The sequence below is a fragment of the Rhipicephalus microplus genome, chromosome 10 (genome assembly GCF_043290135.1).
Source record: "Rhipicephalus microplus isolate Deutch F79 chromosome 10, USDA_Rmic, whole genome shotgun sequence".
In the NCBI taxonomy this organism is placed as follows: Eukaryota; Metazoa; Arthropoda; class Arachnida; order Ixodida; family Ixodidae; genus Rhipicephalus; species Rhipicephalus microplus.
This window is the reverse complement of record NC_134709.1, coordinates 64,092,605-64,236,783: the sequence shown is the minus strand read 5'-3', so window position 1 is coordinate 64,236,783 and position 144,179 is coordinate 64,092,605. Positions and strand designations below refer to the sequence as shown.

General features: G+C 45.9%; 2 protein-coding genes across 3 annotated transcripts; both read left to right on the top strand.

The window, feature by feature from the left end:
- The first annotated feature begins 13,508 nt into the window (after positions 1–13,508).
- On the top strand, positions 13,509–44,224 carry LOC142774278 (uncharacterized). The gene is made up of 12 exons (XM_075874672.1): positions 13,509–13,761; positions 16,960–17,276; positions 20,044–20,174; positions 21,816–21,954; positions 23,748–24,087; positions 25,187–25,312; positions 28,018–28,296; positions 29,828–30,042; positions 32,388–32,639; positions 37,670–37,857; positions 41,833–42,049; positions 43,901–44,224. Exons 1-12 carry the CDS (start codon positions 13,509–13,511, stop codon positions 44,222–44,224), a joined length of 2,781 nt encoding a protein of 926 aa, XP_075730787.1.
- A 6,959-nt stretch (positions 44,225–51,183) lies between these two features.
- LOC119181635 (putative ferric-chelate reductase 1 homolog) lies at positions 51,184–138,631 on the top strand. 2 transcript variants are annotated; one of them, XM_075875764.1, is made up of 16 exons: positions 51,184–51,957; positions 103,049–103,258; positions 105,724–105,857; positions 111,082–111,173; positions 115,670–115,766; positions 121,520–121,735; positions 122,605–122,703; positions 123,468–123,633; positions 125,793–125,900; positions 126,668–126,783; positions 127,578–127,664; positions 129,017–129,073; positions 129,792–129,891; positions 131,137–131,283; positions 135,540–135,640; positions 137,588–138,631. In XM_075875764.1, the coding sequence occupies exons 2-16, from the start codon at positions 103,072–103,074 to the stop codon at positions 137,687–137,689; spliced, it is 1,809 nt and encodes a 602-aa protein (XP_075731879.1). In that variant the 5' UTR covers positions 51,184–51,957; positions 103,049–103,071; the 3' UTR covers positions 137,690–138,631. The 2 variants fall into 2 exon arrangements, with proteins under 2 accessions (XP_075731879.1, XP_075731880.1); XM_075875765.1 differs by lacking the exon at positions 51,184–51,957 and adding an exon at positions 89,347–89,364.
- The last annotated feature ends 5,548 nt before the right edge of the window (positions 138,632–144,179 follow it).

The following is a 144,179-nucleotide window of genomic DNA, read 5'->3' as shown; positions in this document are numbered from 1 at the left end:
ACGCATCAATCACATCGAGTCCAGACATCAACAACAAGCAGCTTATTCCAGCATACGGGACACAGAGCATCCAGACTACACAAGAACAGGAAAGGCGGCCCCACTCCAGGGGGAGGTCGCGTTCCAGAAGAGGTTCTAGACCCAAGGCCCACTCCCAATCACGGGGGCGCTCGAGTTCTCAAGGTCACCATCAGGGTCGGGAGCAGCCTGGGCGCCACCCAAATGGCCAGCTGCCTGGCGTTCAGTTCGAGATCACGGCTTCCGACCCGGGGAGGACGCCTGCAGTTACATCGAAAAGCAGCTGGGCTGATCGAGTGTGCAACGGCGTGGCAGAGGTGATGACAAGTAAGCTGCGAGAGCATGATAGAATTGCACAGCTAGAGCAAGAAAACGCGAGACTTACAAAATCGAATGAGAGGCTATCAGCTGAGTTAAATGAAATAAAAATTCTTCTCACTAAGCTATCAAGCGCGCAGTCTTCACAGCGAATGCCTCATCCAGTTGATGTCCCTGGGGCTGAAAACGTGTGAGACTCAAGAACCACAAAAAAAGGGGGGCAGTCATGGCAGAACACGTGGAAGCCAACCAAACGACCATGTCAGATATGAAAGAGCATTTTGACACGCTCAGCAAAGTAGTAGCCAATCTTAGCGAGGAGATGGGTAGGCTACAATCAAGCGTGGCGGCACTGGAAGAGCATATGTCTTTGCGCATTACAAAGGTCGAAGCATATCTGCACAATACAGCAAGGCCTCCTCATGCACCAAACTCACCCCTTCGGCCACCAATACTTGTGGTACCAAACCTGTCGACAGGTGCAGCATCAGGCTCTGGCCGCCCATGTAATAACCATGATGGCAGCGCTACGTGAAGCATTTCGTATCTGGCAATGCAACTGTAGAGGTTACCTTAAAAAGAAGGCAGTCCTACAGCAGTATATCAGGAGCTGCCAAGAAAAGCCTCTCATTATATTATTACAACAGACCCTTTCACCGCAAGCAACGTTGCCTGGATTCCGGCATGTAATAGGGGATACTGAAGGGAGGGGAGTCTGCACCTTCGTATACAACAAACAAACGCACGTAACCCATGACCTTAAGATAGAAGCAGACCGGTTGGAACACGTCATGGTATAGATCGTGCCAGGTACCAGATCGTCAGAGCATTTTCATTCTTAATATATACAGCAGTCCAAAGAAACAAAAGCAAGGGTGTTCAAGACGGTTCTAAAGAAACCTGTTAATATCGCTGGAGAATGTCCACTTGTCATAGCAGGCGATTTCAACACCCCTCATCATACATGGGGTTACAAGTACAACACTGGGAAAGGAAATTGACTTTGGCAAAGTGCCACACAATTTTATCTCACCCTAATCACAGACCCCAGCCTACCAACAAGGCTTGGTACATCTTGCTGCAGGGATTCCACCCCGGACCTTACATTTGTAAGGAACATCAAGAAGGCCCAGTGGATGAACCTTGCTGTAGACCTCGGGAGTGACCACTGCATTCTCGCCACTACCTTCTCCGTGGAGCGTAAAAAGCAGAAAGAATTTCACTTCACAGGCTGAGATAAGTTCAGGAAGATAAGGATGGAAAGGGAACAAGATGGCCACAGACAAGGCTTGGAGCAGTGGGTCCAACAGATTAAAGATGACATCAAATCTGTCTCCTCCACCATTACCACAGATTTTTGGGTTGAAAGAATGGATAGCCAGCTCGCTCATCTTCTTGAGGCAAAGCAATCACTACTGAACCGTTGGAAGGGTCAGCGCCTGAATCGAAGACTGAGGAAGAAGATAGCTGAGGTAAACAGATCAGTCGAGGAACATTGTCGCGCACTATTCAGGCAGCAAAGGGACGAAATCTGCAACTCCGTCGATGGTCAGATGCGCAATGGCAAGACATGGAATATTTTAAAGCATCTCCTCAATGAAAACACCACCAAAACAAATCAAAAGCATGTTATCGCTCGAATTTTGCATAATGAGATAGGGCACACTACAGAACAGCAAGTTGTGCAGCGGCTCGTGCATAAGTACCTCGCAATGAAAAGAGTATTGGCACCACCAAGTAGACAGTACCAGGGCAGGCCCAATCCAGGTCTTGAGGGTGACTTTAAAATCGAGGAGATCAGAAGAGCCTTGCATGATCTGAATGGCAGGTCGGCCCCTGGCCCGGACAGTATATCAAACAAGGCCCTTCGTAACCTTGATGACGATTCAATTGAAACCCTGAAGGATATGATCAATGCAGCATGGAAAGAAGGCAGGGTGCCAGAGCTGTGGAAGCTGGCCAGGACGATCCTTATTCCTAAGCCAGGAAAGCCCCCTAACTTGGACAACATGAGGCCAATATCCTTAACATCATGTATCGGCAAGGTTGCAGAACATGCCATACTGCACAAGATAAACAAGTACTTGGAAGATAACGACATATATATACACAATATGGTTGGATTCAGGGCAGGGCTATCCACACAAGATGCATTGAAACTTATCAAACACCAGGTCATCAACAACAAAACCAGAGACGTGAGAGCCATTCTGTGCCTAGATCTAGAAAAAGCGTTTGACAACATCCACCGCTCATTCATACTCGAAGCAATTCCCAAGCTTGGTCTGGGGAAAGCCTTCTATGACTACGTATGGTCCTTTCTTACAGATCGGAAAGCCGTGATGACGATTGCAGATATCGAGACCACAGCAATCGAACTAGAAGCAAGGGGCACGCCACAAGGGGCAGTGATTTCACCAATGCTCTTCAACATTGCCATGATTGGACTGTCAAAGAAATTATCGAGCATTGAAGGATTGAAGCACAGAATCTACGCAGATGACATTACCATCTGATGCACAGGTGGAAGCGAGGGGCAGATTGAGAGCGCCCTGCAAGAGGCGATTGACACCGTAGAAGAGTACCTTCGTCCTTCTGGGCTCAAGTGCTCCTCGAGTAAGTCAGAACATTAACTGTATCGAACCGCGCGCCGGGGACCGCAGCCTAGGGGATGGAAGCCGTTGAACCAGATAGACATCCACCTCCGTACAAATCAAGGGGATGCCATCCAGAGGGTCGACTCCATCACAGTGTTGGGCATGCTGATAGAGTCTACCGACGCCAACAGCAAATCTATAGCCTAGTTAACTGGTAAACAAACAGTGCTGTGCACCTCATACGCAGAGTGGCCAACAAAAGAAATGGGATCAAGGAAGACAACCTCATAAGGTTGATGCATGCGTTTGTTCTAAGCCACTCCACGTACGAGGCAGCAATGCACAACTGGTCAAGAGCAGAGTCCGAGACACTGAATGTGCTCCTCAGGAAAGTTATCAAGGTCCTGGGCCTACCCATACATACCAGCACCGAGCGTCTACTTGAGCTTGGCATTCACAACACGCTCGAAGAAATAGCAGAAGCCCAAGAGAGAGCACAGTTTGCAAGGTTATCTACAACAAGGTCGGGGAGAATGATCCTGCAGGAGCTGGGCCAACACTTAATGGCAATCAGACACAATTACAATGATATCCCCGAAAACATCAGGGAGAATGTCATGGTGTCTTCTATACCAAGAAACATACATCCAGAACACAACGTCGGAAGAAGGGTAGCGAGGGCCAGGACTATACTTCGTCAAGTCTCAAACGAGGAACGAGGGGTCGTATTTGTTGACGCGGCTTCCTATGCCATTGGGAAAGCGTTTGTGGCAGCGGTGGTCGATGGGGCTGGCCATGTCAACACAGCGACGGTCACGACGAAAGACCCAATCATTGCGGAACAGGTGGCCATCGCCTTAGCACTCAAGATGGATAACATTGAAGTCGTCTACAGTGATTCCATGTGTGATAGTTAAGGACGTTCGTCACTATGTTTGCTTATAGCGGACGAGAAAGAATTAACATGAACATTTATTTGATGGCACGGGTGGAGCGGCTGACGGCGCACGGATACGCTACCGTGTGCAGTGCCGTTTAGTCGGACGTCGCGGCCAACCCAGCAGTCAGGGTCGCAACTCCGGAGGTCCAGGACCTGGCCACGGCTCACGAGGACCACACCCGGTAGGCCTCGCCCACGAACCTGCTCCCGGCCACTGCACCCAGGCAGGAGCCGTTCGGCAGGTCTCGGCCTTGGACCTTGAACAGACACACCGGAGCTCGACCTGGCCGACACGTACGGGTCTCACGTCCGGCTCAGGAACGCTGCCAGGAACTCGTCCTCTCGAGCGGCGCACCGCTTCCTCTGCCTTCGTGGCCTCAACCCTCGAGCTCTCTTTTCCGCACGCTCCTTCTTCTTGGCCAGGGCACCGCCAGGTACCCTCGGGTGCACACTGCAGCTCATGAGCTCGCGGCCCACGTCCGAGTCTGGCGCGTCGCTCGGTACAGCTCGGCACCGCTCGGCGATCCTCGATTCAGCCAGAACTCCCCTGGCGCCTGGATCCTCGGCCACCCTGAACCTCGCCCGGCTCCGTGCTCCTCTGTGCGCACTCCCGTGTCTCGCCCGGCAGAACATCTCGCTCGTCCCTTGCCGAAGTGCGACGCTCTGGTGACACCGGCGCTTGATGGCATGGGTGCGGCCACGGAGCAGTCAACCCGCATCGGAGACGCGATGCTCCATGCGGGGCATGGCCAGCCCGTCCAGCGAAGAGCGTGCGCCGAGACGCGATGCTCGACGCAACCGTGACCATTAGCCAGGCCACGTTCATCGCCTTGTCGAACGGCCGACCGTGGAGACGCCTCGCCGGGATCCGCGATGCCCTCGGCAAGGAAGAGAACAGCCAGGCCGCGCCCCGAGATGCAGTACTCGTGCCGGCAACGCCGCCCCAGCTGGTAGTTGGACGGCAGTAGCGTGGACGGCCGCGTTCCCTGGCCGGAACCTGGATCGCCTGCGTCCGACGCTTCGGCCCGCTGTCTCCCGTCTACCGCTGCTCCGGCTCGTCCCCAGCCACAAATCCCACTGCCACGTGATGGTCGCCCGTGGCCCAATCGTGGCACGCCACCTCTATGGGCCACCACAGGTCATCAGCTGATTCGCTGACACTCACGCGCACATTACACGCGCCTTGCCCCGCACTTCTGTCGTTGTCGTTTTCTTCACTCATCACACCATGGCAGCACTATGGGCGTTCACCAAGGGGACGGTCTCTGAACAAACGCTGAGAATACTGCAAGGCAAGAACATAACGCATCATCTTCTGAGTTGGTTCCCAGCTCACCTTGGGCAAATCAACGATTCCCCTCAGAATCTCAATGAAGCAGCGCATGAGGCGGCGCGAGAACTCTCCAACCGCACCTCCCCGGGGATGCGTTTTACCGGTGAAGGGGATAACCGGGAAATTCTTACAACATATAACGAGCTCACTAAACATTTCTACCTGTCTAGAAGGATTTTCCCTCCACCTCACAAAAATCCAACCCGGCCCCAAGCATTTACATTAGGGCTTTTGCAAATGCCGATGTACCCTACTTTGAAAATGTTACACATCATGTACCCTTACCTATACTCAAGTAATCTTTGTCCACATTGTGAGGAAATAGCTTCATTAGAACACATGCTCTGGCAGTGCACCAAACTCGCTCACACATCGAACATCACCTCTGCCAGATGGGAGGCGGCAATCCGCAGCTCGTCCTTGGCAGATCAGCTCTGGGCTGTGCACTAAGCCCGCGAGTTGGCTGAGGAGCTTGGCATCTCAGTCCCCACGTGGGAGCTGCCCGCAACACAGTGATCTGTGTTTTGGAGGACCAAATAAAAGTTTATCCGATCCAATCCAATAGGTGAAGACGGTTGTTCGTTGCCTAGTCGTTGCGTGCGTGCAATCGGGACGGCTCACTGCTCTCCCATAGATGAGTACGAAGTACTCGAAATCGTTGAACACGTTTTACAAACACAGTTTCATAAACACAGCCATTGGTCATGTGTCCTCGATGTATGTAGTTTTGGGCATCCACCTCTCGTTTAGTTCTTGGAATGTCCGCTACATGGCGGTACTTGTATATGATGAATCCGTGAAGAAAATATGCGAGATGGCGATACTTGGAGTGTTCACTGGATGGACGAACGGACGAACAGATGGACTAAGGAACGGACACGGCCAGCGGACGGACAATTCACGCTTACCAATAAATAAAACCTTCCGAAACTTTGCCCCACTCATCACATTCACTTTGTGGATATGCCGTGATTTTTTTAAGGAAGCATACATTGATAAAGGCAAGCTTCCGTGCGATGCAGTGACATGAGTAAAAGTGTGCAATGCACGTGCGGGGCGCTGGAATGGGGCCATGGGCGCGAGACACCCTGGTGGTATGTGTACACGACACGTTCACGTACGAGATTGGACAAGAATGCTCGTGGCACGCGACCCCAGCCGTAATGAAAAATCTCGGAAAATGACCTGTCACTGTACGTTGGGGCTTCAAAGTGCGAAGATTGGGAAGGCCAGTGTTGCTACGGCGACGGAAGCAGTAGAGCCGCCTAGGTATGACTTGTCTGGGGCTATCGGTGAAGATGCTCGGGGAGAGGCCGTTCATCTCGGAAGACTCGAGTGAAGCTGCCCAGACTTGCCGCAACCTGTCATAGTGGTTCCTGGGGAAACTACTGTTCTTCCGCTTCGAGCTAGAACGGATGTGATCCGCATAACACTGACGAGTCAGGCGGAGCCTAACTGAGCAGAGAAGACGACGAAGACCAGAACCAATCGGCACTGAGGTCGAGCGTCTCGTTATGCGAAACAGAACGACAACTGTAGCAACTAAAGAAAGGCGTTCAGGACACCATCGACGAAGCCTCGACAAGGCAAGGGCACCGAGTCGACATGGCTAACGTGGCAACCCGACAAGCTGTGACCATTTCGATACCAAGACGCCATCTTGGATAGATGTTGGCTAGCTCTAACACATATTGTTAGTTCTAACTTTAGTCTGTAGCAGACTGGTGTGTACATCATCATCATCATCCTCAGCAGCAGCAGCAGCAGCAGCAGCAGCAGCAGCAGCAGCAGCAGCAGCAGCAGCAGCAGCAGCAGAAATGGCTCCTCCGATGTCCCACCAGTCAACTCAATCCTGTGCTTGCTGCTGCCATTTTATAGCCGCAAAATTCTTAGTATCATGTGCCCATCTAACTTTGTCTCCCGCTAACCCACTTGCCTTCTCTGGAAACCCAGTTAGTTACCCTTAATGACCAGCGCCAGCGGTTATCCTGTCTACGCGCTACATGCCCGACCTATGTTCATTTTCTCTTCTCAATTTCAACTATGATATCCTTAACCCCGGTTTGTTCCCTGATCCACCCTGCTTTATTCTTGTCTATTAAGGTAACACCTACCATTTTCCTTTCCATTGCTCGCTGCGTCGTCCTCAATTTAAGTAGAACCCTCTTTGTAAGTCTCCAGGTCTCTGCTCCGTAGCTAAGCATCAGCAAGATGCAGCTGTTGAACAGCTTTTTCTTGAGGGATAGTGGCAATCTACCTGTCAATATTTGAGAGTGCTTCCCAAATGTGCCCCCCCCCCCATTCTTCTAGTTACTTCAACCTCGTAGTTCGGCTCCGCGGTTATTACCTGTCCTAAGTAGACATAGTCTTTTAAAACTTGTATTGCACTATTCCCTATCTCGAAACGCTGTTCTCTTCCGAGGTTGTTGTAGATTACATTCGTTTTCTGCAGAATAATTTTAGGACCTACCTTTCTGCTCTCCATGTGTAACTCCGTAATCATAAGTTCGTTCTCTGAGTTACTTAGCAATGCAATGTCATCAGCGAAGCGCAGATTAATAAAGTACTCTCCCTTAACACTTATCCCTAACATTTCCTATTCTAGGCCTCTCAAAACCACCTGTAAGCACGAGGTAAAAAGCATTGGGGTGATTGTATTCCCTTGCCTTACACCCTTCTTGATAGGAATTTAGTTGCTTTCTCTATGAAGCAATAACTGGTAGCAGTTGATCTCCTGTAGATTTCTTCCAGAATGTTCATATATGCTTCGTCAACGCCCTGATTCCGCAGTGCCTGCATGACTGCTGGTATTTCTACTGAGTCAAACGCCTTCTCGTAATCTATGAAGGCTATATATAGTTGTTAACTGTATTCTGAGCATTTATCTATTACCTGATTGATCGCATGAATGTGGGCGATTGTTGTGTAGCCTGCTACAAATCCAGCTTTTCCTTATGTTGATTTATTTCTAATGTTGCCTTAATTGTATTATGAATTCTAATGTATTCTAATGTATTCTTATGTTGCCTTAATTGTGTATGAGGAGGCCAGGTTCCCCTCAAGCTGCTCAATATAGCTTTTTTGCCTGGTCATCCTCGCAACTTGTTGTTGTGAATAAACAATTCAATTAAAAAAACAATAAAAAATTCTGTTAGCAGTTAACTTTGCAAATAGCATGTATACGACGGAGAGCAAGTGGGTCGGTTTGTAATTATTCAAGTTCTTGTCATCTCATTTCTTATGTATTACGATGACGTTAACATTCTTCCAAGATTTTGGTACTCTTCCCATCAGGAGACACCTTGTAAACAGGGTGGCTAGTTTTCTAACACAATCTGTCCTCCATATTTCAGCAGATCTTATGTTACTTGACCCTCACCAGCAGCTTTGCCTCTTTGCATGCTCTCCAAGGCTTTTCTGACTTCTCTATCATTACTGGTGGGATGCCATCAGGGTTACTGCTAGTTCCTATAGTAAGGTCGTGGTTTTTTTGGCTACTATACATATCTCTGTAAAACTCCTCCAATATCTCAACTATCCTATCCGATTGGTAGCTATTGTCACGAGGTGAGAGTAGACAGAAAGTAGAAATATATTTACAGATTGTACACAGAATACACAGTGTCCTTGAACCAAGATGGTGGAGTGGCAATCACAACACGAGCTTTTGTTCAATCGTCACCTTCGTCACCATTATGGTGCATTTGTTGATGTTAATGATGACTTGTATCAAATAGCCGCCGCCAGTGAAAGCGCCTTCTCGGCGCTTAAGAAAGCGCGTGATCCCGGGCAGAGAAGTGCGGCTTAAGGTGGAAGACGCGTACAATATCAGTGGTTGGCAGAGACGATGAGGATGGAGTGTCCAAGGGGGCGATCTCATAGGTGACCTCGGTCAGTTGGCGCAAGACTTTGTGAGGCCCATTCTAGCGAGCGAGGAACTTCGAGGATAGGCCAACGTGACGGGAGGGAGTCCAGAGCAACACCAACGATCGAGGGGGTAAGAGACAGCTCTATGACGGCTGTCGTAGTGATTTTTTTTTGAGATAGCTGCTGCGAGGCAGAAAGTCAATTCCGGGCAATCTGACAGGACGCTCGAGCCCAAGTAATTGCATCGCAGGCGTACTCGATAGGAGTGTTAGTATGCGACGGCAGAGGGGTGTCAAAAGGCAAAGTGGGGTGACGGCCGTTCAAGAGATAGAAAGGAGAAAAGCCAGCGGTGTTGTGTCGTGACGAGTTGTAGGCAAACGTCACGTAAGGCAAAGTGGCATCCCAATCACGATGATCTTCGGAGACATACATGGATAGCATTGTCGTTAATGTGCGGTTAAGGCGCTCAGTGAGTCCATTTGCTTACGGGTGGTAGGCAGTGGTTAGTTTATGTCGTGTGGAACACGAGCGAAGAATGTCGTCCACGACTATGGAGAGAAATGAACGACCACGGTCAGGCAGCAGTTGACGCGGTGCTCCATGGTGAAGAATAACGTCATGAAGGAGAAAGTGAAGCACAGCTTGTTGGTAGCGCTCGCGTGATGGCAAAGCGTGTCGCGTAGTCTGTTGCCACCACTACCCACTTATTCCTACTGAGAGACGTTGGAAATGGTCCAATGAGATCGAGGCCGACGTGATAGAACGGGTCTCTTGGTATGTCGATAGGCTGAAATGGGCCAGGTGGTGCCAATGATGGATGCTTGCGGCGCTGGCGAGACTCACAAGATGCAACGTATCGGCGCACAGAGCGGTAAAGGCCGGGCCAGAAGAATCGACGCCGTACGCGGTGATACGTGCGGGCTGCTGCGAGATGTCCAGCAGTTGGGCTATCATGAAGTTGTTCGAGCACAGTGGAATGAAGCGTTGCAGGAACTACCAGAAGAAGTTCTGGGCCTTCGGTGCTTGTGTTGCGCCGATATAGAATTCCGTCATGAAGGTTGAACAGTGGAAAGGAAGGATGCGAGGTGTCAGAAGCTAGACGGCGCATGATAGACCGCAAATTGGCATCAATGAGTTGCTCCCTACGTATGTCCGTGAAATCAGAAATGGCGAAGACACATGCATTAGAATTGTGCGCTGACGGGTCAGAGGGATCGACGGGATGGCGAGATAGACAGTCGGCATCCCGGTGCATTCGGGCAGACTTGTAGGTCACGTCAAAGCTATATTCCTGTAGCTTTAAAGCCCATTGACCGAGGCGTCCAGAAGGATCTTTGAGGGAGGACAACCAGCACAGGGCGTGGTGATCCATGATGACTTAAAAGTGGCGGCCGAACAAGTATGGTCAGAATTTTGCAACTGCCCATACAAGAGCGAAGCACTCGCGCACATTGATGGAAAACTTGCACTCGGATGGGGAGAGGAGGCGACTTGCGTAGGCGATTACACGATTTTCAACCTGTTGCTGCTGGGCGAGAACAGCGCCAACACCGTGTCTGCTGGCGTCGGTGCGAACTTCAGTGGGCACTGAAGGATCGAAATGACCTAAGATGGGCGGGGGAGTGAGCAACGCAGTAAGTCGGCGAAACAAATTGGCTTGCTGGGGACCCCAAAAAAACGGCGTGTCCTTCTTCAGCAGCTGTGTCAAAAGGTGGGTAATGTCGGCAAAGTTGTTGAAAAAACGCCGGAAATAGGAACAGAGGCCGACAAAGCTCCGCACATCTTTCGTAGAACGTGGTGTGGGGAAACCTTTGACGACGCGAATTTTGTGGGGATCGGGTCGCACGCCTTTAGCACTGTTAAGATTGCTTAGCACAGTGATTTTTGGCGGCTGAAATGGCATTTGGAGGAGTTGAGCTGTAGGCCTGCCCTTCCGAAAACTTCCAAAATAGCTGACAGACGGCTAAGGTGACTTTAGAGTGACGGCGAGAACACCTTGACGTCATCGAGATAACAGAGGCACGTTGACCATTTGTAACCCCGTAGCAGGGAGTCCATCAATCTCTCAAATGTAGCGGTAGCATTGCATAAGCCAAAAGGCATTACCTTAAACTGGGAAAGTCTATCCGGTGTAACAAATGTAGTCATTTCATGGTCTAATTCGTTGACGGAAATCTGCCAGTATCCTGAACGCAGGTCGATAGAGGAGAACTAGGCGGACCCGTGCAGGCAGTCAAGGGCAATTCAATCCATGGCATTGGGTAGACGTCCTTGCGCGTGACCTTGTTTAAGTGACTGTTGTCGACGCAGAAGCGCCAGCTGCCATCCTTCTTTTTTACTAGAACGACTGGTGAGGCCCATGGACTGCAAGATGGTTCAATGACGTCTTTTGTGAGCATTTTATCAACTTCACGTTGGATGACTTGTCGCTCTGCGTGTGACACGCGATAAGGACGTCGTCGGATTTTACTGGCGTCTCCAGTGTAGATCATGTGATTAACAACTGACGTCTGACCTAAAGGGCTGTCATCAAAGTCGAAGATGTCCATGAAGGATGCCCAGATATGCTGAAGATTGGCTGCCTGTGCTGGAACGAGGTCTGGCGCGATCATCTTGTCAAAGTCGGCATCAGTGGAGCTCTGTGAAGAGGATGCAGTAGCGGTCAAAGGAGCGTCTGCAATGAATGCAGAAACAGAATGTTCACAGATGAAAGAAACATTGCCCTGAGTCATGCAATCTGGAACAGCTTCAGCGCACCATCTGGATTTCAGTATCGGTAGCGACGCCACATTATTCGTAATCGTCAACAGAGTATCGGGAAAAGCAACATTTCTGTCTAATCATCATCATCATCATCATCATCAGCCTTAATACGTCCACTGCAGGACAAAGGCCTCTCCCATGTTCCGCCAGTTAACCCGGTCCTGTGCTTGCAGCTGCCAATATATACCCGCAAACTTCTTAATCTCATCTGCCCACCTAACCTTCTGTCTCCCCCTAACCCACTTGCCTTCTCTGGGAATCCAGTTAGTTATCCTTAATGACCAGCGGTTATCCTGTCTACGCGCTACATGCTCGGCCCGTGTCCATTTCTTCTTGTTGATTTCAGCTATGATATCCTTAACCACCGTTTGTTCCCTAATCCACTCTGCTCTCTTCTTGGCTCTTAAGGTTATACCTACCAGTTTTTTCCATTGCTCGCTGCGTCGTCCTCAATTTATGCTGAACCCTCTTTGTAAGTCTTCAGGTTTCTCCTCCGTAGCTAAGTACCGGCAAGACAGCTGTTATATACCTTCCTCTTGAGGGATAGTGGCAATCTACCTGTCATAATTTGAGAGTGCTTGCCAAATGTGCTCCACCCCATTCTTATTCTTCTAGTTACTTCAATCTCGTGGTTCTGCTCCGCGGTTATTACCTGCCCTAGATAGACATAGTCGTTTACAACTTGAATTGCACTATTACGTATCTCTAAGCGCTGCTTTTTACCGAGGTTGTTGTACATTACTTTCGTTTTCTGCAGATTAACTTTAAGATCCACCTTTCCGTTTTTCTTGTCTAACTCCGTAATCATGAGTTGCAATTCGTCCCCTGAGTTCCTCAGCAATGCAATGTCATCGGTGAAGCGCAGGTTACTAAGGTACTCTCCATTAATTCTTATTCCTAACTGTTCCCATTCTAGACTTCTGAAAACCTCCTGTAAGCACGCGGTAATTAGCATTGGGGAAATTGTGTCCCCCTGCCTTACACCCTTCTTGATTGGTATTCTGTTGCTTTCTTTATGAAGCACTATGGTAGCAGTTGATCCCCTGTAGATTTCTTCCAGGACGTTTTTATATACTTCATCGACGCCCTGATTCCGCAGTGTCTACATGACGACTGATATTTCTACTGAATCAAATGCATTCTGGTAATCTATGAAGGCTATGTGTAGTGGTTGGTAAAGTGGTTCTGCCTGATAACACGTCCGAAATCGGTGCCAGCACATAATCGCCGTCGTGTACCGGAGGAAAAGGTCTCATGGTTACATAGGTAACGGCTTGGGGGGCTAGGCGAACGTACTCGACAGAACACAAACGTCGTTAAAGTGTAGTTGGAGTGTCAGTCATAGCAATTAGGTAGGTCAAGCTGAAGCAAGCCTATTTCACAGTCAATTACGGCAGAGTGCGCGGCAAGAAAGTCCATGCTCAGGATGAGTTCATGAGAGCACTTCTCGATTACAGCAAAAAGCACAGTTGTGGAGCGGTCAACAACACTAACGCGTGCGGAGCACATCCCAAGCACGGGTAAAGTTCCACCGTCGGCGACTTGGATGAGCGGGACTGTGGGCGGTGTTAATACAATTTCAAGGCGGCGGCGAAGCTCCGAGTTTGTCACTGAAATGTGGGACCCTGTGTCTACAAGTGCAACAACAAGTGCACCGTCTACTTTAACGTCTATGAGGTTGCGTCGTGTCGGCATAGTCAGAGGATTTGGCTGGCGAATCGTCGATGCAGCATCACCTCTGGGAGCTGTATTGTCTAGTTTTCCCGAGCCAGAAGTGCAGTCGACGAAGGAGGATGGCGAAATTGGGGCGAGCGCGACGATGGGCGACGAGACAGCGCTGAGCGGGACTGGTGGCCGGGAGGGGATGGTGACCGACAACGCACCGTCGACGAACCGTCACCACCGGCTGGCCGAGGCGACTCGTGGCGAGTTGCGAAGGGGCCATCATCTGCCTCTGCGCGACTGTTGTAGCCATAGGAAGGCTGACGCCAATACCACCTGCTACTGCAATAGCGGGCCACGTGACGAACACGATGACAGTTTAAGCAAATGAGCCGGTCATCAGCAGTCCTCCACTCAGCGGGATTGCGAGAGCACGTGGAGCCTCTGGCCTTGGGCGTAGGAAACTGGAGGACGACGGTCAGTCGGTCTAGAGGGGGCGGCGGTGCACACAAATTCCAGGCCAACGTTCGAAAGCCCTTGGCGAACAATGGCGTGCACTAAAGGCACCATTTGAGAGCTGGACTCACAGGCACCTCCACCCCGCACCTCCAGGCACTGCGCACCTCCACCAAAATGCCACGGAGTGAGAGTAGGCAGAGGGTAGAGATATATGTACAGATTGTACACGGAGTACACAGTGTCCTTGAACCAAGATGGCGGAGTGGCATCCACAATACGAGTTTTTGTTCAATGGTCATCTTCGTCGCTTGTATAGTGCATTCGTTGGTGTTAATGATGGCTTGTATCACTATTTGGGCTTCCATGTACCGTAGTGCTTTCATTTGATTTTTGCCTATCCTAAGTTTCCTCTTCACTGCTTTGACGCTTCCTCGCTTTCTCAGAGCGTGTTCAATTCTCTCCATAGTATACCTTCTTACATCGGATACCTTACGCTTAATTATCAACTTGTAAAGCTTTGCCAACTCTATTTTGTCTGTTGTACTTGAGTTTTTCAAGATTTGACGCTTCTTAATGATGTTCTTCGTTTTAGGGGACAGTTTGCTAGTGTCCTGTCTAACTAACGTACCTCCAACTTCAATTGCACACTCCGTAATGATACTCGTCAGATTATCATTATTGCTTCAACGCTAAAGCTGGTTTCCTCGATAAGAGCCGAGTACTCGTTCTGAAGCGAGACTCTGAATTTCTGTACTTTCCCTCTCAGTGCTAGATCATTTATTGGCTTCTTGCGTATCAATTTCTTCTTTTTTTAAGTTCAGGTGAATTCTATGGTCTATGCATCGTACCTTGCCAAGCACTTGGCAAGGTGTGTACGTACGTATTAGCTTATTTTAACTGCTTTAACATGAATTTAGCGTATTTGCTTCATCCGTACTTTGTATAAAGTGTTTTTGTTTTGCCACGCCTGTCTCCAGTCTTTCTCAATTCAATCTGTTGCAAGCGCTCTCGAGATAACACGTGACATGCAGGCCATGTGCATAATGTTGAATAACTTGTATCTGCGGACGGAAGCATGTTGAGTCTGGTGACAGGTCGGCGTGTGTCCCAAACGTTCACCGAAGCACTGATGACCGTGAACTTAAGAGTCAGCAAGCCTTTTTATTTATTTAAATTATTTTATTTCTTAGCTTTTTTTTTTCGTGAAGCGCTCTCGCAACAGGTGCCTCATTGACGCGTCCTGCTACTGCAGAGCAGGCGTAAATGGGTCATTCCAAGTGAAACGACCCAGCCCCAAATTCGACCTCCAGTGATTCTGCTAAAGAAATTTAGCTGGAACGTATCTATATAAGTGTGATGTTACCAAAGCTTTTTTGTTAAAAGAAAAGTGTGATCATGCAACCACCGTTAAAAAGTGTAGGCGAAAAGAAAAAGTTAGGCGGGAATAAATTATGCGTATGCAACCTTAAAACTGGGTATGGCGACACATTTGGTTTAAAGCGTAGTGTTGTCATTTTTATTTCACGTGACGTCACAACTAAAACCATATATTACTTCTGCGGCCTAAATTGCCTTGGCAAAGAAGCAAGAAAGCGCGCGAAATCAGTCATTTTTCGTAAAAGCTGCGGCAACGTTCGTTCAAGCATTTTTTTTTGCTTTTTCATTAGAGGTACTAATCGCAAAATAACTTATTGTAAACGCCTATAAACAACATTTATTAAGAAAAATCTTTACGAAATTGACAAATTGTGATTTTTGGAGAGATTTATTCGTAAGTTATGCCTTAAGGCCGGTGTGCTAAAAATACATGAGACAATTCATTATGTGATCGCTTGCTTTTCTTTCTTTTGATGTGGAAACTTTTATTCCTGTAAATTTTATTTAAAGCAAAAGAATAGCTTTTGATGTGCACGGTCAATGTTAGGGGTTAGAAGCCTTAGATGCATTAAACGTGAATTTTGACCATCAGCGTCATGTGGTGTCGGGCGCTAGTGATGCGTTAACGAATCACCACATGATGACGTCATTCGGCGTCAAAAATCGCCGAAGGTCGTGACGTCCAGGCCGTTAGCTGCCCACTTCCGCAACTTCATTCTAGCCTTAGCGAAGATTTCTGTGGCACGATCATAAAGCTGACACGCGTCCGATGCGAAAACTGGTGCGACCATATCATCTACATGAAAGCGGCTCGCCAACTTTTCGTCTGTCTGGTAGCAGTTTCCGAATACGCACCTGAACTCATACTGCATTGTCTCAGTAAGAAAGGACTTGCCACAGGGCCAAAGGCTCGTGAGTCATGCGTTACTCGCGAACGCGATTCATGTCATGTGCTCCCGTCGGCGTTCGTTCAAACTAATAGAACCGCAGGGCGCCATTTCACGTGGTTTCATTCCTTTCTGCAAGAACGCTTTCTGAGCGACAGCGACAATTCTGACCTGGTGCTGGCGAAAGCGCAACACCTGCAAGATGTCGTTGCTGATGTTCGGCCCTTGTTCATGCGGTCATGCAAGGAAGTCACTCCCGTGGCATGGGACTACGCATCGAAGACAACTCAGAGTTTTGTTGCGGTGCACGATTCTGCAATTGCTTCTCGGTGTGGCATATGCATTTTCTAGTGGTCGCATCCTCGATGACGTCTTGAGATTTTACAATTTTTAATGACTTTATTATGACGTCACGGTCATGTTGCGTGTTACGACGTCACGTGATGACGCCATCACACGGAACCGTAGCTTGGTCAAATAAAATTTGATCACGGAGGCAATGAAAAAAACCACATCTGGCATAGGCCTGTAATTTTTGAGGCAATGGAAAACCACGTTATGTGCCGGAAGCTTTTGTTGGGTGGCGGGGCAAGATTAATAGACTGAGAAGAAAAAAAGGATGCCATTCGTCTTCAGGTCGTGTTAACTGAATACATAAAAGAGCCTGTAATTTTCTTTTTTTTTGCTTTTTGAAATGCTACTTGACTCATCCACCAGTCTTGTTCTCTTGGCTCGCAGCCGCCAACCTGTCTACCCTGGTGAGCACTCGCGGCTGGAATCCGGGCATGTGGCGGCGCGTGTCGACGCTGATGCTGGAACGCTTGCTGTTCCTGCGGACGCGGTGTCGGCATCAACTGCTGGCCACCCTGATGCCCCTGGTGGTGCTGGTGAGTGCCTTCCACTGGATGGCTGCTGGCAAGACGGAAAGCCAGAATGCCACCACTCTGAACATCCGTGTGCCAGTCTCCCTGCGAGAAGTCTACCCCGAGGCTCGCGTTTTCCTCGACGACGACGAAGAGGCCGAGAAAGGGATCAGCCCGTATTTTATGCATCTGGTGAGGGCGCGGGTAGAGCCATTAGCCTAAAAGCGTAACTCGGGTCGGCTGCGTAATGACCTGTACATTTCGTATGACTACATGATAGCTGATACTGGCCTAATACTGACCAGTTGTTTCAGTACCACTTCACAAGTATTGGCGTTACCAGTAACACCTTACTCTTTTCAGTAGCTTAGTGACGTACTCGTTAACAATGCGGAACTGTAACGGGTAACGTACCTACATTACCTTTTTCCTTGGTGTCACGAGGTCTCACTTGTTCCTTCTTATTCCAATTCTTCCGGGAGTTTCACGCGAAACTCATTCGTCCCGCTACTTTCTCAGAATTCCCACAGTATTGCACTGTCAGTGTGCCGAACTGCTGACAGCCCTTAAGGAGTTAAAAGTAACATCCACTGTGCCCGTCAGTGCACTTCAACTAATGAGGCAAGAATAACAGCCTTTATACTGTTGAAAAGGTCTGCCGGGAGACGCGTCGCTCGGAAGGATGCCGGCAGTCAACACAAACTCGTGACGTTGATTGCGGTTGGTCATTTACAGAGAAACCAAAGGTTTGTTTCACGTGTGAGCCGTGTCTTGCTTTTCCAAATTGATTTTAAATGTGTTCTAAGCTATATTACCGTTTAGATTTCATAGATAATGCATGTGCGTTCACACAAATCTATCTCACATATCTTCTCGCCTTGAAAATTTGGTGTCAGTTCTCTTTTTAAGTGGAGATCGGTAACATTTTAAGGCGAAGGGCCGAGTTGTATTAAGCCGATACGGTAGAGGCCGCAAGGTGCACTATGATGGGGTGAAGGGGGTGGTTAAGCAGAAAAAAATTCGCCAGTCTTTCAATGATGAAGCAAAAACTGGAATAAAAAAAATTATTTTCAACATGCATGTCACAAGGTCACAATTTATAAACATAAAACAACAGGTATCACAACAAAAGAACAACAAGAAAACTCTCTCAGTGCAAATTTTGGTTGGGAACATTCTTAGACAACTCGCAAATATGCGCTCCAAGGTTGATCGCTCACAAGCAGAAAGACCTGGAGGTGGTCATCGTTTAGAAAGGCGGGTAGCTATGGCCCTGCACCAGGGGCAACATAATACTGCGTCGCATGCCGCAGGGGGTCGAGTTCTGACTAAGCGTACCAAATTTGTCAGTTTCCATAACTTCCCTATGAAATGAAGGGATTTTACACCATTTCTCGCCTATAACGCGTGTTAGAAATGCAGGAAATTCGTAATTAGGTACACGAGTGCAAGTCATACACAAATTTCGGTGGGCGAGGCGCTCCACAGCAACCCCTCGCTGCATTGCAAGGAGGGTGGTGTTGATAGTGGTCCACGTGAATAACAGTTCTGAGGATACAGGGTGGCAGCGATGGCGTAGGCGTGCGCTCGTGTTCACACGGCGCGGGCCATTTTCACCCCCAAATTGTCTAAGGAAACGCCAAGTCTGCCCCTTACCTTCACTCAATCGAGACTGTCCATGTAGCGATTTTGCAGAATAATTAGAAAAACACTGCCGATAGATAGCCAAGGCTTCCGAGAACACGCAAGCCGAACAATATAGTGCAGCTTGGGGCCTGAGATTACATTTAGGTCTTTAAAATCAGCTAAAACTAGTTGCCTTATCTCTGGACAAATGTCACTCTCGGGTATCAGCATCGTGAGCTGGATAGTTTCCGTGGCCGCTGTGGGATGCCACCACGTGCCATCTCGCACACTCGCGTTCACAGTGAAAGTCAGGCGCACGTTCGAAGAAAAAAAAAGTGCCTATTTTTGTGACACGCACTTACACTCTCCCTTCCCCCTCAAGCAAGCTCGTTAGTACGAAAGGAAAGAGAAAAAGCGCTTGAAGCGTGTGACCAATCATGAAACTCCACTCGTGCTCAATGGACTCTAAACATTTTTGCGGCAGTTGATTCGTGAGGCAATAAAAGCTTTTAATTCAACCAGACTACTTTGTTGTGCTGGGTTATGACCATGTAGTTCTCTGACAATCGTTACCATGCATCTACTGTAGTATTCCAAGTACAATTGATTTCCCCATTTACTAACGGACAGCTGGGTGCTAAAAAAGGCCGGCCATTTTGAGCACGTTGTTCCTTAGCATTGATTTATGCACTCCGAACCTTTATTTTGTTCTCGACCATTTGAAGTATGCAAAAGGTAGATCGCACACGCATTTTAAAGGACAAATAACCGTGCGCATGCTTTAGGACAATGATATCTCAGACCAAGTTGAAATGAACGTTCTGCAATGTCCCAACAGTGTAGGCGCTTATATAAGAAAGGGACGAATGCCAAAAAGTTTATTTTCGCAGGTAAAGGGGCGGATAATACTTGGCTGTAGGCATAGGTTGGCAAACTCACTCGTGAGTTGACTCGCTCGGACTCGCTCAGTCTCGGATCAAGCCGTGAGTCTGAGTTTGAGTGAGTCCAAATGAGTAGTATTTTGACGAGTTTGAGTCTGACTGAGTTCGGTTGAAGAAGAAGTTTGTTAGTGTGAGTCCGGCTCAGGCAAAATGTTGGTGACTCTGAGTCCGGGTGCGCTCTACAGTTTTTGCCGTGCTATGGGTGTATGGGACAAGATTTCCGTGGGCCGTAGTTTCCGTGGGACCGCAGATGTTGGTGCGACCTATGCGAATGAAAGTATGCTTAAAATATGTTTTTGTTGTTCAGAACCGTTTGCGAAGACAGCTTCAGCAGTGCTCGTTGCACCAACGTGGAACTCCTTCTTAATCGTCCGATTGTTTTTTTTGCGCAGCTGGAGGAGGACAGAGCAGTGGTGACGCGCTACAACGACACAGCGGAGGAAGTGCTGCTCGCGGAGGCCGAAAAAGACTACGTGTCCTACACTACAAGCATTGTGCTCGGTGCAGTGTTCCGCAACAGGGAGTGAGTCACGCACAATAACGTTTCACCCATGCGCAGAAATCGTTATTCTTATCAAAGGTTTCATACCTACGTGTAATGAGGAGGCGTAGCCGTAATTATTGTGTACGGGTATGTGCCACAGAAATCGGGTGAATATCCATGCTCACCGGTGGTCCACTAAACATGAAGGCAGCTGTTAGGCCAACGAATGGCCTTGAAGCGACGACGGCGAGCCGAATTCCCGAGTACGTGTAATAGGAGAATACTAGGCAACGGGAGAGGTGACGGTGGCTGCAAGAACAGCCTGATGCGATAGGAGGCCAATGAGCAAACAATGACGGGCGCGCAAATTTAATAGACGTGCGAGCTCTTTGTTTTCAGCGCACAGTTCCTGCAGTTTTGACATCCCTGTCGGGTCTCTGGCTGTCTGTCGCTTAACTCGAACCTCTCTGCGATTGGAATCAACGTAGAAACAACCTGACACCACCTACCCAAAGCCTGACAACTACCTCAAAAATAAACAACCTACCTGGATCACCTAGCAGAGGCCTAGAAACAAGCGAGAAGTGTAACAGAGCTGCAAATCGGGCTGAAAATGTTTCTTTCGATACGGCCCGCACAATGAAGCTATAGAAGCAACCACATAGGTATTCTGAATCGTCCGATTTTTCTGTTTCAAGCCCTACCAGCGCAAGCTTCGCCAGTTTTCCAAAGCTTGCAGCGCACTGTGTTTTTACTAGCGTTTGAGTCGACAAAAATAAAATTCAGGACCTTTACTACCGCGCTCGTAACATTCAATTTGAGAAGGTGTATACAGAATTAGAGGTATAGCCATTGTTTAACGATGACACACTGCATATGCATGTTATACATGGGCTACTGAAAAATGTCTGTTTTCTGTACCATGCACCCATATACGTTTAATTGATATTGTAGCATTGAGGTTTTTAGGGGGCTGCTGAAGCATCATTCGGTATGGCGGATAGTAAGGATACAGTGCCTATAAGGCCTACAACCTCTTTCAATATCATGCGATTCCAGTGTTGTGCATTCTACAAGTACAAAGAATGTCCAAGGCTGTCGTTTCCCTGATTCTTTGCCAATCCGTGGTTCAGAGGCCTTGTATTCAGTTCACGTCAGATAATGCATCAGTTAATAAATCATTCATTCAGTCAAATTTCATGTATCTTAGAAATGTTGACGATGTTTAGGGCTCTGTGTTTACTGGGTGGGCCCTTAAGGACGCTAACATTGGCAAGATGTGACATTCAATGGATAAATATTCGCATAAAATTCTTAATATAGCTTAAGAAAGTGAGGATGTTTCAAAATATCTGCAGGGATCACATCAAATATTTAACATATCATGCGAAGTGTTACAGTAAGACTGACATCAAACGCTTCGTACAACTTGTGGTAGAAGTGTAATCGGCGAAAACACAGCCGACACATACGAAGCAGCCCAAGTTTAGTGTTAGTTTAATACAGTGCAAAGAACTTCATCATAAGAAAGGACCTCTAACTGTAAAAGAAACTGAAAAGCAGCAAACCTGAATTTTCAAAAAGTATTGCATAGAATAAAAAAGTACTGTAATTACACACACAAAAAAAACATAACCTGAGGATGCCGCATTGAGCCTGCCGTCTCTTACTGCCGTACAGGTTGGAGGCCTGGTACAATCCGTACGCCATCATGAGCAAGATTATAGCGTACGGCCTCGTGAGCAGTGCCTTGCTCGCATACACGGAGAAAAGCTACTGGGCTCGCATTGAGACGACGCTGGAGGTGCACTTGCCAGAGGTAGGGGTACTGTTCCTAATTCGGCTGCAGTCGTTGGTCAAGTGTTTCACGGCACTCTAACGAAGAACTTCGCATTTGACTGCTGGAAACCGAGGGCCCCAAACCCATTCAGCCGGATCTCTTAAACGGCACATCGTTCCAGCTTGAAGTCGCTTGCTCTCTCTCCTCTGATACATCGCCGGTATTTTTTAATATGTAAAGGTCAGCAGATTGATTTCCGAAAGTTGATAAATATATGTGGGGTTTAAGGCCCTGAAACCAAGATATGATTGTGAGAGACGCCGTGATAAAGGGCTCCGGAAAATTTGACCATCTGGTGTTCATTAAGTGTACTGATATCGCATAGTACACTGGCCTCTACCACTTCGCCTTCATCGAAGTGCGACCGCCGCGACCAGTATCGAACCTGCGACTTTCGTGTCGGCAGCCGAGCACCCTAACTTACTCACTGCACCACTGCGGTGGGCAATTTTGAAGAGATTGAAAGTGTGGCAGTGGTTGGTAGAGTGTTAGGTGGGTGGATGAGATTACCTAAGGGCTTTGCTGGGAGAACGTGTTTTCGGGATAGCCAAGCACCGCGGTTTGATTGAAGGTATGTGGGATAGCTTTTGCCCTGCGCTTGAGGGCGGCGGGGTGTCAGGCTACTGATTATGTTGCTGCTGTTGATGATTACAATAAAGCAACGTAATATAGATTTATTTCAATCGAGAACAGTATGAAAGGGAACACCAAGCTGGTGCTTACAATTAGCTACAATTAATGCTCGGTAATTTCATTTATTTCTCATGTGATATGAGCACTTGCTCGTGGCCAGGACAAAAAAAGGTGGTAAACTTGCTGACGATGTCTTGATCGCGCTGGGCGTAAAACAAGCAGTGCTTACTTGCCTATACATAATCACAATTTTAATGAAACCTCCAAAGTAATAGTTAGCTAGATCACAAAATTATTCTGCGTTATATGATCTTCTCATAAATAGTAATAGGCACTGTTATTTAATATAACAGCCACGTTTTGATGCGTCTAGATACATTAGCAAAATAAAAATCATTACGTTGCGCATATATATGTACTTACATGAATGCATAAACATATCGGCCCACATAAATGAGGAAAACCTCCACGGTGCAGACATTCTGAATTGAAAAATATCGAAAATTAGCAACACAAAAGGAAATGTGTGAACGCATTGGAACGATGGTAATCTAGAGCACTCAGCTAGGCCTGTTTAGGACGAAGCTTTCAAGGTCTGATTCTCGAATTTCCGCAGTCATATTTTTTACTTAAGGAGAACTACTGCGTTTCATAGAGTAACAGGAAGGCCACATAAGCTACGAGGAATGTCAAGTTGAGAGCTGATCCGCAGTCACTGTAGCATTCAACAGTGCCAAGAAAGTGTGCCGGAAGAGCTACTTAGAGGTAGTGCATCAGCCTAGCATGCAAGAGGTCCCTGGCTCGAATGCCGATGCCGGACAACTCCCAACTGGATATATTATAAAAAATTCTAATGATGGAATCGCAAAAAAGGGCCTGGGGTGCGGTCTCACTAGTGACAAGAGCCGGTAATACACTAACTCATAAGAGCAGGATTGACCACCCTGGTGCAGTCTACTTGGCCATTATACCTCCCACGTGTCACGTATACTGACTTCGCAAGAGATACATTCCCGCTATACGAATAAGTGTTATGAAACACTTTTGCTCTTGTCTGTCGCATTTAGCCGCCATGGACTTTAGAAGGTAAACTTAGTGTTTCCGCTGGCATTGTTCACGATGGTACATTTCGCGTCCAGGTCGTTAAGCCCGAGCACAGCCATCGGCAGAAGGGTGATCCGGGTTCAGAATACTTCGAGGACGACCCCATGGGCCACGTGGACTTGCTGGTGCACAAGATGGCGGCCATCTGGGCTGTTATGGCCCCACTAGCGTCGGTGCTCATCGTGTCCTCGTTCGTGACTTTCTTCAGCGCCGAGCACTGCAGCCAGTTTATGCAGCTGCTGTTGATGACGGGCGTTCCTGGGTGGCTGCATTGCTTGTGCCATCTCCTCTTCGACTGTGCTCTCTTCGTCTGGATCATCTTGCCAACCTCTGTGGCATTCGCTTTGTACTACGACGTGCATACGATCGCTTACAGTGAGCATTTCACGATCTTCGTGTAATTACATCGTGTAATTACGTGTTACCATTAGGTGAATCAATGTTGAACAGACCAGCCAGTTCCAGGCCGTTGAAAATGCCAAGCCAGTGTGCCTGATTAAGTGGCAAGCACACGCGGAGTAGGGAATCCGTCGCTACATTTCAAGTACGCACGCTTATTTTTGCCCTGAGATGAACTATCCAAGTACAGAATCGTTTTTGTTGAGATATAATAATTTCTACTTCTCTGCTTGTGTGAATTTTCGTCAGTGGTGTAATTCCGAATGAGTAACATTCCTCATTAGTAAAAAGTTCACAAAAAAAAACGTCTATGTCGATTGGTCACACTCGACGAAAGTGACTAGTCTTGCCTTCGCCGTGGGTGGCACTTTCGCTGTGATGACGATAACCTTGAGAGATATGGCAATGAACTATTTTCTAAGGTACAAAAAGTGCAAACTTAAGCTCGTTAGCGTCTGCTAATCTGGCCAACCAACGTCCGCATGTCGTCAGGCGTCGCATATAGGGGTGACGCCACCATGCCAATCTCTGATGGGGATAGCAGCAATCAATATATTTTTCTATGTCGATAATGCATCGTGCATCGAGTGATTCGACTTGAATTCGATTTATGGTAGCATTCAGCTCGAATTTCCTGTTTTGCATATGAATTATAATGAAATTATTTATGTGAGCTTTTCTCTTTTGTTTGGTATGAGAAATTGATGTGGGGTGGGGGCTCGAGTCGAAGTTTCCCCAAGCAGACTACTCTTTTTTTCAATGCTGCAACAAATTTCGCAAGCACTTGTGTGTAAATGCCTCGCAACCTCCTCCCCAATCAAAACAAAGGAGCAAGAGAGGGCAACAGCAAAAAGCGGAGGGGGAGAATGAGCGAGGACAGTGAGAGGCCACCATGGTGAATTCGGTGAGTCAGAAGGAAGAAGGTATTCTTTGAAAAAGAAAAAAAACGAGGAAAAAATGTTGTTCTCATTGCATATTATGATGGGAAAACTTTTCTATACTTCTTAAAAGTTTATTTGTTGTGTCATCGATGCATAATGCGTGAAAGGAATATAATAAACTTTTTTTTTCGCAGAGGCCCTGTTTGTGGTGTTTGCCATGTCCGGCATCCTGTTCATCCTGTCGGCATACGTCATCGCTTACTCCTGCAAAACAGCCTTCAGAGCCTACGTCGTAGCGTTCGTCATATTCGGCCTGTTCGGTGAGCTCTCCCCCTGAATCTGCGTACGTTTCACATGATTTGATAAGTCAGCAAGACGTGTATTGAGAAGACAAGAGCCAATGACTCACGAAAAGGTGCCAGCATAGAGTTTCCTATAGATACACTTCTGCTTCTTGCTTTAACCAGCAAGGGAATAATGGGTAGTACACGAATTTGTATTATCATCGTTCTTTCGGCTCCGTCTGGCCTCGCGTGGCTTCAAACGGCTTTGACGACAATCGGCGAATTTTCAGCAGTTGTACTACACTACCCTAAACTTTGAGTTTCCCCACTTCAAAAAGAGTCACGGAGTTCATGACGATCCGTTCTTTTGTCGAGACAAAACTAAAACACAGAAAAAAACCACAAGTGCGCTCGAAGCGAGCAAGCGCTAAAACAAACCAAATTTGGGCACTATGGTGCTATGCACCATTCCCATCGTAGCTGAATGATCGCAGCGTAAGAGTCCCCTATAGTTTATTTCAGAAAACTTTGTGACAGACTGGGTTCGAGTTGTGGGGCACCAAAAAGGTGTGAAGATGCAATTAACATTAGAACTTTGCGGCATAATTGGACCACCGCTATGGCTTGGGACCAGTTAATTGGTAAAAATATAGTGGTTGTAATAAATCTGCCCCGTAACAATGTCGTACAGCCTTTCGCCAAGCAGTGGGAATGTGTTACAAGCTGCCACTCTAGCGTCGCCAGCGCGAAGTCGGCGACGGGAATGACAGCAGGTTAGTTCGTTCCGTACACAAGCAGAGACAGTGAAGAGATCAGAGACGTGAGAAAACAAAACAAACTTTACTCTAGTGATATTGCAGCACACGGGATCTGGAACAACACTTCAATACAACTAACAAAGTACATCAACACTTGATACAACAAAAAAATACATATAAAGAAACAATAAATCAGCTTACAAGAGAGAACTATTACAAACTACACAAACTAACAACAATAGAACTATGGAGGAGAAAGTTCGAAGATATAAAAAGGTGAAGGCATACGTGTGATGACCGGCAGCGTTGCGTCCCCGACGATCGGATGCGAGAAGTCGAAGAGAGTTCTGGCACGACTGCGATGTCGGCGGTGTTGCAACGCTGGTGGCTCCGGGAGGCTAGTGCTTGCAGGTGACTTCCGGCAGGTTAAGCTAACTCGAGGCGAAGTCCCGATGTCTACGTTGCAGACGTTAATATCGCGTCACAACTAGACGAACGACTAGGTTTAGGTGGCCAGCCGATACAGAGCCACACTAAAAACTTCTAGAAGAGATACTTGTTGATCTATTTCTACACCATGTTGGTCAGCGACTAGTCTGCCTAGCAGGGCAAAACACGAGGGGGATTTACCCTCGTGTCTCCTCGCTCTCTTCCTTGGGGAAAAGAGACCTCTACATGGGTCCAATCATGCGTGTTTAATTGATGGAAACTCCGCCCCAAAATATATTGACCCCACCCCTTTTTAATTGGGAGATGCCCTCAACTAGCGAGAGTGACAACCTGTTGGGATGTTGTCATACGGCTTGGCCACCTGAGGTTTTCCCACGGTTTCCCCCGTGGGAAACGGTCAGACTGTTTGGCTCTTAGCCGGTGCGTCCCGTAGTCTAATCCTTGTTCGGGGTACATCGCGACCTTCCACGAACTTTCAGACGCCGCTGCAGTTACAAAAGGATCAAACGTCAGCGGCGACGTTCTAAGAAGAGTACCCCATTCTGCACTTCTCGGCTCCCTTCATGCGCCCGCCGTTCCCGCGGTCTGTGGGGGAGTATGGCGCCCGTTAATTGCCGTGACGCGGGTCGACGAAAATGGCCGTCCGTGACATTGTGGTATGGCTGATGATGATGATAGTGACGACTCGGCATGACTTGGCAAATGTTCCGTGGGAACACTTCAGTATTTAGCTCCGTTATTTGCCCGCATTGCTGGAGCAGTGATTATGGTTCTCGGCTGCTCACTCGAAGGTCGTGGGTTCGATTCCGGCCACGGAAGTCACATTTCGAGCGGAATGAAGAGCCACTGGCCTGTGTACTGTGTGACGTCAGTGCACCAGAACACCAGATGGTCGAAATTTGCGGGGCCCTACAATACGCATCTCTCATATTCATGTCGTGTTTTAGGGACGCAAAACACCAGATATCATCTCAACAGGGAAGCTGTTATCAGCCTAGGTTTTTAAATCCGGGATTCGTGGTAACGCAGATGGGCGCCAAAAACGGGGCAAACCTCAAAGAAAAACAGCAGTTTCAACTACTTACCATCGGTCCACCGAGAATCAAGGACAAGCTAGCCCTACGAACGGGTACGCGCCATGGAAGTCCATGCGGCGCACGAGAAAGCTATCACCATCATAGATGTGCATGTATCGCACAAGCTGGGTAAAAGCCATTGCGCACAACTTTCAGTAATCAAAGGCGGCTACACAGTAAGCTCAACAAATAGGGTGTGCATTACCATAGTCGCATCACTGTCACGTGGTTATACAAGCTTGTGGCTATCCTACCACCTCGAAGCTTCACAAGGAGTCTGTAATAAAGAGCAGCGATACCGTATACCTGAAAGACTTGAAATACATAGAAACGCGATGACCTGATGAAGGGAAGGCCACCAGCTATACTGTTTTATTACTCTCCTCGAGGCGGAGCGAGTTAAATCTTTACTCCCCAGTATTCACGAAAAGATTATAACGGCGTTTATCCCGGGCAGGCGCTCTGACGTTCTTCGCGACCGTACGACTGGCCACGGCCGGGCACGACGCCGGTTTCCTGTGCAGCGCTTTGCCGCCCTGCGCCGTGCCCATGTCGTTGATAAAGGTGGTCGCCCTGGACTGGTCTCGTCGCGCCTGCAGGCAGCTCGCCCTGGAGCGGCTCGACGACACCTCAGCACTGATCGCGTTCTGCCGCACGGTTGCCGACTACAAGGCCACCTACCACGAGGAAATGTTCGCCGGTCTTCTCAGGACGCAAGTGGACATGTGCTGCGAAAGTGCGTATACGCTTCTGCTGTCCTTATCACTTAAAGCATCGCAAGCGACAGGGCAAGAAGTGGACACCACGAACGCTTCGCAGTGTCCGTAAAACTTTTCGAAACGTTTTTAGTCCAGACTTCTTGTCCTGTCTTTAACACGCTGCTTTAAATAATATAGAACAATACCACCTAGACTAGCTGTCGACCCTACTGTCCTGTTTCTTATTGATCAATGCCTCATCCACCCAGAAAGTTTACCGCTGGCGGGAACACAAGTGATATAAAGATTGTCACTACGCGCTGGTGTCACCACATTACATCATGGCGCCACCAAAACTTCTGACATACTTCTGATGTCACGTTATGATGCCACACGATGAAATCTCATCACATCGTTCCTTGGTGAAAGGTGGCCTTATCCCGGAGGCAATACGCAACCAGGTGAGGTGCAAACAGATTGAAATGCCTACGAGCTCAAAGGCAATGGAAAAGACGTTAAGTGCAGGAAGATTTTAGAGGGGGGGGGGGGGAGATAGGCAGGATGAATTTATTGACTGAGAAAAAATAGCAGAAGTCTACTTTCACCTTCGTGTCGTGTAAGGCTGGCCATTGGGATTTTTCGCAATCGGAAGTATACTTACATTCGAAGAGCATTAGAATCACCATTGTTGTTGCCATCATGTTCGTATAATGTGCCCACCAATTGGATTACCCGGCACGTCGTATGTTCTACGTGCTAGGCCTACCGCCTTTCGCAGCCCTCGAATAGATATAAAAAGTGCCGGCATACCCTGCGTGTGCTGTGCTATCACAGCTTGCTTTTGGGTTGAAGTTATAAATAGAAGGACGGTCGCTTCACTTCCTGCAGTGGTCCTATTCCCTTCCGCCAGCTTTTTTTTTTTTCTGAATGCATCGGAGGCGCGTTACAATAAGAGGCAGGGCGATGAATTTACTTGCCTTTTTGCTCATTGCAAAGTCATACCAGTGTTGTGACAGAGTGCATTATTTGTCATGGAGTGACTCCTTATCGTATACAAGTCAGTATGAGGCATACAGGTGCAGAGGCCTGTGTACTAGTGCGATGGCAGTACGCGTTAAAGAGCGCTAGATGGTCAAAATTTCTGGAGCCATGCTATATGGGGGCACACCGACGCTACTTTTGTGCCATGTGAAACATCCTCAAAATGACATGATGGCGAGACTATATTTCTACTTCACTTGGTTATCAGCTTAAGTGCTCAACCTACCTTCCTTCACTCGAAGCTTTCTGCTCTTAACGTGGTTTTCCACTGCTTCCGTGATTAGCCCATGTTTGATAAGGCGATGGTGTCACGCGATGACGTTACCATGGGACGGCACGTTGCGTAGCGTCATAGACGTCAGGATGTCATACCATTAGGCGATCTGCGACGTCACGATGGTGTCATATGGCGATTTCATCCCGATATGATTACTTTTTTGCCTCATTCATATTCACGCCGACGCAAGTGATCTGTTTTTGTTCGTTATGAGGCGAACGCTTCGCTAGGATCATAACTTCTGCTCGCAGTGCTGGACACGGATCTCAGAGACCACGTCGACTGGAGCCCGCTTAATCCGTCAAAGGTGGGCGTCGGCTTAGAGGTGTACTACTTGTTTACGGAGGCCGTCATTTTATTCGTGTATCTGAGCTGCCGCAACTCTGGCCGGTTTTTTCGCCCGGATTCTGTGGGCGACCCGTCACGGGGCTCGACAGACGCAGAGGCCAACAACGAACGGCGCACGGTGAGCGGTGTTTCTTTAATATATAGCACAATAGCTCTCGTTCACCAGGTGCCGGCAACTATTATGACGATTAGTGAGGAGTCGAAAGTTGAAAAGGAAAGCAGCCATAGGCCATCGGTGTCTCTACTTCACGTCAATTAGAGACGGAACTGGCTGAGCCCGTGTCCGGCGTTCCGATGTATATAAGCAACTGCGTTGCTGCAATAACAGGCTACCATTTGTAGCGCATCTTTCTGGCCCGCAAGTCGCGGGTTCGAATCCCAGCTGCGGTGGCTGCATTTCCGATGGAGGCGGAAATGTTGTAGGCCCGTGTGCTCAGATTTGGGTGCAGGTTAAAGAACCCCGGATGGTCGAAATTTCCGAAGCCCTCCACTACGGCGTCTCTGGTGGTTTTGGGACGTTGAACCCCACATACCTACCTAGTAGCGCTTCTTTGCAGTGCTGGCCCTAGGTCGACAAAACTTCAGGAGCTCACTCGAACTCAGATTCACCAGAGTTTTTCCGAGCCGGACTCACTCGAAAATTTTCCTCCCCCGAACTCACTCGGACTCAAACTCGGCAAAACATTGCTCACCCGGACTCACTCAGGCTACGACTCACGGCTCGGTCTGAGTCCGAGTATGTTGACTGATGAGTCTGTTAGCCTATAGAATTGGCGTTTTACACAATGATGCCGATGCTTTTAACACCAATATCACACAAAGTAAGCGCTTTTTTGGCGCCTTTTGATATAGTACCTTCGAATGCGAGTTGGGAGTGCTTGCAAGCCAGCAAGGTCACTTTATTGAAAAAAAAGACAACACAAAACTGATTTGTCGATGAGGTCCTTGGATAAGCTTGAGGGGGAAGGTGGGGCTGTCGCGAGGTTTCTATTTATCTGTCACGATACTCACAGCACTTTTTGGCATTACGGGGGGGGGGAGGGGGGGGCAATACTGTGGCAATACTAAGTTTGCCAATAAAAGCAGGTAATTTTTCTATTTAAAACCCACAGCGCTATAAGGCATTACAGTGGGAGGAATACAACATGATTTCAAGACAAAACACAAGCTCAATTTGCGGCACGAACAGTACAGCCTATCCAGATAGTATGAAGTACACTGAATACACAACGTAACGGAGAGTGACAAAAATGTACGAAAAATGCCAGCGGGTAACATACAGTAAGACGAAAACAAAGACAATATGTATTTCGCACAACAAAACACCCGTCATCAACTGAACAATTCACTTGACTCTAACAAAGGAAAAAATGAATCACTACCAACAGCGACAACGATCGCTGAAAGTAATCGATTCCACTGGAAAACAAGTAGCCAAATACACACAAAAATCAAAACAGCAAAACACATTTAGTATTAAAAACACAGAAGCAAATAGCCCAAAGGCAATCACGAGGACCATTTACGACAGAGATTTTGCAAAGAGGAAGCAAATTAATCGGGGGAGAAAACACTGGCAATGAGTGTTAAGAGGCCGTTGGTTGCACTGTAGTGAATTGTTCTGGGAAAAATAAAATTAGTTCATCCTATATCTTATCTCCCTGATCTTGTAGGCATCATAAAACGTGAGTAAGACGTAATCAGGATTGTGCAAGTAGTAATCCTGGTTAATACCAGTGACATTATAAAATATAGCATGAAAAATGTGAACCTTCAATATTCCCTACGCTGCTGAAGTGACTACCATCCAAGACTTTCCTTTGCACCTGACATGCTAAAGTGACGGGTGTAATTGGCATAAACAAATTTCGCAGCTGAATCTTAGAATCTCTTAACGCTTTGAATGCCCCCTGCTGGCAAACATCCCAAACGCAACAAGAGTATTGAAGTATTTGCCTAACATATTGGTTTTACACAATAGCTATTTTGCTGCAAGAGTTAAATTTCTTGCATTTCTCCTATGAAAAACCAGAACACTTCAACCTTGCAAGTTGAAGTCGTAAAAGAAACATGGGATGGAGAATGCTATTTGCGGGCAGCGGGCCTCACTCGAAAGGCCGGCGGGCCGCTTGTTTGATGCCCCTTCTGTATAGTTGCTAATATTTCTATCCCGTTTGTCCTTAAATTCAACTTTGCCTCTCGCCCCGCCGCGGTGGTCTATTGGCTGAGGTACTCGGCTGCTGACCCGCAGGTCGCGGGATAATTCCCGGCTGAGGCGGCTGCATTTCCGATGGAGGCGGAGATGTTGTAGGCCCGTGTGCTCAGATTTGGGTGCACGTTAAAGAACGCCATGTGGTCGAAATTTCCGGAGCCCTCCACTATGGCGTCTCTCATAATCATATGGTCATTTTGGGACGTTAAACCCCACAAAGAATCAAATCAACTTTGCCTCTGATGCTGCAGGTTCACCGCGCATGCGCCGAGCACACCGTGGGTGACTACGCGTTAGTCGCCGAAGAGGTGCACAAGTGGTACGGCGAAGACTACGCCGTGTGCGGCTTCAACCTGGCGCTTGCCCGTGACGAGTGCTTCGGCCTGCTGGGCGTCTACGGCTGCGGGAAGAGCAGCGTGGCCCAGATGCTGGCCGCCTACACCGTCATGAGCATCGGCGAGGCCTACATGGGCGCCAAGAAGCTGTCCGATTCACCGCGACAAGTGAGTTCGCGCCCTCGTCTGATCGTGTCGAAGCGGTCAGTCGAGACGAATCAAGGCCCAGTCGTCCGGAGGAAACCTCGCCGCGCCGTGCCATAGCAACCGCCAGAGCGGCGTAAGCCGCTAACGCGAATGCGTACAGCACAACACAGGATAGCGTGTGCCATAGCTGCCTCTCCGTCAAGTGGCGCAATCTGTAAAATATAAAAGACAATGAACCTACGGGTAATCCATGTCTTCGAAATTCCGGGAGCGCCCGTCAGCCCCCGCTAAGTCTACAGCACCGATTAATGGTGTATGGCGTTTGAAAACGGCGCTAAATCGACGCAATTTGTGTGTTTAGAGAAAGAGGTTACAGCTTTAGAGTACTATAGATACTCCACTATGGGAGAGCACAAAACCGTCCCTGAAAGCTCATTGAAAGTCTTGATTGCTGTCAAAGTTTGACATGAATTTGAAGAAGATTAAAACTTAGTTTGGAGCTTACCTCAGCCACATGACATATTCGAGGTGTACGGCAAGCATTTTACGTGGTGCGGCCATGTTTTTCGGACCCACGCATGCGCAGATCATTATCGGTACTCCAGTAAACACGTATAAGCGCAAAGCATTTTACGTATAGTAGTAGGCCGGATAAACTGAAAAGCACTAGGTCCAATATTGTGCGGAAGATTTCACCGCCACACAGTTGTGGGATATGTGGTATGCACACCGTAGAATTGTCGGAGTATGGAAACGTTTATCGTTTTCGAAGGACGCCATCTTCGTGGCTGGGAACTGAACCCATTCGATGGGACTCAGCAGCATATTCTTGAAGCCATCGCACCGATATGGCTGGACTCGCAGCTCATCAGACGAAAAACCTGTACTATAGCCAATCTGCGATGCTGTATGGATGGTTGGCATAGCAACGTTGTAGTATACAATGTTTGCGAATGAGACAAGGCAATTTAGGGCTAATTGACATACATACTTTCGTTTTCAATCTGTTCAGTGCGGGTCGTCGTATTGGTGTATTTATGACTTGAACGCGTAGATCAGACCCACCTGTATCTTTAGAGACGAAATTCGTCGCAATATGACGTGGTTATAGAGTAACGGCGCGCACCAGTCGTCATAATAAAAATAATTGATGTTGCATTTGAATTCATGACTGCTTTACTTGGAGTAAATAGGTCGACAAACTCTCTCATGAATCGATTCACTCAGAATCAAATCGAGCTGGTAGTTTTAGCCTAAGCAAGGCACGGTGAGTAATAATTTTGTGTGTCTGAGCTGAGTGAGTCTGGTTGTGAAAAATCATAGTGTGAGTAGGTGTGGCTCCGGTTAAGGCAGAATTCCGGATTCCAAGTGAGCCCTCTGGTCGAAATATTTTTTACCACGAGCTTGAATTTTTTGTTGCTGACCTATTATCTTATGTAATGTATTTCAGTATTCATCATCATCATCATCATCATCATCAGCCTGACTACGTCCACTGCAGGGTAAAGGCCTCTCCCATGTTCCGCCAGTTAACCCGGTCCTGTGCCCTCTGCTGCCAATTTATACCCGCAAACTTCCTAATATCGTCTGCCCACCTAACGTTCTGTCTCCCCCTAACCCGCTTCCCTTCTCTGGGAATCCAGTTAGTTACCCTTAATGACCAGCGGTTATCCTGTCTACGCGCTACATGCCCAGCCCATGTCCATTTCCTCTTCTTTATTTCAACTATGATATCCTTAACCCCCGTTTGTCCCCTAATCCACTCTGCTCTCTTCTTGTCTCTTAAGGTTACACCTACCATTTTTCTTTCCATTGCTCGCTGCGTCGTCCTCAATTTAAGCTGAACCCTCTTTGTAAGTCTCCAGGTTTCTGCTACGTAGCTAAGTACCAGCAAGATACAGCTGTTATATACCTTCCTCTTGAGGGATAGTGGCAATCTACCTGTCATAATTTGAGAGTGCTTGCCGAATGTACTCCACCCCATTCTTATTCTTCTAGTTGCTTCAATCTCGTGGTTAGGCTCTGCGGTTATTACCTGCCCTAAGTAGGCATAGTCTTTTACAACTTCAAGTGCACTATTACCTATCTCGAAGCGCTGCTCCTTTCCGAGGTTGTTGTACATTACTTTCGTTTTCTGCAGATTAATTTTAAGACCCACCTTTCTGCTCTCCTTGTCTAACTCCGTAATCATGAGTTGCAATTCGTCCCCTGAGTTACTCACCAATGCAATGTCATTGGCGAAGTGCAGGTTACTAAGGTATTCTCCATTAACTCTTATCCCTAACTGTTCCCATGCTAGGCTTCTGAAAACCTCCTGTAAGCACGCGGTAAATAGCATTGGGGAGATTGTGTCCCCCTGCCTTACACCCTTCTTGATTGGTATTCTGTTGCTTTCTTTATGAAGCACTATGGTAGCAGTTGATCCCCTGTAGATTTCTTCCAGAATGTTTATATATACCTCATCTACGCCCTGATTCCGCAGTGTCTGCATGACGGCTGATATTTCTACTGAATCGAACGCCTTCTCGTAATCTATGAAGGCTATGTATAGTGGTTGGTTATACTCTGAGCATTTCTCTATTACCTGATTGATAGTATAAAGGTGGTCAATTGTTGAGTAGCTAGCCTGTTCGAAATCCCGCTTGTTCCTTTGGTTGATTGAATTCTAATGTTTTCTTTACTCTGTTAGCAATTACCTTTTTAAATAGCTTGTATACTACAGAGAGCAAGCTGATCGACCTGTAATTCTTCAAGTCCTTGTCATCTCCTTTCTTATGTATTAAGATGATATTAGCGTTCTTCCAAGACTCTCGTACCCTTCCCGTCAGGAGACACCTCGTAAACAGGGTGGCTAGTTTTTCTAACACAATCTGTCCTCCATCTTTCAGCAGATCTGATGTTACCTGATCCTCACCAGCAGCTTTGCCTCTTTGCATGCTCTCCAAAGCTTTTCTGACTTCTTCTATCGTTACTGGTGGGGTGTCATCTGGGTTACTGATAGTTCTTATAGTATTAATGTCGTGGTTGTCTCGGCTACTGTACAGATCTCTGTAAAACTCCTCCGCTATTTTAACTATCCTATCCATATTGGTAGTTATTTTGCCTCTTTTGTCCCTTAGTGCATACATCCGACTTTTGCCTATCCCAAGTTTCCTCTTCACTGCTTTGACGCCTCCTCCGTTTTTCAGAGCGTGTTCAATTCTGTCCATGTTATACCTTCTTACATCGCATACTTTACGCCTAATAATCAACTTCGAAAGTTCTGCCAGTTCTATTTTGTCTGTTGTACTTGACACTTTCATGCTTTGACGCTTCTTAATTAGGTTCTTCGTTTCCTGGGAAAGTTTGCCAGTGTCCTGTCTAACTACCCTGCCTCCAACTTCCACTGCACACTCCGTAATATACTCGTTAGATTATCATTCATTGTATCTACGCTAAGGTTGGTTTCCTCACTAAGAGCCGAGTACATGCTCTGCAGCGACACTCTGAATTCCTGTACTTTCCCTCTCAGTGATAGCTCATTGATTGGCTTCTTGCGTATCAGTTTCTGTCGTTCCTTCTTCGAGTCTAGGCGAATTCGAGACCGTACCATTCTATGGTCACTGCATCGTACCTTGCCAACCACTTCCACATCCTGCACGATTCGTGGGTGTGCAGTCATTATAAAGTCTGTTTCGTTCTTATTGTCGCCATTAGGGCTCCTCCATGTCCACTTGCGGTCTATGAAGACGTGGAATCGGCAATTAGTAAGGTAAAAACACATTATACTATAGTGATTGGCGGCTTTAATGCAAAGGTAGGGAAGAACAGGCTGGAGACCAGGCAGTAGGAGATTACGGCATCGGCACTAGAAACGCCAGAGAAGAGCTACTAGTAGAATTCGCAGAACGCAATAATTTGCGGATTTTGAATACTTTCTACCGAAAACGAGAAAACCGCAAGTGGATTTCAGTATTACTCACATCCTAATGTCGGCCCACAGATATATTCGCGACTTCTCGCGTGTACTAACAGAGAGAAAAGCAATTTCTTACCTTGCGCAGGGGTGTGGAAATAATGGTAAAAAAAAGATAGAGAGAGAAATAAAGCAAAAGACGATAAAAATATACCTGCATACACGCGGGGCGTTCTGAACAAAGCCGTTTGGAGAGGTAGTTTGAACGCAGGAAGCTCAAGGGCGCCTTGACAGCTTTCTGTTGTGGCGTGAAGTTCTCTATGTGGCACAAGAATATTTTGTTCAAACGCGTCTGGTCGTCCAGTCAATCTAGTGAATTGCGGGGCGACTGTCTCTGCGAGAAGTACTGCGGGCATTTGCAAAGAACATGCCAATTGGTTTCGTCGCTGCCGCAATGGACACAGGCTGTGATGTCGGCCATGCAGGAACGCGTGTGCATTAGTAAATGTGACACCCAACCGCGATCGGCACAGCAGGGTAGCGTTACCTTGCCAAGCACCTGAAAGAATTGAATACGGAGGGTTGGGTCCATGCTCATAATCGTGCGTTCCTAAAAAATGGTTCGTTTCATTTCGACAGGAGCGTTCGCGAGCAAGCATGCGGATCTTCCGTGCAGCATCAGTTCTGGAGAGCGGAATCGACCTTTGATTGTTTTCAGTATGGGCGGACTGGGCAGCTGTATCAGCCCTCTCATTGCCAATAATTGAATTGGAAGCCGTTGAAAGGCCACGTACTGCAATGTGCTACCGTTGATACATAAGGTAAATGGTTATATTTTAGAGGCGTGAGTTGCCGGGATAGACGAAGAGGGATGCACTTTGAGCTACCCCTGTGTACTCTGTCTAGAATATTATTGATAATGGTATTTTACTTGAGCCATAATGACTTTCTGCTCCCCGCACCACTCCTCCTGGATAAGAGGCACGAGCTGCTGGACGAGTATACATAGGTAGCTTATCTTAACGGTGGTGCGCAAAAACAAATGAAGCACAAAAGGAATAAAAATTTATAAAGAGCACCATCATGCACCCCCCCCCCCCCCCACTGAGCATACGCATATGGCAGCAGGCGCCGTGTCTCTGGCGTTCTCTTCCAGTGGCAGTCTCAGGTCGGCTTCTGCCCCGAGGAAGACTCCCTCCTGGACGCCCTGAGTGGCGCCGAGACGCTCGAGCTGTTCGCCCGGCTACGCGGCGTACGGAGCGACAAGATCGAGAGCCTCGTGGAATGCGTCGTCGGCGTCGTCGACCTGAACGAGTCCGCCAGGCAAGCGTGCGGCACTTACAGGTGCGCCGCTCGGTGTATAACCCTGCTGCGGCACTCGCAGTAGTTCATATTCTTTGTTAGTTTGCTCTTCTCTCTAACCCGCGTTTGGAGTGAGCCACTACAGCTTAAGACTAAAAAAGGTATTATTATTATTATTATTATTATTATTATTATTATTATTATTATTATTATTATTATTATTATTATTATTATTATTATTATTATTATTATTATTATTATTATTATTATTATTATTATTATTATTATTATTATTATTATTATTATTATTATTATTATTGGCCCCAGTTACATGTTGGCACAGCCACCATAGGGGTACGCAGGGGTGTCACTTTTGTGAAAACTAACAGGGGCAGGTTATCTATCTATCTATCTATCTATCTATCTATCTATCTATCTATCTATCTATCTATCTATCTATCTATCTATCTATCTATCTATCTATCTAATGACTTTCTATGTGTTTGTTCAATATCGTCAGAATCTCTGAACAAGCGAAGAAATATTGGGTGAAGTCGACTGCAAGCATTTTAGGCAGTATGAACCAGCAGGGGTCTCCTGATATACAAATCGAAAGAAATGTTAAACGATATTTATCGGAAGAAATTTTATGCAGTTGAATCTCATTGCAGTTGAATCTCACATTCTGCATCATACTTTCTTTTTGAATGCCCGGCCAACGTTCCTTGGAAGTAATGCACAATCCTGCGTCTATTACGATCATAAGTTTGCCCAAAGTTGGGCAATGCGACGTGGATCTTGACCAATATATCTATGAATCCTACGCTTAATTTTTTTTTTCGGTACACTCGATCATGTAGCGCCCCAAAGACTCACGATACGTGTGCACGTCGCAGAGCCGCTGAGGCCGCAGCAGCGTCGGCTTTGGTGCGGAAAATACCACTGCCAACTGCAATCTACGGACTCGAACACTTCGACGCACGTCGTAGCTTCGCCGCTAATACCTGAATGAGTGATCTGAGGCTTCTTTTTTTTCTCCTGAAATATAATATGTGAGATCTTACCACCCATAACTATGAAATCTTCATGAGGGTGCCATTGTGGAGGGTTCCAGCAATTCCCTCTGCGAGGTGCTTTTTCAACGTGCGTCTAAATCTAAGCACGCAGGTTGCTAGAGTTTTCCTTTCCCGGAAATGTGGCTGCTGATGCCGCCATTCCACCAAGAGACCTTCGAGTCAGCAGTTTACACCCTCATAACCATGAAGGGTTTCAAAAAATTTAGTCTTAGACGTCCCAAAGAAAAATGTGCAGCGCAAATTTACTGCTGATTTTGCTCGATATGAGCGAGTTCATGACGAAGTATGGATGTTTTCCTTTTTTCAACCAATTTGTTTAATCGAATTTCTGCATAAGACGTTTTATTTTCCGGCTCCAATGAAAGGCGTATTACCGTGATTCAACAGTATATCGTTTAATAATGCATGCTTGAAGCTACAGGAAAACATTGTACATACACACATGCCGCTCTTTCAATTCAAAACGCGTAAACGCAGCAAACTCACATCATCATTTCAGAACAGATAAGCTCTTGTGAGCTGGACAACCATTGTTGTTGTTAGAGTATAACGTCCCAAAACCACCATTTCATTCATTATGAGAGACTATGTAGTGGAGAGCTCCGAAAATTTCAACCACCTGAGGTTCTTTGACGGGCACCTAAATCTAAGCACATGGACCTCAAACATTCTCGCCTCCATCGGACATGTGGGCGGCGCAGACGGGATTCGATCCCATGACCTGAGGGTAAGCAACTGAGTGCCCTAGCCACTAGACCACCGTGGTGTCTTAGCTGGATTACCATATTTCTGAAATAAAACTTCAAATCTTGCGCTAAATCTACCACTACCTATTAATTTGCTGTTATTATAGCCCTTGTGTAGCTCTTGTAGCCCTTGAGGATCCCGTGCTAAATCCTAAAATAATGTCTTTGCTCTCAAGTTTTCGGTTTTACATTTTGTTTTCAACGCAACTACATTCCCGGGAAACCAGAAGAAGTGCGTAGCGGGAAGCCCAGTTATGGCCTTGGCAATCACGCGTTTCCTGCACTTGCCAACGCTATGAAGAGCGCGCCACCGCCTCGGCAAGCGCCCGATTGTCAGGATGGTGGCGCCCCTCACCAGCGGCGCGGGTGTAAGCCGCATGTTTCAAAAGCGTTCTTCGCGACTGCAGGTGCATTATTTCGGTTAATTCTGAGTCATTGCTGCAGCTCATATTATTTCGGACCTTGATTGTTTATTTTATACTGGTTTTGGGCATTGTTAGCCTCAATTTAGGCCTGCATTGACCACGGTGGGGCTATGCGACATCAAACAGTGTACACGCACTCAATAGCAATACTTCGTAAGAATCTCAACGAGTCGCCCATCTCTCGCTTGCCTGTTTTCAGTGCGGACGCCAGACGGAAACTCTCCATCGGCTTAGCCATCATCGGAGCTCCTCGGGTGGTGATTCTCGATGACGCCACCAGGGGTATTGACACCACCGGGCGCCAGATGATTTACGAAGCACTGCGAGATTTGGCCCGTGTTTCTGCGTCAGCGATTATTCTCACCTCACGCAGGTGTGGAAACACTGCAGTGTGTTTTAATCTTGCTGAAGAAACAGCAACCGTGGGCAATGTTGAGCAAAAGGGCGTCGTAGCGCGCACTATCTCACGTGAGATTGGTCAACAGCTTATACCATTCTACCAGTTGGATGCTCATAGATTGATTGATATACGGGGTTTAACGTCCCCAAACCGCCTTGTGATTATGGAAGACGCCGTTGTAGAGGGCTTCGGAAACTTCGACCACGTGGGTTTCGTTAACGTGCACCCAAATCTTAGCACACGTGTCTACGACATTTCCGCCTCAATCGAAAATGCAGCCGCCGCAGCCGGGATTCGATCCCGCAACCTGCGGGTCGGCAGCCGAGTAGCTTAGCCACTATAGACCACCCCGGCGGGTACGAGCTGTTCTCTCACCGATTAGTTTGTGTGGGGTCGACAGACCGCATGCAATTCACTTTGCTTCGCCAGAGCTGCTGTATTCATTTATGCTAGCGTTTGTATAGCGTAACGTCAGGTGAGATCCCCTGAGTTATTATTTGATAGTTTTATTTCGAATAGTAATCCAATTTGTTGAATTGCGTGCATTGCATCACTCTAGCGCCAGAACTATGATATCTGTTGATAATGTTCTCTCGTATTTACTCACAAGACACTGTCGTTTCTCGGTGGGGACGAATATGGAAGGCGTACTTGACAATTGCCCGCTTGTAGCACGAAACCTCAAGAAAATACAGATCTCTCGGAAAGGAAAAGCCTCTTCGTTGAAGAAATTTCGTCGTATAGTTCGGTTATCAAACCCGAGAACGACGTTTTCGTAGGGTGGTCGCTCTTCCAACTAAAGGCAATATCGCTCAGCGCCACTACATCACACTGTTCAGGATCACTGTTGCGTGGAATGTAAATGGCGCCAATACTCTAGCCAAATATTGCCAAAATAGCTATGTCATTTAATAGTGTCGCTAAATTTGTAGCCAAATAGTACATCAATGTTAATATAAACAAACTCTTCTACTATGGGTGAATAAATGAAATCATTTTGAAAAAGTGAGACAGGTAATTTCAATGCAGCCAGTAAATACCCATGGCCCCAATTGGTAATTTTTGCCACCGAAATGTCAAAAAGTAGCCAGTTTTACACAAAGTAGACACCAACGGCAACCCTGGCACTGCCAACGAAGCTAACCAGTATGCTAGCAACTGCCAGTGTGAGGGCGGATAAGGCAACAATTCGCCCTCGTATACTTAAAGTGAGGTCACATGGTACAAACATTCAATTTTATTACCCTTGCCATAATCCATCGCTATCTCGCGGTATTTTGTAGAAACCATTTGCAGTACAATGCAGCGAATACTTCGATCTTGTAGTAGCTTTCCCTAAAACAGTGGATGTGGTTGGGACCACGGTGCAGTACGGAAGAGTGCGACATGGCCTGTACCCGTGTGGGCTTGATGGCCGGCGGCGAGATCAAGGCCCTGGGCAGCATGATGGCGCTCAGGGAGTCCTTCTCCGCGGGTTTTGTGGTCACCTTCTCGCTCGCCGAGAAGTTCACTCCGTACATGATCGAGAAGTCGGACAAGGCGATCACTCGGCTCTTTCCCGCAGCAAGGCGAGTCGACTGCCGAGAGGTGAGAGAACGGAGTGATTGCCCGTGTTCGCTCGGTTTCGTTAGGAGGGTGTCTAAGACTGCAGTTTGATGTTTTCTTCTTTATTCACCTATTTAACTCTTCTATATGCCTTACAGGCCCACCTAAGGGCATTGAGTAAGGGGTGGAGGTGACGTCCGTAAATACTAGACAAATATTCAAAGAAAAACCGAAGAAAAAAAGAAAACAATATCAACAGCAAGGGGCAACAATGTTATGTAATGATAAAACTCAACAGAATGAAGTTATCCCGCAAAGTTTTACGATTAGACATAAATACAATTTTTTACTATAGCTGAATCATTAGTTTACTACGTTTGAAAAAAAAAGTATTGCACATGCGCAAGCGCTACGCTGCTGTACACTTCTCGTGAAGCTTGAAATGAAACGGAGAAAAGAAATTATTGCGGTTTACTCTGTTTTATACGGAGTAATGCCGGCGCGTAAAGCATTAATGACGAGCTCTGTTTACTCCGTTAAAAATGGTTCTGCTCAAGTTTTAGTGTAAGCTATGTGTATTTAGCCCCGTTTACTCAACTGCAGAATGAGTACTTTCACGTGGGAGGTTCATTCAGGCATGCAAGACTCTGAAGCTTGAGTTGAAAGGGAACGTGTCTGCCCATGTTTACTCCGTTTCGCGAGATGTAATGGTTTCGTGGGAGCGTAAAGTTTGCATTCCAAGACTAGTCTACCTCTGTTTACTCCGTTTTAAGAAGTGCTGCCCAAATTGGAGAGTGAGCTATGCATATCGGTGTTTTCTCGATTACAAAAGAATATTAATGTCGGAGCATCTGTTGGGTAGGCATAGACCTTGAGGTGAGAGGGAGTGTAGTGATTACATATGTTTACTCTTTTTTTTCCATAAGAAGCGCTGCTCACTTGTGAGCTTCAGGTATACATGACTGCACTAGCGCTCGTTCATGAAGTAGCCTGTTTTATGAGGGGAGCGTCCCCAATGCGAGCACGTCCCTTGAAGCTTGAGGTAAAAGAGAGTGGAGTGATTACCTGTGTTTACTCCGTTTCATCGGGAGTACTTCAGATATTCAAACATAAAACATACATGACCCCTACAAGCTTATCCACCGGTTTATTACACTTAGGCTAGCACCGCAGCAATATTTCATTGCGTTGTTCAGTGTAACGCCATCATCTGCAAGCATTATATGTATGTTGTATTTAAAAAACACATAAGAAGATGAAGCCGCATTGTCTTCCCGCAATTCGACGATGGTGATTTTGCGGCTAAAGATGAACTTAATTAGCAACCCCTTCGAAACATAGATACCATCAGTAGTCAGTCACCCAGCATGTTCATTACGTATGATCATGTCGGAGCAGTGAATTACCTTGACTATCTGTCGTTATTATTCTTTAATAATTTTCTTTGTTTTTATATAAAGCTAACGCCTGTACGTCTCTAGTGCCTCCTGAAACTAAAGTTACTGGAAAAGGTGAAATATGCGGTAGCTCTGCTTCGAAAGGAATGGCATTGCCATCTATGGCCGCTGACACAAAACGCACGTTGTTCACTTCCTCTTTGAAATGCATTCGAAATTCTCTTAATAATTGGCGAAAGGGAATGTGTTTTGCAACGCCCTCTTCACCTTAGTCGTACACGAGAAGGGTCAAGTTTAGTCCGTAGCACGGTGTAAGATAGAAAAAAAGTGTTGGTATCTTACACCGTGACCCAGACAATGATGTAAGAATGTATCTTACACCGTGGTCTGGAGTCATCCACTACTCCGAGCCTCATAGTGTCATCCTGTCCTCTGCACGTAAACTTCTCTGAATTACGTATACATTATACGTTAAGGGGCCTGCGGGATTCCACAGGGCACCTTCGTCTACCACGTGGCCAGCACTCTTCCCTGGAGCGAGGTGTTTTCTCGGCTAAACGCGATGAGCCAGTGCATCTCGTTCGAGTCCGTGCTGGTGGCCCAGAGCTCGCTGGACGAGGTTCTGCTCGGCATGGGGCGCGCCGAGATGGCCGAGGACGCGACGGTGGGCCGGCGCGCCGTCTACGAGATGTTCAGCCCTCACTACGGGGGCGATCCCTGGGGACGAGAGCGGCAACTAAAGCACGAGCGCCGACAGAAAGTGCGGGAACGCCGCAAGAAGGACGCCGACGAAAACAGCACTGACAAAGCAGCGCCGTAGACTGTCGCGCTTTATCTTCTCTGTGCGTCGCGTTTTTTTTTTGTTTTTGTTTGGTATTATATCTACTTAAATATCCTTAAATATCAATTTTTTCTAATGTGAGAGAGTGTTGAATTTTTTTAGTAGATAGGTAAATAAGCTCAACCACACATCAAAGAATCATGTGAGGGGATATGTGGGCGGAAAAGTCGAAGCAGTATGATGATGACCTCCCGAGCCGCTGTAGATGACCGGACACTTCTCTGCTTCAACGTCGGCCCCTTACCTATATTCCAAAACAATAAAGATACCACTGCATTAATTAAGTTAATGATCACAAAGCAGCAAGATGTATATATGTAACGCTCGCACGTTTCTACCTGCGTCATGGGTGACACCAGGATTCCTCTAATGATAGGAGGAAGAGTTAGCCACCACGAGTGTGTTTCTTCAGGTGGTCGGGATACTCGAAACATATGGTCTGTGTTCTGCATACATTACCTTTCAGTGGGGGCTATAGGGAAAGTGGACGGCAGCGTCTCCTGGCTGGGGTACCTGCTCCTCCCCTTTTTCCGCTTGCCGCGCTCGATCCGACCCTGACTTCTAGGAGGTTTTAACCTAACAATAAATACAAGCTCCTCTCACGGGCATCACTGTACCGTCAAGAAACACTTTACGTAGATGGTCTTATCAAACGACATCTGCTCATGTCGAGACATCAAGCATTTTCGGCCTGATTCAAATTGTTGATGACCCCATAGGGACGTTTACTGAACTTAAACAATACCTCTAAAGCCCTAATGAAGCTATTCTGCACTAATGCAGGTCTTTGAGGATGTGTTAAGTGTGTGTTTAGAATAAATTTTGAATGATTTAGAGCACTATAAACACTCTGCGATAGGAGAGTCATAAGCTGTCCCGATACGATAGTTACTGAACACTGTACATGGCCATTCAAAAAGTGAGCCCCGTAACTGTCTGCATCGGGGTGCGACACCTCAACAGTAGCTCACAAGGCATGGGGGTGAGGAGGGATTAAGAGGATAGGATTAAAGGTACATATACAGAGAAAGATTCGCTAGGACAGCGAGTGAAGACATATGAGGAATAGGAGATATGGAAAATGTGGAAACACGGTCACGGTCACAGGAGTCCGAGGACGGGGCACCACGTGCGAGAGCTCTTGTCGGCGTCAGGAGATGGCGTATAGGGCAAGTCCAGTAGGTCAGAGCTACGCTGTCGTCGGAAATCGGCGTCAGGAGATGGCGTAGGGCCAGCCCAGTCGGCCAGAGCTACGCTTACATCGGAGATCGCGAGGGCACAACCGGTCGGCGCGGAATCCAGCGAGCGAGTCTGCAACAGTTGCTACATGGGACGACGACGGTCATTCGCCAGTATCCAGAGAACAGTGAAACATGACAATGCAAAATAACAAGCAATTTCGATAAAAGATTACACTGCCATGTTGGAAACAACTGATCGGAGATAAGCTGACGACCAAAAAAACAGAAATAATTGAAAAAGGGCGTAAGCAAATACAAAGCTTACCGGCGCAGCTTTGATGGACGCATTTCTGTAAGTGCTCCAGTACCGAAGTTTTTCTGCGTACAATGGCATAACCATAATCTGCTGGTGTTTTTTGATTTCTGCACTACACAAGGGACGGCTTTTTGCTCTCCCATAGTAGAGTACTTTGTGCTCTAAATCGCTACCCACTTTTTCTCAACACACGAGACGGCTTCCTGATCTCCCATAGCTGAGTACATCGTACTCTAAATCGTTAACAACTCTTTCTAAACACACCATCACACGCTATTTGACGTAATACGGCATTCACGAGCTTTTAGCGGGACGGCTATAGTTGAGTACGAAGTACTCGAAATCGTTAAACTTTTGTTTTTCTAAACACATGCAAAAGGGACGGCTTCATGCTCTCCCATAGAAGAGTACCGAGTACTCAAGATTGTTAGCAACTTTCCCTAAACACACGCGTCATGCCCAGCGTAGTATGATGAAATGGTGCTGGGTCAACGGTGATCATGGAGTCCAGGCAGGCTACAGTGCTCTCAGTAGTGCAACATCGTACCCTGAATTTTTGTCGAAGTGGCCTCACGAAATGTCAAGCTCAAGGGACGGCCTAATGCTCTCCCATGGTAGAGTACTAAGTACTTTAAATTTTCAACCCCTCCTCATAGTGCCCCTCGCTTGATAAAGCAATCGTGTGCCGTGTCCAACACCGTTTTGAGCTAATACGTTTGCACAGAGGCATCCCAATCCGCAGTTAACGAAACCGCGGTTTCGTGTAACCGCGGTTAGCATATGTTACACATAAGCGAAACCGCTGAGGAAGGCAACCGACCTCGCGGCAACGTCTGCTTGGCAGTTAACCGAGAAAATAGCGGCGTCCATGGATAATGCGTGCGTGCCGGTGAGTTGTACGCAAGGTGGCGTCAGCTGCCTTTTAACCGAGAATTGTTTTGCGCTGTATAGCATCGGTGAAACGTGGTTGGTGCTAACCGTGGTTTAACACGGTTAGCCTGGCTGGTGGCAACCTCGGTTAACCCGTCTGTGTAACAAGGGCACAAGAAAACCTTGGCAAAGTTGTCTATTCAGGTACGCGTACGCACAAAAGACGCAGAACCGAGGGGAGCGAAAAAATTCCGCCATATCCACGAAGTGAATGATGATGAGTGGGCGAAGCTCCGGAGGTAAACCTGGTAAACCATAAATCCTCTGTACATTTTGCCCACTCGATTTTATTACATTGCTCCCCCTAGCGTACGTCGCCGCACTAAATCGAACGATTGCCTTCAACCAATGACACACGCCATATGTGACATCATTCCTATTTTATAAGATCTCGCGTCTTTTATCAACTACAAGTACCGCTTTCTAGTTTATAACATCTTGCATCTTTTCATCATCAGCTACAAGTACCACCATCTAGTAAACACTACAAGAACTAAACGAGAGGTGGCTACATACAGGAGACGGCACCGCCATCTAGTGAACACTGCAAGAACTAAACTAGAGGTGGCTGCATACAGGGGACGGTACCGCCATCTAGTGAACACTGCAAGAACTAAACTGGAGGTGGCTACATACAGGCACAGGGGACGCACAGCCCACGCCCTAAGGAGCTTCGCCCCTAAAAACCACTCGGCACCTTAAAGAGGTTCCTAACTCTTTTCACGACATCATTATTTCACATGTTTTTCTAGCTGGTTGCGTTCACTGAAGTCTTAAGAGATAAGTGCGGCAAGAACAGCAGTGATAGGTGCCCTCAGTGCAGAGTTAGTCAGTGAAGAGATATAAAATTACAACGAAATAGATGCTTACTCTCAACTCAATTTTAGCGGGCTCTTCTGACCTCGTTCCCCGCGTGTTGCTATGCGCGCGCGCCTTCACGTGGCGTGGTCAAAGTGCGTATATAGATGCTACCTGGTGGGATCGCTCACTAGCGTGCACACTTATCTCAGGATTCGGGCACTTTGCACCCTTGTGCTTCCACCGCAAGTTTGGTTCAAAGATACAGCGGTTAAAAAAGCGCAAAGGTTGCTTTGCTCACTGCCGCTTCCGCGTTTACGAAAGGAGAGCGCTGCTCATACACAAAGAAGTTCGAATTGTGACAGTTATTCGCACTGGTCTTGTGCATACTTGGGCGTTCGTTTCGTGCGTCTCTCTCCTTCTGTTTGAGCCGGGTGTTTTAAGGGTCAAGCTGTGAAAGTTGGTTGTCTGCGCACGCCCAGTGTATGCTCATTTCATGTGTTCTCTGCTTGAAAGCGTGCGGCAAGTTTAGAGCTGCTTGCCCTTCTTCCCGTGGCATTGCCATTTTTTTTTTTGCTGTGGCATTAATAACCTTCACCCTTGGGACGAGAACTGTTTCACTTTCATGTTATACTTATTCCTAAAAAAGAGGGATCAGCCACGTTGTTGCCCCGCCACGGTGGTCTAGTGGCTATAGGGTACTTGGCTGCTGACCCGCAGGTCGCGGGTTCAAATCCCGGCTGTGGCGGCTGCATTTCCGATGGAGGCGGAAATGTTGTAGGCTCGTGTACTCAGATTTGGGTGCACGTTAAAGAACCCCAGGTGGTCAAAATTTCCGGAGCCCTCCACTACGGCGTCTCTCATAATCATATGGTGGTTTTGGGACGTTAAACCCCACAAATCAATCATCAATCAATCAGCCACGTTGTTTTATTAGTAGCGTTGATAACGGTTTCTACGTGTATACATAATCATTTTTCATCATTGGCAGGGATTTTCACGGGTCGGTAGGTGACGCATGACAGGATTCTCACGTGTCGAGTTTCGCACGTCAAACTCCGACGGTGCTGCGAGCAACGGTTTGACAATGATTCTCTGGTACAGACACCATGTACCATTGACGTTGCTGAGTGGTCAGGTGATGGTCAGCTATCGAGACTTCAATTACCAGCACCCGTTTATCGTTTATCGGCATTCGTGAGTGAGTGACTTAAACGCCTTTATTTGATCCACAATACAGGCGAGTAATCTCAAAGTCACCTGCCCTTCCCCACCTCCCCCCCCCCCCAAAAAAAAACGTCGGCAGCTCGTTGTTCTCTGTAACAGTTAACAGTGTTTCTGTCTGTAACATACACTTCTAATATCATTCTACTAGTGACTTTCAAGCAGCCAGAGTGTCGAACTGGTGGTCGGCGAGTTATACACAGCGGTCTACGCAATTCGCAGGACCCCTAGGAAGCTCGCCTCGTTACTTAGCACATTAAATGGGCGTTGCCTCGCTCCCAGAGGAACCGAGATGGATTCCTTTTAGCGTTTCGGGGAGGCACTGCGTGAAATGCGAACGTGTAACGTAGTGAAGGGCAGCAAGACGCGGTCAAGCGATTCGGAGAAGCGCTAAGACACGGGCGAGAAATCGCGAAAACCAACTCGCCCAATCGCCCATTTTCACAACGGGGCTTACGCCCGCGTGCATGCGCGTTTATAGCGTCTCTTAATACCGATTCTATATTCCTTGATTTTGCGAAAGCCTTTGATAAAGTACCCCACAAACGCTTAATAATAAAACTGTCTTCGTTGAACTTGCGCCCGTATGAACTTAACTGGATAAAAGAATTCCTCACTAGCCGCATGCAATCAGTGTTTACAAATGATAGCTTGTCTGTCCATCTTCCGGTAACATCGAGTGTACTGCAGGGCTCTGTCTTTGGTCCTCTTTTATTTCTAATTTACATTAATGACCTTCCGATGCACGTATTTTCAAATTGCCGCATGTTTGCTGACGGCTGTCAATTATCGTACTGTCCTTGACAATTCTGACCAAATGTTACTACAAGAAGACCTCAACCATATCCTACAGTGGTTTGATGACTGGCTTATCACCTTGAACCGTACTAAATGCAAATTAATCTCATTTACTCGCCGTCTAAACCCTCTTCGCTTTTCCTATAACCTAGCTGACGTCCCTGTCGAATCAGTAACCACTTACAAATACCTTGGAGTCACTTTGTCCTACAATTTGTCTTGGAACACTCACGTTAATAAAATCGTATCAACATCTAACAGAACCCTGGGCTTCTCAAAACGCCACTTACGAAGCGCTCCGTGTGATGTAAAACTACTTGCTTATACATCATTAGTTAGATCTAAGTTAGAATATGCATCTCCCATTTGGAACCCGCCTGAAGTTGGTCTTACAATTTCCCTTGAATCCATTCAAAATCGTTCAGCTAGATTTATTTATGCTTCATACTCGTACGACATCAGTGTTTCATGCCTCAGAGCCACGTGTAACATATCCCCTTTATCGTGTCGCCGACGCATCGCAACCCTCTCATTATTTCACGAGTTTTTTTCACTCTCCACTCAACCGCCCTCCTTACATTATCCCTGCAGCTCACAGATCTCGTCGCACCGGCCATGCGCTACAATTTATTCGCCTGCGTGCCCATACTAAAACATTTTCTGCTTCTTTTTTTCCCAGAGCAGCAAAAGACTGGAATGGCCTTTCCCACGATATCGCCACAATCAACTCTCTATCAAGCTTCATGCATAATATTTCAAATGTAACTTCACATTTACCATAGTGACAGAAATATCGATTGTACGTTACCCACCCCTTATGTAACACCCTCTCGGGGGCCTTTAAGGAAATAAAAATGAAATCAAATCAAATGAAAATTTAGTATCGTTGCTTATTCTAGGCGATACGAAATACTACTACTACTACTACTACTACTACTACTAATAATAATAATAATATTATTATTATTATTATTATTATTATTATTATTATTATTATTATTATTATTATTATTATTATTATTATTATTATTATTATTATTATTATTATTATTATTATTATTATTATTATTATTATTATTGCGATATCGGGTCCATGGTGCATGGTTTGATTGCGCGCCGTCCATGGTTATCTCCAGTATCCGTCGGCAGAATAATTACCCATCAGCAGCAGCTTACGATGCCGACCTCCAGACGACGCCACAGCCGTTACATATCCCGAATCTCGACCTCGGATATTCACGAGAGATTGCGTTGAAGTGCGGACGAATATTTCCTTCTCTCACTTTTATTTACTTTTTTTCTTTGGTCAATAGCCAACACGATCAAGAATATCCTTCCAGGCTACATGCATTCTCGATGTCTATGACGCAGCACTTCCGGAAAAGCGCGCGTCACTTGAACATCCGCAGGCGCGTAGCGGCAGACCGGTGACGAAAACGAGTGTGGAAAGAGGGCTCCAACGGGATACAAGCAGCAGAAGGACAGAACAGCAGGAAGACTGAGAAGGACGATCGGGCTTGCCCAACAAGAGCGAGGGTGTGGGAAGTAAGAAAAAGCCGCCTTCCCACGAGGCGGCGCTCACTGCCATCCCCGTAGCTGAGACGAGACCGCACCGTCTGGGCTTCTTTCTCAACGCCGCAGGTAGCGCGCCACGCCGAGCTCCGCCGTCACCCCCGCTCCGCACGCTTCCCCCGTAGAAAGGAGGAAAGCAGAAACAGAGAGCGTTAAGTTAGCGTGAAGAAAAGAGGGCGAGATTGAAATCCTCCTCGCCTCGCTCCCGGCGCGCGCGAAACGCGGGCGGCTCAGCGGCGCGCCTTCGTTCGTGCTTTCAAAGCTGCCTACCTGCTCGGCAGCATTCCGACGCGGGACGAGACGCGTTTCGGCTCAGGCTTCTCTACTCGCCCCGTGGAGGGCCGTCTGTGAAAACCGCCCGTCGACTACCAGTAGTGCTGTAGCAGTGTGCGAAACGGCGGCCGCCTTGCGTCATTCCGGTCCCGTTCTCTTCTTGTTTTGTGTCTACGAGACCTGTCAAGTTTTTTCCACGCGACCGACCAGCCGCTTCTGTAACTAAGCTGCGTTGACCGAGCTACAACATCGAAGAAACGAAAGTGTGGATGTCACGGGTGCCGAGTGTGGTTCTGAGTGATTCTCGGGGAATGGATGTGCTTTTCGTTTCGAATCAACGGGATGCGACGCAGCGGTGGCAGGCAACGACGTCCAGCGAGCACTAGCGGTGGTCGAGCGACATCTCGACACCTTGGGTGTTTGACGTAATTTAGTTCTGCCGACGAAGAGCTCGAGTGTGAGCAATCGAAGCTTGCCATCCGGAAGTGTTTGTTCAACGGTCGGTGTCGGAAGCAGCAGCCAGTAAGCCCGCGCAGGCTGCTTCGAACCGGGAAGTTTTCCTTTTTGGAACTGCTTGTCGACTGCGGCCGCCCGCATACTGTATCCAGTTCGTGCAACAGGTGAGTCCGCCCCTTTTGCACGTTAAAGAACCCCAGGTGGTCAAAATTTCCGGAGCCCTCCACTACGGCGTCTCTCATAATCATATCGTGGTTTTGGGACGTTAAACCCCACATATCAATCAATGAGTCCGCCCCTTTCATCACCTTTTTTTTTTCTTTCTTTTTCACAAGCGGTCGTGTTTTTTTTTTCTTCCGAGTGGGCAGCGGGCTTCGTGTAAGGAAGGAAGACTGCTCAGTTCCGCTGCGCTTTCCAAACTGTTCCCGGTGTTGTGGTGTTTCAGCATTGTCGTATCGAAACACCGAGCCGTTTACGCTGCTACAGCGTAACGCTACGGTTTAACCATTCCGTGGTAAATGCGCCACGATCTGAAAGCGTTTCAGCAGACCTTATCACCTTATACCTTATACGGACGGCACGGTTTGTCCATACTTGCCGAACTGCAAGTCAGGACTGGTCAAGCATTATAGTTTCAGATTACGGCACACAAAAAAACTCAGAAACCGAAAGCTCCAACGTGCTCGGCTTTCTCAGTAATCCAAGCTGGGCGTTACTGACACGCAAACTTATGATAAACTGAAACGCAAAGAGATAGCAGTCACATCTTCCAGGGATCGACGCAAGCGTGCCGGCTTGCAAGCTATAGTTCGGTAAAATTCGCACCGCAATGCTTAACTGAACTATAGTTGAGGTAAGACGCGTGCGCGAGAATCGATACCACAAGGGGATTGCAGCGTTTGCTAAGGGGACTGTATACGAAACGCCCTTATTTTGACGCAGTACGATGCAATCGTTCCAAGTTATCATTGCACGGAACGATCCATGTTGCCTCGAAGAGAAAGAAGCCTGTCTTGTCGAGTGTCTTGCACGCTGCTGTAATGTTTGCGGCGGGCCGTGACTAAACGTAAAGCCTCTTCGACGTTCGTGCTGTCACGGCCACGCATGCTCTAAGGTTTGTGTGCGTGCATGCAGACCGCATACGCGGCTTCTCTCGAAGGAGCCTGCTCCGACTACAACTTGCAGAGTATGTGGCGGAATTCGTTGACACGAACCGTTCTTCTACACGGCTTGCACGTGACGTCATTTCCGGCTGGAAAAGTGAGCAACCGCCATGTTTGTCAACATTGAGTCGGGCTGCGCGTGCAGCTTACCGCCGGTTGATGAGCTTCTCGCCGTCATTCGTGCGATATGGCAAAACGAAACGTGCCAGCACTTTGCCCGTCGCACTTCGAAGAGCTTGTGGGACCGACTTGTGTGTTACCGAGCGAAAATCGAAATGAGCGCTGGTATATCGACCCTTACTACAAGTGTGGCATAGTTGGTATGGCATGACGATAGTTATAGCGCGAGAACAAAACAACGACACGGAGACAAGAAGGACACGAGCGCTAACTTCCAACTGAGTTTATTGCGCAGAGCGGGAAAATATATAGGGGAGACAGTAACCATGTGACAAAAACCATATGGCACAAAGAGCAAAACATAAGTAATGGAAAAACAAAAGCACCGACAGTGGCAAAGAAAAGTCTATAAGGAAACAAAGCAGAAAAGCAAAGGTAATATAACTACTTTCGCACACCAAAACCTTCGAGGAAAGCTTGGTGCGAATGCAGGAGGTTTTGGTGCGCGCAAGTAGTTATATAGCCTTTACTTTTCTGCTTCATTTCCTTATAGACTTTGCCACTTTCGGTGCTTTTGTTTTGCTCCTACCCGTGTTGTCGAAAATTAGCGGCGGAATGGTCACATTCCGCAACTAATGAGGCAGTTGAACTATTGGCGTTCAAAATCATTGCCCATTAACGCACGTGCACGTATGCTCCACGGCGTGCATACGCGCGCACAGAGCGCTAAGACAGGTGGTGTTGGCTGAGACTGCATCCGCAAAACGCTAAAAAGCGAGCCGCTCTATTCTTTTGGTGCAAAGCGACACCCATTTAGATGCTTTGGGGAACGAGGTGCCCTCGCTAGGGAAACCGCGCCGGCACTGGCACTACTTTTTCACCGGCGCGCTTCGGCAACGAGCGGCCAGTGCTCTGGCGCTCCGAATTATTTCGGGAGCACCTGTACAGTAAGAAACGACAAGCGACCAAGATAAAAGATCGGATTGCCACATCAAAAGGGGCCGATTGTCGACAATATCATTGTTTATATAGCGTCAATTTTTGCATAACAGTGCGCACAAACAAACGTGTGACCGGTGATTGTTTCAGGGCCGCATTTCTCTGTACTTGGAGACTCCAAAACACGCCGCGTGGGGCGCCTCCTTTGAATTCCATGTCGGGTCTCACTAAGGACATTATGTGCAGTGTTTTGAAATTCTAACCCCCCCCCCCCCCCCAAGGACATTATGTGCAGTGTTTTGGAGGCCACGGGACGGCTTTAAGCTCTCCCATAGTAGAGTACACTGTGCTCTAAATCGTTACCGCTTTTCAAATCCCCCCCCCCCCCCTCCCAAGTATGAGGCCCACGGGACGGCTTTGTGCTCTCCCATAGTAGGGTACTAAGTACTCTAAATCGTTTCCCACTGTTTTTAAACCCCCCCCCCCCCCCCCTTAGTATAAGGCCCACGGGACGGCTTTGTGCTCTCCCATAGTAGGGTACTAAGTAATCTGAATCATTACCCTCTTTTTCTAAACACAATTGAGAAGTTTCTGATCATCATGCAGCTTGTACCCAAGGCCAGAATACGGGCGGGAGCCCGGTTAATAAAAAATGATGCCCCTTTACCTCGCCTACCCAATAACTTTCCCGCTTCGTCAGTTGGTCATGCTTGAAACTTGACAATTGTTTTTTATTTAGCTGCAAAGAATACGAGCCATATTTATTTTGATCCTTCTCTCGAGTGTTTAAAACTGTACCCGTGCTCGGAACGGCAAGCCATGTCTGCGCGTGTGAGTCATACCCAAATGATACTGGAGAGGTGGCGGACATTCGATATCACGCCCGTACTGCGCGATTGAGATGTGCGTGTTATGCTACACTCGCACACAGTTAGAGGGAAGTGGCAATAGGAAAGCAGAAGGGGTGAGTTTGGTCATTATATCACCTGGGTGTTTTCTTCTTGCGAAGCACGTGGACACATTGTCATCGTAAAAATGAGCAATATTAGGAGACGAAGAAAAAAAAAAACGTGGGCAGCACTAAGATTTGTCTGTTTCGTTGGATCGTACTGAAAGAAGACTAAACGGTGCGAGAAGTTGAGAAGAAAGACTGCATGCGCCCTCTTAGAAGTGCCGTTCAAGCACCGCGTGTGTTTTTGCCAGTCGTGTCAACCTAAAGCGTTGTTTACCCTTATTTAAAGAGAGGACATCTCTCGAAAATCAGGGAACGCCTTTGTGTGTTTCGAACAAGTGTTAAACACTTTAGGGCACTGTGTAGTCTACTATGGAAAAGCAAAAAGCCGTCCCGCCGAAAGTAAAATGTGACTACGAGAACATGGTACTGCGCCACGTCGTATCATCTTCTTTGTGAACAATAACTCACTGTATCACCTCCAGCCTCACTGGTTCGGTAGCACACGCTTTGGTTGTCTGTGTGCGAGCACTGGTGATGTGGACAGGTGCCCCCCCCCCCCCTTTTTTTAACCCTATATATATATGCATCGCATACCCTTGCGTCAGCTTCATACCGGTTATTTTCATTCAGCGTATTAAACGATATTTCTAACAGGAACCATTCTATATGCGCCGTTGCATTGCGTGTTGGACCGTAGCTGCTAAAATCCTCCTCAGGCTGCTATATGCCTCCATGCAATGGATTTTCTCCTTCACTCTACACGATGCATGGTCTTGGGCGAGTAAAAGGTTTTTACCACAGACTGCAGAACTGTCAACTGACTTCCAGATTATGCACGTTATGCAATGAACAACGTTTTGGAAGCCTGTATATTAATTATTGAAATAGATAATTTGTTTTTATCAGGGAAATCCAGCAGGAGGGTTAAACGTTTTCGAAAAACCAACGATGTCGGCCTTTTTTTTTTCTTGGCCCTTGGAGAGGGGGGGGGGGGGCTCTAATGCCGAAGAACCCGGTTCATTGGAACCCTTCATGAATAATCCACCTCTGCACGGAACTTTGCGGATGCAGCCACGGTGCTCTGTAATTTAAGCGCGCCATTTTCTGCACGATGCATCGTTTTTTCCTTTCATTGTTCGCTCCATGGTCGTTCGTCGCCGCTGAATAACCCGGTGGTGTCTGTTAATTGCGTTTCCGACTAGGCCATTGAGCCTTAACCTTGGCGACAGGCTGGCTGCGTGTATCAATTTATGCGTGCGCGTCGCGGCAGCAAGCGTGTCCGGCTGGCGGCTCCTCGTTCATGCATTGATAAACGACTCGTCTTGTTTTCTTTCCTTCACTATTGAAACCTTGAAAGTAAAGGAGAGAGCGACTCTGTACATAAAACAATTGGCCCCGTATCTGCATGTAATCTGCAAACGTCGTCGAAAGACGACAGTATTGCGTATAAAGAGAGTGAACAAAACATTTATTTGATGCGCTGCGCAAGAAAATCGGTGAATGGTATTCCGGAAGCGCTGCGTTAGAGTGCCTCGAGCGTGCAGCGGAGGCGAACGAGCGCATCAAGTCACGTCACACGTGATACATGAGCGCCATCTGGCAGTTTTTTTTTACAAACAAAGCACGTGGCCCTGAGACGGGCGTGCGCGCCTGTCTCAGAGGTGATAAGGTGTAGAACGCAAGGCGACGGGTAGGTGCCGCCACCGTGTCGTCTTAGCAAAGCGTTGGAAGCACTCGCTTCTTCATGCAAGCATGCATGAAGGGCTTCATGCATGGTCAGGGCAGCGCGATAAGCGCTACGGTCCTTAGAATTACTTATTTATGCCTTTTATAGTAAAAGGCAAACATGCAGAATATATACGTGTTGTTATGGTGCCTCAGATATGCGCAATAATTGATCTTTAATTGACAATCACACATGTGTGAATGCTGAATCTTGAGCAATATTGGTGGGCGCTGCAGATCGGGTCTGCCGTTCGGGCTATCATCTGGTGCTGTATAGAGTACCCGGCTCGTGGTAACGGTGGAAAAAGAGACAAATGTACAGACAGACAGACCAAAGTTTTTGCGTCGAAGGTCCCCAAGAAAGAAAGGAATGAGTGCATTCGTAGCCTGGAGCGCAAATATTTGTCTTAAGTTAGTGGTCCGGGAAAGAAAACAACGTTGGTATCACATTGTTTCAAAGATGAGTTTTTGGAACTGAGGGGTCAGAAGATCACTCTGCAAAAATGGTCACCGCGAATTCTGCTTCCTGGAGACGGCGTCAAATTGCACCTCTTCAAGTTACGAACTTTTCGTATGGTTGTAGCCTCGAGCGTGGGAAACTGTGTATAAAAAAAACCCAACACCTTCAACGCGCCTCTGTAAAAACATTGGTGGTCAAATATCATCATCTCCTCGTACTTATGCGTAAAATGTATTTGCGACGACATTTCCGGTCGATTCGCAAAGTTGACAGTGCTCTACAGGCCAACATTTTATTATAAATGAGAGAAAAGCCTTCGCACCCGCAGCAGGTGACTATTCATGGCGGTGGTTTTCGGGACAACAACAGCTTCTTCCGGTGGCTTCAATCGTGCGTGCTCGATTTGCCATCCAGCTCCCCTTGTAGAGATCAGTGATGTTGCTCATACACAAAAGACATAGTGCTCTTTGGCCATTTATGACAATTGCGCCCCAAATTCTCACTAATCATCGTCAACCGGCCATCGCTTATTAGATCGGCAGCAGCTTTTTGATAAGTCTGTGTAACGCTGTCCATTCGTACGAACGCGCTGCAGCTGTTGGCACGGTGCCAAGTAGGTCTCGATGTTGCGGCGCGTTGACGTCACGCTTCCTAGCAGTGGGCGCTGACGTCACCTTTGCATTGCCTGCCCAAGGAAGTTTAAAAAAATTGCTGAAGTGGAAGCTTCCGCAATGCTTTGCCAGCTGTAGTGGAGCCAGCTTTTGCCCTCCAAAAATCGCAGAAACGTGCTATTTTCTCATGGTGCCCACGTAGCCATCAAGTGGCTTTGATTTGTTAGATTAAAGCTATGTTATTATAAATTAAAAGATAGTTGTTTCCGGAAACGTAATCTGCAGAGACTAGTATCGGTGACTTAATCTCGGATAAAATATACCTTGAATTCGAGGCTGTTTTTCGCCACACTTTCTCTCGACATTTCCTCTCTCCTTCATTCGCCCCACTTTCCGGTGCGCTCGCGCCTGACTCTAGACCGTTCGCTGGCTGGGCGCCTCTCAAGAACACCCGGAAGTATGTTCTTGAGACACTGCTGTGAAACGCCAACGCCGAGCCGAGAACGCTGTCCACTCGCTCCTCACTCTCGACCGTTCGCTGGCTGGGCGTCTCAAGACGATGGCAGAAGTCAATGAAGGCGATTGTCTGACGGCAAGGTACCCTCTCTCAGCACAAGAAATGCATTCGCATTTCCTTATGATTCTTTTCGGAAAGTGGGGGGGTACGTTCTTTTTTCTTAAGTATTACGCGGCCAGCTAAAATTCTTGGTTGTTGCGAATGCTTCTTACTAGCCGCCGACTAGTATAAAGAGTTTGTGCTTGTATGTGTTTTATATTGCTACTTCGCAATTCGATTGACATTAGGGTATGGCTAAACCTTTTTTTCCTCACGCGTATTTTCACTAGGTCATGGCGTCGACGAAGGCAACAGTCGGCGCGTCAAAGAAGCAACTCTTCGTTTGGCCCAACATGTTGCCTGTAGACGAAATTTCGGCGATACACACTGGCACTGGTAGCGGCGGACCGAGTGTCGGTCGTCTATCAACTGGCAATCGGTTCTGTGCGTCGGCATTTTCTATACAAGTGCCTGCGAATGTTCCAGCGTTATCGCTGGCAGCCACGAATGTGCCAAATAATCTGTAAGGTTTGTGTTGTGCGCGTAATCGCATCGCAAGGTTCCAAGGTTATCTTGGCGGATCTCAGTCCGTCGACGCAGTTTGCGCAAGCCAGCGCTCACTCATGTAATAGGTCGATAAAAAAATTGAAAAAGGAGGGTGGCTACATAACGAATAGACGACGCTAGGCGTTAAGTTCCGTAATGTCTGAAGCTTCTGACATAGTAAGGAAGGTTTCTGCTTGTAAATGTTTTAAATTGTTGCGTCGCCATTCTGATTGACATTTATGTCTGGCTATAAACTTTTTTTCTCACATATGTTACCCAAGCGGTGCCCCATATGATGTAAATTGAGGGGCATGAATCGACATAAATAGTCCACGAAAAGGCTACAAAGCTTGGTCCTCAGGACCATTATGTCAACGTTGTAGATGCCATAGTTTCCTTATAATACTTAGAGGAAATTGTGGCGCTAGTGTCTATGGGCGCTGCAACTCCAGGCGCTTCAGCGAGCATGGGAAGGATGGGTAGTACACGGATTTGCTAGTTTTCGTACCTTCGGCTCCAGTTGGCTTCGCTTGGCTTGGAGCTGCTTTGTGACAAAATGATAATCGGTAAATGTTCAGCCGTTACACTTCGCTATCTTCATCTTTTAGGCTAACCGTTTCACATCGGGTCACTAAGTTCAAAACTGTTTGTTCCTTCATTCAAAACAATACCAAAACACAACAAAAAAGCGCAGCCACAAAGGCGATTTGAAAGCCACAAGTACGAAGACTAGGCAAATCCTGGTACTACGCATCAGTCCCCTTGTCGCTGAACGATTGCAGTGCCAGAGTCCCCTCTAGGTAGTTTTAAGAAACTCTACGGAAGTCGCCAACTTCATGACGGATGCGGTCGACGACAACACTGTGCCCTGAGGAGCTTCTTCCCTAAAGAAAAAAAAAAGGGTGGGGACCCTAATCCTTTACCCTATTAGATGTCTAGCAGGGGCACAGACACCTAGGAGTTGGTGTGCTCTGCTGTGTTCGTTCGGGTGACTGTTTCGTCACTGATCTCAGGGGCTGCGCAAAAGGAAACGTGCGGTAGAAATCCGCTGTGGCAGTTGTCGCAACGATCCCCAAGCTGTTCACCAGAAAACAGTCTGATAATTCAGCGAATTCGTATAAATTAGTTTCATCAATTTTTTCTTATACACACGTATTTAATACACTCATGCTCCGATGTGATATGCACCCAAAGTAAGTCTGAAGTTAGATCAGAACTATTAATTTCGTATCAGTTTTATTTTTATGATATTTTTTATATCAAAAATAGGAAGTGTGTGCTTCAGCCGAAAAGCTGGGAAGAGAGCGTTTAGTGTCATTGTGTTTTTTTTTCTCTTTTGCGCGGCTGAACAACAACAAAAAAGTACACACATACAACCGACAAGCCCACGTTTGTTGAATGAAGCCCATGCCACCGTCTTCTTTTTTTCTTTTTTATCTTATTGTCGAACCGAATATTTGCAAAAATAATGGCCACTCCTGTTTGCATTCTGCTTGTTCAATAAACGAGGGTCGTATTATACCAATAATGAGCGCGTAAGGTCATCGGCGCTTTTTTTTACTAAATAAAGGGAGCTGTCAGGCTTGCCTAGCTGTTCCGTGCAGCTTGCGAAAATGCCTATATACCATGTCGTTTGATAAGTGTAGGGGGCGGTTGCTCGATTGCGCATTACAATCTACAGCAGTAACATAATGTACACTCGTGATACAGTTTCGCGCTGTCAGCGCATCACAAATGCGCACAAATGGATCCCTTTGTAACTTGCACCGACACCGCTATCACAGCCTAGTGTTGGCAAAGAAAGGTCCGTGCAACATTGAAGCACGCTATTGTGCCTACGCAAACGCAAGAAAGCAAAGCCACGTCACTGATTAAACCGGATTTCGCGCTTGTCGACGACCGCACGCTGTTATCTCCGCTTGCGCGTTCAGAATCGCACAAAACGAAGTGAAATCAGTTGATCGCGCGGGATATATTCCTACGAGACAAGAAAAAAAACGAGTGGGCGACTGCATTGTGAAGCAGGCTTGGCGACCATTCACAGCCGATATCTCTCATGTACAGCCCAATCGAGAGTGTGTGCACCCATGACGTCACGTGAATCACCATCCTGGCTTTCTGAAAAGCGAAAAATAAATAAATAAATAAAACAAAGAGAACGCTATGAAAGAGTGACGACATCGTCTTTATGCATCTTCAGAGGCTGCGTAGAGAGGCCCTTTAACCTACAGATGCTCGTTATATAGCAGTCACGAACGTACGAACTAGTATGTACATACATACAAAGAAACATTGATCGCGCACTTCTGCAAAAATGGTGTTTTTTTCAGTCTTTGACGTCGGGATGTCGAGTTAACAAAGTCATAAAACGATAAGCGCATTTTTAAAGCCGTTTTCGCTCACACTTTGGAAGTGTTCGCTTAGATGCAGCGAAACAGCCAATCGAAAAAGTTGGATCGTCCTTAAAACGATGTATAAAAAAGAAAAAAAGAGAAAGGAAGCTAAACATGATCAAGACACGCGGTCACCAGTTATCAGTTAGACTAGATGTGAAAACTGCGAAAGCAACGACGAAGCAATCGTGTAGTGTCCATTTCTTGTCCTGTAATTCGCGCTGCTTTAAATAATCTACAAAACATAAGCACAATACGCGCACACGTATACAAGACAAGCCTACGTAGCAATGATATAATATCGATCACGCTCTCGGTAAACTGACGCGCCATGCCTTTCCCGGTAGGTGTCTTACTTCAGTGCTGTTAGGAGTAATAGAGAGAGAAAGAAAGAAGGCCGGGAGATTAACCTGATATTGACATCTGGTTTGCTACCCAGCACTGGGGTTGGGCAAAAAAGGGCAAGAAGAAGGCGTACAGAAAGACAGAAAAAATTACTGACACCTTATTATGATATGTTTTTGTGATATATGAAATTATACGTTATGAGATGTATTTATATGGGTTTAACGTCCCACAACCACCATATGATTATGAGAGACGTCGTAGTGGAGAGCTGCGGAAATGTCGACCACCTGGGGTTTTTCAACGTGCAACCAAAATCTTAGCCCATGGGCCTACAGCATTTTCTCCTCTATCGAAAATGCAGCCGCCGCAGCCGGGATTTGATCCCATGACCTGCGGGTCAGCAGCCGAGTGCCTTAGCCACTGACCACCGCGGCGGGGCAAAGGGAGAGAGAGAAAAAAAAACTCACGTGTACTCAGGATCAAACAAAAACGCACACAGGAAGGGCGTTCTGGCTACGCAACCGTTCAGAAAGGCCGATATTGTAAACTTCTTTACTCTGACAGAAGCTGATTATCTAATTTGCTGGGATTCAGAAATTTTCACCACCAGTGGGGTTCCTTAATGTGCACCGACATCTAAGCGTACGGGCCTCTAACACTACGGCTCCTTCGAAATGCGCTAGCCTGGATTCGATTCCGCAAGTTCGATTCAGCAGTCGAGGACCATAATCCGTCGCGGCGGGTCAAGGGAAATCGAAGGCACGCTTGTTGTTGTACCGAAAAAGCTTCGCTTATCTCGCGTGCCACTGTTTTGCTCCCTTTCGCAATAGAACAGCCGGCCCAGTCACTCAGGCGCAATGGTGCATTGTTTCTCAACGGCCACGTGCACAGACATCGTAACGGAGAAGTATCCCCCCCCATGTAATGCCTCTCTCTCGAAGCCTTTAGGGTATTTAAATAAAATAAAAAAAGTAAGGGTCTGCTAGTCAACGTTGAAAAATTTTCGTCTGATCTGTATTCATCAGAATTGAGCGTTGCCTGGCAATAATATATATATATATATATATATATATATATATATATATATATATATATATATATATATATATAGACTCGGGGCGGACGAACTAGACTCAGAGCGAACCATACAGCACCAACAAGCCCAGTCAAGCACTTTGTGCAACTATCGTACCAGTCTCGTTGTCCAAGGTGTATTTGTTTTACATGCGGGACAACGAGACTGGTACGATAGTTTCACAAAGTGCTTGACTGGGCTTGTTCGGGCTGTATGGTTTGCTCTGAGTCTAGTTCGTCCGCCCCGAGTCTAGCCTAGAATTCCTTGTTCGAGTCACCGTCCGTGTGTGTCGTGTACACTAAAACCCCTCAACTTATCATTATTGTCCGTAAGCTCCGCGGATTCTCTCACAGTTGTGGTACCTGTAAACGCATCTATGAAACGGGCAGCGCAAAAAAAAAACAAAAAAACGAGGACACAAGTATATCACACGTACTCACAGCGCCACATACCGCACAGGCTTCATACGCCTTCTTGTGTCCTCGTTTATTGCCCTGCGCGTTTCAATATACATAACCAATTCCAGCTTACCTAAACACCAATTCATCTACCGTTAACTGGTTTGCTCCTAAAGTTTAACGTCCCAACTCGACTCGGGCTGTGCGAGAGGCGCCGTCTTAGTGGTCTGCGGGTGTCATCCACGTAGGGTTTTTTATCGTGCGCTGAAAATCTCTGATTATCTTGCTCTCGAGAATTTCGCCTTCGTATACAATCGTCTCGTCCCTGCCAAATGGATGAGGAGCCCCGCGTGATATTCCGCCGTCTACACGTGCAGACTCATCCGCGATTTTCGTTTTATTCCGTCTGCACCGCGGTGTCGCAAAGGCGGATCTGCGCTCCGATTACTGACGCCTAGATAGCCGGCGATGCGCATCGGATCAATCTTGACGCTCCTGCATCGATCCGTATAAGAGATTGTAAATAACGTCTTTCAATAAGAAATATTCGTGGTGTGTTTTTTTGCGTGCCCGCTGCTGTAGTTTGAGAAGGGAAATCTTAAGGGCATGGTTTCTTTGCCGATGCGTGCATTTTGAAAACAACCAGTAGATAATGAAGCCAGGGAAAATATAAGGCATGGTAATTGTACTACTTGACTTTTATTTTATAGCAATTGGCATATAGATGTGAGGAATGTAAGGTAAACAATAAGACAGATTAGCCTCTGGCAGGGACCGATCCCGGAACCCTCGGATAATGCGCCGGATGCTTTACCAGTTGCGGCAGCAAGTTATGGTAGCAGTCGCAATTACGTTCACCTTTATGGGGTATTTCGTCATCACCATCATCATCACCAGCAGCAGAAACCTGACAATGCCCACTGCATGGCTAAGGCCTGTTTCATGTGGAGCCAATAAACTCTGTTCTGTCCTTGCTTGGCCACGCTATTACCTGCAGACCCCTGACTATCATCAGCCCACCTAACTTTGTCTCCTATTCACACGTTTGCCGTCTTTTCAAACCCAGTCAATTTCTCAGTGATTCACTTAGGGGGAGGGAAGGAAATGGGGTCTATGTGCATGCGAACCTGAAAGTGAGAGCTCGAATTGGGTTGCTTGCAAGAAAAACAAGCCTTTCGGTATACTCCTGCCTCTTGGTGAAAAAAATTCGCCAGTCAGGCGACAAATTCTACTTTTTTGTTGTTAGCATGTTAGACGAGAACGGCAGGTGCGATGTATTTTCATACAGTAGGTGTGCCCGGCAGGAAGCAGCTCATCCTGAACAAAACACTTCGAATGCCATTTGCGGTTTGGCCACACCTGTCATCAGCCACTTTCGATAATCTTGTTTTCAGTTCCTCGCTACAGCAGTACGTGTGACTATACAAAACACAAGGGTCACCTTGCTGCGCCTATAATTTTGAATATTTACTTCGTGACACCTTGCGTTCGCTGCTATATTCGAGTACTCGGGTTTGACCCCCAGCCATGGCCACCACATTTCGACGGGGGCATAAGACAACACTCATGTGCGCTTGCATACCAATGCGAGATAAAAAACCTAGGATGGTCGAAATTTTCAGAGTCCTCTACCATACAGCGTCTCCCACAATCATATCCTGGTTTTGGGATTTTGATTTGATTGATTGATATGTGAGGCTTAACGTCCCAAAATCACCATATGATCATGAGAGACGCCGTAGTGGAGGGCTCTGGAAGTTTAGACCACCAGGGGCTCTTTAACGGTCACCCAAATCTGAGCACACGGGCCTACAGAATTTCCTCTTCAATCGAAAATGCAGCCGCCGCAGCCGTGATTCGATCCCGCGGCCTGCGGGTCAGTAGCCTAGTAGCTTAGCCACTAGACCACTGCGGCGGGGCTGGGACTTTAAACCCCACATATCATTATAAAGAGTGCGTCACGGAGCATAGCCTGTCACCAATGGTGTAACCAGGAAACACCGAACCCGCGACCCCCCCCCCCCCCCCCCCGCGAAATATGGAAGGAAGTTTAAGCGGGAAGACAGGGAGGTTAGCCAGCTCTTAGACAGGCTGGCTACCCTGTGCTGAGAAAAGGCGTGAGGGGATTAAAAGATGTTAAATGAAATGTTGCGAAGAGAGAGAGAAATTACAAAAAAAAATTTCGATAGAGGAAAGGCAACATCAAAGAGAATAAGACACTAAAGTCGGTCTCTGAGGCCAGTTGTCCGCAAAAAGCACAGCACAGCTTCCTTTTTGACACAGCATACAGAGCTCAAACTTGCACTATAAACAGATTTGCCTGCCCGGCCACCACTTCAGACAAAAGAAGTGCCCCGCCCCCCTTCTTCAAAAAAAAAAATTCTGCCTACACCCCTGTCAGTCACTAGCAATCATACTAGCGTAAGCTAAGAAAATCATTAGGGAGTTCTAGAATACCGTTTGCAAGCGCTGCGGACGTTACTGGCGTAGCGGGCGCCATATGAGGTTTAGAATAGCGTTTGCCCGGCTGCGAACCGTAACGCACGATCGCAGCGACACCGTATAGCCTCGAAACCAGCGCTTGCGGGCCACATGCGGGCCGCCATTACCGCACGCAATTTCGGATTTTTTTTGCGTGCGGTCCGCGAACGCTGACTCACGTTACGACGCATGCGCAGTGGCAGCGACCGCACTGCAAGGGCTCGCGGTGTGCTATTCTAAAATTCCCTATTATCTTCCGTACCCCCGAGCATCACGTGATTGCTTGTTCCGCGTGGATTAAACGAATGGGTGAGTCAGTTGAGCGGCTGCGACGCAGGCCCTCTGCAGCTCGATCACCGCGTTGTACGACCTTCGCATCGAGACTTGCTTCAGAACACGGAGGGGTGAGTATAGCGTTATTCTCGTGTTTTCCTGCATCGGCCGCGTACAGACTTAGCCCGACGTTTGTCGCGTCCGGATGAGTTATACCTGTTCGACCCGTTCTCGCCGGAAAGCCCGGTGCATTGACACGTGCGATCGATGTGCGAGGTCGCTTGCTGCCACGATGGCGACAGTTCCCCTCTGTTCGGTGTCGTGTTTACTGTGCATTTGCGGAAGGCATTGCGCTTGGCTGCGCTAATTGATTGCGCTCGATTGATACCGTTTGCTATCGCTAAACGTGTCTTCATTCCCTGCGATGTTTTTTCACTCTCCTGCTGAGGTATTTTGTACACTATTTAAACGTTCTTTCAACAAAGAAACACTATTTCTTAAATATATAATTTTTCTGATAATTCGTGTCTTTACGATCTCTCGTGATTGCAAATTGTTGTGGTCCAAAATGACTTACCATTGGCTCAATTTAGAAATATATTATATATAAATATATATATATATATATATATATATATATATATATATATATATATATATATATATATATATATATATATATATCAACGTTGCGATCCCGTATTGCATACCATTGTGTGTCCTACCGTCTTGTATATTTAACCAAGACGGCAACCAATCGGTGACGTGTGTCCTTGTTATTTAAAGGAGCTGAGCTCGCCTCACCGCTGAGGCGCTCGACCGCTACGACTAAACCGAATACTCGTTTGCCGTCAGCAAAACAGCAATTGTCGACAACCCTGCTTCATGAGCGTTCGTTACGTCTCGGTGGACAAGGGAAAGAAGCGCGAGACCTTTGGCAGATCCACTTAGCACTTCAAGCAAAACTTGGAAGAGGAAAAAGAGCGCCGCTGGAATACGTAGTGACAGAGCGGTTGTTGTAACGCGACTCTCAACGGATGCGCGAGAGTTCGAGATTCGCCCGCGGGAGAATTACCGCGCTCCAGCACTGAGTATGCGGTTCATTTTTCAGAGTTGCACAATTTCCCGATTTCTTTGTGAAACAACAGTATATCACGGAGTTTTCGTATGCAATATTTACGAGAGGGAACTCCGGTGCTGCGATTGTTCAACCATCGTGGGAAGTATGGATGGTACCCGAATTTGCCTATAGTCTTCGTGCTTCCGGGCTTCGAAGCCACTCGTGGCCTTGTATACTGTTGTATTTTTTGTTTGCTTCGGATGAAAGAACTGACGGTTGTGAACTTCGGGAGCCGGTTTGAGCCATTGAGTTTAAAAAGGTTGAGGTGGTGAAGTGAAAGTGCTGAACATTTGCCGATTTTCCTCCGTGACAAAGTGGATGCTGGCAACACGGAGCCGCGTGAAGCCGGGAGAACGAAGTTTAGACAAATCCATGTACTATCCATCATTCTTGTCCCGGCTGCAGCGCCATGCATAGCAGCTCCCACAGACGCTAGCGCCAGAGTTCTAGTGCATCTATAGAAAACCCTATGTAGTATACAGCATACACGACGCGGTAGTCGCCTGTTTCGATCATTTCTCCCGCCGCCACAGCTGCTGCGACAAGCTAATGTGGCTTCTTCTTTTTTTTTTGGTTGCAGACACAGCGGTATACGTACATGAGCGCTCTTATACGCGGAAAAATGTATTTAATTTTATGTTTTTCAATAAACGCAATGCAGATATACGGGATGCACCTGTTCTACAGCAGCCAGAGCCGTTTGACTGTAACTTTTGAGCTCCTTCCATTTGTTTCTAACTCCACCGTGTCGACGCGACGACTGCATGGTGTGCGTCACTTCAGGTTGTACCAAAATTCTTCAATAACCCATGAATGGTCAATGGCGCTTGTCAATGGGAAAGGGGGGGGGTAGCTTAGCTGATAAGGTGACGCTCTGGTGAGCTCGATGACATGGTTGTTATTCCTTGTATTAGCGAACGCATCTCGAGGGGGTTAAAAAAAAAAAAAGTCTACCTATGCAAATGAGTTCTGCGGAGACCAGCAAAGTGTCGATCGGAAGGGTTGAAAAGTTTACCGTAGCTGTGGCATTGCACGTACGCGTCCGCTTCAGCTACGGGAGGTGCGGGGTTCGATCCCCAGTGCCGGCCGGCCACCCACCGGTAGCTGAACAGGGTAAAGCGGGCTTCGAGGGGCTGTGACGCGTCACCCCAGTGGTGAAGCTTACTCTGCCCGGAGGACTCCCAATCCGTTGCGCAGGGACCCGGTTGAAAAGGTTGTTTTTTCTTAACTCGTTGAGTTATATTTACACCCTCGTTACAGGGCTTCTGAAAAAAAAAAAGAGAGATACGCGTTTTTCTCCTATTTGTAGACTTTTCTTTCACAATTTTAAAATCACCGCGCTTGCTGCGACAAGACACTTGCTCAACGAGAAAATGCTTGAAAAGCAAAATGCGCTTGGCGATGCTACCTTTAAGCTTTTGCACCTAACACCGTGACGTTATTAATATTGATGGTGCCTACTAAGTTCCACGTTGTTTCTAATGGGTAAAAATGTAATGCTTTGACCTTTGGGGAGGCAATTTAATTAGCATATCATGTTACAGAAAATTTTGTGAAGCCGGTGATGTAAAATGCCAAAAATATGCTTTCGAAATCCGTTTTGTCTCTCGTGACGATTCCAGCGCACAATATAAAAGTTTAATTTCGACCCTCATTTTTTGCTTCATCAATATACCTATAATTGTTTATAATATAATCACATTAGAGTTCTCAAAGCGAAATATTTCAATCTAAACAGACGCGCTGTTGCACTTGAGTGCGAGTTTAGGGAAACCAAGGTGGCGAAACATACCGCGTGTCTATCTCATAATCATATTGGGGGTTTCGGCGTCTAAAATTGTGATGTATAATTACAGAAGAGTAATAATTAGTGACCGTTTCATGTTTATTTGATAATTCTATAAAGCAGCCGAGAAGGCTGTTCTAAAATTTTGATGAACCATGTATGGGTAAACGTGTGTTATCACTATAGTAAAACATGGGCTGTGTGGAGGTGGTCACTTCAGGTTGTACAACAACTTCATGACCTCTCATGGAACGAGCAGTGCCCAATTATTCATGGAATTTCATTTGCACATTGCGCCGCCGGAAGACAGCAGGATTATTTCCCACAGCTTATCTTCATTTCACGAGTCCTTGGGTACGCTCGATGCTTATAATGTCGCGGTGTTATGTCAAAGCTCTGGCTTTGAAAAAATATAGTCTTTCTACTCTTCTTATTCAAGTGAGTGCGTATTTCGTGCTGGATCTCAGGTGACGTTCATTTGAAACGTCTGGACTTTTCCCTTTCATTAAACATCTCGCGTCGGATAGCGAACTGCCTATGTTGAGCGCTGCAGAATACGGTTCAGCGAGAGATATGTATAAAGAGAAGATAAAGGCAGAGAGATTAGAAGGAAGGTAGTGTCTGCATGGTGAGCTATCCTGCAGTGGGTTTGGGTAATCGGATGTTGAAAGAGGCAGAGAAAAAAATATGACATAAAAAAAAACCGCAGCCACACACACGCGCACACACAAAAGCGTCCCATTCAGAGTCGTTCTGATTGAGATGTATACCGCAGGAAGCCTAAGAGAGCTTATAAGTCCTGCTTCTGCGACAAATACGCAAACGTTCGGAGCAACACAGATGCCGAATCATTCCTGGCGCAAGAGGATTATCTTATCAACCACTGTTGACGTGCGTGATAGGGCTCACGCAAAGAGTTTCCTAAAGTTAACGAGAGGGGACTCTGGCAATGCGATCGTTCAGCGACCATAGGAATGATGGGTAGTACTCGGACTTGTCTAGTCTTCGTGCTTGTGGGTGGCTAACGCTCTTGTGGCATCATTCATTGCAGTGTTTTGGTTTTGTTTTGAATAAGAGAACAAACCGCTCAGAATTTCGTGACCAGATTTGAATTACGAGCATAAAAGATGCAGGTGGTGAAGCGTAACTGATAAACTATCGCTAATTGTTGTTTCGTCAAGAATCAGCTTCAAGCCAAGCGAAGCAAGACAGAATGTGAAGTGCAATGACTAGGCAAATCCATGTACTCATCATTCTCATGCTCGCTGAAGCGCCACGCATCGCAGCTCCCATAGACACTAGCGCTAAAGTTCCCTCCAGCTTATTTACAAGAAACTTCTTGGGCTCACGTACCCGTGTTTCACAGTGCTCGTCTGAAAACGTGTCATGTGTGAAGTGCGTTGAAGGCTTGAAGCGCGTGCTCTGCAAACATTGCTGCAATCTGTGTGTCGAAAATGTGCGGCAGTGAATCACCTTGTGTCAATGATTAGACTTTCCGCGCGTAGTGTCGACAACGGCCCACTAGCCTCCACATTTTTGTGATGGCCGGCCTGCAACTTCCCAAATGTCACGTTTGCGATGCTGCCCCGAGAAAGATACGATTCTCTGTGGGTTGTTCAGGTTTGAAAGACGGCAACGTTTTGTTCTTTTTTTTACGTTATATCTTTCATCTCTACGGCCACCCTGAAGATCATTTATTCGCAGACTGTGATTTCTTCTACTTCCTGATTCGGAGACGACTGAATAACACCTGCAGCCGTTCTGTTGAATGTATATTGTTTGTTTGAGATGCCGGAGCAACGCGGGGCCTTACAGCCCCCCAAAAAACGAATGTATTGTCTTCAGGTACACTTCTGGGGTTTCGGACACGCCCATAGCCGTACTTCTATACTTTCGCGAGGGGGATAACGGTCATTTGCGACCGGGAGAGGGCACTCTTCTTGCACGGGCTCAATTCTGGACAGAATGAATATAGCAGTGTACGATTACTGCCAGGAGGAAACCTTCGGGTCTACGCAACGTCTAGAACACGTGCGCGTGTCCTGACGAACATAGCGAGAACTCGGGGGGGGGGGGGGGTTCGTTGCTGCATACGAAAAAAAAAACTATAAGAAACACATGCGGAAAATGAAATGCGTCACGGTCAGGTTATTCGGGCACAACTTAAATAAAGAAGACAAGAAATATAGTCGTTTACACCTTCTCTCAAGGTGTACTTACGTCATTTTTCGAAGGTGTGCCTACAGTGCCATTCTTATCTCCTGTAAACAGAGACGGCTCTGAGCATGTGTGATCCTCAGCAAATGCTGGTAAGATATTTTTTTTATATTACTGTGAATTATACCGTGGAGCCCCTACCGACATCGGCTCTAGCTTGACGTCGGACTACGGTACTAATTCTTTTGACATCACGCAACAAACTGGCGATGTGATGACGTCAGGCACCAAAACTTCCAAAACGGCCACGTGTGCATCACCAACGTAGCCATGGTGTGGAGCTACCGTGGAAACATCACGATATCTTCCGCGATCACATGACAAGAAACTCATACCGTAATGTGACGTCAGGGTTCAGCAAGAACCGAAACCACCTCTCAAATGCACATTGCAATTACTTCTTCAGGGTGAAGTCAGGCTTAGCAGTTCATTTCTTAGGCTCTTGAAGGCATGACCAGGTTTGGGGGACATCTGCACGTAGCGTCGTCCGTCGTCGGTCACAGCGGTATCTCGCCGTAACTTCAATGGAAAACAGGCGAAAAAAAAATCTAACGGAAAAAGCTAGTTATCACAAATTAGTCTCCGCTCTATACAGTAGAGACTTATTTGAACAATCTGGCAAAGTCGCAGTGCCGCATCACATACTGCATGCCTTCTCAGAGTATTTATAACAATGGGGTCCCCTGCGTTTGTATGGGTTGTGTTCAATTGTCTCAGAAGTCGCACGCTTTGTAGTGAGATGTTGCGATTTTGCCAAAATGTACCAATGTACCAGTGTGTTTTTCTACATATAAGCTGACGTCGTTTTTATAACTAGATTTTTCAAATAAATATTTTTTAATCTATTTCCCATTCAGTTATGGCAGGCTGTCATTCCTGCCGCCTATAGAAGTGGCACCACGTCCAGATGTCCCCAATTCCTGGGAATACTTGGCCTTTCATTTGACGCAACAAAACAACTGAAAATTTTTGTGTCAGTTCCCCTTTAGGCGGTACGCAAGTCGTTGAGGAATTGCCATCAACTAGTTATCTAACCAGCACTCTCCTAACGAAGGGGCCTGCCATGAAGGCGTCCTAGACAGTGCCCGAGCCTCCCACCCCCTTCCCTCGCCACCTTGTAGTCTCCACTTATGAGGAGTAGCATGCAATGAGCAGAAGCGTCACGTGTGACGTCAGTGTCGTCTACTGTGGTTCTGGCAGTAGTGTTGCAGATAATACAGTGAGAACCGCGAAGTGGCACCGCATATGGCTTACTCGCCTGCAGAACAGGGACACGGGCCAGTTAATCACTGACACTTGGCGAAATAGTGGTACTTAAATTACCCCCAGGTAGAACTTTTCCATCTCATGCAAATCTTGGTGGTGTATAGGCTAGCCATATTTTTTTTTGGAGGGCGGGGGGGGGGGGGATGTGGAGCCTCACCATATGTATGTAACGTACGTGTGTTTGTATGTGCCTACGTAAAAAACTATTGCAAAACTAAAAAACTCTGGTGGGGTGGTGCTAACCCCCCCCCCCCCCCCGTCTGGTTGCAGTAATGTAGCGGAGTATCACGCCATACGTGTCGGCTCCCCCCAAATCACGTGATTATTCCGCGTGTGGCAGTGACTTAAAACGTCGCAGCTGTGGCTATTTCGCTCTTTAGGCATCGGAACACGCTGGCTGTGAAATGCGCTTCTCTGCCCTCACTTTACGATACAGTAGATGACGTCAATAAAACAAGGCTCATATATTGAATTGATATGAATGTTTTTTTTTTTTTATTGAACACACACAAATTATGCAGGAGCCGTATGGTCCCATAGCCATAGGGTAGTGCGGGTTCCACTAGAAATATAAAGAAGTGTAATAATTCTGGTCAATGTAAACAGAAGCAAAATATGAAATTTGATATCATCATGCAAGAAATAATGTTCATCTACTAACAACAATAACTTGAATTGTATTAAATGAAAAAGAAGGAGTACATTACTTGTAAATGAAGAACAAAACAAAAAAATGGTTAGCGGTGGCGCACAGATCTACAGAATGAAACTAAAAGTGGCAGGTACATGCGTGTAAACTCATATTTTTAAAGTTTCCGCTAAACAGGACGACTTTTTAACGGATGCCTAAGTCTCGTATAGCAATACTCGCGCGTTTTCTTTCCCGGTTTTACCGGAAGGTCACCATCACCGTCGCAAACAGCGAGAGGGCGGTAGCACATACAGCCGGTGGCCGTGTCGGTCGTATACACCCTTTTCACGGATATCTGCGAACGAGTCAGACGAGCGATGCTGACTCCTATATCCTGTATGGGCGGGATACGGGCGCGTTTCCTCCGGGAAGCCGGAAATGACTGGTCGAAGGAAAAGGGTTTTGAATCGGAACATCTGAATTAAAAAAAAAGAAACGTCGTGGCATGCTTGCAGTGATTTCGGTTACGAGAGCCACTGAAGCAGTTTGCTCGCTTTCGAATTCGAGTAAGGATGGCTAACAGCGCAATGTTTTATTTTAGAGTGTTTTGCTTGATAACATAGGTTGCGTAGTGAAAGGAACGTGTATCAGGCCTCAAAAAACTTCCGGTCTCCTGGTTTGTCAGCCTACTGCATCAGGAGAAATAGAGTGTTTCTGAGTTCCTTCACTGTATATGTATACTATCAATCAGGTAATACAGTAATGCTCAGGATATAGCCAGTCACTATACATAGCCTTCATAGATTACGAGAAGGCGTTTGATTCAGTAGAAATATCAGCAGTCATGCAGGCAATGCGGAATCAGGGCGTCGAAGAAGCATATGAAAACATCCTGGAAGAAATCTACAGGGGTTCAATTGCTACCATAGCGCTTCATAAAGAAAGCAACATAATACCAACCAAAAAGGGTGTAAGGCAGGGGGATACAATCTCCCTAGTGCTATTTACCACGTGCTTACAGGATGTTTTCAGAAGCCTAGCATGGGAACAATTAGGGATAAGAGTTAATGGAGAATACCTTAGTAACCTGCGCTTCGCCGATGACATTGCATTGGTGAGTAACTCAGGGGACGAATTGCAACTCATGATTACGGAGTTAGACAAGGAGAGCAGAAAAGTAGGTCTTATAATTCTTCTGCAGAAAACGAAAGTAATGTACAAAAATCTCGGAAGAGAACAGTGCTTCGAGATAGGCACTTGAAGTTGCAAAAGACCGACTACTTAGGACAGGTAATGACCGCGGAGCCGAACCACGAGGTTGAAGTAACTAGAAGAATAAGAATGGGGTGGAGCACATTTGGCAAGCACTCTCAAATCATGACAGGTAGATTACCACTATCCCTCAAGAAGAAGGTATATAACAGCTGCATCTTGTCGGTACTTAGCTACAGAGCAGAAACCTGAACACCTGCAAAGAGGGTTCAGCTTCTGTTGAGGACGACGCAGCGAGCAATGGAAAGGAAAATAGTAGGTGTAACGTTAAGAGACAAAAAGAGAGCAGAGTGGACTAGGTAACAAACGGGGGTTGAGGATACCATAGTTGAAATCAAGAAGAGGAAATAGACATGGGCTGGGCATGTAGCACGTAGACAGGACAACCACTGGTCATTAAGGGTAACTAACTGAATTTCTAGAGAAGGCGAGTGGGCTAGGGGGAGACAGAAAGTTGGGAGGGCAGATCAGATCAAGAAGTTTTCGGGTATAAATTGGCAGCAGAAAGCACAGGACCGAGTTGACTGGCGGTACATGGGAGAGGCCTTCTTTCCTGCAGTGGACATAGTCAGGCTGATGATGATGATATAGAAGGGCTTTCTCCACAGGAAAAATGGGATGTTTCTACGAAAGAAGGGGAAAAGAATAGGACTTGTTACACACTCGCCGTCCTGCCTATACAAGCAGCGCTGAAGAGCATTCTTTCTCATGTTTACATATACAGAAATACCACACATTGGGCCATCGTCAACGTATAGTTCAATCGGCAGAGAATCGGATCCGCCGGACCCCTCATGGTGCTAGCGTGGTTGTGGTGTTCGACAGATGACCCACAGGTTGTGGGATCGAATCTCGGCCGTGGCGGCCGTATTTTTGGTGGGGGAGAAAATTCTCAAGGCTCGTGGACGTTAAAGAACCCCAGGTGGTCGAAATTTCTGGAGACCTCCACGACCACGTCCCTCGTAATCATATTGTGGTTTCGATGTGTTAATTCTTCGATAATAGTTATAATAACAATAAGTTAATAGCAGAAGAAGAAGATTATTGATATTGTTATTATTAGGAGTAGTATAATGATGATATGGGGTGCTTGACGTTCCGAAACCACCATATGATTATGAGAGACGCCGTATAGTGGAGGGATCCGGAAATTTCGACCGCCTGGGGTTCTTTAACGTGCGCCCAAATCTCAGAACACGGGCCTACAGCATTTTCGCCTCCATCGGAAACGCAGCCGCCGCAGCCGGGATTCGATCCCACGACCTGCGGGTCAGCAGCCGAGTACCTTAGTCACTAGACCACTGCGTCGGGGCTATAGCGGTAGTAGTAGCAGTAGCATTAGTACTTAGCAGTACCGGACGCTCTCTCACAACGTTCCCACGTTTCTTGGCCTCATAGGGTACATGTTTACATCTAACGAGAGGTTGTCGCCGCAGGTTTGTGATTTAAGGAAGACGCGCAATGCCTCGGAACTTTGACGTTTGCATTTCTGTATATCTTGCGGCAAACATGAGTACAGAAATCGCGGCTTTTTATAAGGGAAAAGTGTTGAATATCAGCGGTTGTGAAAGTGAGAGCGAAAAATGGCAGGCACAGGAAGCAAACAAACGGACATATGCTCAACTCACAATTGATGTTTGTTTGTAACATGAGCGCGGAAACTCGCTATAGTGCCGCCAAACTCATAAAAAAAAATGACACCACGCCAGACGAACACAGCTTTTCCACACACTTTTTGTTCTCATATTTGATCGCCGCCAATTTTAACTTTTTAATAAAACCATTTTTTTATCTGCCAGATCCACCCAGGAAATACAGGTGCACGTGGTTGTCGGCGTGCTAATATTCCCAGCCTTAGTAATCTCACTGGTTAATCTGTGTTCGGACTCGCTATGGGTACACCTGTACTGAATAAGTGAGGAATGATTCCGCATTCTTTGCAGTGCGAAGTGCGTGCCACTTAAATTACGCCTTTCTGGAACTTCACTTTCTTGACCATAGGAAGCTCAGAATACACGCAAACTAGCAGTGTAATCTTCTTCATTGCGTACCGTTTTCCACGTTAGCTGACTGTTTTTTATTTATTTTTTTCATTACTGAAGTTGCGCACCTGGGTACTAAGGGGAGCGCTGCTGAGCACTAGGACGCGGGTTCGATTCCCGGCTGGTGCAATCGCGTTTCGACAGGGATGAAATTCAACGTTTTCCGTGTACTCGAATTCGCATGCACGGTAAATGAAGCCCAGCTGGTCTCAATAAATATAAAGTCTTGCCACTTCAACGTGCCTCATAATGCTACCGTGGTTTAGGATGTAATAAAGGCCCCAAAACCTATGCTCTTAAATATTTGTACCAAGTCCAAACCAAACGACCAAGTCTGATTATGTACTAGAGAGTTTGAGAATCGGGGCCCCAAGGGGCTTGGGGACCCAAGAAGCTTGCGACGTGCCAGGGTGCATGCGCAGACCCCAAGCCAATCTTGGACTCTTGCGTTCGTATTGACCCAAGGCCCCAAAAAATTGAAAACTCGCACGAATGCGTTGACGCCAGCGAGACGAAGAAGACGCAGCGCGATCCACGGCGCCGTATGGCCAGCGTCTTGCATAATTTTTATTTTGGCCACAAGTGGCGCCCCGTGCGTTTGACCCAATGCAGCCTACGTTTGACCCAGTTTTCAAACTCTGTCGATCCTCCGAACGCAAGAGCAACCTACGCCACGCTGCTTGGGGACCCATTGTCTTGGGCCCCCGATTCTCAAACTCTTTACTGTCTTTGCTTACCGACAGAATAGTTGACTGGTGGGTCAATTAGAGAAATTTTCGTGCAACACGGAACAGAACATCTACAAGAACAAATGTGAATAGAATAGACGCTAACCTACATCTGAAGTTTTCTTGACTGAAAAGATCAGAAAAAAATGTGGAAATGTCGAGTCTGGCCGAATTCACGCCTGACTAGACTTGTACAGTCGAGCCGACTGGTACGTGAAGCATATCAGGCGTTAGTATATCGGGAACTTTAAAGGCGTTCACAAATGTGCTTTTCGTTTGTGACGACGCATGCGCGCACATATACGCAGCTCTATTCAATCTTTTCAACAAACTTCTGTTGTAGATGTACATCTATCTCGTCTACAGCGTTACTTCCGGTGCTCTGTTTCCGGAAACGATTTCTCAATGAAGCGGCACTATAGGTTCCCGGAACCTCTAAAGAGAATGAGCTTGGTACGAATGTACGAACTAACCGGATATCAATGACGTAACGGCACCTGGCACAATGTGACAGTGAAGGGCGGCAAATTGCCGCCGTTACGTCATCACTTGCTGCCACGTACATGTCTTAAGTCAGGACTTAAAAAAAGCGTCAAGTGACTCTCTTTTTTTGTGTGTGTGTGTGCACATATGGGAGTGATCGGTCGCTTTTGAGCAAGATTGCTCAAAAACACGCGACATTTTCAGTGCTTCTTGCTGCACCAATATGGCCGCGTTATGCATTGTGTGTGCGTGCGTGTGTTGCGCACGCAAGCACCACACATACACACACACAAACACAAATACACACGCGCGCACACACACACAGAGAGAGACAGAGAGAGAGAAAGTTTGTCGGCGGAGCACAAAGTTAAGGCGCAGATGCTTTTCTTTTTCATCTTTTCGGGCTGTTTTTTATTCCTGAACACACAACATGAATCATACGATAGGGACACAGAACAGGATGTTTTCGTTATTATGTGCACTGCCATTTTTATGCTGGGATAAGCCAGGTTCGTTCCACGCGTGCGCACTGATTTACTTTTATGAAAAATAAAACTGTTAGAGGAGGATGTATTCTAAGCATACGTTGCTCGTGTCCTTGGCGGTGCATGCATGCAGCTGCGCTCAAATCCGGATAGAGATTACGTTAAAAAAAATAAATATGACATGCTTGGTCACTCGACTGCATTTGCTTTTTTTGTTTTTTTTTGCGTCGTAAAAGCTACTGTGAAAGTAAGGAAACTCATCCAGAAAGAAAGCAAGAGATAGCTGATCATGGCTGAAATCTCTACATTTTCTTCTTTTGTCTCACTGTGTCATTTCCGCTCCCCAACAAGTGTTCATGCGCTTAAGTTGTGTATTATTTAATACCGATCGCTGTGAGCGTCGTGCTTGTTCAAATTACTAACGGCTATCCAAGCTATCTTATCATTATATCTATTATTACTATTGTTAATAATAATAATAATAATAACATATTTAGCATAAGAGATATTCAGGTGTGGATGGACCAGGGTTTATGCAAAGACCTCCAAACCTGTCATCTCGCGTTTTCGATGTTGATGTCAATCACGACAGTTCAGATCACTTGTCTGTAGACAAGTGCCTAAAGCCCCACTGGCTGTAAATGGCTTAAAACGTACAGTCAAGCGATTCATGGTGGCGGCCCAGGGGCGTAGTCAAAGAGAGGGTTGGGTGTTTGAACCCCCCCTCCCGGAAATTTCTCAATTTTGGTTGCGTATGTATACACGCACACATACAAATATGACTACCCGAACATACATAAAGTATGGTTGAACCATCCCCCTCAAAAAAAAAATGGTTACGCCCCTGATGCGACCGTAGCGAGTTGAGTATACGATGCTACGCTTAACAAAGATGTGCGATGGGCTGAGTGAAGTGACGTTTATTTTTTAAGAGGAGATGTACGATCGAGGCGGAAATGTTGTAGGCCCGTGTGCTCAGATTTGGGTGCGCGTTAAAGAACCCCAGGTGGTCGAAATTTCTGGAGCCCTCCACTACGGCGTCTCTCATAATCATATGGTGGTTTTGGGACGTTAAACCCCACATATCAATCAAGAGGAGATGTAGTGAATACTGCTGATACGGAAATGGACTTGCAGCCTGTACGCGCCCGCGAAACGCTATCAGAGCCACCACTGTATATACCTTACACTGCACTCCAGTCGGGCGTATCAGCGCGGACCAGTGAAAGTACAGCGGACAGGTTCTCCCCAAGCACTCATCTATGACGCAAGCATCATCGACAGGGTGGCTCAGAGTGAAGGAAATGAAAGAGAGAGATAGCGAGAGTGGAAACGTGATCCGCTTGGCGAATTCGAGGAGGGGACGTTGCGGGTTGGATGAGGTGACGTCGTGCATGCCACCGCCGCTGTGACCCAGAAATGAGAGGCTACAAGAAGCGAACACTGTTGCCTGCCTGCATGCAGCCAGCCGTGCATTGAACCCCGACCGATTGCTCACGGCGTGTGGGCCTGGCAGTTGTGTGGCAGCTCGCTGCCTTGACATCCTTCCGAACGCCGCCCGGCGACTTCAAAAAGAGTAGCTCTACTATGCAAACTCGCTGGCTCTTTGGAGTGTTGTTTCTTTCGCTCTTCCATGAAGGCCGCCCTCTTTCTCGTTGCCGTTTTTTTTTTCTAATCACTGTGTACTTTTCCCCAAGTTCGACATGCTCAGAGAGTGAGATTTTCGTTTTGTGTGCAGAAGCAGTCTTTAAGGCCAAACCCTCAGATTCCTCGTCAAATGCGAAGTAAATGTTGAAAAAAAAAAGTCCAGCGACGTCACATTATGGCGTCATCACGACGTCACAGGCTGCCATAATTTGTATCACTATGACGTCACATTGTGATGTCATCCGGTGACATCATCCCTTAGTGGCCCGATCCTGGAGGCCCACCGTGGCTGTACCATGGGGGGGGGGGGGGGGGGGGCTGGGATTAGTATGGTAGACGGAGAAGAAGGTGTCGTTTCTTTTATAGTCGTCTTAGACAAATGTACATAGGACCTAACCGTGTCAGTTGTTCTTTTTCTCTATTTTAGTTTCCACTCATACCAATTCTCTGCATTTACATGATCCCTCCGACACTATTATTCACGCGGCTCTGTGAGGCCGATGCGCTGTGGGAGCATCTTTTTACATTCCTGTACTTTCGCGGCTTCTTGTGGGGCATATTGAAACGAGACGCGACTTCGCGCATGCTAGCCTCGCGAGAACGTGCGTGCTTGACTGGGTCTCCACCCAGAGTGTTGCTCAACTCACCGCGCCTGCGGGCTCTTACACGTGCAGCGCCGCATGGCAAACGAGACTGACTCCTCGAGCGGTCGGGACACTTCCCCGTCACGTATGTGCCGATAAATAACGGCAAACAGAATGCACAACGGCAGCGAATATGTGCTCGACTTAAGACACTGCCTCCGAGGCGATCTTTTTATCGCGCGTTGCTTGAACGTTCTGGTTAGCTTTTTCTCTTCCCTTTTCTTTTTTCTCTCGTGACTGTTAGGTAAGAGTGATTAAAAGGGACAGTTGCGTAAACCCCCTGCGAGAATGCGGTTTTAGCCGCGCCGCAATGTCGTCTGACCGCGACGGGCGGGGCAGTGGCTAGTCGACGTCAATGGTTGGGTAATATCAAAGGCGTAGACAAAAGGAAGGCGAAAATTAGGGGGTACTTGGGAGTCGAATCACTTGTAAACGCTAAGTTTGCGTGTACATAACACGCACACAAAGACACCGTTGATCACATGTACACCCGACAACAACAACAAAAAAAAGATAGTCCTGGCTGACAACGTGTATGACTTTCATTAAAGAGACAAGTCAACTTCCTTGTAGAAGATCATTGTATTCTCGTTGGAGAGTCGTTGTACGTCTAAAAAAAAAGCGTCCGTGCCTCTTTAAACGGAGTAATATACATAACCAGTCAGCACACGCAGATTTACAGTAACTCACTCGTATTTAGTTTTTGAAAGTGTACAAAGCTGCACCCATCCCCCCTTTTCTCCTTCTTTTCTATCACCCCTCTCTCAACGTCCTGTCCGCCTCAGTGGAGCAGTGGCTAAGGTGCTCGGCTGCTTATCCGAAGGTCGCCGGTTCGATACCGGTTGCGGGGGTCGCATCTCGGTGACGGTGCAATGGTAGAGGTCCGTGTACTGTGTTGTCGGTGCACGCGTTAAGGTTCACCTGAAGGTCGAAATTCGCGGAGCCCTCCACTACTGCGTCTCTCAAGATCATATCTTCGTTTTGCGACGTAAAACACCATGTAATATTATTATTTGCCAACGTTCTCACTTTGAAGCCGCCCCGTCTATCCCCCGTTCCGTAACGTATCGTAACGTACCACGATTTCCTACCTAATGACAAACCATACTCATTTCTTGAGCGGTTGGAGACTAATAAATACCAGTGAGACTATGCAGTGCTTGGAGCATATATTAACGCACATTCCGTCATAGAATGCCGTGAGGTTGAGCCTGTCTCGCATTATTTCAACATCTAGCTTAACATTCACTTGAATCCTTTTATTTCTTTTTCCCGCGGCAATGTTAAGTAGCAGCGACGGAGGGTGACAGTTGTGCAACTTTCTGGCGTGACACGCTTTCACCCCGTCGTGATATCACCCGGGAGGGGACGGAAGGGGGGACTTCCGAGCACTTTACCATATCGGCCGGTTCGCTGCTACTCGTGTAAGTGGGCTTTCTTTGCGGAAATCGCTTCTTTTCGTCGAGTGCCTACTGGCTCTAGGATGTGCGAAAGAGATCGGAAAAGGGGGCCGCCTTACGTTTGGGCGTATCAGGAACACGCGATGGAAAATGTTTTATTCAAATGCGAAGGTACGAGCCCGACCCGAGTGTCTCTTATGGCCGTAGCCTACGTGACGCCCTGGGCTTAAGGATAACACGGGAAAGAGTGAAGACGTACTCGATAGAGATTAATAAAATGAGGACGCCTTAAAATGTTGCTCAGGCCGCCACGAATCTGGAAAGTTAAACGGTGTGGTTTCACGTTGTTACTGGTAGCGTTTTGCTTTTATTTGGACCTAAAGAAGAACGGAGATTACGTTATCGTAAAGTTTAATCCTACGGCTCACCTTTTCAAAACGAAAAAAAAAAATCATGAACGTCAAATCGATGTGACCTCTACGTATACGATTAAGAAAAGCTGCTTCCAGCGCATTTGAATGATCCACTTCGAGCTATCGTCGGGAAATCGTATCGCTGCCAGCTGGCCCTTCATGGTATACCGAAAAGCATTCTCAGAAAGCCTTTGCTCGAATTGTTTTAGCACTTTCAGTTCATTCGAGAAAGTTTTATTTTATGCAGTTCTATTGTTCGTGTTGCATAAGAAGGGACAACAAACATTCGAACACAATAAATGCAGTTATAGACTCTCCCTGACAGGTTCCCGCTTAACATGAATTCACCCGAATTGGGTCGTACGTTTTCCCGGATCGTACGTTTAATTTATGCGTTTTTTTTTTCTTTTTAGAAACGTGCCAACCAGAATATACTATATTTCACGAGTCGGCATATGGTGTTACGCTACTGATACACATGTTTCACACAAGTTCCTACAAAACACATACCAGAGGAGACTTATTCAGATACTGAAAATCACACAAGCACACGAACACGTGATCTTACCTCCGGTGGTTTGGGGCCTTGATTCAAACCCGTCAATATCATTTATTGTTTGATTCATTTATTTCAACATGAAGTGTTCCATTTTATTAATAGCGATCGTGGTGACACGTCACACAGGGACGCACGCGCGATTGTGTACGGTTGAGTCGGCCTAGAACAGCTTGCCCGTTTAAAAATTTTTGTGCTCTCAACGGCCGTTCGGAAATCAATGTGAGCTATATTCAGAAGAGGGTTACATCTGTAAACGGTTTTCGGGTCTTAGGAGGACGCGGGCATTCTGTCAGATATTTCCCTATGGACGCGTTTACACTGCGTGTCAGTTTTTTTTTTTTACATTCTTTTGCTTAGAACGCTTCCCTTTGATGCTTGTGCCTGCGTGATACAGATCTTGAAAAAAGGAGCTAACATTGCCACCATGGGCGATTTGGTCAACCGGTATTATTTAGGATTGGTCGTGACCTTACCTCGCTAACGAGCTAACGAGTTCTTTTAATGCCACTTTACTTTTCTTGTCGCATTCGCTCGCGAAAGCGTGTTGTCGGGCGCGCCAGGAATGCAAAGCTCAGTGCATGCGGTAGGTCCCGAACTACCACACGCAGTATGCGAGAGATCGGCCCTGGTGGCCTGAGATCTTCCGAACTGCAAACATAGGCTCCGTTCCGCCTATATACGCGCGCGATATGCCGCTTTGATTCAGTCGACGGGAAATGAAGTTGCTGACAAAAAGGTAACGACGAGATAACAACAAAAAGAAGTGAACACGCACCGACCCACCACGCAGCAACGATTCCGCAGATGCCTTCAGTGCACGCCGTGGCAGCGCCACGCTTGGGCGCGTCTTCCGGGATGCACTGGTTGCATGTTCCGTAACGCTCGCCTGGTTGCCTTGACCTTGCGGCACCCGCGCGAAGAAAATGGTAATGCGGGGCGTGCAGTGGTATTCCCATGCCGGTATAATGCACGCTTTCGACACACACTTCTGCATTAATGAAGTTCGAGCTAAAACGCTAAGAAAGGCTGAGGAGACCTGGAATAGTAGATACGGGCGAGACGGGGCGTGGCTTGTACTTAGTGCTTCAGACATAAGTGTGTGCGCAGCCCCCCCCCCCTTCTCTTCCCATATCTCCCGCACTAAACCCGTTGCTTAATCGTCTGACGTAGGGTGGCGGGGACGCCGAATCTCATGCCTTTAGGCAGTGAAAGTTGTTCCGTCAATGTTCAAGGTTATGGGTGACGGGAATCCCGCGCAGGGTTATAGACCTGTGCGGGGTTCCCATTCAGGAAGGAGGGGGGCGGCGAACGCAGAGCCCTGTTCCTCTCTACTATGTTATAGTATGGGGTAGACCTGCCACCCTCTTAGGCGGCTATAGGTGGGTTCCTCTTCTGCCCCCTCACAGTCCTTCACCTGCGCACAGGCATGCGCATGGGAGGGACAGGCCCATGAACTCTGGCGTTGCATTCCAGGAACTCGTTTCGTCTTTTCCACAAGAAAGCCGCGGACCAATAACAGTCCGTCGTGAGAATCACCTCATTGCTTCGCTTTCATTTATGTATCCATTGCGACTGTTAATTTCTTTCGCAATTGTGGGGTGGGGGGTGAGTGAGACTTCACCTCTTCAACCCCCCCCCCCCTCTTGCTGTAAATGGAGTAGCCCGTGCATGCCTATGGCTAAGGAGGAAGATATGCTAATGCACTTTTGCAGCGGAACCCACAGTCTCTTTGCACCTGCCCATGTGATAGGGCGCAGAGCTAGCAGGTATTCGCAACTCAAGTTAACCCGAGGGGGTGCTGTGGAGTTGCAGCATGGCGGATTCACGGAGGTCACCGCGTCCGCTTTCGCTAACACAAATAGTGAGTTTTCTTCAGTGTGATTGCAGTTCGCGCTGCTTAGGAGAAGTGGAGCAGTGTATTGACGCGGATCATCTTATTTTAGTAGGCGCCGGTGGTCCCGCAAGCGCGAGTAGCGTTCTTGAAGTGGTCGCGGTGTGTGTGTATAACGCACATGGCGCACTGCGTCTCTGCGAAATTAGTTTCATACTTCGTACGCCGCAGCGACATTTAGTCATTGGATACAATGGTCATCGAATAGGTTCAAGTTAACAAGTTAACACTGGTACCTCACCTGGAAAGAAGAAATTTGCTTGGTCGTTCGTTCTTTGCTTCATGGGCGCACCATCCTACCGTGCTTCTACTGCTTACGAGACTGGCACTTGGACTGTTTAAACCTCAGTACGCAGCTCCCCTATATTGCCGCTAGGTATCGCATGAATTGCTGAAGTCGCGAATAGGAGAGTGCCGGGCAGATATGAAAGCCGGGCCTACTCTATGTGAACAATGGGTAGTATTATCGAAATGGTCACGAGGAGTAAGTCTTAATTGCGCATAGTCTTAAGTTGCGTAAGTCTTAAGTTGCGCATAGTCGCATATCTTGAGATGTTTGTTAGCAGGGGATACGGGAAATGGTCCGCGTTCGACCAAGCGCAGGAATTATCACCTCGTTTCTATGGCAATGCCGCTACGGCACAGCGCAATACCGTTGAAGCTGCTCTTGACTGCACATGCAGCGCTTTCAACATAATAGGTCGTGTTGACCTATAGTATATTTGTTTGGAAATTCGTGTTTATTAGAGCGAAAGGTTGGTGCAGAAACGTGAAAGACAGAAGCAACAAGTGCTGTATTTTAAAACTACGAAACACAAGTCGAAGGAACATCGTAAGCCCATCTAACAGACTGCCCCGTACGTCTTAAACATGGATCAGGAATGTTGTGATTGTAAACACACATCTAGTTTTAGGGGCGAAGCTTGTTAAGATGTTGCTAAGTCCCACGTTGTAGTAGCCTCCGCAGAGCGCTCACTAGATGGCGCTCACTGATGCAGTGAGAACAAATAGAAGAAAAGTAACACGGGCCCCTGTGGCTAGCATTTTTAGATATCAAGGTAGTGTACGATAGCGTGGTTCAAAATGAGTTGTAAGGAATACTGGACACACTAGGTGTGCAAGATGGAGCAACTAATCTTGTAAAGGATGTTTATAAAAGTAATAAGGTAGTTATAATACGGAAAAACCAGGTCTTTCAGCATGCAGAAATAAAACCTGGTCTTAGCAAGGGTTGTCCTCTGTCCTCTTTGTTATTCCTGATGTACCTACAACGAATAGAGGCCAAATTAGAAGGGAGTGGACTTCGCTTCAGGCTCTCTTCCGTCAAACCAGGAAAACTCATTGAACAGGCACTACCAGCATTGATGTACGCAGATGATATAGTGCTAATGGCCAACAGCAAGGAAGATTTGCAGAGATCAATGGACATCTGCGGTAATGAGGGAGATAGGTTCAATTTGAGATTCAGTAAAGAAAACTCAGAAGTCATGATTTTTAATGATAATGAAGGTAGTGAGATTCGGATACAGGAGGTCACGCTAGAGATAACGGATAAATGCAAATATCTGGGTGTATGGATAAGAAATGTGGCCGAGTACCTATAGATAAAGGAACATGAAAGATACTTAATGACTGAAGGTAACAATAATCCAGCGGTTATGAAAAATAGCGAAACGTGGAATTACAATTGGTATGAGGTTGTGAGAGGAATATGGAAAGGGGTCATGGTTCCTGGTCTGACGTTTGGCAATGCGGTCTTGTGCATGATATCAGAGGTTCAAGCAAGATTAGAAATTAGGCAACGAGGAATATAGGTAGGCTAGCTTTAGCATCTCACGAGAATGCACCAAATCGTACAGTACAAGTTGATATGGGATGGACATCATTCGAGTGCAGGGAAGCTAGCGGCAAGACAAAGTTTGAGAAGCAATTGAGAGAAATGGGGGAGGAGTGTTGGGTGAGGAAGCTTTTCAGCTACCTATACGTTAGAAATGCCCATACAAGATGAAGGAAGCGAACCAGAAAATTGACGGGTAAATACTTAGAAAACAGCCGCGGGGACTATCAGTTAAGAAGCAGGTGGAGGAATTGGAGACCGACTTATGGAGAATAGGCATGATTAAGAAGTCGGCACGAGAGATATATTGCCAACCAAAGCTCTATGGTGATTCTTGGGATAACTCTCTACTGTTTGTGGCCAGAGAGAGAATTTATTTACAGAAAGGTAGAGAGGTCGGCCTGAGCTATAGTTTGCACTGACCTGCTACTCTACACTGGGGAAGGGTGACTGGGGAGCGAAAGAGTGATGAATGACGATGGTCAGGATGGGAGTGTTGCGAACCAAGATTTATCAAGCCAAATACGAAGGGGTAGACACGGTATGCAGTGCGTGCGGAGAGGAGGCGGAAACTGCCGAACACTTGATAATGTTCTGTAAATGGCTTCTCTCTATAGTTCAGGCTGTAGGCGCAGAGTTTTTCAAAGCACTGATGTTCAGGGACAGGGAGGGCAAAATAAACTTTAAGCGGGTAGAAATAACTAGGAGGAGGCTATCTGACTGGTGGCTACAACCAGGGCTCGAGTGCAAATTGAATCCTTCACTGCAAAGTTCCAGTCCTTAACCTCACTATATAAAATTAAAAAAAATATATAAATCTAGTTGTTGTTCGCCAAGTATTACGGCTAGGTGACGTTAGCCGTCACCCGATCTAAAGGGTACAGCCACATCTATCCATCCATTCATACATCCGTCGCTCCCCCCCCGCACACACATCAATCTATCGATCAATCAATTCACTCACTAACTCGCTCACTCACTCACTGATGCGTGCTCTCGTCTTATAGGAGACCGCGTTCGCTATTGCGATAAAATACGTTCACTCAATGCGCGCTTTAAAACGGTTGCTGCGCGTGCTCGCAGTCTTTACATGATCATCGACCGCGAAAGATTTACAGAGAATTCATGGTTTACCGATGACCCCGTTGTGGTGCTATGGTGTCTAAAGTACTCGGCTGGTGACTCGCAGGCCCGTGTGCTGAGATTTGGGTGCACGTTAATCAACCCGAAATGGTCAAATTTCCCGGAGATCTTCACTACGGCATCACTCATAATCATACAGTGGTTTTGGGACGTACGTTTAATCCCATACATAAATCAAATTAATGGTTTACCGGTGTAGCTCCAGAGCGTTGCCCACTCGTCGTCATTCTCTCCGTGGATATGCTGTGATTCTTTGTTATTTCGACGGTTATGAGAGATGGCTATGAGCGTTGATGAAGGAACGTATGGTGCACATACCTCTGACGCACTATGAGACGAGCTGCCTCGGGATTTACATCTAAGAGGGTGCGGTAACATTTAATGTTCATGTGCTCCAGGCGCAGCTATGGTTCTTTCGCGGCAAAACTCAAACTCGGGGGAAAAATAGTTCTTGAATATCCCTTTTACATTTGTTGTTTAACAGTCCGCGCCAAGATATCCTGCACTCACGAAGTACTTTACATAATAACGGCTAGGCGGTCGAGTTATCCTGCCACGGTGGTACAAGGGTAACGACACACGAATGCTCATCCGAAGTCGGGGCATTGAAGTGCGACGAGGCGGCTGCATTTTAAATGAAGGCGAAAATGCTTGAGGTGACCGTGTACTGCAATTTAGGTTCACGTTAAACAAACCCACGTGGTTGAAATTTTTGGAGCTCTTCGCTGCGGCGACCCTCATGATCATATTGTGGTTTTTCGTTGTTAAAGGCCAACTCCGGCGATTTTTCGACCATGTCAAGGTTACGGTGTTTCTATGTACCTGAGACACTCTTGTCGTGAGCCCAATAGCTGAAATGCTCAGGAGATTTGAAAATAATTTTTGATAAGCAAATATGTGCAATACCGAAACCGAAACCCAGCTGAGCAGCCTGTCTGCGTATGACGTACTATTTGGTAGAGCCGGAGGCCGCATAGTGCTTTCGCCAGCGCGGAGTATGAAAACTGTGAAAGCCAGTCCCGCGAAGCACCGGCCAAACACCACAGAGGAAGGAAGAAAGCATTCTCGTGCTGTACGCGTCCCAAACACCACCCGCTGTTGCCTTGTGGCAAGCACAATAAACGCTGTAGCGGCCAAAGTAGCGAGGCCATCGGCTGCGTCGCTTGGTTGAAATGCCGAACATGACGTCACACAGACAGTGTTACCAATAATTCTTGCAAGTGAGGTGAGCTTTTCGAAGCAATCTTTAAAATTCATTTGCAAATGATCAGTGCATCACTCAAACCTGCGATTTGGCATAAAGGACTAATATGCGCATAGGAATGAATATACCCAGTGAATTTCATTGAGATTCATTGACCTCGAAAAATCGCCGGAGTTGGCCTTCGAACTCAGAGTTTATTATTATTTGGTGGACGAGTTAGTTTGTATTCATAGTATGTAGAACGGCAGCGCGGTAAGAAAAACAATGAACGAGATGAAGACGGGACAGCTGACAGAACAGTGAATGCCCACTCTTCATCTTGTCCTTTGGATTCGTTGCTGCCGTAATACATCCGTATTACCGAAAGACTGTCGACCGCTTTTTTTTGCATATCGTTGCAAATAGCTGGAAAACACTGTGCGCATGACGTTTTGCTCATCAGACTACGTGCTTTGCAGAGGAGAACGTTTGGCAAACACTGTTAGGCCACACGACTCAATAGCTTTGCCGTGCTTGCCCTTCTTTCCATCGCGCCAACCGCCTCGTTTTGCTGCGTGGCCTTAGCACACCCGACTGCGCGGCTTTGTCCTTCGGTTGGCTCGTTGCGCACTTCGACTCGCCTTCTGGCGCCTTCCTAACGGTCCTGTTTACTCGCTCTAGCGAACTTCGCTGTACGCCCTCGCGTAGTACATCAGGGGAGCTGGTCTATGCACTCCCGCGCCGTCACTCATCTGAAACGGCGCGAACGAAAGTTTCTAAGGTACGTCACTGGTTATTCAGAATGTACTGGCCAGCGTTCACGCTTTATTATCGCGTTCTTTGCGATGTGGTCTTGGATCGACGCGTCGCAAAAGGATGAACGTTTTGTTTGTTTTTCTTTAATTTTACGGTGCATTTGTCAGTCGGCGTCCACGTTTTTTCTTTCTTGCATCTTTCTTGTTTTGTTAGCACAGCTCTGCGCTTCGCCCAGCCAACGTCAACTGCTCAGCCCGTGTTTAACAAAAAAAAAAAGGAATTAGCGAGAAGGTTGTTCGGTAGTTTTGCGGTTGTATTCAGCGCGTGTAATGGCAAAGCCAAGAAAGAATTGCGCGCGAACACAAGCGCCAATCGCATCACTGCATACACGTTTGTTTTGTGGCTGCGTTGCGAGTTCTGGGCGCCGTGATTAACCAGAGAATAATAATCGCACCGATCTCGCTCGCGATTTACACACTTACCCATTAGCCGCTTACACACTGCCTTTCTCGCTCCGCTCGGTTCTGCGTCTGTTGTGCGTACGCGTACCTGAATAGACAACTTTGCCAAGGTTTTCTTGTGCCCTTGTTACACAGACGGGTTAACCGAGGTTGCGACCAGTCAGGCTAACCGCGTTAAATCACGGTTAGCACCAACCACGTTTCACCGATGCTATACAGCGCGAAAGAACTCTCGGTTAAAAGGCAGCTGGCGCCACCTTGCGTACAACTCACTGGCACGCGCGCATTATCCATGGAAGCTGCTATTTTCTCGGTTAACCGCCAAGCAGACGTTGCCGCAAGGTCGGTTGCCTTCCTCAGCGGTTTCGCTTATGTGTAACATATGCGAACCGCGGTTACATGAAACCGCGGTTTCGTTAACTGCGGCTTGGGATGCCTCTGTGCAGGCGTGTTAGCTCACAACGGTGTTGGGCACGGCACACGATTGCTTTATCAAGCGGGGGGTGCTAGAAGAAGGGGTTAAAAATCTAAAGTACTTAGTACTCTACTATGGGAGAGCATTAAGCCGTCCCTTGAGCCTGACATTTCGTGAGGCCACTTCGACAAAAATTCAGGGTACGATGTTGCACTACTAAGAGCACTGTAGCCTGCCTGGACTCCATGATCACCGTTGACCCAGCACCATTTCATCATACTACGCTGGGCATGACGCGTGTGTTTAGGGAAAGTTGCTAACAATCTTGAGTACTCGGTACTCTTCTATGGGAGAGTATGAAGCCGTCCCTTTTGCATGTGTTTAGAAAAACAAAAGTTTAACGATTTCGAGTACTTCGTACTCAACTATAGCCGTCCCGCTAAAAGCTCGTGAATGCCGTATTACGTCAAATAGCGTGTGATGGTGTGTTTAGAAAGAGTTGTTAACGATTTAGAGTACGATGTACTCAACTATGGGAGATTAGAAAGCCGTCTCGTGCGTTGAGAAAAAGTGGGTAACGATTTAGAGCACAAAGTACTCTACTATGGGAGAGCAAAAAGCCGTCCCTTGCGTAGTGTAGAAATCAAAAAACACCAGCAGATTATAGTTATGCCATTGTACGCAGAGAAACTTCGGTACTGGAGCACTTACAGAAATGCGTCCATCAAAGCTGCGCCGGTAAGCTTTGTATTTGCTTACGCCCTTTTTTCAATTATTTCTGTTTTTTTGGTCGTCAACTTATCCCCGATCAGTTGTTTCCAACATGGCAGTGTAATCTTTTATCGAAATTGCTTGTTATTTTGCATGGTCATGTTTCACTGTTCTCTGGATACTGGCGAATGACCGTCGTCGTCCCATGTAGCAACTGTTGCAGACTCGCTCGCTGGATTCCGCGCCGACCGGTTGTGCCCTCGCGATCTCCGATGTCAGCGTAGCTCTGGCCGACTGGGCTGGCCCTACGTCATCTCCTGACGCCGATTTCCGACGACAGCGTAGCTCTGACCTACTGCACCTGCCCTACGCCATCTCCTGACGCCGACAAGAGCTCTCGCACGTGGTTCCCCGTCCTCGGACTCCTGTGACCGTGACCGTGTTTCCACATTTTCCATATCTCCTATTCCTCATATGTCCTCACTCGCTGTCCTAGCGAATCTTTCTCTGTATATGTACCTTTAATCCTATCCTCTTAATCCCTCCTCACCCCCATGCCTTGTGAGCTACTGTTGAGGTGTCGCACCCCGATGCAGACAGTTACGGGGCTCACTTTTCTCTTCTTTTCCCTCTTATAACCACTTCTCTAGCAACTGCTGCGTGTCGCGTTATAAACGCGCGGACTAATTAAAGTACAATTCCCGGCGCGAATCAAGCGAACAGTATTACGCAACTTGATAGAAAGGAAGAAAGAAAAGAGGAAAAAAATCACTGCAAATCGATCCATGGATTGAATTATGAGTGGGGCGAAGCTTCGAAGGGTTTTATTGGCAAACCGTGTATGACCCGCTGGCCGTGTCCGTCCGTCCGTCCGTCCGTCAATCTGTCTGTCTGTCTGTCTGTCTGTCTGTCTGTCTGTCTGTCTGTCTGTCTGTCTGTCTGTCTCTCTGTATGTCTGCCTGTCTGTCTGTCTAGTGAAAACTCCAAGTACCGTCATCACGCATTTTTCATCATGTACAAGTACCGCCATCCAGTGGAGATTTCAAGGACTAAAACGAGAGGGGGCTACTGCATACAGGAGACGCATGACCTAAGCCTTAACGAGCTTCGCCCCTAGAACCAGCACTATAGTATACGTCAGGTACATGCCCGCCAAGCCCAGATTCTCTCAATAGGCCAAGGAATCCTGATCTTCTTAGGGGCGTGGGTCGTGCGTCTCCTGTATGTAGTTGCCACCTCTTGTTTTAGTCCATAGAATGTCCGTTAGATGGCGGTACTTGTATGTGATGAATTTATGATGAGAAGATGCGAGATGGTGGTACTTGAAGTGTTCACTAGATGGACGGAAAGACGGACGGACGGTTGGACATACATACATACATACATACATACATACATACATACATACATACATACATACATACATACATACATACATACATACATACATACATACATACATACATACATACATACATACATACATACAGACAGACAGACAGACAGACAGACAGACAGACAGACAGAGGCGGCCAGCGGATAATTCACGGTTTACCAATAGAACCCTTCGAAGCTTCGCCCCACTGATAATTCACTCCATAAACTCTGCTGCGATTTTTTTCTTTGCCATATTCGTCGCTTCTTGCCATAATACAGTGCAGTTACTGTTTAGCGCGGTTGACTGCTGCGAAACAAAGAACGCTTAAAAAAACTCCCAAGCATTTCACCGAGGGTGAACGTGGTTAAGCGCGAATGCACGGGGTGATGCTATGAGGGGGAGTATAGTTAAAATCCGTTGGCATTCGCCAGTGAGTTAACGTAAACTCCCCCGTGTGATCACATTACGATTTCCAGGAAGCATCAGACCCTCTCGAGAAATCTTGGTTAATTTACGCGTATATGTGAGAGTAAATTCGCACTATAATGATGTTTATATCCGCGGCTCGCATCGCCCGCTTGCGCTCGGCATCACGGGCCCTTCGCCGCGCTGCCTTGTCTTCAACCGGCGCGACATCTTCAACGACGCGTGCAGTGCTCGCATTCGATTGCGTTGTACTCGTTGTTGGAGGTAGCGCAGTCGAGGTTGATGTCTGCGATGGATCCATACCTATGACGACTTGCGGATCTCGAGCGAGTTGTGCGCGCAGCCACGGAGCGGAGGGCGGAGCGCGCGCAGTCACGTGGTGTGTGACGTCGCTGCGCCGTTGCTACAGACGCTCCTCTCCGCTCCTCGTGCCGTTGCTAGGAGAGAGGAGGAGGCGCACCACGGACGGCGGCTTCAGGGTCGCTTATAAAGTGCATTCGCACTTGAAAGAAACATGCTTGCAGAAGTTTTCTTTTTCACATTACATAAATTGGCATGAAAAGGCAAGCATCTTGCCGAGTCCGCTTTTTCCCGATGCAACGAATAACGCCTCGGTGGTCTAGTGGCTAAGGTACTCGGCTGCTGACCCGCAGGTCGCGGGATGAAATCGCGGCTGCGGCGGCTGCATTTTCGATGGAAGTGACAATGCTGCAGGCCCGTCGGCTCAGATTTGGTTGCACGTTAAAGAACCCCAGGAGGTAGAAATTTCCGGAGCCCTCCAATACGGCGTCTCTCATAATCATAAGGTGGCTTTAGGATGATAAACCCCACATATCAATCAACCGATGCGTCGAATGCATGCATCCTTCTATCGGGAAGAGCCGCCAAGAGCCTCTCGATCTTTGAGCACTGTCGTGCTGGCGATATCAGTTATCGCGGCACCAACCAAAACCATACTATAATGATGGTCGGCAGTAGAGGAAAACGTAAAAGCAGGACCGGGAAAGGGCATCTTGAAGGGTCAGTTGGGGCATATAATATACTATACATACATCGCAGAGACGGGGTGGACGAAAAAAAAAGTACTGAACACAAGCGCTAAAGGAGTATTTAGGGAACTTGTAATATGAACTTGTAATTGGACATGACCACGTGACGAGTGGCCATGTGCAATTATGGGTCGACGCGTTGTATCCTGTGCAGACTAGGATATAAAAGTGTCCTTCCGAGGGCAAATTGAACTCTTGCCGTTGAACAGTTCATTTGCGTGTCATTTTGTTTAGTTTGAGCGTTTTACTAGACTTGATCTTTTCACTTCTTTAGTTTAGCGTTCAAAGCTTCCTACCTGTCTTTATTTGTATATTTTAGCTGCAAAAAAGGGAGCAGATTAAGGGATTGTATACATCTCCACAGCAATCTTGTCGGCGCAAAACATAACAGAACACTTGCGCGTACACCCCGACTGTCTGCCGACTGATTTCGCTGGCTTTTCCCTGCGGCGCGCCGAAATATAGTCGACCCCCTAAAGCCACCCGCTTACCCATTCTTTTTAGCCATCACCGTTTGACTTGGTCGTGGCGGCTGCATTTTCGATGAAGGCGAAAATGTTTGAGGCCCGTGCACTCATATTTAGGTGCACGCTAAAGATCCTCAGGTGATCGAAATTTCCGGAACCCTCCACCAGGGCGTCTCTCGTAACCATGTCATGGTTTTAGTACGCTAAACCCCAGCGATTAGAGAGTTTTAGTACTGCGTACGCTGCGTACGTGGCGGCGTTGCGTACGTAAGGACGCCACGTCCTGCGTAGTGCGCATGCGCAGACCGCAACTCGCACGTATCGCGTTACGTACGCAGCCGCTGAGTACGCACGCATGAGATGCGTGCGTGCGTACGTATGAGCTGATCGCGCCCCTCTCGAACAAGTTCGCGAAAGCGCGAGAGTTCGTTTTGCAGAATGGCGGCGTCGAAGGCAAGCACCGACCGGCTCTGTGGCTTAAAATATGGCTATTATCTGGCTATAACACTTGGATTGGCTCACATTGGCTGTCAACAACACGTGCTTCGATTCTGATCTACCAGATGGCGCAACACGCTTCACGCTCGTTACGTACGCGGGTACTACGGCGTACTAAAAGCCGATTAGTGGCAAACGACGCCACATAAGGCAAGGCGCTTGCGTGATGCGTACGTAGCACCATTCCGCAGTACTAAAACTCTCTATTATTACCGCTTGACTTGGAATGCCGTCGACGCCAAACGCGTGAGCTCCTCGTTGTCGCTCACAAGCCGACCTCGCGGATGACAAACGGCCAGAAAAGGGGGCTCAGTTTAGACGCACCTTGAACGCGGTGCCGTGCGCTACACGTGTGTTGTCGCTAAAATGCGCGATCGCTTGACTCGCACAGGTGCGTTTTTCAAGGTAACGCAACAGCGGCTAGCGCTTGCAACTATGGTAGAACAGTGTGCGTGCGAGAGTTTGGTTTCTTTTCATTTGCAAGGGCGCCTATACACAAGCAACGCAAAGTGGGAGCGAAAATAGTTTCTTTTTTCTGCTTGTTACTCGTGAACGTCCTTCTGCTTTCAGCGTTGGAGCCGGAACCGGTCATTTTCGGAGTCATTAGCGTGTTTCGTGTGAGTTTTCGTAGCTTAGCCCGTTCCGTGGTTTTTTCCCGACCCTGTCTGCTGGACAAGACATGCATGGTTTGGCAAGCAAGTAAACATATTTGTCTGTCGCTCTCAGTTTGCGTCTCGAAGCTCTTTGTGTGAGACCCCAGGGACGGCTTTCAGCTCTCCCATGGAAGAGTATTGAGTGCTCTAAATCGTTAACTTTTTTTCAAGCACAAGCAACTTAAACACTTCGAAAATTGCATCAGAAATTTTTGTCGATGTGACCTCATCGAGTGTGTGGCCCAAGGGACGGCTCCCAGCCCTCCTTTAGTAGAGTACCGAGTACTCTAAATCGCAAATCACTTTTTCTAAACACACAAAACATTTTCGCTTGAGAACTGGTCGCCACTTCCGTAAGCTTGACTAAGCTTGCATCTCTAAGTGGGACGGATTTGTGCTCTCCCATAGTGGAGTACCAAGTACTCTAAATCGTTGAACACTTTTTCTATGCGCACTGTTATATTTTCGTCTGTGATTTTGTGGGCTTCTTTTTGGGCAGCTTTTGGTTCATTCATATAGGAGTGCGTGTAGAGCTTTGAAGCGTTCACAATTTCTTCTAAACACACACTATCTTTTTTTTTTTTTGTACTCTGATTTAGTCCACGAACTCGTGCATTAGAACTGGGACAGCGTATCGCTTTCCCCTGGTAGGGTACGTCGTACTCTGAATATTTCTTCTCAACACAATCCATTCTTTGTTGTATTGCTAACAATGATGATACTTATTGATTTATGTATTTGTGAGGAACGAAACTTTGTTGGTATGTTGCGGCGACGACGCCTACATGCCTCGGTGATATGAAGTTAGTCTTGCCTAAGCGCGCAAGAACTCTGAGTGCTGGTGTGCCACAGAAAATGGGCGAGCTCCACTGCACTAGCCACTGCTGCGGTCAAAAGGTAAAACGAAACACACGAGTGGTGAACACCATTTAAACTTTCTAACCTGAAGTAACTAATAATTGACACTTTAATGAACCGCCGGATATTATAGATAGTCTTGAACGCCAGGGCCGAGTGTTATAAATTTGCTTTTGAAACATTGTTACGGAGTGCTCACGGAGCACTTGGGCGGTGATTTCTCTTTTTTTTTTTTTTGCTGAATGCTTCCTTGAGACTGCGCGACTCGTAGTACTCGCCTATACAGTATTTTCTCTTTGTTATTTTAACAGAAAAGTGTTTTACACCGGGTTCAACCAACAATTTAGCTGCGCACTTCCGTCAGGGATGTGACGTTGATAAAATGAATGCCACCAAATGAGAAAGAAAAAAAAACTGAAGGAATGCTTCCCCGCTGGGAGTTTTTATACTAGGTATATTTTGAAACACTCCCGCTTACTAGCCCTTTTTTATTTTTTTATTGCCTTGATTCGGGGCTCTGTTTTTGTAATGTACTATTTCTGCACACGCCTTCAACATCTCCGGTTATCTCAGTCTCGGTGCTGTTGTTTGCTCATCAATAATTTAAAGGTGTTACCTGAAGCTCTGACCCCTCATTAATTGCATTGACACTGAAATACAGATTCCGCGAAGCAGCATTCACATTGTCGCAGATTCCCGCGGCAGTAGGGTTCGGGATGACTTCCGGGTTCCTTCGGTTGTTTCCGATGATATCGTTCTTTAAAAGAGGTTCAGACTGTTGTAGGCGGAATCAGTCAGTATACTCTCCTTCTCTGCCTGTCTTCCCAGAAGCGTTGCTGTGTGGAAGATGGTGCTCATCTGTTGATCAGATGGCGGTACAAGATTTTTTTTTTCATCTGAAGAAAGCTTAGCCTCGTCATATTCAGGCACTTGAAGATATACATAGTGTAAAGATAACCATATCAGCGCGTATGCATGGGCAAAATACACTGTAGCAATGAGTTCATGTTCACCTCGTTTCGAGTTTTGCTCACGGGGATGTCTCCTCGCTAATATTAAATTTGTTACGTCGTGTTAGTAAGTCACATAAAGCATGTTGAGTTGAGATGTCATGCTGTGCTTAACTAGTTACGCTTAAGGTATGACTCGAAATTTTCTTTTTTCATTTCTCGCTTCGATTCGGGCTGGCATTTCACGCAGTTTATACTACGTTAAGGGTGCGCATATGTACCGCCGTCTTGGTTTGTGACTATAACAACTCCCGTTTGAATCTGGAAACTAAACGAACTTGTGCTCATTGAAATGGCTGTGCGGATCCGTACAACTTTGACGACATTATTTCCTAAATCACACAAAAAAAACTTGAGAAATCACTCGTGTCACAAACCACGATGGCGACGCCAAGCATTGAAAAAAAATAAATAAAACCTTTCTTATATACATTGCATAAGCAATGTTCCTCCCTTCCCAAGCTATAAACGTGTGCAGGGCTTAACGAAACTTCTCAGTGAGCAGCGTCATGCTTGCGTTGCTTAAAGGACCGATTAATTTATACAGTACGCTTGTATTTCTATGACGTTACGCCCCGCTCGCGTACCTTGAGAGATGATTAACCACACTCTCGACAACGCGCATTCGTTAGTGAGTAATCATTTCCGCTTCCACGCACGCCCTTGAGGAGTTTACAGAGGGAGTGGTAAGACTGCGTCGTGTAACGTTCGATGTAGGGATACATTCTAGCCTTTACGATTACCTTATAGCGTTCATTGCAGCCAAGTGGTTTTGGTGTTCGGCTGCTGAGCCGAAAAACGTGTATTCGGTGTCGATCACGGTGGTCGCGCTCTGACGTAGGTGATATGATAGAGGTCCGCGCACTGTGTAATTTTCGGTGGACGTGAATTAGCTTTAGGTAGTCGAAGAAATAAAATATCGGCAGTCTGTCACGGTGGTTCAGCGGCTACACGGTGATCTGCTGCTGAGGTCGCGAGATCGATCCCGGCAGCGGCGGTCGTATTTCGTAGGAGGCGGAATGATTGAGGTTCGTGTGCTGTGCGATCTCAGTGCACGTTAAAAAAACGCCAGATGGTGAAAATTTTCGCAGCCCCCTCCACAACGTATCTCGTAATCATATCGGAAGTTTTGGGACGTGTATACCACCACGGTGTCTTTTACAGCTTGATCCCCTTCCGGACGTTAAATCTCATAAAACGACGAACCATTACTGCGATAGTTTGTCTGACCGTCTACAACCAACAGAACACCGATACTGCCAGCGCATGTGCGACTGCGACCGGCGCCCGCATCATGAAACCAGTAAATGTTGGCCCCGGTAAAAACGAACAAACGAAAATCACATTCAAGAAGAATGGCGATTTGGGCTAGTTGGTTTGAATTCATGATAATAAGGGTTGCAGCGTGAGCACGAATGTGCTAGAAGAAACAGACGAAAGTCGAGGTGTTGTCCTCTTTGCCTTCCGTACCTCGACTTTCGTCTGTTTCTTCTAGCACATTCGTGCTCGCGCTGCAACCCTTATTATGAATGTGATAAAAATCGTGAATGGGGGGGCTTTCGCGATATGAATGTGATAAAAATCACATTCATATTGCGAAAGCCCCCCCATTTTCCTGGGCAGTTTCAGAGTCTTCCTCATGTCGAGCGCCGATCTTGCAAATCCTCCTGACTGCAGGAACACGCCCCGAATTAAGCTTACAGCTAGACTCGACGCAGGTACAACAGAAATATCGGTACGCAGAGTGGGTTGACCTTGCGTCCTGTCTGGCGCGTGCGCAGGCTTCATATTGCGCGTGCGTCTGTCTCCCTGCATACGGCGAGGTACGGTGGCTACAGGTCCGTTGGCCATCGCAGTGGGCTTTTGTTTCCGGCTTGGCTCCCATGCGCACACGCAACATCGCTGGCTTCTCCCAGCGCCCCGGTGCTATTACGTGGGAGTCAGTGAACCGCCGGCGGTGCTTCGCTGTTCTTTCCGCTTTCGTCCCCCCCCCCCCCTATTTCTTCGTCTTCTCTGGCTATCATCACGCTGGCTTCTTTGTAGATGATTGTCTTTCGTGTTTTTTTTTTGTCTTACTTCCGTTCCTGTTCGTCTTCTCGTAACCTTGGTGCGCTTTCTGTACGTGTATTTTTTCTCTCCACTGCATTTTGCTTCTCTTTTTTTGTTTTCTTGGTGCAATCTTAAAGCTGACTGGGGCTTTTTTGTTTGTATTTTTTTTTGTGCGCACGGCCTACGTTCTTGTAAGGAAGGAAAGAAGAAGGGCGGAAATGGGTGTGCGTCTATCTTCAAAACAGTCATTCCCTCGAAGGACAAGCCTTGGTATCCTGAAGCGCAGCAGTGAGCGACTGGCGGATAAAAGCGTGTACACATACGTACAAAAGAAAAAAAGATGAAAGGCTGTCCGTTAGTATGGCGATGGGCTGTCGTAAAAGAGTCAGTAATTACAAAAGTGGACGCTACCTTGAAAGGACAGCCGTCACACAATGTACGGAAGATTTGTTGAGAGATGGAATCAGCTATTGCTGAAGATTTTAAGTTGCAGCCTGTCAGTGGCGTAGCCAGCAAGGTGGTTTGACAGCATGGTTGAACCTCGATTAACGGAGCATCATTACTCATATTTTAAGAAAAGGATTCGGCAAGCATTCCGTGACTTCAGTGTGCCTTCTCTAGCCTGTGTCCTTTGTCGGCGCTACCATATGCTATCATGCTACCATACCAACAAGCCCAAATCGCCACCCTCGTTGGATACATGCAGTACTGGTGACCCTCACTTCGACGGTCACCGCCATCTTGCCCCGAGTAGGGATTTCTTGCGTAGCTCCGGCTACGCCATGTAATGCGCATGCCTAGCCTGTCGCACACAGCGCTAAATACTTGTTTACCATGTTCCACTAAACTAAAGCTCTGTTTTGCATAGACATAATTTCATCAGGGGTTTAACTTCCCGAAACCACTATATAATTATATGAGATGCCGTATTGAAGGGCTGCGTGAATTTTAACCACCTCGGGTTTTTTAACGTGCACCTAAATCAGTAAGGTGCAGCTAAGTACACAGATCTCGAACATTTTCGTCTCCATCGAAAATGCAGCCGCCGCAGCCGGAATTCGATTCCGTGACCTTCGGGTTCGCAGTCGAGCCCCGTTATTTCTAGACGACCGTGTCGGGGCGTATTATACATACAATAAAGAATCGCAGACTATGGGAGATTTTGAACATGGGATCATTCGTTTACAAATTTCATAGCGCGGAAGAATGCTTGCACTGCGCATTGACCAAGAAAGGATTGGACGAGATAAAACGAATGAAGTCTACAAGGCTATGAAATAACTTTTCACTTGACAATATATTAGGACCATGGACATCAGAGGTGCATGATAAAGAGATGGAAGTCCTTCACCGCTTTATTATTGTTTTCTTTTAAAACTGGCCTATTGGCGATAAATGCTGACTACTGTAGGTGTTTGCATTGTGCTCATGTGTGCCATACATAAGCGGGCTCTGTTGAATCAAAAACCTGAACGCTCTCTTATGCATTTGCCTAAGCTGCCTCGAAGCCAAAAGCCATTTTCGTCTCGCACCGTGGTTTAGTGTATCGATAGCCTCCTCACCCTCTCCTAGACAAGCTTTCGGCACAGCCACCGCGGTCAGCCCGCCATTGGCCAATCACCGATGTCATGTGATCGCGTCGTCACTTGACGTCATTGTCACATCCCAACTTTTGGCGATCCATGACGTCACCATGACTTCACAGTATTGCGGCCTCACTGACGTCATGTCACGCTGAGGGCGTGTAACTTTCGATACGCCGTCAGCCCATGTACATTCACCTGTTTTACAAGACGTTTGACCGATTTTTATTAGTCTTCTTTTTACATCATTTGTGTTGATTCCTTCGCCTCCAGATGTCGCGACAAATTTCGAGGTTTAGTTCCCTCGCTGAGATAAACATGTAGGAATTTTGCCTTGAAACAATGGGCTCGAATATGGGGAGACTATGCTATATTCCTTCAAATTTATCTGCTCTTATTAACCAACTGATATGGGTTAGTCGTCGCCAAAGGAAAGGTGACAACGACTCCATTCATTTTTTCAATGAACATCAATTATTGCTCGAATTTTTAAAAATTTCAGACACTTCTCTAAATATACATGTTTCGCGTCTTTTCGCTCTTTTCTCGTGTGTCATGACAGCTGTGTTTCAAAATACGGGCAATGGCAAGTGACTGTAGTGTGATGCCTTGATGAACTCTTTTGTGAAGCAGATATTTTTTGTGTGTGAATGTTGTTATTGACGTGTGAATATTTCTGCTGTGAGTATTTATTTTGAGGTGTGAATTTCGTATTACTTTAAATCGTTATTGACCACTTCATGACGCAAACTGTGTAATGAAACAGCAGTAGCCTGAACCATATGTACGCGTACACCTCTGATATATAATACACTTGACAAAAAAAAATAAAGAAATGTAGCCGGTGGCGTGACAAACGTGATTGTGACAAGGCCTTTGCACGCAGGAGCAAGAACTCTGGTCACAGAATCTGTCTCGGTGCGTAGAGGTCCCGAGTACTCGACCCGAACCGCACCGGGGTCCCTTTTACCTCGAAGTCGCGGAATGCTTGCCGCGTCCTGGATAACCGTCGGACACGGTCGCGCAAGAATTATCTGTGATGTTGCACTTCCAAGTAGGCGTATGCGCTGCGTAGATGTCCGTGCATGACTCGCATACTTCATCGCTCATCTTTGCGCTGAAGTGTGCACGTGTATACGACAAGCATATTGCGCATCTGTGGGTCTGATATTTTCGCGCGTAGACGTATACTTGTTTTTTTTTTTTCAAACCTTTCAGTTTATCTTATTGCACACGTGTGGTGACGTGTTGCAATTTTTTATAGACATAAATCACTTAAATTTTTTGTGTCATCTCTTCTTCTATGTTGTTTGAGCGATTGCGTTCCAGGCAAAACAGGCGATACAGAAATAGCGTAACTTCATGTGATACGCTATCCTCTTTTTGCGCCCCCTCGCCACTGAAACGTTTCCACGTGTGACGGGAGTGTAAAGGTACAGTTCACTATACAAGCCGCATACTTGAGCCGCTTCAGCGGCTTCAAACACCGCCCGCATTTTTTTTCTTCTTCTAGGCATGTGGCGTGCCGCTACAATGAACCTTACATAAAAAGCTTGAAATTTTGATCACTGTAGTGTCGTATTTATTATGTGAACCTGCTCGTGGAAATCCTGCACTGACGACTCGACCCCCGCCCGGCAGTATACCGTAGTCAACGCGGGTGGTGTTCAATTACCCCTTCCCCCCTACCCCTCAGAACTACTCAATTTTGCAGGTGTATGCACGCACACATACAAACACACAAACGTTTATGCATAAAGTATGGCTGAACCCCGCCCCCCTACCCTCGAAAAAAATTCTGGTTGTGCTATTGACGCACAGGACCCACCGAACGTGCTATAGTTTTCGCTTTTGAAATTATTGAAGGTTTTCGCTCTCTCTTTTCATCACCGCACACTTCATTCGGCTTCCAGCTCCGTTCTTTTGTTTTACCCATGTCCCACTGCAGGCAAGTGAGAACCTGCGCCCTTTGCAACAAGTGTTCGACTACACGCACCGCAGGTGCTGCGACAACAGATTGCTCGCTCAAATTTTAGTGGGGTCGTCGGCCTCCTGTTTGTAATGGATGCTGCGCGTCGTGTCCCTTTTGATACACGATGCCTTGCCCTTATGGGACGCTATTGACGGATCCCGGTTCCTCTTCTTCGGCAGACCGCGGCCGGAGAACCAGCCCCATGGCTACGCGGTTGCCTTTCTTCGTCGCGGTCCTGCTGGTCCTGCTCGGGGGCGCACTGCCCTACCACACGGGAGCGCCTCAGGGTGCCTGCGACAGCATGGTGCCGGGACACGGTCGCCCTGCGGAGACGGCGGCCGACTCCTTCAGCCTGGCGGCGCACAAGCAGCCTGACCAGAGCGTCAAAGGTGGGTGGAATCCGTCGCGATGTTAGTGTTGATTGATCGATTTGTGAGGCTTAACGTCCCGAAACCACCATATGATAATAAAAGACGCCGTAGTGGAGGGCTCCGGAGATTTCGACCACCTGCGGTTCTTTAACGTGCACTTAAATCTGACTACATGGGCCTACAACATTTATGCCTCCATCGGAAATGCAGCCGCCACAGCCGGGATTTGAACCCCCGACCTGCGGGTCAGCAGCCGAGTACCTTAGCCACTAGACCACCGCGGCGGGGCTCGCGATGTTAGCGTGGGTATGCATTGCGCTCGATTGCAGAGCCGGAAATCGTGGGATCGAATGCCGGCTCCGGCGGCCGCACTTACTATGAGAGGAGAAAATGAGGCCCGTGACGTGTGTATAAATTTAAATGCACGATAAAGAGCCCGATGTGTTCCAAAATTTTCGGAGCACCTCACTATACGGCGTTCCTCATAGTCGTATCGTTGTTTCGGGACTTGAAACTCTAACTTGTATTATCTATTATGAAAGGTGAGCAGAGGTGCCACTTCAGGAAAAAGGAGCCGTAGCGCAGCAGCGGTTGCAGGGCTCGGCTGCTGAACTCAAGGTCGCCAGTTCTATCTCGGCTGCTGAGGTCGCCTTATCGATGAACACTACAGCACTATATAGAAGCACTTAGATATACGCGCCTTTGCGGCACGCATTATGATCGGTTGTCTATGAACCTGTGAAATTCACGAAATTTCATGTCAAGCTAGTTTCCATAGGTCAAATTTAGAAGTGAATGAATGAGTGTTGTTGTTTACGGTAACAAATTATAATTTAACATAAATACTTATCTAAGGATTGTACAGTCAGTGATGCTGTAGTTCTTTATGAACCCAATTGCACGCCCATTTTATTCATTATTTGTCCGATGGCAGCGGGCATTTATATAACGGTAAATCCTGTTTTTTTTTTGGTTGCTTTAATTTCTGCCAGAGCGCTTCACGTTTGACGTCTCGTTGAACAGAGTACGGCCTTCATCAAACAATCGCGGATGGCAAAATATTCGAAGCACCAATGATACAAAGAAACTTTGGGCAACAAGAATGTTTTCGTTGTTCACGGCTTTTTTGTTTGTTTGTTTGTTGTTGTTGTGTGGGTTTTTTTTTTTGCCAATAGTGCGCCCAAAGTGCTAAAGGAAGCAGCGTACGTCACTAAAGGAGGTCGCCGTGTTGATAAGAACTAAAGAACCACAAGTTCTCGAAATTTGCGGAGCCCTCCCCTGTGGCGCACTTCATGCTCATTATATTGTGGTTTTGCGTTACGATACTTCAGTTATGATCAGTCACAGAGAAAATGAGGCTTTTCTCGTCCCTCCTATATTCGTCCACGAAGGTGAAACAACACAAGGTGAAAACATCTTCTTTTAAAAGGAGCTTCAGAATTATGTTCACTTAACCTAAGCGTTCCTGAAATTAAAAATCTTTGCACATTGGCCGGCCCTGTTTAATTTATTCAATGGTACATCCTTCCTCAAACAGGTGGGATCACGTCCAAGTCTTAGTTTTAGTGTCAGAGATATTACAATTATCGATTCGATTGCAGCGTATTTGTTTTTCTAAACTTCGCTTGTTATCACAAATGAGCAAGTTTATTCGTTTACAATTTACTTTGAACAACTATGTTGTACATTGTTTTCGTTTTTGCCTGTTAGCGCAGTCAGCATAGTATCGTTTGCCGTCAAGGAGCTGTCAACAACAACTACAACAACAACAACAACAACAACAATATCGGCACCAACCTCTCCTTACATACATTTAGTTAAAAAATTATTATTATATTATTATTATTATTATTATTATTATTATTATTATTATTATTATTATTATTATTATTATTATTATTATTATTATTATTATTCCTTCTGGCATGAGCATCGCTGGAAGCAATTTTTCCGCCGCCCTAACGGGTCGCAGCAACTGTTTCCAAGACCATGCGCGCTGCTTGATGGCCCTGATGGCCCTCTCCCCCACCCCATGAAAAATATAAATAAATGACAACTATATGAACAAAATGAAACAAAACGAACAGTTATTCACTCGTGCATGCAATTTGCGTGACTCTGGCGTAACGCGGCGCGTCCTACGCCTCCTCCTCCTTCACGCCGAGCACAGCCACGCTTTCGAGGCCAGGCCCACTGAAGGCGTCTGCGAAAATTGCAACGCCTGAGACGTGCTAAGCCAGCGTGGCTTCTCTTATACTTTTGCCTTTCTTTCTTTCTTTCTTTCTTTCTTTCTTTCTTTCTTTCTTTCTTTCTTTCTTTCTTTCTTTCTTTCTTTCTTTCTTTCTTTCTTTTCTTTCTTTCTTTCTTTCTTTCTTTCTTTTAGTACGATGTTTCGAAATGCCCATTAATGCGCCTTCGCGTGTTCCCCCCACTCCCTTTTTTTCCACCCTTCTTCACCTCTGGCGTTGCGGATTCTTCGCCAGTGACGCTCACCGGCACCTTCAAGGGCTACTTGATTCAGGCGAGAAAGGCCGATGACGTCGACACCATGGTGCCGGGAAAGTTCGTCGTCGAGGCCAACTCCAGCCGCACGAGCGACTGCGGCGGAGAAGAAGCGGTAAGCTGCTGCAGTATACTCACGAATCGCATCACGTCGATTCGGGGCTTTAATAAAGATAAAAGAAAGCGAGAGAGAGAGAGGCTAAGTAAAAGCACGGCATCATTGATGCAATCTGAAGATCCTTTACCTGCATAATTTACCGTTGTTTACTACTCATCGTCACTGTCCGCTTACGAGAGGGCTCGGACGCAGCCGGAAAAATGTTTCGTAAAGGAGTAGGAGGAACTTTCTCTTCTGTATTTGCGTGCTTGAAGCAAAAGCATGGCAAATGTGTTTAGAAAAAAATGGTTGACGGTTTTGTGTACTAGGTACTCTACTATGGGAAAGCATAATGCCACCTCGTGGGCCTCACATTTGATGAGGCCGCGTGAACAGAATAATTTATTGAGCCATTGTAAGCAAAGCAGGGAGGAAGTTAAAGTCAGTTGCTTCATTGTCACATTCAGAGGCCGAGATTTCAGCGCTCGATTTCGCATAAGCAAACTTACAAAAACGTTGATATTATTTAGTTCTGTTTGTAATGAACAATATTCATCACACCTATTTGTCCAAATGAATTTAGTTTTTAACGGTAGTGGCCCTTCGTAGTTGTTGAGTCTATTGTATGCTACTTTTGGTGTAAAAATATTACGTTTTCCAGAGCACCTCGATTCTTTATTTCGTTAATGGAATATAGGTACTATATTTCAGGTGGTGGCACAGGAAATGAAAAAATAAAAACTATGGTTTTTTGTTGTTTAGGGGCCACGAAGTACAGCTCCTATTTTTTCCTGTAGCTCGGCTTCTGAATTATTAATTTTATTTATTGTAGCACTATCCTAAATATTCGTCAAATGGTGGGCTTCCGGGAATAAGCTAGAGGCGGACTAAAATTATCAAGGAAGTTATAGTAGAACTTATGGAGTAGCGGAGGGACTCCGTGGCTGAAGCCGACGTGCCGTCATATTGCTCATGGGCAGAAAGCGGATGGGCACACTGTAGCGTACGTAGCTTTCGCGTTGTATTTGGGCTACTGTTGTTGCGTGTGGTGCCGGTAATTGAACAAGACGGTTCTTAACACGACTGTGATCAATCGTTGAGACGATGACGATGGGCGGTTGTGCAGCATTTTACTGTGCGAATTGTGTGAAGCGGGCACCGGGCGTAACTTGCGATGTGTAAGTATGCTCACTGTTCCTCACACAATTTTGGGACTACGACTGCATTCGCGTGTACACATATTTCGTTTTTGCGTCCGTGTGCACAGACACACTTCGAATCATTTTTGTGTGTTTTGAGATTCAAAAAAAAAAAAAAACGCCGTAGTGCGCGGCACATGGGGTGTGCTCTGAGGCGAGAAGGTTAAGCGCCAATCATTGAGTTTCTTACAATAATACCTATACAGAGGAATCTGGCGCTACAATCGTGTACCTTCATGAGAAATATGGAACATACAGGTTTAGGATTGGATAAGGTTAGCTGGCGAACCTTACAGAATTTCTTTTACTAAGCTTTTTGGAAAATACCTCGACTGGAGCTGCCATCTCACGCCGAAAAATGGAACGATCGAATGTTGGGATCGCGAAGGACCTCTTGCGGACCATCTTCGATGCTCTCAGTCGAACGTTTTCGCATCGATTGATCTAGATTTAGCTGACAGATGGCAGTGCCTGTCTAGGTTTCGTATGAAAAGCAGTAGATGGGCATAGCAAGGGTTCCCGAATCAGTACAGAAAGAGCGTATACTTGAAATGAAAAAAAAAAAAACAGTTGAAGATTCACAGGCGAGTACATGGCTGACCGTGCAAGGATATGGCTAGAAATAACGTTAAATGGCCACTAAAATTAAATGTTCAATTAGTGTATGAATTATACTCCGAAAAATCCAGTGTCACTGATTACACCACCACAGCTTTATTGATGGATGAGAAAATGAGTGTGAGGAGCTTCAGTTTCAGTTTTCCGCCGAAATTTTCGATGTCGAGGTCATGGATTTAATTTTTTTTTTCATTTTCCTCGTACTTTGGCCACAACATTGGTTCATGATTCAACGAAATTTTCTGAATCTTGGTATGTTAAGTCTCCGGGTCCCCCTGAAAAAACTGTGTGCTTAATTGATACTGATTAAGAAATACGTGGGTCTTAGTAGACGACGTGAATATCTGTGACGTCATTGTGACTGATGCGGGGACTTCAAGGTGGCGGAGCCGTCGGCATTTTGTTGTTGCGTGTTCTCTGGCTTACCGAGCGTCTTTTGGCGTAAAACATGGTGTCTTTTAAATTGTGTGACAAATCCATACAGTTCCGCTCGTATTCGACAGGTTCCAGTTTTTTTCCGTCAGTCGATTTTTGAGGCAATAAACACCTTTATTGAAGCCATTAGACGATTTCTTGGAACAGTGTTGCTGGACCCCCTTTAGAGGGACACTCAATATAGATATAAGTGCAAATATTGCACGCACAGACATATGTTGAACAGTTGCACATGTTTATATAACCAATTGTTCGCACTTGCGCAACCATGCTAACTGGAGCATGAGTAATATATCAACACCAGAAGTGATAAGCTGATTTGAAGCGCTGGTGCACGTGAGGGTGGTAGCACTAGACAAATGGCGCTTAACTACAAATTACGTAAACCCGGTGAGACAACGACGTCATAGGAATACATGTTCAATATTTTAAAATTTTGATAGCCAGCACTGCAACCACAATATATCTTTCACGAACATTAGTGTCTATTTGATAAGTAGTTCCGAGACCTGGCGTGGCTCTCTGGTAGCATACTTGATTGTCACGCAGAACGCTAGGTGCTAGGGTTTTATTCCAGCTAAGACCCCGACATTTATTCGTTGTATTGGTTGGGTCAACGCTGTCGATGTCAGCATTTTTTCTTCACGCTCACGTGTTAAAAGTACCTATGTGTATTTTCACCGTTTTTTGGTAGATACTAAGGGTCAATCACATGTGGCACATACTCACATACAGGTGGTACATACCTCATACCAGTGGCACATACCTGCCCATGGGTATGTGCGACTGTCTGGCGGAAATTGTTTGACGATGTACGCGACGGGATAGTGGCATTATTTATGCCTTGACCAGCGCGTGATGTTTATCAAACCATGTTACGCTCCCGTACTAATTTTGGTTCATGGCAAGTCAAGAGAGTGACCACGAAAGCACCCAGACGTAAACAGACAGACAGACAGACAGACAGACAGACAGACAGACAGACAGACAGACAGACAGACAGGCAGGCAGGCAGGCAGGCAGACAGGCGACAGACAGACAGACAGACGGCAGACGGACGGACAGACGGACGGACGGACGGACGGACAGGCAGGCGGGCAGGCAGGCGACAGACAGACAGACAGACAGACAGACAGGTGACAGACAGACAGACAGACAGGCAGACGGACAGACAGACAGGCAGACGGACAGACAGACAGGCAGACGGACGGACAGACAGACAGGCGGACGGACGGACGGACGGACGGACGGGCAGACGGACGGACGGACGGGCGGGCAGACGGACGGACGGACGGACAGGCAGACGGACGGACGGACGGACAGGCGACAGGCGGACAGACGGACAGGCAGGCAGGCGACAGATAGATAGATAGATAGATGCCAAAAATGCTTGCAATACACAAAGCAATGCTTCGCATAGAGAAAGATACTTCTTGCTTTAGTAAATTAATCTTTCACAATAACAAAATATCTGCACTTGTCGCAAGAAAACGCTTGGTTAAACGATGGAACGCGTGAAAATGAAATGCGGGTGACGACACCGCTATGAGATACGCACACCAATCACCGGGACGTTGTAGATTTTGACGGCGCCGACTAGAGGCAAATTAATTCCTCAGTGGAAAATACTGAGCACATTGTCACCTGCCACAATAGTCCAGTGCTCATGGTACAGCTGATTGGAAGGTCGGAGGTTCGATCCAGTCTGGGGTGGTCGCATTCCCATGGAGGGGAAATGCCAGAGGCCTGCGTACTGTGCACAATAAAGAGCACCAGATGGTCAGAGTTTCCGGAGCCCTGCACTACGGCGTCTCTCATAATCACATCGCTGTTTTGGGACGTAAGACTCCATATATTTTGTGATGTAAGACCCCATATATTTTGGGACGTAAGACTCTACACGCCCTTCAGTCCATGGGCCATAGCTCTGACATAGTTTTACATGAACCCTGACGCTTTTTTTTCTTCCATATGTTTACGTGTTCGTGTTTTCACTGGTTATTTAAATATCTTGCTGCTTTGCTTGTATGAATTCGTTGTACTCTTCTTCTTTTGCTGTTATTATAGCCGCAATGCTTCATGTGTTTATTGTAACCTTTTTTTTTGTACTTATTGTACCCACTCCTGTCTAAGGTCTGAAGAGCAGACCGGCAGTACTGTAATAAATAAATAAATAAATAAATAAATAAATAAATAAATAAATAAATAAATAAATAAATAAATAAATAAATAAATAAACATTGTTATGAGTGCTAATGGTACTCGACTGCTCGCACCAATGTCACGGAACCGTATCGCAGCCGATTCGGCTGCATTTACGGTGGAGGAGAAAATACTGGAGGTCCGTGTACTTAGATTTGAGTGCATTATAAAGAAGCCCAGGGGGCGGAAATTTCGACATCCCTCCACTACCCCGCCCGTCTAGTCATATGGTGGTTTTGGGTTGTTAAACCCCAACAATGATTACGAAGGACATTGTCTTTTGAGATGGGCCATGGGCTTATTGTGCCAAATTAGGGAACATTTCATTTAACCATTGTCGGCAAGAGGTGATAAAATTATTTCATTAACTTCACGTGCGGAATTTTGGCGTCAGAATAAATAGTGTCACTTTGCCCTTGATTTTCAGTTCTAGTTGTAAAGCTATGGTGGTGAAATTAACGACAAAAAAAAAAGCTTCAGAGTATATTTCATCAATCTAAGCTTATTGAATATTTTACTTTAGCGTGTATTTCAAGGGTCCCGGCAACGCCCTTTGAACATGGTAAGGTAGCTGCCGTTCAGCGCATCTTCAGCAACACGTCACAGACAAGTTGTGCTTGTCTACGACCTGATACGTCGGCTAAGACGCGGCAAGAAAAACTAGCAATCTTTCGCGCATTAGTTGTTAGCCAACACCGCACGAACGGATTCAGCACGAAACTATGTCTTTACCGAGAGTCTCCCGGCCATGGGACGCGCATGCTGGCTAAATCAGTGTTCACTTTCAGACGGCACTGACTCACAAGGACGGAGAGGTGAAGAGCCAGGTGACGACCACTTGGATACCGCCCTCCAACTGGGAAGGCCAGATCGTTTTCCGGTGGGTGATTGCTTCTTTAGCGAAGCGTTTATTATGCCTCCTTGCCTTCACCTTGTGTCCGTGGTGCGCGCCAATACCGTATCTAAAAAAGGGGATCGAAAGACGCTGGTGTTTTACAGCTAATCTGGTTTTCTGTTTGTTTGTTTGTTTGTTTGTTTGTTTGTTTGTTTGTTTGTTTGTTTGCTTGCTTGCTTGCTTGCTTGCTTGTTTGTTTGTACCATCTATACTGGAGCACATGCCCACTTATGGTATTGGCTGAGAAAGCATAGTGTAAACTTTCGGTGAGAGCTAAACTAGTGAATATTATCATACTAATGAAAGAAATACTTTAAAATTTCAGAAATGACATTGTGTTTTATTCGGGACAAGGCTTATACTCAGAGGGGATTAGCTGAGTAGTGGGGGATTTTATTCACTATTTTCTGTAGTTCGTCGAAGCAGTCTATAATACATTGATTTGAAATAGCAGCAATTTTTAATAAAAAGTCTAAAGCAGAAAGAATATAGCTAGATGTTCGTTTAGTCTCACTGTTTAAATCCTCAATGGTGAAGAAAACATTCATGTGGCTGTATTCAAGAGTAGTGGCCCCACAAAGAAGAATAACCAGTCTTGATACTTTCAGGTTCAGCTTGCGAAGGCGTGCTACTATTATTCTTGTTGTTAATGTTCTGCGCTGGTGACAGGATGAAAAGGAATGACCTAGACTTTCTTTTATTGTGATAGCAATTATATGGGCATTCTCGACTTGATTTTGCCGCAGTTGTAAACGTCAGCATCGCCGTCATTCACCGTATATGTATACGTATCTGTATATATGAATATGAATGAAAGAAAAATAATACACAAAAAGACTCCAGCGCGCGGAATCGAACGTCGGGCCTCTGAATTCTGAGTGCGAGATGTTTGTCACCGAGTCCCAAAGAAGCACCTCTTTCAGCGTTCAAGCGGTAAGCTATTTATGTCTACCCCTTACCACTGGTGACGAGCATCTCGGGGGGAACTATCGTTTTTTTTTTCAACATTACCAGCGAGATGGCGCAATGAGGGTGGGTCGCCACATCATCACGACGCAGCGGCGCGCGCTCTGATGTCCCACGCGTACTTTGCCCCGCGGAGAGGGGGCAGGGTGGACGCTTGCTTATCGCACGCGTGCGCTTGCTTATTTCGCAGTGGGGACAACCGTATGTCTCGGCTGGCCTTGGGATTTCACCGGAACGATTCTGTTGTAGTTACCGGGTGCACTCCTTGCAAAGTCTCCGTTTGCGAAAAAGGTGCGCTTTTCAGACACAGCGAAGTAACAACCGAGATGCTTATTCGCGTTAATCTGTACCTGCGAGTACGTTTCGTGCATCATTTGTGCGTGAGAAACGCGGGTCATGTTTCGATCTGCTTGCCATTCTGCGCCAGACCTGCCCCGCCGCGGTGGTCTAGTGGCTAAGGTACTCGGCTGCTGACCCGCAGGGCGCGGGTTCGAATCCCGGCTGCGGCGGCTGCATTTCCGATGGAGGCGGAAATGTTGTAGGCCCGTGTGCTCAGATTTGGGTGCACGTTAAAGAACCCCAGGTGGTCTAAATTTCCGGAGCCCTCCACTACGGCGTCTCTCATAATCATATAGTGGTTTTGGGACGTTAAACCCCACATATCAATCAATTCTGCGCCAGACCTTCCAATTTGTTGCTATCGTGGTCACTGCTTCGCCTTTGCGGCAAAGCTGTGACCGTTATTTCATTACATCAGGGGCACACAGGGGAAGGCACTAAACTTGCAGTATGCAAGTAAAAAATTGAGGGAGGTAACGTGGCTGCGAAACTTCGGCATGGCTACGTTCGTCGTTCTTGGCTTGGATAAATCGCTGCGCCAACGTAATAAGCGCATTTTGTTTTGTTCTGTACTTTGTTTTTTGTAGTAGTAATGCAGGTAAGGTGATCTAAGAGAGTGAGTGAATAAATAAATAAATAAATAAATAAATAAATAAATAAAACAAACTCCTAATTATGGCGCTAGAAATGGCGATATTGACTTTTTTCCTGCCCAAGTCATTTTCACTTTCATTACAGCTTCACTGTCGGAAACTTTTCACGATGTGAAACTAGCCGATTATTTATTTATATATTTATCTATATATTTATTTCTTCAGTGATAGGCTTCAGGAAAGTGGACGTTCCTGCATTATAACGCAGCTAAGGTGGCTCCGCGACATTCTTTCTAGGCGTGTACAAATAATTTTTACGGACATCATTTATGCGCGTGTGCGCAGCGTGTATTCTTGAGCAATGAAGCAAGCAAACTTTCTTTCCCCCAAAATTACCGATAGTAAAGGAAGAAAGCCAAAAAAGAAAACCTACTGCATTCCGCCTTATAAAAACGTAGTTTCTTCTTGCTTGCATATCCTTTTAATTAGGTGTGAGAAAGGCGAAAAAATTTTGGTACGCTTGAAAATAATGCGGGTGTAAATGTCCTAGCGACAATCTACGTTCAGAAAGAAATTGTACAATTTAGATTGTTACGTGCTTTTTTTTTTTTCTGGAAGAGTGGAAACGTAGTAAGGCCACGTCCAATGCGACCTAACATGCACAGAGGTACATGGTTTGTTTTATGGGTGAGCCTTATAATCTCGACGTGACAAAGTGAACAAATATCAATATAAAAGTATATATTATTATTACAACCAACTATTGCACTTTCATAACTTTATGTCCCTGAAACACGGCGTGTTTATCCGCGATTTCAAGGGGGTACGGTGGGCCAAATGGTGTCTGTCAGTTTTAGTGTAATATTTTAGAAACGGCCGCAACGATTCTTATAAAATTTCACCTGCTCACAAAGAATGCCAGTGGGTATCAAGTGACACCCTTATTTCATGCCTTTGTTGCTAATCCTTCCTATGGCCCACTCTAAATTTTAAAGGGCGTTCACTTATGTAATGTACCTTTTCTCTGCAAGTACCGAAAAGAATGTAACCATACTTAACAGTGTTTTCGCAGTGACTCATAGGTGACACCTGAACAAGAAAAATATTACATTTTTCATGAAGCTTTTGTAAACACAAATGAAAATAATGCGTAAATCACGCCACGGCAGGTGCGTATTGTGTAATTTCTTTAGAGATTCACTTTTCACGAAAACAACAAATGTTTTAGTTCAGAATATTTCTTACTTGTTGTAGCTCGCGCATACAAAGTTTCATCGAAATCGGTTCAATACATTCCGAGAAAAGGTACATTGAGTTTGAAAATTTTACACAGAGCGCAATTTGAGAAAAACGGAGTTTGGAAGTGCGCATACTGCTCACGCCAGAGGACGCGCGGTGCACTACAGCCCGGCTTTACGGCTTGGTGGCGCTAGCCACCGCCCGATCTAAAGGGTACAGCCATATCCATCCATCCATCCATCCATCCCGGCATTTGAACCTCTTGGAGTGGCTGGTAGGTGATCTGTGGTGGCTGCTCGACGTCGAGCTTCCACAAGTTTGTTTCTCAGAGTACGTGAACTTTTCAATATCAAAATTGTAAGTTTGACTTCTTTTTTTTTTTTTGGGGGGGGGGGGAAGGGGGAAGTTCCCTATTATACTCCCTTAATACAGTAACGAAGTTTCTCTGCTTGTTCAGAGGAAGACCAAGGCAATAGTCATCTGGGACCAAATACAGTGGTCCCAGATGGCCAGTTTTGTCAAACACGTTTTTCACATCACCGCCGTGCAATAGAGAGTGGCTGCTAAGCTCTCTATACATGGTACCATTAGGTTGCATGCGCTGTAAAATGCAGACATCTCAGCCTCGGATGAGCGCTCTTGCGGTGTCACGCCTGTTTAGCGCAGCCCATGGCGGCGCCCAAGGAGCCCCCTGTGAAAAGGTGTGCACAGTGACCCTGAAGGCCACCGAGGTGGACCGGTGGGCTTTTCGGCAGCGCTAGCGAACACACACACGCGCACACGCACGCGCACACACACACACGCGCGCACACACACCCACACACACACACACACGTGCGCGCTTGCGCACTTTTACATTTTTTTTGCACGTTATTGAAGTTAGTTTTTCTAGTGTCCTATCATTCGAGCACTCTCACAACACCTTTCTACAAAAACAAGAGGATGCCTTTACCACTTTGCCTGAAAAAAGGTCAATTTTTAATTTACTGGTAGTTCTATATAACAATGTCAAAAGCCGATTTTCGCCAACTTTGATTGTTGTTTAACTGTATATATAAGCCACAACGTGAGACAATCCTTCTCCCGCAATAGTTTGGTCAAACTTTGGCTGCACTCCTCACAAATTTTAATTTCTGAGAAATGTGGATACTTGAATGCTATATTCTCGTAGTTTTGTATGGCTTTGATTGCCGTGTTTTTGTTTTTCTTCTTGCATGCGTTGGTTTTTCAGGCCAGCCTCTTCTGGCTCTTCGTCGTGAAATGTGTTTCTTGGAGTAGAATTTCTTGTTTTGTTTTGTTTGTATGTTCTATTCACATTTCTTTTTGTTCCCTCTCCCTACCCAGTGCCACGGTTGTGCTAGATTATGACAACTACGTGGAACGCATCTTCTCAGCTCCCGTCTCAATTCAGAGGTCCACCTTCGATACAGGAAAAAAAGGGGTACGTCAACTTCCTCATTCTCTAATATCCAGAGGAAGTTTGCTCCAAACCTCTGCAACAACCGTTGTGAGAGTTTTGCCGCGTTTGTGTTGACCTGAGCCGACTTTCTGCAAAGGTCAGCGTCATGCATGCTTTTTGCAAAGGACGAGTTAGAGAGGGCGAAGCGATCTGCATTATTCATTCATGCTCGTTGTTACAAAAAAAGGCAAATTAAGCCTATTAAATGAGGCATGCACACATTTACACATGAGAGCCTCTTTTGATGATGAGAAAATTAAGATAATTATAAAATTCACCAACGATTACAATAGTGCCTAATGTGAATTTTGAGTGCAGCTTCATGTTGGAGCAAGGCCAACTGTGTCTAAAATTTTGGATTTCTGCAAGGTGTCGACTGGGCCATAAATTATGATTTTGCGATGTAGGACAGCACCAACTACACCATTATTTGCATTTCTGCGGATAAGAGAGGTACCGGCTACATACCTGTCGGGTATCGTGTGCACTTTGTTGATGCTGCGTGTGACTGATAAGTGATGGCCATGAAAAGTTATTTATTATTTATTTATTATTTATTTAATACCCGCAGTGCCTATACAGGCATTACAGTGGGTGGGTGTACAAGGAAAGAACATGAAAATTTGCAGGTTTACTTAAGTTTACATAGGTTTGTGTAAAAAAAAAAAGAGAGAAAAAGAACATTTGCAAGACACAAAAGCACACAGCTGCACCGAGCACAGCTGCGTCAGAAAAGTAATGTATTAGAGAAATAAATGCAGAAACCACAAACATTGATGAAAGTTCTACGATAATCAAAACAAAGTGCAGCATTCGGCTAGCCCAAGGGCAAAATAACCCCAAAACAACATAGTTTACAACCAAGATACCGTACAGATCATGGCGTGTGCCAGGTGCACACACGTAGTCTACAGTGCAGTCCACTTATAACGATACCACATATAACGATATATCGGTTATAACGATGGGTCGACTTAACAGTCTCATTTTATGCATTGGGGCTATGGGGAAAAAAACCATATATAACGATATGTTATCCACCGCATATCGGATACAACGATGAAAAGTTTGCCGTGGACGGCATGTTTCATTCAGAATAATCGTAACATTTAGATTGATAAGTTCCTCTGAAACGAACTATGCCGAGACATGACGAAAAGTTAGCGTGGGCGAGTACGTATCTGCCGCCACTGCAGCACAGCGCCGGCAGCGCGTCCCGGCCGTTCAAAAAGCCGAGGAGAGCATCGCGAGTTGGCGCGACGCGCTACAGATGGCGCCAGCTGTGTCACGTTTTGCGCCTCGCCGCGCGTCGACCGCGGAGAGGCTGAGAGAATTTAAAAAAAAAAGAGCGAAAAGCAAAGCGCCGCGCTCCGCGGCTCTCCGCCTTCTACAACGGCAAGCCGGCAAGCTACTCGTAGCTTGCCGAACGAAAGCGGGAAAGAGAGAGAAAATAAAAAAAGCGAAAAGCAAAGCGGCGCGGCGGCATCGGGGTGGGGCCTCGTTGGCATTCCGGCTGTGTACCTCTGGCTGTGCTTTCTTCCTCCCACTGCTCCCACCCCGCCGTCGGTCAGTCTCTCTTCCTCAGCGAACCCGTGATGCGTTCTTCGGAGTAAGAAATAAAGTCTTGTTTTTGACATCCTACTATCTACAATATTTATTAATTGGTGAAAATAGCGAAATGAAGCCTGGAGCTACAAAAGGTACGTCCGGCGACGATTTTTTGGCGGCAGTCCAGATATAACGATCACCGGTTATAACGATCATATTTTTAGGTTTTCTCGATATCGTTATAAGTGGACTGCACTGTATAGGGCTTAGGGGTCGAAAGATTCAAGAATTTTTATTGCAGAAAAGAGCACATCCGTTGAAGAAATTTCTACAACTGTGGAAGGAAGTCGATTGCACTGACTTATAGATCTCGGAAAAAAAGAGTTGCTGAAAAATGATGTATTGCGTTTATATTCTCTTATCTTGTGTTCATGATCATTTCGGGCTGAAATGTAGTGAGGCGGGCTTATGTATACATCACGGTCAATTCGAGTATGTGAATAAAATATGTTATGCAATAGCTTCAGTCAAAATGATGCCCTTCGGTGCTGCGGAAACTTCCATTTAACTTCAGCTTAGTCTCCGTCACACCAAATTGTCTGTCATACATGGGCTGAAATGTAGTGAGGCCGGCTTATGTATACATCACGGCAATTCGAGTATGTGAATAAAATATGTTACGCAATAGCTTCAGTCAAAATGATGCCCTTCGGTGCTGCGGAAACTTCCATTTAACTTCAGCTTAGCCTCCGTCACACTAAATTGCCTGTCATACATGGGCTGAAATGTAGTGAGGCGGGCTTATGTATACATCACGGGCAATTCGAGTATGTGAATAAAATATGTTATGCAATAGCTTCAGTCAAAATGATGCCCTTCGGTGCTGCGGAAACTTCCATTTAACTTCAGCTTAGCCTCCGTCACATTAAATTGTCTGTCATACTTGGGCTGAAATGTAGTGAGGCCGGCTTATGTATACATCATGGCAATTCGAGTATGTGAATAAAATATGTTATGCGATAGCTTCAGTCAAAATGATGCCCTTCGGTGCTGCGGAAACTTCCATTTAACTTCAGCTTAGCCTCCGTCACACTAAATTGTCTGTCATACATGGGCTGAAATGTAGTGAGGCGGGCTTATGTATACATCACGGCAATTCGAGTATGTGAATAAAATATGTTATGCAATAGCTTCAGTCAAAATGATGCCCTTCGGTGCTGCGGAAACTTCCATTTAACTTCAGCTTAGCCTCCGTCACACTAAATTGTCTGTCATACATGGGCTGAAATGTAGTGAGGCCGGCTTATGTATACATCACGGCAATTCGAGTATGTGAATAAAATATGTTATGCAATAGCTTCAGTCAAAATGATGCCCTTCGGTGCTGCGGAAACTTCCATTTAACTTCAGCTTAGCCTCCGTCACACTGAATTGTCTGTCATACATAGGTGCATTAAACACATATGTCGCCGCCATGGACTGAACCTTTTCTAATCTTTCTTTATTTGAAGATGTTGCGGGGTTCCACACACAACATGCGTACTCCAGTACTGATCTCACGTATGCCTTTTACCTCCCGGGTTTGCTGTAGAAAAGCACGTGTGTTTCTTTTTAAGAATACTAAGCTCCGACAAGCTTTATTTACAGTGTAATCCTCATGCCGATTCCATGATAGAGAGGGGCAGAAGAAAACACATAGGTATTTGTATTCGTGCACCATTTTTACATGAGAGCCTTTTATTGTGTATTCAAATTCACCTGTTTTTTTTTTTTTTCTGGAAAACCTCATACATACAGTTTTCTTAAGATTCAGTTTCATTTCCCATCACTGGCACCACGCGTATATTGCGCATAGGTCGTTATGAATTACGGAGCAGTCAGTTTCAGAGGTAATCCAACGGTATAAAATGCAGTCTTCTGCAAACAGCCTAATATGGGATTGTACTTTTCGTTAATGTCATTTATATATAATAAAAAAGTAATGGTCCCAGAACTGATCCCTGAGGTACCCCTGACGTAACACTAGTATCAGACTTCGCCGTATACAACTTGTACATATTGTCGCTTCTCATGTAGATATTCAGCAATCCATGTAATAACTTGGGGATTAATATTAAAACTGGTTAGTTTTTGCAGCAATAAGTAGTGCGAAACAGTGTCGAACGCTTCTTGAAAGTCGAGAAAAATGCAGTCGAACGAAAATTTGTCGTCCAGTGCTGATGCTAAATCGTGGGTGAACTCTACCAGTTGTGTCACACATGATAGCACCTGCCTAAATCCATGCTGGTTTGAGTTGAATAAGGAATCACTATCTATGTGCTTTACAATCACAGTATATAAAATATGTTCAAGAATTTTACTGCACAGAGAAGTGGGTGAGATGGGGCGGTAATTATTCACAGCATTGCGTTGGCCAGATTTATGTATAGGAACAACGGATGCCATTTTCCAATCAGTTGGAAGAGAACTCTGTTTTAACGTTTTTTTCAAGAATAACTTTCAAGTACATAGACACTGCATGGGAAGAAGACTTCAACATAAAACTAGGCAAGCCATCAGGACCCACTGCTTTTGCACAATCTAGATCTCTAAGTAGTAATTCAATGCCACGAGCTTCAAGTAGTAGATCAGGCATGCATGTGGATTCATGTGTCAACATTTTTAAGTCTTTTTGGGGGTCTGTAGCGGCTGAGAACACTGACGTGAAATATAAATAGAACAACTTGGCCTTTTCTGTCGCATCGCTCACGATAATATCACCGCTGGTCAAAGCGGGAATTGAAATGTTGTCTTTGTTGTTTCGTTTAATATCTCCAAAGCTCTTTTGGGTTGTGCGTTGTTTTACGTTCAATTGTTTTAGAGTAGGCTCTTTTTATTTTGACTGTAGCATTATTTACTTAATGCATTGCCAGCTTCAGTTTGGAAGAGTTTTCTTCCGAGAGATTTCTTTTAAATGAACGGTAAATTCTCTGCCTAAGCTTGACCAAAACGTCGAGTTCTCTACAAAACTATGGTTTACTTTTATTAAGCCTTCTGGTCAGCACCCATGACAGAACAAATTGGTTTCTCAGCTCGAGGATCTTCTCTTTATACAAATTCCACAGCTCTTCTACTGAATGCTCGTCGGCAAGTAATTCGAGAACAATGAAATATGCTTCTAATGCAGTGTTGATTCCTTGGACATTAGCCTATGCGTAATTGTACATGCACCGACTCCTTTCACTGTAAGCACTCGTATATTTCATATTTATATCACTTAGCACAACCTTGTGGTCACTTATCTCTGGTAATACTTCAGTGTTTTCTACCATTTCTGGCATATTTGTGAAAAATATATCAAGGATATGGCCTCCTCGAGTTGGTTTCAACACTGTCTGTTTTAAAGACAAGAGGTTCATGAAATCAGCCATTTAAGATTTAAAACTAAGAGAACTTCCTGAAGCTATTGGTTGCTCATTCCAGTCAATATCAGGCAGGTTGAAATCCCCACCTATAACCACGTAATCATAGGCGATTTTTGTAGCTGTAGCAGTGAATTCACTAAATTCCTTAGTTTAACCAGTTGATGGTCGATAAAAAGAGCAGACTGATAGTGATTTGTTATTCTAGAGCTTAAGCTGACACCAAACAGCTTCACTCATATCGTGTGTAGTGCTTATGCCTACAGACGAAATGTGCTGATCTACCAAGATCAATACACCACCTCCATGATAGTTCCTGTCTTTCCTGTAACACGTAAAGTTATCTGGAAATACCTCGATGTTTGCCACGTCTTCATTCAGCCATGATTCAGTACCGATAACTACACTTGGTTTGATAATGCGCACTAAGTCATCAAATTGCAGTGGGTGGGAAGCATTAAACCACACACGTTGCACCATTAGCACTGTGCAGTAAGAAGTCAACAGAGAAACGGGCACTCCGCATCTGCCTCGGCGACTGATATTCCGGCTCGTGCTAGCGTGTGGCTGCCGCATTCATCGGAAATGCAACCAACCTTTTTACAAATGTTGGAAATGAACTCCGCTTATCAGCGCAGTCACGTCTTCCAAGTAGATTTTCGATGTTCTCCTAAATTTTTCTATTTTATGTTGAGTATTCCTTTAATAAAACAGAATAATAATTGGTTGGGCAACCTTTGTTGCCTAGTAATGATTTCTTTCTCTGCACTGTGTACTGTGTTGCAGGAGGCAGCAACCACACCGGCGACCAATGCGGCGTACTCCGGCTGTGGCCAGACAATGGGCTGCTTCGGCACACCTAAGGGCTGCCTGTCCCGCGGCACCTGCTCCCTGCTGCTCACTTATGTCGCTCGCGGCGACGGTGTTGACTACGAGCTCACTGCACCTGCGCGCCACGAGAACATGTGGATCGCCGCCGGCATCTCCGAGACGCCCAGCATGGTGCGCATGCGCAGCTTTTAGGCGAAGTTTGTTGCGAGTTAAGGCTTGCTCCCGGGTTGTAAATGAAAATGTGCCAGAACTCGAGTCAAATGCAGCCAAAGTAGTCATGTCATTTGCCATTATCACCAAAGTTGTAGCCTAATAGAACACGAGCGATGTTATGAGCAGAGTTTTCAATGATGAGTAAATAAAACCATCTAGAGTAAATAAAACCGATATTTAAAGATTGCCAGTGAATAGGCATGGCACCAACAGAAAAGCTTCGTTGCCAAATGGGTCACAAAGTAGCCAGTTTGGCACAAAGTAGCAAACAACGGCATTAAGGAGAAGCGGCAAGGAGGCCAAACAAGCTTTTCAAAGCGGTGAGGCGGTGAGTGGGCACATCTGTTCTGACAACGCGGCTCTCTTGGTTGTCTGTACAGCCCAGAAGGCGGGGCATCTCGCGCTTACCCGCACATATAGCTGTAATGTGACACTGCTTTCCCCAATGATACAGCAATGTCACCGCCCCATGGCGCTCTGATTGGCTATGATATAGGTTTTCTCGATGCTCGCGACAGCGGCGGAGAGGAACGCGCATCGAGGAACCCTACTGCGGCAAAGCGTAGATCTCCGGCGGGCGGCGAAAAACCAGTCACCCGAGGAGCAATCCTGCTTTTTTTTTGGGGGGGGGGGGGGGGGATACAACAAACTTATTTTCATGTAAAAAGCCACTTTGTTATGTTGAGGTTTGAGTGTGCTTTAAGGCTGGTTTTGTTACATTGAAAGTCACTGCAATGATATTTGGCACGATTTCTTTAAAGCCTGTATACTTGAAGTGGAAAGAGTGCAGTTTGTGATACGGCTCTATTCCTCTTCTCACTTTCCAGGATATGGCAAGCGTGGTGGAGTGTCTGCGCAACAAAGGAGTGATGTCAATGCGAGAGTCTTGGAACACTGACAGCAAGAAAAACATCCTCATTGCCAGTGTGAGTGAGCACGATTTTTGCGTAACGGCTGGCGAGTTTGGTGGATTGTCATAGCTCTGCCACCCGTGAAACTTAATAATGTTTTTGTGCGCAGTGGTGTTTTTTAGCATGTGGAATGTATGTGATTCAAGTGTTATCCTTTACTTCAACTTCAAAAAAGTTTTGCCTTCACCGTGGACTTCATATTTTCGCTTTCCAGGGACATAGAATGAAATGAGTGCGAGGGCGGTGATTCATAGGACAATGTTTTGCCACCTTGCATGGGGGGCTACTATCTCTTTCTATGCTCTTTATAAAAGTGTCTATAGCTATGGAAGACATACAGACGAATCCGAATGGTGAGGGTGGACACCTGATGTACACAAAACTCGTTCCATCACTTTCCAAAGCGAAACTGGGTTGTTGGTTTTCGAGAACTTTTAGCCTGTTATTTAAGTCGACCTAGCTCGGCAGTTATAGTGACACGAAAGCTGCAAAATGCAGTGTGTACGCATTGGGTTTCATATCATCTCAATTCATAATGACCTAATTCTCGCTCACGTCGGTCATCGTGTTCATGCCTTGCTCATGGATAAGAGTGTTCTGAAAGTGTCTGGCTATGTTAATTCTTCGGTTAATTTAAAATGTGAAATGCTGGCCATTGAGTGATTAGTGATATGTCCTAGCAGTCTCTATCTGTCTGTGTATCTCTTTTTGCATGAAATTTTCTTCCACTTCTGCACTACACGTCCAGCTGCACTTCGATTCTTGTGATTCATTTTCAGCAAACTCCCGGCCTGACGTTTGTTAAGCGCGACTACCACGATGGCATGCTTCGTTGCTCCTGGCACCGCGCTCACGTGACGAGTGTGCGGAAGACCACTTTCAACACTGCGACCAACAGTTACCACTTGCTCCTGGCAGCTGGACTGTTTGAGGGAAACACTGATGGTGAGTATAGCAATTCAGAAGCCTAGCACGGCTCTTGGCCGAAAATGGGTCTTCAGCACTGTGAGCACAAGTGTGACCAAAGGAGGTCATGTGCACATACCCACATCTCATGGATGAGTATCAAAGTTAATTGAATGTGGGCTTGAATCAGAAATAAAGTGAAATAAAATAGTTATCATATGTCATGTGATTAGAAATCGAAGTTGACCCCACAACATCAATAAAATACAAATTCAAGTGAACAAAAGGAGCTTAAGCAAGAATAACAATAGGGATAAATTATGGGTACATTAGGTGTACGAAGGTGGAGTAAAATGTGTGCGGGGAATAAACTTACAAGGAAATAATTGTCAATTTTAAATGTCATATGAAAGCATAGAGCATCGATTTATTCTGGGAAGGCACAATTAACAGAAGGCATCATTGCACCTAAGTTTAAAAGTTGACCATAAAATTTCATTAACCTAAACGCAAGTGCCATAGAAACATGGTCCATCCCTCTGTTCTAGAAATCAGTAAAATGCGAAAGTAAAACGTGTCCGTACAAACAATAGTTTAATGTTTACCTTACATTGATATAAAAGAGCTTGTGCGATCGCTATTGGTATTTAACAGGTATAGCACCAGTTAACGTGTATGCTTGCACGTAGGTGCATAGTGATACATCTTCATCCCGATGACTAACATGCATCAATAATTATTAAACAAACCCTTGCAGTCATAGGTGCTTGTGGTAGCTCTAGTAGTTAACGGTAAAAGCAGAATCACAGAACCTGATCTGACGTTCCGAAGAACGTGTGAACGTGACTTATTGGATACCGAACTTCGGCTAAGGTCCCAAATCACAGCATGTTAGATTTATTGAACGCAACTGCCCGACCAGAAGAAAACGCAGCGCGTGTCTTCTCTTCCCGCTCTTCCTCTTGTGCGGCCAGGATTATTGGCGGGGCCAGCATAAGTGGGGAAGGTGGAATTACATCCAGGCGATGCAGGTGCATTGCTGTTTGGATTGCAGAGCTATTTTTTCTATGGATGGATGCTAAGAGCTACGCCGAGGCTTGGGGTAAGGTCGCCACCTGGGGCATGTCAAGGTGTTGACAAAAGTGATCATCTTCTCCTATTGGAAACACCCCAAATGGGAGGAACGCTTAGAAACGACACATTGATGGAATTGTTGCGGATGCCAAGGCCATGATGCATTACTGCCCTTTGCCAAGAATGCTTCCATAGGACAACGGTAGATATAAAAGGTGTATTTTTAGAGTCAACAAAGTAGGATGCCATAGTGCATTGGACAGCGTGTCCGGCATTTGTTGTCGTGGACCCAGAGATCATTGTTTTGACTCCCGTTGGAATATTTTTCATCTTTTTCTTCTTATCGCGCATATCTTTTGGCGCCGTTTCTGTGACAGAAATCCATCGGTGAAGTCTTGGGTGGACTTTGGCATAGAACACATTCGTGTTAAAAACTCTTTGACGACATCAATAAAATTATTTTTTTCTGTTTCTTACAAGCATCTTTGATTTATTTTCATAGGCAGCATGAGTTTGCAGCATACAAATATGTTAATAATAACAATATCACCTCAGTCTTGCACAATGTATCAAGCCATTACAATTTCATGCTGCCTGCTACATAGAATGCTAATGTGACCCCATTGTAATGTAACTTACCCAAATTCAAGTTTCTCAGAAGAGATCTTGAGTGATATCATAGAATGAACAAAAAATATTCTCGTTCCACTCACACTACTTGGGTGTAATATAAAGGTGAAGTGAACACGTGCACCAAGTCTTCCAATATAGCACATTCTCGCAAGGTAGGCTTTTTGTGTATCAGAGATTTATTCACTTCCTGCATAATTTGTCCAATGCTCGTTGCCTCTCGCAACACTTTGGCAATGTTTCTGCTGTATATCATACCCTTGGATGCGCACCAGGCACCTTAATAAAGTCATTTTTTATCAAGATATTTATTGACATAGATTCTGTTCAATAGTTACTTAACACCAACTGAAATGTTCGTTTCCCCAACCCCTCCTGTGAAACACTGTTACAGGGCTCTTGAGGTTCTTTTAGTAGGGGAGTGAGGGAATGAGGGAATCACTGAGAAAATAAACGAACGCTTGCTGCTTTTCTATTCCTTTTTTTTTTTTCAGTTAAGAAAGAACATTATGAACGGGATTACACCAAGGCACCTGTAAACCTGAAGGCCATGCAGGTTGCTTTGGGCGGGGCTGGCTCTGACATTTTCATCAAGCTTCATGGTAAGGATGTGCCTTTTGCTTTGCTTGTTCATTTCTAAATGAACCACTGGCTTTCAATGTGCCGTACAAACTGCATATCAGCCGAATTCAAAGACAACCAGTTTTTCATTTTTTCTTTTGGGATACTCACACGTACTACCCGATTTCAGTCAGATGCCCTCGAGCTGCATAAGACTTGATCTAATCTCGCAAAGCTTGTTATATTCTGCTAATGTGTATGCAGAATGCTGGTGCAGATCATGGCCGTAGTTCATTAGTTAATATATCGCGCTGTCACCCGCTTATGGCAATCTCTTGCTTGTGACAGTAAAAGTGACTCGGATGGTTCTTAAATGCATCGTCCTCATTAGCAGTGACCGTACTCTGTATTGAAATTAGCTTCATTACAGATATGCCAACTTCTTTTCTTCTGCTTGCTGAATGAATGAGTGCAAAACCATATTTCAAATATTTTTTTCCGGTGAATGTGGAGGCCCCTGTGGCAGGGCCCCTGTGGCATTGGCGATCTTACAAGCTCTGTCGATCAGTTTGCACCAATTCCTACATCAGATTGACATGTTTGTTCATAATTGGGGCACTAGAAAGAGAAGATGACTGAAAATCATTCACAAAGTGTAACCTTTCGAGATAAATCAGTTTTTAAAGGATTCCTCACTGACTAAAGAGCACTTGCGCTGCTAGCATTCATACAGTTTTTATTGGAAATAGCTTCTGTGTTACTTAAATATATTTAGAACTGTTCTTTCTTGCTTATTGATCCTTTTCAGGCTCTTTGATGATTGTTGCCTGGATACTGCTTGTCAGCGTGGGCATCCTTCTTGCCAGGCACTACAAGAATGTTTGGGAGGCCACCACAGTATGCGGCGTGAAGCCATGGTTTGCTGTAAGCTTCCTTTCTGTACAAACTGTTCTTCAGATAATGAGTCCACTAATGAGTGGTTAGCGTTGCCGGCAATTCGCAAAAAGGACTGCAAGTGATATAAGGTGCAGACTATTATTAGTACTAGCCACACGAAACCAATAAATAACAAAAGGAAGGAAAGGTTAGTTAAGTCAATTTATAGTCTTTATTGAAGCTAGGAGTTACGATCAACGAGAACGAAAGTGAACATAGTAAACAAGTTGCTAAAGTTTTCTTTTATTTTATCTTATAACCTCAGCTCTTCTTGCAAAAACTACAAATAATATCTGCCATGTATTGCTCAGTTTGGTCATCCGCTGGGGTCATTTAGATATCTATAGTAAGCATACAACGTTTTGTTGGAAGATATTGCCGACAAGAAATAAAGAATTTGTTGGATGCACATTTGCAGTGGGTATTCATTTTCACACTATAACAACTAATGCTTGCGGCATAGAGCGAGAGCTTGTAGAACAGAGCCTACATATTGTGCCTCTCCTTAATACTTTTTACATGGCTAATTTTATTCATATTTATGTACTAATATTAGCATTTTACAGTTAATAAATTCCCTCCAAAAGTCTTCAACTACTTGGTGCTTGACAATTGCAGTGTGCATTCATGAAATTGTCAGAACATTTTTAATGCGTGTCCTTGGTTGTCTTTCAATGAGTAACAATGAACAATCAGCAGAATTAGTTTTGACCTAACCAATAAATTCTTCAGCTTTGCCCCATTGTCCAGCTGTGTTCTTATTTTTCATTTCAATTTTCTAGTTCCATCGTGTGTTGATGATGCTAGCAGTGACCATGATGATCGCAGCCCTTGTGTTGATCTTCTACAGGGTCGGCCAGTGGAGCGTGGTGAGTTGACAGGACACTTGTCAAAGACTCATTTTTTCATCGACTTGAGAAATCGTGTTTGAGAAGTATTACTAGCATTAGAGAGATTTTACAAAATTTCACTGAAAATTTTGATCATTGCTGTAATTACAGACATTGTTACTGAAAGAAGAATTTACTCCTTGGGTACTGAAAAATTGCTCTTCCACTTTTCTTATTTGTTTTTTTGCCACAGGTTATTGGGAATAAATAAGGAATGTAAGCCACACTTACACTACTTTGTCCTAAAGATATTTCTCAGCTCAATTAGCGCTAGACTTTTATATAAAAAAAGAAACCATTCATAGAATTGCTTATCAGTATTTGCTTACTAGATCATGAATAAGTTGCCACAGCAAGTTTCTCTTGCGGCACAAAAATATCATGCGCAGTTATCCGACCAACATAGCTGAATATTTTCCCATCAATGTTTTTTGTGTTTCTTTTTTTTTTCATTTTTCGATGGCTGGATAAGTTGATGCTGCTAAGTTTGGGGCTTATGCTACATAATAAGAGCCATCGCAGCAATTTCTACATTTTCTTCAAGTTTCTTATGAAAAGGGGGATTCAACGGGGGGCTGCTAAGGAAGGTATTGCAGTATTGCAGATATTGGATTGAAAATCTTTGAATTCTAAATGCGGTGTTATTCTGTTGTGTCTTGTATGCACTGGGAAACGTGTTGAAACATCGCTGTTACCTCTAGTTTCCGTCTGCACAGTCAATGATATTGCACTTGTTGGAGGCAGTTCAGCTTAGGTTGGATGAAGTGACTGCAAATTTTTCTAACATTGGTTTAATTGTCACCATAGCTATGTTATCCGTTTCGATGAAAGTGTGTTACATTTAGTTGAAACTGGCCCTTTTTATGCATGAAAAGTATATTTCTTCTATAACAAACTAGTAGTATTTAATAGCATTATTGCTAGTTTTAAATAATTGGTTAGTTACACGTTAATAAAATAATTCATTGTCATTGCTCTGGCACACCGAGGAGCAGTATTGAATCTCGTGTGACTGCATAACACATTTGTAATTTTTTGTGCTCATCTCTGTAGGAATTGCTTATATTGTCATGGAATGCTATGTACAAGCTAGATTGAGTATCGTATCTATTTAATTAACTAGCATTGCCATCAAGGCAAGACGTCATTACAGAGGGGAGTCGTATATGTGAGAATACTGAAGAGATTAAAGATATGGAATGGCATGGTGGATATATAGGGTGGTATGCCTGACAACAACAACAAAAAATAACAAGGAATTTCAAAAAACATATTTTAAATGAGCGAGGTACATGATATTTTGATTGATTTGTTGCCGCGTTTCCTTGCAGACCGAAAATCCTCATCCAATCTTGGGCATTGTTTGCTCAGTCTTAGGATTCCTCCAGGTAAGTGAGTTTTCTTGCACGATTTCTGGAAACCCCATCAAAAATTTACTTATGTCTTGTTTTTAACTAGTTTTTAGTGCACTGTATAGGTACTGTAAAATTTAGTTTTGCAGATGTTACACGAGTACTTTCACTTGTCATCATGATTTTTGTTTTTTGGATTTTCAACTATGACTAAGGAATTCGATACCATACAAAGCATTAATTTAAACTGTTCCACTTTTCTAACCAACAATGGCTCCAAGAATAAGGTTGTCTTTATCTTTGATTTTTAGATGCAATGAAGCCTCATTCTAAACTGAACATTCTTTTTTATTATTTTTGTTGAACACTAGGTTCAAGGGATGCGAAGGCAACCGTTTACTTGACTTTGTACATGTCGTAAACAAATAAAACAGTGATGACTTCTTATAGACCTTAATGATGACTTTTTATAGACCTTAGCATGATAGTTTTATAGGTATGCAACTGTTATTGCAGATATTTATTCATATATTTACTGGAATATAGTAAACTAATAATAAAACACTTGCTATCCTGACTTGCCTATTTCGATAGTTCATAATTTAAAAAGCTTTCTGTACTTGTTGGGCACTTATACGCATAATATGACCTCTTAAATCTTAGTGATGCTGAGTCTGAAGAATAAGAATGCCTTCTGAATATTTCTTAATCTCTTATTGAGTATTACAACTTCAATCGAAATGGATAATTCCAGCCCATCATGGCACTCTTTCGGTGCCATCCCCATGAAGACAACAGGTACATCTTCAATTGGGCTCACTGGTTCAACGGAAACGCTGCCCAAATTGTGGCAGGTAAGTGTTCTTGCTGAAGCAATCTCCAACACTGGGTGCTTTAAAAAATTTTACACGTCATTTCTAATAGCTTCTTTGAGTCTTCAATTAAGGTTTTGTCAGATTTCACGTTGATTCCACTGATTAGAGCAAGTGCAGGAGTTCACAACAATCATTATAGTTACTAAACTTACCTAAATGACTCTTTAATTATAAGACGTAAGGGTCCCATAGCAATGGAGAGATTGAGCAGATATTGTCATATATATATATGTAAGGGCTATCTTGAAAACAGACAACGACAATTCATCATACTGTAACCTTAAGGAACCACAACACTCAAAAACTAAAAGCCTGTTCCTTCTCCCTATTTGTCTCGGAATGTACTCAAGCCCATTATCTCGCTGTGAGCCACGAAAATATAACAATCACAAAGTCAATTACGTATGTCAGGTTATTATTAGAAGCATTATTCAGGGCCTCGCATTTGAGCTCACAGAATTAGCACATTTCTCAAGTGATCTCGCACTTCGTAAAGAAACCTAAATTCAAAAGGTCCTGCAGCGCTTGTCCGAGTAGTAATCATCGAATGGTTTATTCAAAGGTGTTCGTTGCCTCACGAATTGACTGTCATAAAATATTTCTAGAATCTGTCTAGTAAAAGTGTAGTTAAAGATATTTCTCGCACGCCTCAAGTGCATTCTCTTTCTTTTCATTCCATAAAGCTCATTTAGAGCTATGCTCATGGGGGGGGGGGGGGGGGTATGACAAGAAGCAATGTTCACTTTTAACAGTGTGGTTCCTGATTTTGAGCACTTTTGCTTTTTTTTTCGAACGCACGCATACCTTTAGTGTGGCTATGAGCAAGCCCTAAAGCATATCTTGGCATAGCGGGTGGCCACAGTAAGCATGCTGCTCGGACTTTTGAAATCAGCCAGTGGCCGTGAACTTTGCATTTATGGCAGGATCATTTGGGTTTACGGCATCATTTGTACAGAGAGCAGCTGTTGAGTGATTGCTTGCTAAATTTTAGAGTTGATTGTATATGCCAGGCCACAAGCTGCGCTACAACATTTGGCTGGCATGTTCTCAGGAGTCTCTGCTACTGAACAGCACTGTTTTCTGATCATGCTGAAAAAGTGTTGCACGGCTCATTAAGGCTGCACTGTCGCACACTGGGATTTAGTGACGGATTACAATAAGGACAAGGCTGAGGATGAAGATAACCATAATGATGGCGATTTTCGCTCTTTCTGCATTGTGCAGTGGCCACCATATTCTTCGCTGCGGCTCTCGAGAAGGCACAGCTCAAGGGTGCCGACTGGTTCATCTACATCCTTGCGGCCTTTGTTGGATTCCACGTACTAGTGCACATCATCATGCAGATCCACTCTGCGCTCATGTCTAAGAAAGGTAAGCCACACACATGTCACACGAACGTCACATACCCGTCTCAAACATATCACCTGCATAGTACATGCACATGACCCTCCTATCGCACGAACGTGAAACGTCTGAGATCTCGCATTGAGAGCACCGCTCTGAAAGCACACGGACACGGCAGGTGCATTCTAACCAAATCAAACATCGTGAAAGTTTATTCAGTTTCATTTTACATACGATGATATTGCCAGCCGAATCAAACCTCATGCTTTCTCAAAGCTCATGCTCAATCAAAGCTCATGCTTTCTGTGCAGCCACCTAGCCAGGTGGTTCTGCTGGCCCTACCATGCTAACCAGAGTGATGATGATGGTGAACCTGCGTGAGCACTGTGCCACCTATCGCTCGGTGGTTCAACCTAAATGGGGCCTATTTGCAAGACATGTGCGTGCTGCGAGGCACAAAGGACTTTACAGGGGGTGATAGCACCTACCCGAACATGACACCAAGTTCCACCACCAGGAAACATTTGCAAATCGTTGAGCCTTTGTCTCAGTTACTGGCTGAGCTATAAAACAGCCAAAGAAGTTCGTGCGAAACGTCTCCCACTTCACCATCGTGATGGTGCCCGTCTAAGGCCCCTCAATGCAACACTCAGCACTCCTGCTGAGACAGAGTGACAGTCACACTAACTCATTGGCAGGTATGTGGCTAGCACGAAGCGTTCCATTGCCACTGACGCAACACGCCAGTTTCTCATACTGACGTTCGACGCATGTTTTTGTTCAAGCATGACAAAAGCAAGGGGTCGCAAAAAAATTTAGCTGCAGTGCTCCCCTTAACTTCATTTCACGACTGTAACCTAAAATGGTATTTAAGGCAAGATAACCGGTGGTCCTTAAAGATCAGACTAGATTCCCAGAGGAGGCACACAAGTGAAGGGGAGACAAAAAATTGGTTGGGCAGATGAGAATAGGAGGTTTGCAGGTATAGAGTGACAGCATCAAGCCCAGGACCGAGTTAGCTGGCAGAGCATGGGAGAGGCCTTTGTCCTGCTGTGGACGTAGTCAGGCTGATGGTGATTATCATAATAAATTAAGAGTGTAGGTCTGTGGTTTAAAGGAAAAATTATACCATCACCCGCTAATGGGTACCATGTGTAGATGTGAAGCAGCGGGTGCTAACGCTTACCCTGCTGGTGGCGTTGACTCTGGCGTTTATCATGGCCTTTACAGGAGACAAACCTGGGGAGGTGCAAAGCACGCAGTGGTGGGCCGGTGTTTCCAACTAGAACATGCCAATCGCTGCTAATGGGGAATGAGAGACAGAAGACGCAAACACCCGCAGTCCGATTTTAGTTTATATGCATGCTGCAATTTTTTATTGTTCAACAATGCATAGGAAAACTCTTCCACTGGCACTACCTTGGCAGTCAAGATCCAGTGCAGATATATACGAGGTGGCCAGTAAACGATTGTGCGGCATGACCAGTCAGTTCCTTCAATCAAGAAACTCACCAGCAGACACTGCCTGCGTTGGTTTTGTGAGGCGAGATAGGGGGGTGCATACAAGGGGTTGATAGGGGTGCTTGTGCAAGGGGGTGTAAACATCGCTGGAAGGGATTCTCAGAGGAGAGAGAGTGGGGAGCGAGTGTACGCTAGCAGACGCTGCCTGGGTCGGCGTTGCGAGGTGAGAGAGGGGGTAGTGTAGGAAAGACGTGATTGGAAGAGGAGACGCACATGCGCAATGGGTATGTAAGCACCGCTGGAAGGCATGCCTGGAAGAGAGAGAGGGGGGAGGGAGTGGGCTAGCAGATGCTGCTTGCCTTGACGTTGTGAGGCGGGACAGAGAGGGGCGCACTTGCTCTGTAAGGGTGGTTATGCCGCACACATTATTGAGCTTGACCATAAGACTCTTTCCATCTAAAACTGCTATATATTGAATGTTTTTACAGATTTGTTAGCACATACTTTACAAATAGCAACTATCCGAGATTCTTTCTAGTAAGTGATTTCATCAGAAAGCACAGTTACACATGCTGATAAACTGAATATCAAGACCCCCAATTAACACCACCACAGAAGTGCCTCTCTCCCATGTCCGAGGCACCAGAGAAACTATTTCTTGTGTCGTAAGAAAAGAAGCCGTTCGAGTGGCTCGCAAGCCTATGAACACATTAGTGCATTTTTCACCTGCTGCTTAAAACAAGCCCTCACAGAGAGAGTGAACTAAAGAATTTCTTGCACTGACTGCGACTCGATCTCTATCAGCGAAACATAAAACTTCAAAAAAGGCTACAACAGCACAATGACACCTGCAGTTTTGCAGAATATCACAACCCAAAAGCCAAACGCTCCTTACAGTCTAGTGGATGGCTGGTTTTTCTCAAGGTATCTTTGAGAGCGCTGTCCTACAATAGCGCACTGTAGAAGTCACGATAGATAATTTCATGTTTTGTGGGCTTTATTGTAACACCAAGTAAAATGCTATATAGTATGTTGCACATACATACAACATGCTGCAGAGTATTTTATTGCCATAAACTTATGTTTTTCTTCCCTTAACCATCTGCCCTTCTAACATGCAGTGTTGCATGTTATTCTTCTTAGCTTTCAGTGAAATTAGTGTGTTCTTATCATGTCACTTGCCCACAGCGATGCTTTAGGTATAGTTTGGTGCCATTCTTTAAGTTTTTGTCTCTTTCACTATCACTTTCACTTTCATTTTCGTTTCTTAACGACACCACCAGGGGGAATTACATAAGGGGTGGGTTGCAATATATAGAACAGGTTGAACACTTTATTATATGGTATACTATGATGTGATCGCTTCAATGAAGGCAGTAGGGCTTGAGTTAGCGACTTTTTGTGCAAGGTCGTTCCAGTCCTTGGCTGCTCGATGAAAAAAAGAAGATGCAAAGGTGACTGTGCGAGCATGAGGACGGGCCACGTTTAAGGGGTGGCCAATGTGATAGGATATGCGTGATGGTGGCAAAATATACGGTGCTTGATTCAGTGCGCTGTGGTAGAATTTATGAAATAATCATAAACTAGCAATGTGGCATCGATTAAAAAGTGTTTGTAAACCGGATTCCTATTTCAAGGATGTTACGCTGATATCGAATGAAAAGATGGAATGAATGAAACGAACGGCACGATTCTGAAAAGCTTCAAGGGCGTTTGTGAGGAATACCTGGCGAGGATCCCAAATGGCTGATGCGTACTCTAGTTTGAGCCGTATTAGTGTTTTATAAGCTAGTAACTTGACATGCTGTGGAGTGCTTTGTAAATGACATCGTAAAAACCCAAATGTTTTGTTAGATGATGTAATAACGTTGTTCTCATGTGCACACCAGTTGAGATTATTCGATATCGTCACACCTAAGTATTTATATTGGCATATGGTCTCTAGTTGCTGGTTTGCTATTTTATATTTGAATTTTAACGGGTTAGGACTGCGAGAAAACATTGTTTTGTATTTACCAGTATTTAAAATCATTAACCAGTGTTGATCGACACCAGTCTTTAATGTTCTGCAAGTCCTGTTGAAGAGCAGACTAGTCAGTAATGTTAACAACTGAACGATAAATATCGCAATCATTGGCATACATGGGAATTTTGCTAGTAACATGCAATGGTAGGTCATTATTATATATTAGAAAAAGTAGGGATGCTGGATTCTACTGAAAGAGGCTCAGAGTTGTTATTGACGTGCACTGACTGCAGGTGGTTAGTGAGGAACTGCTCAATCCATGTTAGAACTGCGGGGTTTAGATTCAGTCAGGAGAGTTTTAGTAGTAAGCATTGATGAGCAACTTTGTCGAATGCTTTTGGGAAGTCAAGAACAGTTGCATCAGTTTGAGTGTTCGCGTCTAGATTGAGGTGCAGGTCATAGAGAAAGGCAGCTAATTGTGTTTCGCAGGATAGTCCCTTGCGAAACCCATGCTGAGAATGGTGAAAAAAAAATTTTCAATCAAGGGAGCTAATTATATGAGTGTATATGACATGCTCCATGATCGTACAAGGCACTGATGTGATGGAAATGGGGCAGTAGTTTAAGGGTGAACTCTTGCTACCCAATTAGTAGACTGGAATGACTTTGGCCATTTTCCACTCTTTTGGTAGGTTTCCAGATGACAATGACTGGAAAACAACAGCGTTAGATAAGTCTCTCTGCTTGCTGTGGCATTATCATCCTTGCTTTTGATACCATTGTTTTTTAGCTGTTCAGTGTCTGTGAAAGAGTGATAAATGATCTCTCTTCCACTTTTAATTTCATTTCTTCAAAGTGGCTTCCAATGACATAAAGATGCAAGACAGGTCAGCTGCGAATGGTGTTCACGCAGTGGAGCCAGGCCTCGATATGGAGCCTCCAGCAACGGATGCCCCGGTATGAGAATACATTATGAGACTCTTATGCAATGGTCTCATTTACTTATTTTATTTATGTACAGATCCTGTCAGCCCTTACACAAAGCTATTACAGGGGCAGAAAAAAACAATATAAAAAACATTCTAGAATGAGAACAAAATGAACATGTGTAATTGGAACTTACTGATAAAGAAACAGTATTGAGTAGTATATCACAAGATGCAACCAGATAACAAATTTAAATGTGCAAGATCATGTACCCACAAATAAAACTTTGTTAGCCTTTGTTAACTATAAACGAGAATATGAGCTGTGGGTTTCAAGAATAAATGTGTAGATGAGAATGAAAATGTTTCTTTGTGAAAAAAAAAAAATGTTTACACAAGATACCACAAGATGCAACAGTATACCACAAGATGCAGCAAGATAACAAATTGAAATGTGCAAGATCATGTACCCACAAATAAAATTTTGTCAGCTATAAACGAGAATATGAGCTCTGGGTTTCAGGAACAAATCTGTGGATGAGAAAGAAACTGTTTCTTTGGTGAAGGAATTACATTCGTTTATAGCTTTTGGAAAAAGCTATACTTATAACAATCAGTAAAAACAGCAGGAGCACCACAGAAACAAAAACATAAAAAGAAACATTTTAAAATGAGAACAAAATGAACATGTATATTAGGAACTTACTGATAAAGAAACAGTATTGAGTAGTATACCACAAGATGCAACCAGATAACAAATTTAAATGTGCAAGATCATGTACCCACAAATAAAACTTTGTTAGCTATAAAGGAGAATATGAGCTGTGGGTTTCAGGAATAAATCTGTGGATGAGAAAGAAACTGTTTCTTTGGTGAAGGAATTACATTCGTTTATAGCTCTTGGAAAAAGCTATACTTGTAGCAATCAGGAAAAACAGCAGGAGCACGGATGAATATTGAATGACGATGTCTAGAAGTTTCCTCACGAAGAGTATCAAAATAGTCAGCATAAGTTACATGGACATTGTCAATATTAATCAGGTGGGAATATTTAGGTCTTTCGTATTTCGTTCGAGCCTGGATCATAGGCAACTGTACTTAGTGCACACAGGGTGAAAACGCCTATCAATATTTATTGAATATAAAGCGGACTAGTAAATGCTGAATTTTTTCAATTTTCGAGATGTTTGTAACACAATAAGGATTCTAGATTATTTTAGCATCTTCTATGATGGTCTAATAAGTATTTTGTGGGCTAAAATTTAATTTCTTATGTTGCAGAGTTACGATGTAGAAAGTAAGAAAGTATTGTATTGAAGTAAGAAAGTATTGTATTGGTTGATTTAGTTTTTTAACACATCATGAGACATGGAAGAAGTGGCGATAACATCACATTTTCTTTATAGGTACTGGCATATTCAAGGATGCAAAAGAATTCCATGTCTAAATATCAAACTTAGATCGGGATCAGCCAGTTGAGGGCAACTTTCATTTCGAGTGACCATATCCTGAAAAAGAAATACTTTATAGCCACTCGTCTCTATCCATTTCGCTGATGTTTTGCATCGAAATCATGTCTAAGAATCCACAGCTTTTGTTGTAATACTTAGTATCATTACTTCATGTTTATTTCTGAAAAGGTAATCATGAAGTTGTTTAAAAGAGCCCCCAAAATATATGACAATATTGATTGGCATTTTTGTTTTGTTGAAGAGTAGCTCTGTGGCTGGGCTTTTAACCAATTGTAGGATAGCTGGCATCTCAACATGGTTAGAAATGAACAAAAAGTACAAGAAGGCACAGCGCTGAACTTGCTACTAAATTTATTTTTGAAAAAAAAAAAAACCACATACATTCTGCTTTTGACCAGTAATTGCGTTTTTGACATTCCTGACAGCTCTAAAAGTGCACAATGTGGAAGGAGGCATATTGCATGTAGCAACAAGTGGTGTTATAATGCAAGACTTTTCCATTCCAGGGAGGTGGCTTCCGACGGTTCATGCTCGGAATCTACCTTGTTGTTGCCATACTCGTAGTAGCGGCACTGGTCTCTACCATCTGGTTTGCTTCTGCACCATGAAAACATTGATGAGGTCATAGAGTGTCAAGAGAGAGAACGAGAGGAGGCTGTGTCGCCACGCTTATGGATCACAGTGAGAAAACCGTACAGCTGGCTGGCCCTACACACAGACCGCACATAAAGAAAGAACACAGACCTACAGGACTATATGATGGTCTGTCTATATGCGAACCGGTTTGTGGATTGTCCTCATCCATTGAGCTATCACCGTCACCACCTGTGCCTCATCTCACAGTGGTCAAGTGCCTCCAGAGGTGGTGGAGAGCAAAGCCGAAACGTCCTTCATTCATATCAACAAAACGTTTCACCAAGATAATACACACAAGAAACCCTAGCACATCCGGCTGCCTTTGGACATGAATAGTGCCAACGCTTCGTATCAAGGAAGCTCTCTCGTGTGTGTGTGCATTTGTTATTTGCAAGACTTTTCGAACAATTTTCTTGTGTATTGTTAGTCTACTTTATTTTGTGCTGATGTATGTGTTATCTTGTTTTCTTTTAACGCTAATCAAGTGTGTAATGTTCCACTGAACGAAGTCCCCCAGTATATACGTTACCTTTTTATGAAACGCTGTGGCCTCGAATAGTCCTTACATAGTGATTTTGATGCGTTGTATTTTTTGTTCGCCTGTAACAATACCTTCGCTGTTTTTGAGGTCCTGCTTTCTGCTTAGAAAGCAGAAGTGCATGACATTTAGTTTTTTAATATTTTTAGTGCTTCTACCTCATCTCTAAAAATGTTTATATATGACTTAGCAAGCCTAACAATTTTATCAGCTGTAGTTTTATATTAGTGAGCTTTGCTTCGCAGCTAGAAGATGGTGCTACACCCAGAGTATTGTATATATAATGGAGCAAACTTCTCTACCAATGGGAATGCAGATAATGATGTAAATAAGCGAGTAATATATTGTGTTATTAAATAGTTGTTTTCTTTTTTAATGATGCCTATTTAATTTTGTTTATAGGGTGTAAGGAAATACCAGTGCCATCCTTTCTTAAAGGAGCACTGATATCAAATTTCAAGATCGAGATGTGCCCATCATTCAATCTCTTGATGTGCATAGGTCTTCATAACTAAATTATAAAAGGGTCCATCGCGTCTAAGTTATTTTATTTCGACGTCAAACAGCGTAGAAAGGCTAAGGAGAAAAAACAAAAAATAGACTGCCCTGCGACATTGACACTAGTGCTACGTGTTCGGTGTGATACATTCAACAAATACCAACCTGAGTGACAATACGCTAGTAACGATACATAATACGCTAGTAACGATACAAATAAAATAAAACGATGACGTCGACGATCCCCGAGTGTGTATGGAGCCGACTTCCAGTCTCTCTCTCACTAGTGGCTCTCCTTGCTGTGTTGAAGCGTGTATGCGATCCTCCGTGTCACATCGACTGATTTGCGCTGTGCTCCACTGCATGTGAGGAAGATCATTCAGAGTGACAATACATGCCAGATTGTCGGAGAACTGTTGCGTAATGAGAACCTGCACGCCGAGGCGCGGAAAAAGAAAAAAGTACCTGACGTTCATGTCTTTCCAAGCCACGAACCTCAACGTAGCCAGTGGGTTCACTTCGTACTCGCCGTTGGACAGAGGGGCTGGACACCTGTGAAGAAGAGCTGTATTTTGCTCCCTTCCCTTTGCGGCCATCTGCTACAGAGTAAATCCTGTCTTGGCGAACTAGTTGGGTTTCACAGGCAGTACGAGGCCTCTTCTCGAGGCCGGGGCTATTCCTACCGTGTGCCCTGCAGCACCAAACGTCCATGACATGAGGTGCGTAGTTAGTGTTCCTGAACTCCGACAGTACGGCCGGGACTGATAAATACATTGCATTGAACGCGGAGCTTGTTTAGCAAGGATCGTCGCAAATCGCGGCGATACCCAATTCCAGGTTGCTGTCATCATCACTTGCCGATGTTGACCGCGACGATGGCAGGAACGATGATGTTGGCGACAAAGGCATGTCTACACCTTCGAAGACGCAGCTGGACTGACTGGTTGGTTGGTTGGTTGGTTGGTTGGTCCCAAGAGGAATGGCTCAACCCACCACGGAGGATCGGCCATGAATCCCGTGGCAGTGGGATACAAAATAAATGAAATACAGTAAATTATATGAAATAGACTAATCACTAAAATAAGTAATGAGTATATACTTATGAGATTAGCATGGTAGCCGGTTTGATTCTTTTATATAGTTATATATGGCTCCATATATGTCCCTGTTGCAATGACCTAGTTCCGAAGCCCCTAGGGAGAGACTGTACATGCGCTCCTAGCAGAAGAAATGCCAGTGTGACGTCACCATTTTTTGTGGTAGTGGCATCGGCTGTGCAGCAGCTTCCTCGTGGCCGCGAGATAGCGCAGCCAGCACTACAATTTGGCGGGCTTTCCTTCCATCTTGAACCGCGTTCTAAAGCAAATATATTAATCAATATTACTGATACTCATTCGTCAATCAGATGCGCGTTAGCTCGTGAATCGCTACTAGGGGATCAATAGCTACTCCTTGATGCAAAAATCTTGACCGTCTATCTATCTATCTATCTATCTATCTATCTATCTATCTATCTATCTATCTATCTATCTATCTATCTATCTATCTATCTATCTATCTATCTATCTATCTATCTATATATCTATCTACCTACCTACCTACCTGTCTGTCTGTCTGTCTACGACTTTTAGCTCTCCTGGCCGTTAAGATAATGGTATCGATACCAAACTTGTTATGGCATAACATGACTGTATGAAGAACATATTTGACTAGTCATGACATGAAAATCACGACATGTATGTCATGAGTGTCATGATTCACATTTCGTGGTCCTGCAGCTATCGCGATGGCTTCGTTCACATGACATGTTGCAAAACTGGTATGATATGACATGATTGCATGCTGAACACAAGCGACTGACCCTAATGCGAAAATCATGACATGCATGTCATGTAACAACATGACTACATGCCACGCTCATGATGAGCTCGCGGCCGTTTCGTTAGCGTCACATATATGAAAATTGGTATTACAGTACGTGAATGGATGATGAAGATATGTGACTGGTGCAAACATGATAATCATGAGATGCATGTCATGTAGCAACATAGCTACATGCCACGCCCATGATTCGCTGGCGGCCGCTTCGCTGGCTTCACTTTGACCAAATTTGGTATTACGAGACATGAATGGATGACGAAGGTATGATACTGGTGCAAACATGGTAAACGTGATATGCGTGTCATGTAACATGACTACATGCTACGCTCATGATGCGCTCGCGGCTGTTTAGCTAGCTTCACATGCACCAAACTCGGTATTACGCGACGCGAACGGACGACATAGGTAAATGACACATCCAAACATGATCATCATGACATGCGTGTCATGTAACAACATGACTCATGCCACACTCATGATGCGCTCGCGGCCGTTTCGCTAGCTTACATATGCCAAATTTCGTATCACGTGACGTCAATGAATGACGAAGGTATGATACTGGCGCAAACATGATAATCAGGAGATGCGTGTCATGCGAGACCATGACTACATACCACAGTGAAGGCGCATATACATTTGGACGTGACGTGGTGCGCGTTATCACAGACGTTCATTTCGTCGCGACACGCCGGCGTTGCCACGCTAGGCACCGGTCTGGCCATATACTCGCAGGCGCCCTTCCGGCGTCCAGTGTCCCTCCGTCCCGATAAAAAGGGAGAGACAGTGTTGTCTGGGTAACGCATCGGCGCGAAATGATGCATGTCGCATTTCGCGCCGGTTGGCGTCGGGCCGCGCCGACAGACGCTGGTCGCGCCGGTCCCGCCTGGCATTGGACTGTAGAATGTTCGCGTTTTCCTAACGTAGCGTCTTTGTGTCTATAGCCTGCGTGCGCGTCAACGCTACATTGGAGTTTTATGATGCGCTCGCGGCCGTTTTGCTAGCTCCACATATACCAAATTCGGTGTTATGTGACGTCAATGGGTGACGAAAGTATATCACTGGCGCAAACAAGATAAGGCTGACAAGCGTGTCATTTAATAAAAGGACAACATACCATGCTGATAGCGTGCTCGCGGCCGTTTGGCTAGCTCCACATTTACTAAATTTTTTATGACGTGACATGAATAGAAGACGAAGGTAAACGACACATCCAAACATGATAATCATGACACGGAAGTCGTGTACTGCGTCGTTTTCCTCCACTTCATAATGTGCTAATTTAACAGTGACATATCAACATTTCTCATTCGCGCTTCGCATATTGTTAATTCCAACTGTACGTGGGATCTGCCAATTCTTTTTAATTCTTCTTCTTTTGAAGTACCCTTTTGTAAAATAAAGCTACGTTATCGCATGGGTGCTCAGATTTGAGTCATTCTGCCGATCGACATTGATAGACCGTTCGAATTCCCTGACACCAAACGCCCTTTTGAAATTACTCGTATATGAGATGAGGCGATAACCTAGACTATCATATAATCGTCAGTTCGATCCATCCTGCCCTCATCTCTCCCTAGGTGTACCACGCCTAGCGGTACGTGTACCCAGCAAAGCTCGCGTCTTCTTCTAAGCGTGCCACAATCCGCAAAGCTCTTTCCCCTTCCAAGTCCTTCTACTCGATGTTAAATACGTACTGATGCCCGGGAAGGCACGCGAAAAAGATAAAGATTTCGGGGATATATATATATATATATATATATATATATATATATATATATATATATATATATATATATATATATATATATATATATATATATATATATATATATATATATATATATATATTGTAGTGGAGCAGAAGGAGAGAGACAGTATATAGTCGGAGCACCTAGAAGACGACTACGACGAAGAGCAGAGCTCGTGACGGCGACTGACACCTCTTGCACCAGGCAGTTGGTTTTATTCAATAAACCCCCTTATAATTAGGTGGAGGTGCTGGGTAGTCTTCGAAGCTGGAACTACGAAGTCGCACCTTACCTGCAGTGCCAGCAATGCCGGAAGAACCCTCCACCCAAGGTACCTCGCAAGTTCCCGCCTCTACATGTCCCGGCGTGTGGCCACTGCGTCACCCACCGATCTTCAGCGGCACTGACGGCCAAGACGTCGAGGAGTAGCTGGCTACTTACCAAAAGGTGAGCGCAGCGAACAAGTGGTACGATGCGGATAAGCTGACCTATGTAAGCTGTTACTTGTCCGGCGTCGCTAGTCTCTGGTTGCGCAATCACGAAGCCGACATTGCCAGCTGGGATTCATTCAAGGCCTCCTTTTCGCAAGTCTTCGACCACCCTGCTGTGCGAAAACTCCGCGCAGAACAACGACTTCGTGAGCGCGCTCAACAGCCAGGAGAGACCTTTACCAGCTACATTGAAGACGTTGTTGACTTGTGCAAGCGGGTAAACCCAGCGATGCTCGAAGCCGACAAAATCAAACAAATCCTCAAGGGCATATGCGATGACGCATTTCAATTGTTGCTAGCCAAGGACCCAAAAACCATTGCCGAACTCGTCAGCTTGTGCCAGAGTTTTGACGAATTGCTCAAGCAACGCGCCCAAACACGGCGCTCTCTGGAACAACGTGATTCGATCGCGGCCTTGACTCTCGGAGACCAGAACGACATGTTGGCTCGCATAAAGAAGTTCGTGCGTGAGGAGGTTGCTCGGCAGCTCTCCATTTTATCGAGCGCGCCCGAGCCAGCACAAACGCATCCTTTGGCCCCAGATCATCTGGCACCGGCCATAAGGCACGTCATACAAGATGAGGTAGCGGACGCTTTGCCTTTCGCTCGTTCACCACCTCTGGAGGTCACACCCTTGACGTATGCGCAAGTCGTTGCAGCCAGAGCACCTCGACAGCCCACTTATGCTACCTCGCCGATCCCTGTTCGGTCATCACCAGTTCCGTTCAGCCAGCCGATTGCAGCGTTTCCGAATCCATGGCGCACCGCAGACAACCGCCCAATTTGCTATTCTTGCGGTTACGCAGGACATGTGGCTCGCTTGTGCCGCTGCCGCCCTCTCCTTCAGAGCGACACCATGCAAAGATCGTCACACGACTCTCGGCGCTTTAACAACACGGCACGTCAACAAGGATTTTCTTCACCCGACCGCCCTCCCCCACTCAGTCACCGATCTCCATCTCCCCGACGTCGCTCCCTGTCGCCTATGTGCCGTCGAACCTGCCCTTCAGACGCAGAAATCTAGATGCCGCAGTTCCGGAGGCACGAACTGCGTCGTCATCGAAAGGATCAAGTCCTCGCATTTCTCCGAGAAATGTCATCGACGTTTTTGTGGATGGTTACCGTACCCTTGCGCTTGTGGACACTGGTGCTGCCGTTTCAGTAATTGATTTAAAAGTTTGCCGTTTGCTTCGGAAGGTTACCACGACGCCAAAGGGGCTGTCCCTTCGTACTGCCAGTGCTCACCATATTCGACCATCAGCTGCCTGTACCGCCCGCGTTCTCATCCAAGATGTTTTGTCTACCA

Coding starts and splice junctions, on each gene's coding strand:
- LOC142774278 (XM_075874672.1), top strand. CDS start 13,509: ATGAGGTTGCGTCGTGTCGGCATAGTCAGAGGATTTGGCTGGCGAATC. Junction 13,762..16,959: donor GCTGGCCGAGGCGACTCGTG/GCGAGTTGCGAA, acceptor CTTGGCTCGCAG/CCGCCAACCTGTCTACCCTG. Junction 25,313..28,017: donor CGTCATATTCGGCCTGTTCG/GTGAGCTCTCCC, acceptor TATCCCGGGCAG/GCGCTCTGACGTTCTTCGCG.
- LOC119181635 (XM_075875764.1), top strand. CDS start 103,072: ATGGCTACGCGGTTGCCTTTCTTCGTCGCGGTCCTGCTGGTCCTGCTC. Junction 103,259..105,723: donor GCCTGACCAGAGCGTCAAAG/GTGGGTGGAATC, acceptor ATTCTTCGCCAG/TGACGCTCACCGGCACCTTC. Junction 125,901..126,667: donor CATTTTCATCAAGCTTCATG/GTAAGGATGTGC, acceptor GATCCTTTTCAG/GCTCTTTGATGATTGTTGCC.